Genomic DNA, 144,179 nt, shown 5'->3' with positions numbered 1-144,179 from the left:
GTAAGTAACTATATCTCATGGTGATTCAATATTTTTTTTAATATATAAAAAGGGGAAAAAAAACCTTTATTCAACCCCATTGCTATTTATGTTGTTAGGGTCCAGTGTCAATAATTTCCTCCTCTCTGAATCTGCACATAGAGTTCAGCTAGTAATATAATACACAAGGGGAGTTTATTAAGCCAGCTTGCTGGGGTCAAGCTTCTAGGCACACAGGCCCAAGCAAAACCCTGAAAAAGAGAAAAGCTGCAAGTTTTATAGTTGATGTTTCCATCTGCTTACAGATGGAAATTCATCCGCACGTATGAATTTTAACAAAAACGTAACTGGAAATGCAAGTTTCATGATTCATTCATGATTCAGACGAGAACATAATTTCAAGTAGTACAAACAAGCAGTTACAGATAGGTGATCTAGACATGTTTTCAGAACATTCTGGCGGCTGCTCACCCTGATCGCATCTTTGTAGCTTCTATGGACAGTGAATAGTGGTTATGAAACTATTTGCCAAGGCTAAGTTTTTAATCCAGTTGTCCTTCCCTTCCTTTGCCAGGGGGAGAAGCAGGGTTTAAAGAAAAACAAAAAGGTTTAAGTAAAACAAAACGTGAAGCAGGAACCAGGCATGATGGAGTCGCTCCTGCCCCACTTTGTATCCAACAATATGAAGGAAAATTTCCCCACTGATTTCGGTAACACTAGGACAGAAAGATAGTGAAGTACTTACCAGTACTTACCTGTGTGATTTTTTATTTTATTGAAGCCAGGTGCAGTGAAGTATTTTTTTATACACTAAAATTGTGTGCGATGTTTTATTTGTTAGTTTTTTTCAGTTAATGAATTCTTTTTATTATTTTCTTGTTATAACACTTTTATTGAATTACTATGAGATAGACCCTTACAGAGCTGTTCGTAATTGAATTTCAGTCACATAGTATTCCAACACCCATCCCTCCACCAGTGTACATTTTCCAGCACTGTAGGATAACATAGCCTCAGGTAGTTTAGGTTTATTTGGGTTACTCTTATCACAGTGCTCCCTTTTCTCTGTGTTTATTTGTAACTTCTTTCTTTGTGCTCTGTTTGTTAGGATCGAGCAGACTTCTACCCAGGGAAGACTCAGAGGAACAAGACCGAGACAACTCTTTCTGCAAATACACGGGGTTTATTCAAGCCAACATGTCGGGACCCTACAGCGTGCCTGAGAGCCAGCAAGGCTAAGGGCCCCGAACGCAAAAAGCAAACAGTTTTTGTACCGTTTTTGGAAAAAGAAAAGGGGATCACACCTATTGGATCAAAGGGAATAACACACATTGGATCAAAGGATCACACATAGGTCACTTAATTTGCTAATCTCAACATTTGTTAACTGTTAACTGTTTCCAATGTTTGCTTACAGTTCCTAGAGCAGTTTGTTGGCCCATTTGGTGACTGTTTTCTGCCCAGAGGTAGGTCTAGAAAACATCTTTCAAAGCAACAAAGGCAAATTCACTGGTTTAGCAGAAGGAGTTATTTTTTTTTTTTAATTTAAATTTTATTGAATCACCTTGTGGAGGGTTACGTAGTTCTCAGGATTATGTCAGTTATACAATACTCAAACACCCTTCCCTTCACCAGTGCCCCTATTCCATCACCAACCACCCCATTATACCTCCCGCCCCCTCCCGCCCCCCCAGTCACTTACAAGGGCGGCCTTGTAAGTGATAAGTTTCACTTCGTTTACGCTTTATCTTGGTTACATTCCATGTTTTAACACATAACTCACTATTGTTGCTAGGGTTTCCCCCCAAAAAAGAAAAGACAGTCCTACTGTCAAGGAAGCATTTGATAGCTCTCCATTGCTGAGAATGTAGAAATATTAAGTCCCGCTGTTTGTTACATAGCTTTTCTATTTTTTCCCCCCTCGTCCCGTGCCACCGAGTTCACGCCTGTTTATTAATCACCACGCTGCCTGACGAAAGGAAAAAAACCAAAAAAGATGGTTATTTCCCATCATCAGCCAGCGTGGGGCTCTGGCTTAGTTGATAGTCTGGTAGAATGTCTGCAAGCAGTTTCTGGAACCAAAAGTAATACACTGGTATCGGCCCTGGCTCGAGATTCCACCAGCGTCCCGCTGTTCCAACTACATAATAATTTATTCCCTTGTATCCCAGTCCCACGCCTCCAGGTCCGTGTCAGCTTAATGGACATCATACTATGGTTAACACCACGCCGTGTTTCTTCCCGAGAAAGAAGGATATTTCTTCTCAGCCGGCGTGGGGATATGGCTTAGTTCAGTCTATAGAGATGGCTACCACTTTGATTGCCTTCAATATTTCAGCAAAAGACTTACTATTCTTGTTAGGATTTACCACCAAAGTCCGACCCGTTAAAAGGGAACCATTTCATATTGGTGATGATTAAATGACATTAGGTTGCGAGGCCATGGCAGCGGCCTCGTGGCTTTGAATTTCTGTATAAAGTCCAGGGAAAGTACAGCCAGAAATTACACGTAACTACAAACTTTAACCTTATTATGGTCCCCCCAAAGTCCAACCCATTACAAAGGAACCATTTCTTATTGCTGATGATTAAATGACATTAGGTTGTGCAGCCATGGCAGCGGCCACGCGGCTTTGAATTTCTGTATAAAGTCCAGGGAAAGTACAGCCAGAAATTACACATCACAACAAATTTTAACCCTATTATGGTTCCCCCAAAGTCCAACCCGTTACAAAGGACCCATTTCATATTGCTGATGATTAGATGACATTAGGTCGCGCGGCCGCGGCACTGGCCGCGCGGTTTTGGGTTTCTATATAAAGTCCAGGGAAAATTCTGCCTAAAATTCTATTGCTACAATCTTTTACCCTTCAACAAAAAACTCAGTACTATTGTTTGGTGTTTCCACCCACGGTAGGCCCTAGCAGAAGGAGTTTTTAACCCTTAACCTGCCCTCCTCTTCATGTTGACTTGTAAATATTGTTTTTCTCTTCTCCTTGAGTCCTTTGCATAGTTTATTCAGAGCCATGTCCTTTTTGTATGGACACAGGAAGACTGTAGCAAATGCTATGTTTTTGTATCCTGGGGTTATTTGACTCTACATGATATTTTCTTCCTAGGCATCTGTTCTCTTGACCTAAGCCTCAGCTGCCCTTACTCCCTAGCATCCCCCAAATCCAGGGTCCCCAGGAGGGATGGGATGGACCCAGGGCAAGCGGTGAGTTATGTGCCACACTGGCATCGGGATGGACCTGGCCAAATCACCTAATGCTTAACTACAAGTTAAGAGCTTGGTCATGGACAAATGCCATCATGATCCAAAAAGTAATAACTAGATTTAGACCCTGCTAGGGTTAGGAATAATTAACCTGGCCTGAGTGCTGTAGTCTGAGTCTGTGGCAAGATGTTCCCAGGAGAGCTGCCCTACAAGCCTCAATGTATCTCTTATTTTGTTGATACAAAAATAACCAGTGTTAAGATATTGATGGAGTTTTGGGACTGAGGAAAGGAGAAAACCACCTTAAGAAATATTTTGTTGGTGTTTCCATTGAACTTGGTAGGCCCTCAGGAAGGGCTTTCTTATGTTGATTTTGCTACCAGACTGTGTGTAGCCCAGAGGGTAAGGTGGAGAGAGACAAGTAAAAGTGGAGAGACTAGTAGCAGAAAGGAACAGAATCAAGAGTGGGATGGAGAAATGAGGAGCAAAGGAGGAGGAGTGCTGGGGGAGAGAGAGGAGAGAGGAGAAATGGGGAGCTCAGAGACACTGGAACAGGTATGTGGAGAAAATGGAATAAATGGCATCTGATCAATCAACCGGCTTGGCCCTTGTTTCCTCTTTCATCTGCCCTATGGCCTGGGCTGCCCGAGCTGGGTGAGTGGCCCGGGACCACCAACCTCCTGAACCCAGGCGTGGCCCTGGCAGAAGTTTTTTACACAGCATCAGTGTCCCCAGGTTCCCTCCCATCACCCCCACCCTCCACTTTCTGCCTGCCTCTATTGCAGGCACTTTTCTTCTCTTCTTCTCTCTCTCTCTCTCTCTCTCTCTCTCTCTCTCTCTCTCTCTCTCTCGCCCCTCTCCACCCTTCCACCCCCACCCCCTCCCCTGGGCATTGTGGTTTGCAATACTGATACTGAAAAATTATCAAGAAAATCCTCTTAACCCTCTTATCTTGTCCAGCATGACAATCCACAGCTATTATTATCATACTGGTCTCTTCTTTATTTTACCTACCCTCAGCCCACACATACTTGTGGTTTGTTCCAACCATTGACCAGTCCTCCTAACCCCTGTTTTCCCTGGCCATGGATAGTAGCTTTCTACTGTATACTATTTTACATACCACAAATGAGTGTAGTCATTCTATACCTGTCACTTTCCTTCTGACTCATTTCACTCAGCATGATACTCTCCATGTCCATACATTTATAGGCAAATAAAGCCATGAGATTTGTCCATTAAAATTCTGAGTGTAGGGGTCGAAGAAATAACACAACGAGTAGGGTGTTTGCCTTGCATACGGCTGACCCGGGTTCTATTCCCAGCATCCTATATGGTCCCCCGAGCACTTCCAGGAGTAATTCCTCAGTGAAGAGCCAGGAGTAACCCCTGAGCATTGCTGGGTGTGACCAAAAAACAAAACAAAACAAAACAAAAAACCTGTGAGTGTAGATGTACCAAAGTTTCTTTAACCAGTCGTCTAGTCTATTCTCGGGCACTTGGGTTGTTTCCAGATTTTTGCTATTATGAACAGTGCAGCAATGAATATATAGGTACAGATGTCATTTCTTCTGTGCTTTTTTGCACACTTGGGATATATTCCCAGAAGTGATATTGTGGGGTCATATGGAAGCTCAATTTCTAGTTTTTGAAGACTGTCCATATTGTTTTCCCAAAAGGCTGGACCAGTCGGCATTGCCACCAACAGTAAAAGAGCATCCCTTTCCCCCCCACATCCATGCCAGCACTGGTTGCTTGTGTGCTTTTGAATGTATACTATGCAGCTGTTAGAAGAGATGAAGTCATGAACTTTGCTTATAAGTGGATAAACATGGAGAGTATCATGCTATGTGAAATGAGTCAGAAAGAGAGGGACAGACACAGAAGGACTGCACTCATTTGAGTATAAAATAACATAACACTAGACCGACACCCAAAGACAGTAGATAGAAGGGTCAGGAAGATTGCCCCATAGTTGGAAGCCTGCCTCATGAGCAGGCAGGGAGAGGACAGCTAGAATAGAGAAGGGATCACCAAGAAAATGATGGTTGGAGGAATCAGTCGCAATGGCAGATGTGTGCCAAAAGTAGATAAAGGACCAAACATAATTACCTCTTAATATCTGCATTGCAAACCATAATGCCCAAAAGTAGAGAGAGAGTATTGGGAATATTGTCTGCATGGAGGCAGTGGGAGGGTGGGAAAGGGGGGCATAATGGGGATATTGGTGGTGGGGAATGTGCACTGGTAGAGGGATGGGTGTTTGATCATTGGGTGATTGTAACTCAGATAGGAAAGCTTGTAACTATATCTTATGGTAAATTAATAATTTTTTAAAAAGTTGTGAGTGGGAATATGAATGTTAGTACTTACCAATCTTATCTTCATTTTTGCTTTGAGGACCTATTCTTAAGGACTCATCTGATTCTATCCTGGTAAGTGGAATCAGAACAGCATCATCTGCTTGACTGATGATAAGCTACCTACTCCAATGGTTGGTACTGGAACAGATTTCTAAGGACAAAAAATTAAAGAACACCCCTGTGCCTGGAGGTCAGTATCTTGAAAACCAATATCCATATATTCTGTCAATCTTTAAGCTATTTATATCATAAGGATAAATTCGATCACTGTTATTTCATCTTAGCTAGAAGGAGAAATATAAAATAAATACTTTTGTTTATTTTCTGATTGTTTTGTCTGTGTCACACCCAGAAGTCTTGAATGGTTACTCCTGACTCTAAGTTGTAGATTATTCCTGGAAGTGCTCAGGTGACCACACATTGAGCTTCGGATTCTACTAGGTTGACCACAGCTCAAGGCAAGCTTGTAAGGCAAGCACTTTACTCCTCAACTATTTCTCTGGCCCATGAAATAAATCCACCTTTTAACCTAATGAACATGCATTTTGAAAAAGTAGACTTGAATGGTACCAACTTGGTCACTTTTTCTAATACTGTTGATAAGTAAAAATCACAGAGGAGTGCCAGATAGTTTATACCCATCTGAATAAACTATATCTATATAGTGTTGATAAAGTATTAATTTAAAAAATATTAATGCATAATTAATGTATAAACAATTGCTATTTCTTCAGGAAAATCTGTTTTACTAATAAGGTTTAAGATCTTATTCCACAGAAATGTACCCCAGGGCTAGGGAAATAGTTCAGTTAAGGTGTTTGCCTTGCACAAAAAGTCATTTAAAATCTTGGTATTTCATTTGGTCCCCACAAGCACTGTCAGGAAGGAACATAGAGCCAGGAGTAATCCATGAGCCTCACCAGGTATGGCCTCAAAACAAAATAAAAGGAAGAAAAAGATAGACTCTAGTGGAAACACTAAAATATAAAGTGCACAGACATGCCTCAAATAAAGCACACTGTGAGGTTTACAATGGCCTCATTTCTACGTGGTTCAATTTTACTCATGTAATATAGCAAGATAGGCAGAACTAGAATTGTTCATTTTCATTTCTGTCACCTTCAGTAACTTCTTAAAACTATATAGCTCTAGAGCTACCTACAAATTAACCTCGAGTAAAATAAGTCACCATCAAATGATGAAATTGCTTTACTGGATACATGTAATAGCACCCAGTGATTAATGTACCTGAGCACCTTGGCAAAACTAAAGTAATAGATGTTTGAAAATGGAAGGTTTTGTGAACTTAATAGCAGAAAACAACAGGGTATGCTCTTAAAATAATTCATGACATTTGAAAACCATCATCACTTATATAATTTTGTCATATTTTAATATCCTTTAGGAGAACAAGCACAGGCATTCACATGGTTTATTGACTTTCAAAATTAACAATATTTTCAGGACATTGTATTTTAAAAATACTCAGTGCACTTTATTTAGATATCCAGTTCCTCCTTTTATTTTATTTTCACACGAAATAAAAGATCAAATACTTTTTAATGATTAGCAATAATGAGATATCTTAAACATTTAATAATAGACAGTGCACATTTTTTAAATTTGCATAGAAATTTAGAAAATATTAAACACTAAGAAAACCTTGTGTTTTAGAAGTATTTTTCAGTTTTCAATAAAAGTAACACCCAGACAGCACCATATGTCGGCTAGGTAAAGGCAAGATGAGTAATGAATAATTCAGAATTGCCGCCAGAACTTTAACATAATGGTTTTCATACTGTCTGGTTATTTCTTGCTGGACTCACTTAACTGGCATAGTCCACATTTCCACAGAGCTTTATTCAGTGAAGAAAATCTATACTGAGACCCTAAGCCTTAACAAATTGCCAAGGGATGAGGCTAGAGATGAAGAGCGATCTCTGCATATTTCAATATTCAGGAACAAAACGTGATAAAGATGGAAGGTAAGGCAGAAATTTAAGTGAAAGAAAGGTTCCTATTTGCATCCCAGGTAGTTTGCCAGTTCACTGTGATGTTAAATAAGAGTCTTGGCTTTCTGTATTGACAGATGAATGATCTGACTCTTGAGGAAGAGTTATTATCCAGTAAGGGCTCTGTGTTATACAAGCAATTCTGTTTTAGTTCTGGGGGCACTTGGCATAAGGACCCTCCACTATTATCTGCAGCTTGAGAATGCACAGCTGGAAAGGCAATGGATTTGTTATTTGTAAAACATCCATGAATTTCACCACAGGCCTCTACCAATGCGGAAGCATCTGTGAGTCAAACTGTTCCCCAGCTGTTCATCCACTACCTGCAGGTTCTTGTACCATAAAGTCCCTATTAATACTGCTGGTTACACTGCACCCCTAGTGAGACCATACAAAATTGTTCCTCTTATACTATAGTTTAATGCATAAAATCCCTCAAAATCCCCTATGATTCTTTTTTAAAAAATCAGTCCTTTTAGAATTACTGCCAGAGTTTCTGAGGTAGTTCTGAACGTTTTCATCTGAGTCCTTTTTTGTTTGCCAGTTTTTGCAAAAGGTCCTCACTTTCAGGGAGATACATCCTAGGTACCTTTCTATAGAAAGAATAGAAAAAATTTCATGAAAGTCATATTCAAAAAAAAAAATGCCAGACCAAAGGTTTAGGCCTTATCTTCAAAAGCACAATTGCTTCAAGACCTCTCAGTAAATTGCTTTTCTTGTGATGGCTTTGGAAATTTTAATTTATTTTAAAATGACACACATATTTTGGGTTTTAATTAACAGCTTGATGATAATGATTTGTATCATTGTAGCATGGTCCTTTTATTTAAAAAAAACTGCACAATCATTTGGTAAAGGATATTTAGCATTTTACTTCAGGAAATTGTAAAAGAGGAGAATGTCATATTTAAAGCAAATCAGTAGTAGATAATGCTAGTTTCAAAGTGCATTCATTTTGCTTTCAGTGCTAATGATTTTGGAAAATTAATGATCATGAGATTGAGTAATTCAACAGCTTTGCCAATGTTAGTGGAAAACATACAATGGCATGTTTCAAAGTCCAGATATTTTTATTATTTATATTTTCCTATGACTGCGATATTTCAATAAAATCATGATAATTTCTGGAATATGTGAGTTCTCATAGTGGCAGTTATTCCTTCCAAATCAGAAGATCTTATTTTCTTGTTATCAAATTAATTTTTCTTCCCAATGTTTTCTTTCAACATTTCTGCAATATCCTCTCTGGATTTGTTTCTTTAGAGCTAAAAAACTGTCATGTTAATATATCAGAAATGTCTTCCCTAGTCAAAGCCTAGTTATAATTCTCGATTATTTTCTGAATGAATAAGAAATCATATTTGTTTGCCATGAACAGAAAATTCAAAGAGAAGATTAAACTAATTAGGACTTTATTTTTCACATGCATAAGAAATTGGTAGGCAATTGATACAGTTTATTCAAGACATCGGTCTGTCTTTATCACATGGTCACAGCCTTGATCCTCAAGAATCACCTAAAATTCTTCTATGCTAAAAGAAGTAAATGGTAAGGAAGTGAGCACACCTGTGTAAGTCAGTAAACCTATCCCCGAAATTTCAGAAGTTTTCTTCACATTTTGTTATTTAGAATTGTGTAACATGATTAGCTGCCAAAAAAGCCTAAAAATTGAACAGTTTTACCACTTTTATCAATAATGAAATTCTGTTCATATTAAAAATAAATATAAACTGCTAGGCTCATGGGCTATGAAGTTTTTGTTTTTATTCTTTTCCACATTATTAATTGGTCTACTTGGTTATTTTGTAAAAGATATTATGGCCTGTCTTTCACTTACTAAAACAAAAGATTCAGGAGATCAGAAGTTCTGATCTCTCCACAGTACATCCCTATGAACTAGAAAACCCATTGGCCCATATTTTTAATAAAGGAACACATTGGGTGAATTGAAGCTGACATAGATAAGAACTTGAATTTATATAATCTAAACTTCTCGGTGTTTTTTGTTTTAACTTGTAGAAAGTGTTAGACATGTTTAATTGAGCCAAGTTAATCTAAATATTTGTTTTGAAAAACTAACATGTATAACCAGAGACAACAAGGATTTTCGGTCTTTACTTCAGCTTGGTTAGAAGTCTTCCAGTACTTGAAGTTGAGCTTTTTTTTCTAATAGACTTAATAATTCCTATCCTTTCTCACCCTTCTCTTCTCACCCTTAATATTCCACCAATAACCGAACTACAGGAAAAAGGATAATTTTGAGCAAGTTCTGAATATTGAAAACTCCACTAATATTATATGTGTGCATACTTATAAGATTAAAATTAAAGTCATTTGTTTACTCAAGTTCTGTAATACTACAAATGAATGAGAGATTATCATTAATTTTACATAGTGTCAATTTAATTTGTGCCATGCAGTATTTCATAAATGGCAATCTGTTATATGTGAATTAAGAGAACTAGACTCTCTAGTTAGCTTTAAAATGAAATAAGTCTATAAATAAGTGTTAAATATGTTATGCTTAGAAGTAATTTAGTTGGAGGGTGTTAAAGCACTTTAAAGAAAACTTTATATTAAACAAGTATGATTGTTTAAGAATATAAGCTCTCAGGGTCCAGAGCAATAGTGCTGGGGTTGCACAGGCCTTCCAAAAGTTTGGTTACAAGCTCAAACCCCCAGTATCCTCTGAGCACCAAATGTGATCCTGGGAAATTCTGTTCTTTGAGCAGGGAGGCCATTGCCATCTTTGAACCATTGTGACACAAGCCACATCTGACTACACCACAGCCAAGTGTGTATGAGCACCAAAGAAAGGCAAGACTAAAAAGTACAAATCTAGTAAGAATGTGTGTCAGTTGTACAATGACTCCCCAAGAACCAAGCAGTAACTTGTGTGCCTCATCAAAGAGTAACTCCAGAAAGCAAGCACCACAGCTGAAGAGGAAACCTCCATGATCATCTCAGTGAAAACTGCTGACATAACATCACAACCTGATTTGTGACTCTTATAAAAACCCAGCTACATATCTGGGCACCCCAACCAGAGAAAAAATACCAACAATAAAGAAGGACACACACAAACAAAAATTAGGTAAATAAATTTTTTAAAAAATAAAAGGAGAACTCGTATACAAAATAGGTACGGGATTTTTGTATATAAGTTCTCAACCCCTATTATCAAATTCAATTCTTCTGGTTAATGGACTACCTGCAAAATAGTTACATATTTCTGGTCTTAGACATTATTGGAATCAAAGGAAAAGTCATTATCTGTTTTAACTCTGATCAGTTTGTGACTAGTGTGGTACTCAAAATCAATTACCCAATTATTACTGCTTCAAAATTTTCTAATTATTAAGAGCCAATTTCATTGATTCACCAGAATTTCAACAGTATTGACAGTCTGTTAATTTCAAATTTTGTAAAGTTTCTTTTAAGAAGGTAGAAACTCCGGGTTGGAGTGATAGCACAGTGTGTAAGGCATGTGCCTTGCATGAGGTCCACTGGGTTCACTACCCCATATCCCATAATGGTCCCCAAAACCCTGCAAGTGCAGAGCCTAAATGCAGAGCCAGGAGTAAACCCTGAGCAGCACCAAAAACCAAAAAGAAAAAAAATGAAAACTTACATTTTTATGATCTCATTGATAAGAAATAATGAACAAAAGCTATAAATTTAAACAATTGTACTGATGAGAGGACCTGAGAAAGTGGACCTAGTGCTATCACTTAAAAGTGACTAGCCAAAATCACAAAATGCCTTTAGAAGGAGCATTAAACTATCAAGCAAATTTCCTGACTGCTGAGCCGGTGAGGTTTGGATTGCTCTTTCACTAGGGTGCCTAATATATTGGTAATTGTAAAGGACCATTAATTCTTTCAGAGTACATGGGTGTAGTTTAAATACTCAGGAAGAAAACATCTTGCCAAGTAACTTCCGGAAATAGTTAAAAGAATTAAGCATTTGCAACCACAATTTATTTTATAGACTTTGGCTCATTTTAGAATTGGAACATAACTTTTAGCCTGAGATCATTTAAATTAACTTAAAATTTCACTGAATTTGGAGGAGAAACTGGAGTAGGAAGAAGGGGAGAATGAGAAAGAAGGAAAAGAGTGATGTTAAAGGATAAGCAGGAGGGCGCAGTACCCACTTTTCTCGTTAAAGAAAGGCTATCAACTGGACCAATCCCTGAACATAGGACTGAGCCCTGAACACAGGTGGTCTGCTACCCCATCTCCAAAGGAAGCAAGGAAGGAAGGAAGGAAGAATGAAGGGAGCGGGGGACGGAGGAAAGAAGGCAGGAAGGAAGGATGGAAGAAAGGAAGGAAAAGGAAGGGAGGGAGGGATGGAAGGAAGAAGGGAGGGAAGGAAGGAGGGAAGGATAGAAGGAGGAAAGGAGAAAGGGTAGGAGGAAGGAGGAGGGAAGAAAGGAAGGAGAAAGGCAGGAAGGAAGGATGGAAGGAAGGAAGGAAAAGGAAGGGAGGGAGGGATGGAAGGAAGAAGGGAGGGAAGGAAGGAAGAAGGGAGGGAAGGAAGGAGGGAAGGAGAGAAGGAGGAAAGGAGAAAGGGTAGGAGGAAGGGAGGAGGGAAGAAAGGAAAGAGAAAGGGAGGGAAGAAGTAAGGGAGGAAGGGAGGAAAGAGGAAGCGAGGAGAGAAAGTAGGCGGGATGGAGAGAAGGAAGAGAGGGAGGGAGAGAGGGAGGAAGGACGGAAGGAAGGAAAGGAGAGAGGGAAGTAAGGAGGGAGGGAAGGAGAGAAGGAGGGAGGGAATGAGGGAAGGAAAGCAGGCTACTGTTAAGAAATTTATCTCCAAAGAACTCTAAATATGACAAATATTCTACTGTAAGTCTGTGAGTATCACTTCACTTCCTCTCTCATAATCACCTTTTTTTCCTGACTTGTCCTTTGTGTTCCTTCAGCATTTTATCTTTTCTTTTTCAAACTTAATGTAATCTTTTCACCTAAAGCACAAAATCATGCTTACTTAAGTCTTTCTGTTTTTTTACCAATCAGAAATACAAATTCACTCTATCTTTGAAAACCCAAATCACAGAAGGCATTAGTGATTCAGATTTTGATCCCCAATATAAAGTAGAACCCTTTTTCTTTAAATGGAAATGCTTCTCTACAGTTAGATCAAAACTAGAACTGATAGTAATTAGGAGACTCTACATAAAAGCAGCTGCAATTTATTTTTTTTTCTAAAATTTATAGGTGCTATTGGGAAACAGTCCTGATTAAGAGGTTTATAGAAATCTAAAAAAAACAAAAAATGTTTTTACACATTTCAAATTTGGAATATTAAACAATACTGCTATATTTAACTTTCCAATGCAATTTTTATATTTATTTATATATTTTTGTTGGGTCCCACACCCGTCTGTGCATAGGTAATATTCTGGCTCTGTACTAGGTAATACTGCTGGCATTTTTCAGGGAAACAGCTGTGTTGGCAGAATTACACCTGGGTTGACTTCGTGCAAGAAAAGAACCTTACCAGTTATACCATCTTTTCAGCTCTGAGAATCCAATTTTTGATAATGTTATCAGGTTTAAAAAACTTATATGTCTTTTATTTATGGTATGTGTGCTGATAATTAAGTATGTTTAGATTTTTTTTGAAACAAATTTATAACCTATCTTTGAGGTAACTCAATAGCTGCTTCTATTTACTAAATATTAGACATCATTTTTTAGCAGGATAATTATTCAAGTTGCTACCTTCACCTATAAATGAAATTAGCATTTTTATAGATCCTAAAGTATTTTCAGTTTTTGCTCTTGTTTTTGTTGGGGGACTGCACCTCACAGAAATAAGTCAGACTTATTTCTGACTTTGCATTCAGTAATCACTTATGGTGGGCTTGGGAATAATATAAAGTACCAGGGATCAGACCCAGTCTGCCACATGCAAGGCAAGTGTCCAACATCCTGTACTATCTCTCCAACCCCTCCAATTTCTTTTTTAGATGGCACATTTTCTATGTATATTTCACTTTATGTACAGATCACATTTGAAAATAATTTTGTGATTTTTCCAGAGAGAAGCTAAGTGAAAGTTATAGCTGAGAACTTGTTTGATACCTCCATTTTAATTTTGAGATGGAATTGAAGTTGCTTAAAATTTTATTTCTTAGCATAATGTAGCTAGCTAGCATTCTTCAAGTTATGACTTTTATTTGCAAACATTAATTAAAAAAAGTGCCCATAGATATTAGGAGACCTGAATAGAGTAGGGCCAAATATCCTTGAAGAAAGATGACTCAATAATATCCCTACTGAGAAAATGTTCTCATCAATTTACATAAAAAGTTTATGTCTATAATTTAAACTAATCTGGGAGTACTTGTCAAAAAGTAGCATTATCTTCTGCTCAAAAGTTTCTTCTATTGAAGTGTTACGTTGTTTATAGCTATCAAGCTGCTGAATTTTCTTTTACTCCTTTTAAGGGTTTTGATCCTTATATGGAATCATACTCTGTTTTTGCAGGTATTGTTAGACAAAAAACATGAACATTAAGCCATTATTTCTACATTAGCAAATTTTCCCAAGGTGGGTTTTTATCATTTTAAGATATTTTGTTTTGTGTGTTACTCCCTTTTTGTCTAATCACCTCTAAAATTATGAACACTACAAGAATAATACATGCTGAATAACAAAACAGCTTGAAATATTCATAAGTAAGAAAGCAACTGTTAAATGTTCATAAACAAAGTTGTTTGGAGACTTCTTTATTAATTTTTAATTTATTTTCAGTCAATTCCTTATTACTTCCAAATTCCTGTAGGGGATTCTGTTAATTAGTCATGTGTAAAATATTCATTAAAACCAGCTTCCTATTTTCTTCTTTTATTGCAAATTTACATTTCTAATCTTATAACCAAAATAAATGCCATTGGGTAGAAGAACCACATTAATTTTGATCAGTCACTAAAAATAGAAGCTTATATAACAAAAGTTATGGTAATATAAACTAGACTAATATTGAAGTATTATGTTGGTGGATCTTGACATTGAAACAGCAAATTATTTTCAAGTACAGGTTTTAAAAATTCTCAACTTTACATGAAAATGACTGAGCTTGAGATAATTGTAAAATCTGAATCTGTGATCTTGTGTCTTTGCTCACTACAAACCTTTACAAAAACAACATATGCTGTAGAAATTTATTCAACCTATCGTGACAAATTGATGCTAAATTTAGATAACTGTGTCACATGAATTTCACTGCACTGTCAAACTTTGTGTTTTCACTTTGTACTTAGTTTCTTTTTGTTTTTTCACTTTTGAAATATTTTGAGTATCTGTTTTTACTATAGATTATTTTGATTTGATTTTGCACTGCAAATAAAAAAGAAATATATAGAATGGAGCATTTATGTGAGCTTAGTAACAAATTTTGTTTTAAATTTTAGTTCGACACACAAATTTTGAACAGTATCACACAAAGTGGAAAAATTAATAGTTTTTGCTTTGCTGAATGACAAATGTTGGTAGGTCAGGGTAGGAAATCCACAAAGAATATAAATGTAGGGGCTGGAGCAATAGAACAACGGGTAGGGCATTTGCCTTGCACTTGGCCGACTCGGGTTCTATTCCCAGCATCCCATGTGGTCCCCTGAGCAATGTCATGGGTAATTCCTGCATGCAGAGCCAGGAGTGATCCCTGTGCCCTGTGCATCGCTGGGTGTGACCTAAAAAGCAATATATATGTGAATATATATATATATTCATATATATATATTTAAATATATATGTAAGCTACTCTAATTCTATAATAAATTAGACCATCTGTCCCTTTTTTCTTGCTATGAGCTTTCTGGAAACTGTCAACACACTCTGTCATTACTGTTATCCAAAGTGTTTTAAAATCCAAACATTGTTCTGATTATCTTAATACTATATCAGAAAAAATAATATATGAATATCCACATAACCTTACAATATTTTCCCAACATACCTTCTGATGATTACCAGCATTTAAGTGTGTGTTATGTGTATGTGCATGTCTTCAACAAAAGTCATTGGACAAGTTTTATTTCTTTCAGAATTGGGATAGTAGTTCTCAAAAATAACTAGTAACAAAGTGATCTCAGAGCTAAAGTTTGTACTTCCAAAAATATCCTCAGTTTTGCCTGGAAAGTCTTTTAATGCAAGCTGTGACTCCCTTTTAGAAATATATCCCCCAAAATAAGAGTATTTCCCACTTGAGACACTTGCCATATGCAGTATTTCTTGTTCACTTAGAAATTGTGTTTGATGTCTACAAAAATATATTGTGTTATTTTATTTGAAAATATTGAAATTTTGAGTAAAAGTGGTTCTTATTGAAGAACTAATTAAAGTGCTGAGGGTGTGGCTAAGCAGTGAAGTATGTGTCTTGCATATGTTAGGTACTGCGTTCAATCCCTGACACTATAAAACACACTAAAGAAACACATACACACAAAATCAAATTTGTTTCTGACCTCCCAAGCAGTGTCCAGGACCCCACTAGTGATTCTTAGCCTACTTAGTAAGCAGTTAACTGCAAGAACTGGGAATTTGATGTTACCTGAGCAATTGGGATGCCCAGGGATTATGTGCACCATGGTGATGCTGTAGACCTTTAGCACCACACCAGCATTGCTTGAGAATCCAGTGGTGCCTAAAAGTGAATTTAGGTCAGATGTATACTAGGCAAGTGTCCTCTCTTTAGCTAAGCCCCTTAAATTTGTTTTTACTGTATACACTAGATACATATTGATGAAAATAAATGATTTTATTATAAATATATTTGTTCCTTTGATATTTATGAAAAATTTCTCATAACATTTTATCTAAACAGTTTATAATTCAATATCTCAAATATTTTAGAAAATAATCAAACTCATAAAATTATAGACATTTTTATTAATAAGATAGTTGTTTTAGTTAAATTTTTAATAAAGAGTAATTAGTGACAGTGCCAAAACTTACAGTAGTGTAAAACATTAAATAAAAGACAATGCTATTAGCTTGTACATTTGGAATTTTGTCATAATAATTATTTTTAATTCACTATGTAATAGAAATTAGTTTCCAAAATCATTTCAAATTCTAATAAGTACTAATACACAAAAAACATAGTTCCTAGATAAGAAATTTGAACACACTTTTGTTCATTTTCAAAAATCTCTTTAAGCTAAGATTCCAATTAAAAAGAGAGAGAGACTCAGAAGAGAATCAAAGATTAAGAATTCATCATTGCAGAATGACATTTCTTTTGACAACTTAACTCAGTTGCAACTCAAAAATAAATAATTTATGATTCAAATGTTGTGAATATTTATTTAGTGTCATACCTGTCATTTGTTTGACTTTTCCCTCATGGATAGAGAACAACTGTATATCTCTTATTATACATCTAAAAATTTTCCTGGTAGCAGAAAACCAAAAATGTTGTATACCTTGAAAGGCACACAGAAATTTTCATTGGGGTCCTTAATTAATTACATTTTCCAAAAATAAATTACAAAATAGAATATATAATTCTTATAATAAGCTCCCCCTTAATCTAAAGCCAATACTTTATAAGCCATCATTCAACAACCTGAAGGATATCTATGCATAGCATTTAATAGGGACATATTATCATATTTCATACTTTAGAAAGAGTAAAACTCCTAGTTTTTATCAAAAGCTGTGCTATGAAATGCAAAATTTTTATTCATAGCACTATTATTATCTGTGTCAATATTATCTTTAGGAACCACTCATGGTAATTTATGAGTCCAAGTGGCATGCTGAACTGAAAATAGGGAGGAAAGAATTTAAAACAACTTCTAGGAAATTAATTTGATGAGACACTGCTAGATTATATGTAATAATCATATTTTAATTAGATTATGAAGTACCTATAAGATGATATTTTGCAATATTTTAAAACGTTTAAAATTTTTTTGAATAACTTTCCATTTATCACGTTGTTGGATATAAGTTTTATGACAAAATATTTTACAGGAAGAAGGATTTTTTATTTTTATATTTGGGTTTGGGTGTCACACTCAGCAGTTCTCGGGGCTTGCTCCTAACTCTGTGTTCAGGATTCACTATTGTCAGGGCTCATGGAACCATAATGAGTACCAGGGATGGAACATGGTGAGCTACATGCAAGGCAATCACCCTAATCACTGAAGCCTCTGAGACCTGGACAAAGAATTTCCATTTATTATCTGTTCATTTATTTATTTGTCTTCTTACTAATTTTTGGCTCCTGGAGCTCTGGTCTATTCACAATATGCTGGGGGTCCATGTGGTGCCAGGTGTTGAACACTGCAGGCGTGTCCTTTTCCCTTTTAAATCATCTCTTGATAGCATTTCAAACAAAGCAAAATACAGAAAGTGTACAATGAATTCTGAGATGTAGTCTGTCCACCTGTGAATGTTAACTCTTACAATTATTTTTATCCATAGCTGTGAATTCCTACATAAAATAATATATGGACTTCATTTCAAGTAGTAAATGGGTGCCACTACTTAAGACACTGTGAAAGTTATTTATTTCTTTCAGCAAGTTTAATTAAGATAAAAAATTAATGACAGTTTGCATATTTTCTTTCTTTTTATTTTTTGGCTGAGTGACAGGAAGTAATTGTATATAGCTGTGAAAATATAAGCATATACATTGAGGAGACTATTTTGGGTTTGCTTAAAACATTAATAAATGTTCTAGGGAAAATTTAAAGCTTATTTCTGAATAGATTTTACTGCTTATTTTTAATAAGCTGAAACTGTTGTTTAAGTCAAAACATATTGGACATGTCTATACATTTAAATTCAACTTTTAAATAAAAATTATGAAATAAAATACTTTTTAAAACAGCTTTAAGAGCTGTTTTTAAGAGCACTATAAGTTTTTAAGAGCTGTATTTAAGAGCATTATAAGTTTTTAAATCATGAAGCTCATTGAGAAGAAAGATGGAAAGAGGAAGGAAAACCTGAAGGGAGATGGAAATGAAGAGAAATGGAAGGCAGGAAGGGATACAAAGAAGGAAGAAGAAGCAAGTGGAGGAAAGGGGAGGAAGGAAAATAATTCTATTGGCTTAATAAATAAACTAGCTTCCGTTGCCTTGTATTCTTTCACACTGAGCAGTTATCAGGTGGCAGAATGTAGAAGTAATTCACAGATTCAGCTGATTTCAGTCACACTCAGGGAATGGATTTTGCTCTAAGAATTCACTGAGAAGATGAAACTTGGCAGAACCTATGTGGAAATACATTCAATCTGTTTCCATATTACAGTGTATATCATGTATTTTGATGACTAAGTGTAAAAGAAAAAATAAAATTTTACCACGCGAATATATATTAAATATCATTTTAGCTATCAGTTATCACACCTGTTATTTGATGCATTCCAGTCAATTGACATCATTTTATATATTTGCAACCCATGTCATTCTATGAAACCTTATTTACTTTATAAAAAGTCCAATTTATTGGAAATTTACTTAAACATTTTTGCACAAATATTTATTTCCAATATACTTAAATATGCATTATTATGAATCTACAAAAGATTGGTAACTGTTTTGAAGTGAAACATGAGTTACTAGTTCCATGACAAAATCAAAACATCTATGCAGTCTCTAAAAATACATGCCAGCACATACAATTTAACTTGCACACGGTTTCAGAAACTTTTGAGATTTCCTGATATTGTTTTACAAATCTGTTCCAGTTTCTGAAGTTCTACTAAATTTTTGTAGCATGTTGTTTCCATACTCTATAATTATATTTGCAAGTCCATCCCATTTTTTTAAAAAAAATCTATAATATAGGTAAACTTATATAGCAACATATAGGGTTGATTTTCCTAATATATCACTATGTATATGTGTGTAATTACAGTTTTTTCTTTTCTTTTTGGGTATTTTGAACAAACTTGACTGTGATTGGGGACAGCTTCTAGCTCTGTACTCAGTAATCACTTCTGGTGGTGCTGGGGGTGTCATATTCAGTGTGAGGGATTGAACTGAGGTTGGTTGCATGGAATATAAGCATAAACCTCTGTGAAAGCTCTCTTGTCCTACAATTAGATTATAGCACATTTTTTCAACTAAAATAAATTAAAAAACAATGAGTACTTTATGATTTTATTCTCTCATTATCATAGTTAATAGAAACATGTTCAATAAAATCTTGAACAATGAGTTCTTAGATTTCTTGTGTATTTGTATAGATATCACTATCACTATCACTATCATCCCATTGATCATCGATTTTCTCATGCAGACCTAGTAACCGCTCCATTCATCCTAGTCCTGAGATTTTAGCAGCCTCTCTTTACTCGTCCTTCTCAAGGGTGCTGCATTAGAGGCTCTTTTAGGATCAGGAGAATGAGACCCATCATTGTTACTGTATTTGGCATATAAATATGCCACAGGGAGCTTGCCAGGCTCTCCCATGAGGGCAAGAAGCTCTTAGTAGTTTGCCAGTTTCTCCGAGAGGAGAACTAGGCTGTAAGATAAATAATAAATTCAAAATTTCCTATACAAAGGCATTGGAGAGATACAAGATATAGATATATATATATATATCTCACACATCTCTGATTAGTCTTTCTTTTTATCTACTAAGGCAACTCAATACAAATATCATTTCACTCTTTCCTCTTATTTATTTAAATTTGGGAGAGCACATCTGTCAATTCACAGGGGTTACTCTAGTTTCTGCACTCAGATATTACTCCTGGTAGTACTTGAGGGAACATATATGATTCTTGGATACAACCTAGGTTCTTTGCATGCAAGGCAAGTGCCTTACCCACTGTACTATTTCTCCAGCCCCTCATTTTATTTTTTAGAAACAGTAATCTGTAAGTTCAAATTTTATTTATATACGTATATGAACTATTATACACATGTATGCATATATAGATACATATATACATGCAGACAGACAGATAAAGGCATTGGCTGTTATTTTTAACCTGATTAAAGAGGAACATTGTCAATTAAATTTCTGACTGAGTAGAATATTGTCTAAATGGTAAGTTCTCAGAGGATGCTGCAAGGATATTCTCAGCTGTATACATCAATGTACACATATTTTAATTTATTAAATCATAGTCAATACTTTAAATAATTTAAATGAATTTTAAATAATTTATAGATGTTCCCATCTTTTATTATTTATATATATCCTACATTAAGTTTTTAATATGCACTTTGCTGTAAACCTTGCTGAAAATATTTATTATAATTTACTGAATATATGTTTCTATATTTACATAGCACTTATTTAGAGTTCTTATTTGTCTACATGACTTGATAGAAAGACATAATAAAAGAAAATACCTTTTGTTAAAATATTTTATAGAATTTTCTTGTCAATATACTTTTTTGAATAGTGAGGAATGCTTTCTTTTGTGAAAAAATATGCCATTTATCTCTCGACATTCTCTTGTTAAAAATACATTTGAAAGTGGATTATTTAATGGCACTGTACTAAGTGCTACAGATTCTTTCAGAAATAATTGATATCTGCTTCCTCTATACATAATAATTCAGTCTTGAATTAATTGAATTAACAGGGAACCACCCAAATTTCCTCTGATAATTCATTTTCCTACTTGAAATGCACTTTCCTTAAGTCAGTAGAAAATAGGTAGTGCTTATCAACGACACAAAAAGCTATTTACTATTATGAATGGGCACATAAGAATCAGTCCCCACCCTCACAATCTGACTTTAGAATAAATCCTGGAAATAGTGCTTATTTTGTCAGAGAATATGAAAGCTGACATTTCTATAGTTAGCATACTTATTCTTTAGTAGTGATAGAAAAGAAGGAAAAAGGCTGATCTAATCATTCCAGTATTTAAAATTACATCATCCAAAGTGACTCTAAAATGAAAACATACTTCATAGACTAACTCTGTAAGGTTTATATTCTGTACTGTGACAAAGTATTTTGGGAGTGAAAAAGACAGATGTGAGGTACATGAGCAAAATGAATAGTCAGTTCTTACCACCAGATGAAGTACTTTTATCACAGCAATTTATCATGAACTAGATAGTAATTTAAGAGGAAACATTTGAACTATAAAATATATTGCAAGCAAGTTGGTGAATCTGAAATTATGACTAGAGAACTGGTAAGCATTTTGATACAGATTTCAATATTTTGAAATAAAGTGCATCATTTAAAAATGAAGAAGTGAAAAGTAAGTGAGTAATTATAAAAGTTACGATTAAAGTTAAATTGCAGGAAGTTTAACCATGTTTTAATGAATAATTGTTTGTTATAATTTTGGCTTTGCCTTTATTCAACGACATAATGGGGATTTTGTGAACACTGATTCTTCTTTATAGCTTAATATTTCTACTATTTCTGCTCACATATTTTTTTTTATTTTATTTTATTGAATCACCATGTGGAGGGTTACATAGTTCTCAGGATTATGTCGGTTATACAATTCTCAAACACCCTTCACTTCACCCGTGCCCATCTTCCATCACCAACCCCCCCAGTATACCTGCCGCCCCCTCCCACCTCCCCAGTCCCAACCCTTGCACATGATATGTTTCACTTCGTTTACGCCTTATTTCGATTACATTCCATGTTTCAACACACAACTCACTACCGTTGTTGGGGTTTCCCCCAAAAAAGAAAAGCAGTCCTATTGCCAAGGAGGCATTTGATAGTTCTCCATTGCTAAGAATATAGAGATATTAAGTCCCGCTGTTTGTTACATAGTTTTTCTTTTTCCCCCTTGCCCCGCGCCACCGAGTTCACGCCTGTTTTAGTAATCTCCACGCTGCCTGACAAGGGAAAAAAAAAAACCGAAAAGGATGGTTATTTCCTGTCATCAGCAGGCGTGGGGCTCTGGCTTAGTTGATAGACTTGTAGAGTATCTGCAAGCAGTCTCTGGAACCGAAGGTCTTGCGCTGGTATCGGCTCCGGCTCGAGATTCCACCAGCGTCCCGCTGTTCCTTGTACATAATTTTTCCCCTTATATCCCATTCCCACGCCACCAGGTCTGTTTGCTTAATGGACATCACACTGTAGTTGATGACACACCGCGTTTCTCCCCGAGAAAGAAGAAAATTTCTTCTCAGCCGGCGTGGGGATATAGCTTAGTTCAGTCTAGTGAGATGGCTACCACTTTGATTGCCTTCAATATTTCAGCAACAGACTTACTATTAGGATCTCCCACAAAAGTCCGCCCCATTAGAAAGGAACCATTACATATTGCTCATATTAAGATGACATTAAGTCGCGCGGCCGCAGCAGCGGCCGCGCGGTTTTGGGTTTCTGTATAAAGTCCAGGGAAAGTACAACCAGAAATAACATCACTACAAACTTTTACCCTTTTATGGTGCTCATAAGATGGAGAAACCTAGAGAGAGGTTAAAAGAATTGGGGGATGCCCGGGTCCCACAGCTTCAGCACGCCGTGGGGTCTCTGGTCCCATGCCGGAATTAGTTCAGTGGGCTGCTTGGGGTCCGAGGGCGCTCCCTCGGGCCCCTCCATCATGCTCCTTCCACAGCCGGGTCCAAAAGGAAGCACACGTGGGGGAGGTGGGTTTAAGTATCTAACTGCGGTGGGCGGGGGTCGCCGCCCCCGCCCCCTGGGGACTCCCGCAAGCGCGCTCACGTCCTGTTTTGGCTGGATCGGCGTCTCCGTTTTGCGCTCAGGAAAACCGCGGCCCCTGCGCTGTGCTCAGGAGGGAGGAGTTGAGAGAGAGACAGGTTAAAAGAATTGGGGGATGCCCGGGTCCCACAGCTTCAGCACGCCGTGGGGTCTCTGGTCCCATGCCGGAATTAGTTCAGTGGGCTGCTTGGGGTCCGAGGGCGCTCCCTCGGGCCCCTCCATCATGCTCCTTCCACAGCCGGGTCCAAAAAAGCTCTGCTCACATATTTTAAAATAAATATAAGTCTACATTCAAAATTGAAATACTTAAACATCAAAGAAGTTCTTTTTAATCCTACTTTGCTCTATTTGATTCTGGAAAGGTCATGCTTGTCCAGGAAGAGCTCTAGATATAAATGCAGAAATAAATTTTAATAAATAACAAAAACTTGGAATGCCTGCTTTGATCAGGATAAAATGCTCAATCTTCAATCCTTCATTACTTGATATATGGAAAATTTCCATTAAGCTCTAGGTAGTGGGGTGAGGAGTGGGACAGAAATAAAGATAATCCAGCAATTTAGAAGCTCACTTTTTAGCAATCAAAGAGTTAATTTACAACAGATTGTAAGATATTGTTTGCTCTTCATCCCTGGCCAATGGAGCTTGTGTCTGCTGATTGCCACCCAAACTGTCAATTACCTTTGTCCCTTGATCAGATTCTAATTTGTAAATATTGTTTTTCTTTTCTCCTTACTGTCCTTTGTCTGGTTAGTTATTTCAGAGAAATTGCTTTTAGTTTGGATACAGGAAGACAGTTAAAAAGACAAGCCTGTGGCTTGGGATTGATTAACTCCAGATAATATTACCTCCTGGACATCTGCTCTCTCGACTTAAGCCTCAGTTGCCTTTACTTCCTAGATCCCCAAAAGTGGGTCCCAACGAGAGACTGGATGGACCCAGGGCAAGTGGTGAGCTATGAGCTACCTTGGCATCGAAATGGTCCTGGCCAAAGTGCCCTAATACTTAACTGTAAGTTCAGAGCATGGTCATGGAAAAAATCTGTCGTGTTACAAAATAACTAGATTTGGACCATGCTAGGGTTAGGAATGATTGATTTGGCCTGATCACTGTAGTCTGAGTCTCTGGTGAGATGTCCCCAGGAAAGTCACTCTACAAGCCTAAAAGTGTCTATTACTGTGTCCATACAGAATGGTAAATATTAAGGAGAATTAAAGAATATGCTAATTAAGTTACAGGTCTAAGGAGAGGAGAAACGCACCTTAAAGGCTGTTTTGCCCTTATGGGCTGCAGGTGTTCAGGAAGACTGGAAAAACATTTTTTGATCATGCTTCCCATGGGAGACATGGTTGGGGGGGTGTGGTGAGAGGATAAAAAAGAGCAGCTGCAGGGGTAAGATATGGATTGATTGAAGGTTGCTGTGGGAGGATTGATTGATTGAAGGAGGGCGTATAGAAAGAGATACAGTTATGGAGATAGCAGAGAGACAGCAGAGAGATAAAGAGAGAGAAAGAGAGTTGGAGAAAGCTGAAAGAGATGAGAGATTGAATAAACAGCAACTAATCAGCAACCAGCTTGGCCATCGTTCTTCCTTCGTCCATCCAAGGAAACAGCCATTCTGGTCGAGAAGCGGCTTGAGAGCCCCAAATGAGGGCTTCGAGAGAGACCCGCCTGGAGTGCCCTCAAACATCATTTCACATATAATCCCTGAGCGCAAAGGGTTTACACAGCCCGAGAAAGTGTGGAGATTTACACAATAGATGAGGGCCCAAAGAGAGAGTACAGAGGTTCTTGTTTGATATCTAGTACCACATATGGTTCCCTGCATAACACCAAGAGTGATCCCTGAGAACAAAATCAGGAATAAACTCTGAGTACTACTCAGTATAGCCCAGAAAAAAAATCATTGTTAGAAAAAAAATCAAAGGATAATCTTGGGAAAACTGGTAAGTAACAGTAAAAATAATAGCTTGATTTCTATCTTAAACTGTACAGAAAAGTCAGTTAAACATGGATTAAGAACAAGATACCAAAGCTGAATCTATCTATGTTGAGGAAAATAAAGATAAAACTGTTCATGACGTTGACTCTAGAGGCATCTTCAAGACAAAATGCCATTAGCCAAGAAAAGAGGAGTAAAAATAAACAAATGGATTATATCAAATTCAAAAGCTCTGTACTGCAGAAGAAATGATAACAAAATAAAAAAGATACCCTACATAGGTTGGAGTAATAATACAGTGGGTAGGCACTTGCCTTGCATGTGGCTGACCTGGGTTTGATCCTCGATACCCCAAATCATGTCCTAGGCCTTGCCAGAAGTAATCCTTGAGTACAGAGCCAGAATTGCACCCAAACTGTGACTGTCACTGTCATCCCATTGATCAAAGATTTGCTCGTGCGGGTGCAGTAACATCTCTATTCATCCTAGCCCTGAGATTTTAGCAGCCTTTTTTACTTGTCCTTCCCAACAGTACCACATTAGAGGCTCTTCAAGGTTAGGGAAATGAGACCCATCATTGTTACTGTATTTGGCATATGAATACACCATGGAGAGCTTGCCAGGCTCTTCTGAGCAGGCAGTAAACTCTTGATAGCTTGCCAGGTTCTCCAAGAGAAAAAACTAGGCTTTCAGATCTCACTCAGCTGTAAATGTATTTGCGCACTTCCAAGAGCTTGGTTTTATAGTCTCTGGATGTTGGCTTTTGATGGGATTACATGGTGCAGGGGGCAGTTTCTAGGTGTGACTGCCTCGCTACTGGAAAATGGGGAATATGGGTGGAAGAGGCCCAGTCCAGATCTGAGCAGCCTTGGAGATCTTGGCCCCGGGTCCAGCATATTTGGGTTCTTCTGCCAGTTCTTTCAAGCATGAGGCTCATCTGAACTTGTGGAGAGTGGCCTTGAGCATGGTTGTGGCTGGGTTCCAGAGGTCTTCAACTGCTGGGGCTCTACTCATGGTGGGGAGAGAAACTCAGCCCACCCCCCTCCAAGGGGCCCTGTTGAAGACAGCCAGGGGCAAGAGACTCTGCTTCTGGGAGCTTGGATGTATATATAGTCTCTGGATGTTGGCTGTTGATGGAATTACGAGGTGCCAGGGACAATTTCTGAGTGTGACTGCCTAGCTACTGGAAAATGGGGAATCTGGGTGGAAGAGGCCCAGTCCCGATTTGAGCAGTCTTAGAGATCTTGGCCCCGGGTCCTGCACACCTGGGTTCCTCTGCTGGTTCTTTCATGCGTGAGGCTCGTCTGAACATGTGGACCCAAATGTGTTTGCATCCAAACAAACAAAAAATTAAGGAAAAAACCCTACACTTACAGACTGGGAGAAAATATTTGACAAAAATATTTGAAGATTTCTCTAATAAAAGGTTAATATTTAAGATATATAAAGCAGTACAAAACTTAACAAAAAAAATAACATTAAAAGATGTGGAGAAAAGCTAAGGAGACCTGCTCTCAAAAAAGATATATGGGTGGCCAATACATATATGAATAAAAGGCTCTTCATCACTTATCATCAATAAAATGTGAACAAAAATAAAATCACATCAGACCAGTGAGACTGGAACACATAAAAAAGTGTACAAAGTAAAGTATTAGTGAAGTTGGAATAAATTAAAAATGGATACATAAATATTGAGATTTCCTTTTTGTATGCATGCTATTATGAGAAATTCCTGCTGTTAAGAACCACAATTTTGGCTTCAATTTCATTGCTACCTTAAGAAGAAATGCACTGGGCCTCAATTTCTGTCCCCCAGTGCAATACCACTTCTGGGGATATATCCCAAGGATGCAAAAAAGCACAGTAGAAATGACATCTGTACCTATATGTTCATTGCAGCACTGTTCACAATAGCCAAAATCTGGAAACAACCCAAGTGCCGGAGGTCAGATGACTGGTTAAAGAAACTTTGGTACATCTACACAATGGAATACTATGCAGCTGTTAGGAGAGATGAAGTCATGAAATTTGCTTGTAAATGGATAGACATGGAGAGTATCATGTAGGTGAAATGAGTCAGAAAGACAAGAACTGACATAGAAGGACTGCATTCACTTATGGAGTATAGAAGAACATCACATGAGGTTGACACCCAAGGACAGTAGATACAAGGCCCAGGAGAATTGCCCCATAGCTGGAAGCTGCTTCATGAGCAGAGGGGAGAAGGCAGATGGAATAGAGAAGGGCTCACTATGAAAATGATGGTTAGAGGAATCAGTCGGAATGGGAGATGTGTGCCAAAAGTAGACAATGGACCAAACATGATGATCTCTCAGTATCTGTGATGCAAGCCATAATGCCCCAAAGTAGAGAATATTGGGAATATTGTCTGCCATGGAGGCAGGGGGAGGGTGGGAAAGGGGGGCATACCCGGGATATTGATGGTGGGGAACGTGCACTGGTGGAGGGATGGATGTTTGATCATTGTGTGATGGTAATGCTTGGGTTACCAGAAGAAATGCACTGTAGCACTGTAGCACTATAGTCCTGTTGTTCATCGATTTGCTCAAGTGGGCACCAGTAATGTCTCCATTGTGAGACTTGTTGTTACTCTTTTTGGCATATCAAATATGCCACAGATAGCTTGCCAGGCTCTGCCGTGAGGGTGGAATAATCTAGGTAGCTTGCCAGGCTCTCCGAGAGTGATGGAATAGAACTCGGGTTGTCCACGTGCAAGGCAAACACCCTACCCGCTGTACTATCACTCTAGTCCTTTACCTTAAGAAGAAAGAGAAATAAAAAAATTGAGAAACATCAATCTAACTGCACACAATACAGAAGTTATTCAGTAATTTTAAGAGGAAAAGATAAAATGGTCAAAAACACTAGAATCTGAGAGTTATTCAACAAAACTGAGCTTACCTTTTGGGATGGATGAGAGGAATCCTTAAAAGATTAGTGTGACAAAATGAACATTGGTGGTGAGTGTGGAGTTTGAATGAAGTATGCATGAAACTTCTTCATTACCAGTATTGAATGATCAAAGTGCATAAAAATGATGGGGAAATTCAAATGATGACTGTTCTATTCTGATACTGGAAAAAAAAAACCTAGACCTGTCAAACTTAGATGAGATATGGAAGGACACTTATATATAAGTATCACTGTATCACTGTCATCCCATTGCTCATTGACTTGCTCAAGCGGGCACCAGTAACGTCTCCATTGTGAGACTTGTTACTTTTTTTGGCATATTGAATACGCCACGGGTAGCTTGCCAGGCTCTGCTGTGTGAGCGAGATACTCTCGGCATCTCCAAGAGGGATGGAGGAATCAAACCCAGGTGGGCCGCATGCAAGGCAAATGCTATCGCTCCAGTCTATATATAAGTATACACATATAATTGCAATGATATTGTATAGTTACAATTATAATTATAATTACAATTACAATGAAACAGCATCTTCTAGTGAAAAAATGCCTTTAACTATTCCATTTATTACTAAAATTTGACCCCAAATATTTTAATCACGTGTCAATAGAAAATTTTCAATATCCTTGTATAGGCTCAATGGTTATCAATGTGATAATGTACATTATCTACTAACCTGTAAGATGTAGCATTACTGAGATTTGAGAGAGGTTAGATGGCAAAGAACTGATTGAAGGTACAAATCTAAGGGATGACAAAAATATGAAGTTACAAGATAGAGGCAAAATTTCACTACTTCATAATTATTCCCGGCTCTGCTTTAGAGATACTACTCCCCAAAACTCAAAGAAAAAAATTTTAAACAATGAGGCAATCTTTATATCTAGATGAGAAACAGAAATGCAAGGTACAGGAGAAATAGATGAATATATATATATATTCTAGAATCAAATTTATTATGATGATATATCTCTTGTATATGCAGTATTTCATCTCTATCAAAAATTTTATAATGAAAATAATGAATAAAACATAAACAAAAGAATGAGGTTGTGAATGACTAATGTTTGCTATAAGGAAAATGGATCTATATATTTTAGAATTATTAAATTCATGTCATGTAGTATTTTTTCTATGTTGTCCCATTATGATCTTTTTAAAAATGCTTAATGCATTTATCACAACTTTATCCACTCAGCAGGCAGTCAGTAAATATTAAAAGATGGCAATTAGGACATTTTTACTTATGTTAACTTCTGTTGTTTTCTTTAGGTTGTTTTTACTCGAACAATTTGTTCCCTACTTAACTATCCTAGTGAGGTGAATTACAATGAACCAGTTCTTTGTCAGTTGGTTCAAATATGAATCAATATAAGGCTAGTGATTAGTCACATATAAAAATACCTTTTCTTTCATTCAATAAATTCCACACCTATTTTTTATTAAAATCATAGTCTTTAAATTTAGAATATTTAAACTGGAATTTATAATGCATATTACAACTGTTACCTAATTGTTTTTCATAAATTTTTAATTGAGATTGTTAATATTATAACTCATATAACTTTGAAATACTAATTTTTAAAAAAAGAATAATAGAAAGTAAATTATTTATAGGCTATCAGAGTGCTTTTATATGTTTATAAATAAACTATCAAGTTGTAAATTTTTTTCTCTATGTTTAAAGGAAGTTTTAAAATTTTAGCATTTCTTGACCAGGAAATTTGTCATTATTATACAAGAAAATTATAAACTCTAAATTGACACTTTAACACTAAAAAATAAGGCATTTTAATATTACCATGCTTTAACCAACTGAGTTAACCAGCCACTCTCAAAAACCAGTCGATCTGCTGAAATACTTGGGTATGAGGGTTTGTGAACAAAATCTCAGGCTCTTAAGGAAACAAGAGTAGGAGATATCTCCCCATCTCCCTGTTCTTGTGGGAGCAGTTACACCCACAAAATGCCTCTGGCTCCATATCAGCTCTGTTCTATAGAAAGGTTCTTTCTGTTCTCTAGAAAGGTTTTTAAGTTCTATGTAAAATTTACAAAATATTTCAGAATCTTTTTGGTCTTCAGTTTAATAAAACTGCTATAAAATAAAAATTATTGGTAAATATTACAATTTTACAACATTGCAATTGAATGTGAAATTATCAAAGCTATTGATAATGTTTTTTTTCATTCTACTGGAAAATCCACTTTAACAACAATTTTGAAAGTTAGCATGTAGTGCAGTGCTTACTGAAATTTGCAATTGCTCTGAACATGAGGTCTTTGTAGCAATCTGAGAGCCAAAATATTATCATTTTTCCAATTTTAAATATGAGGAAAATGAAACATTGGATATATTGCTTAGCTAATAAGTGATAAAATCCTTAGTAACATAGAGATAGTTTTGTAAAAGGCGAAAGATTTATACGATCTGAAGAGAAACCAGAGCATGTCGTAGAGATAGTTTTGTTTGCGTCTGTATCTGCTACAAATATCTGCCCACTAGAACACTTGTGCTTCATATTATTTGCCTAACATAAAAGTTCTTTTTTTCTATTTTAACAAGTTCTAAAAGAGGTGTTTATTCAGACCAGATTACCTATGATCAAGTCTATGATCAAGTCAGCATCACTTCCACTGAAACATGGCTGCTCCCATGAAGCGGAGTGTAATTAAGAGAAACCCGAAAGTAAACAGAGTTACATTGTATAAGATAAGTTTCTCAGCAAATAACAGAATTAGGCTAAGAAAAATATTTGAACAGCAGAAATAGTATTATACTTAGAAGGATTTTTTTTTCTTTTACAAATGGAGATTTGTACGTTTTAAAGAATTTTCCCATTTCTAAGGAGATCGGTTCTTCTCCCTTCCAGAGAAATAATCTATCAGAATATCTTTCCTGATAAAAGTTTCCTTTCCACCCAGAGAACCTGGGCTACATCAAGCAGTTTATATTGAAAATACAATTTTTTAGTGGAGACCTTGGATCAGCTTAACCATTAAGAACACTAGTATTGGGGCTGGAGCAATAGCACAGCGGGTAGGGCGTTTGCCTTTGCACGTGGCCCGCCCGGGTTCAATTCCCAACATCTCATATAGTCCCCTCAGGAAAATTCCTGCGTACAGAGCCAGGAATAACTCCTGTGGATCCCTGGGTGTGACCCAAAAATTCAAAAAGCAAAAAAAAAAAATGAAAAAGAAAAGAACACTAGTACTAAACTTGTATATCCATTATGTATATTCATGAACTGCTTTATTTAGGACCCTCTCTTTTGGACTGTTTTGAGTGTGACCTTCAGAATCTTGTTTGTCTATTTTATTCATCCACAGGGACTTTGTACATTTCTCAATAAAATTTTATATATTTATCAATTGCTTCACTTATATAATCATTCAATGAATATTTGTGAATGTCATATTGCAGATACAAAACTGTATTCTGAGGATCAAACAGTGTATAGTTCAAATTAGGCCAAAATGTTTACCTGTACAAGTTTTCCAATCTATCAGAATAGCATTAGATATAATTAGAATACACAACTTCTTTTAAATGATAAGTGCTGTAGACAAAAAGTAAAGTCATGAGAAAATGGAAGGATAAATTTTGGACAACAGTTTTGGACTAGTCAGGAAGAATTCTATTTATTAGGTAATGTTTCAGCAAATGCCTTAAGGACAAAAGCATATGCTAAGAAGAAAATTGAAATAAACAGGGCCATGTGTAAACAAGCGAAAAACAGCTTCAGGTAGGAATTTGTAAGAAAAAACTCTCCCAGTTCAAATGGGGTTGAACAGGGATACTGTAAGAAAAATTTTAGGAGGTGATGTCACAGAAAAAAATTGAATTCAGATTATGTTATATCCTATAGTTCAATGGAGGACCTTTGACTTCAGTTATTTTTATACAGTTGCATTTTCATTGATTTATAACTGATTTAAAGCACAAATTTTAAAATGTCTGCTTAAAAATTAAAATAGTATGACTAATATTTTATTTTATAATTGTAAAATTATTTTATGTGTGATATTTTTGTGTACAATTATATCTAAATTTTTGTTTGAAGACACTATCTGTCTAAATATTTATTCTAATAGTTTTTCATAAGACCAAAGCCTTACCACTTGGTTACCACACTTAATATTAAGGGTTTTTTACCTGTAACTACAAGTCTTTTATCTTTATTTTACTTTATTTTCTTCATGGAGACAATTCCACAGAAAAAAATTTATGAGAAAAAATGTTGGTGGGTATAGGTGTCATTGAGAATTTATTACTAGAAAAGGTAATGAGGAGAAATTCAGCAATATGATTATTTTAGTGAGAGGAAAGCCATTAGTCTAGGATTTAGAAATTAAAGTATTCTTGAAGAAAAAAAATGTATAAGGAAAGTAATTCTAAGGAGAGAAGTCTATGAGGAGACACTTATAAGGAGACAAGTTAATGAAGAAAAAGTCTTCGAGGAAACAAAAAATATAGTGTAAAGAGAAATATCTATGAGGAAATAAATCTGTTAAAAAGAGCTGACTTCAATTCTGGAAAAACATAGATTAATATTAGATAGTTTTGAAGAGAGTATCATGAGGGAATATAAATTTAAAAAGATTAGTTGTATTACTTTATTAAATACTGTAGTCAAAGATGAAAAGGCCAAAGTAACAATAGAAAGTCTTGGGGAAATCCAGGAAAGGGGAAAATGGTGATTTGGACAAGGGTCAAGGTATTGGAGGAAGAGAAAAGTTAAATATCTAAACAGATTCTAAAAGTAAGGTTCATGGACTTTGCTAATGTGGGCTCAGAGAGGGAAGCAAAGAAAGATTCCAGGATACGAAATAATAGCACCAAATTGTCCTTAAATGTGAAAGTGGACATAGCTTCAGAGTTTCCTCTGATGATAAGGAGGAGTACAAGATAAGTTTAATTTTGTGAGTGTTTTATTTTGTTTCTTCTTTTATCAAGCTTTATCGACAAATTATCAGTATCCAAGACTACTGGGAACATCAAAGGTGAACATACAGAACTGTTTATTCGTTTTACATTTTTTTTCAGAACCTATCTTTTTATTTTTTAAAAATGTAGTTTAAGGTGTATAATTATAATAAGAAGACATTTTAGACAGCCAAATGACAAATCCAGTAATTTGAAGTACTAGTCATATAACTTAAACACAGCAGGGATAAGCTCAAAACATACAAGATTCGTCAGACTTTGTCTCGTTATTTATTACATCCTCTTTGCACCTTGAAGATTTACAATCCCATTATTGGTTTCATGCACTTAGGTAATCACTAAATTTACAAGACATAAAGAAATGTCTTATGATCAAAGTCTTAAATCCTGGCTGTTTTTGCCTTTATCAAAGCTGTGTGGTTGTATATTTGAGAACAGTCCAGAATTTTCTCAGACTGAAGTCTCCAAATCTATTCAGTCTGACCTCTAACCATTAAGTAATTTATTTCCTGTAACATGTCTGATTTTGAACTGCGATATCCATGTGAGTTGACTTGGATAATATTCCTCAAACAGACCTTTCAATAAGTAAGCAAGGCAAGTTGGGCACCATTTATAATTTTATCCATTAAGATACCAGGTCATTATGTGTATAACGATAACTGATTTTCTATAGTTAATATTCAGATGTTTCTTCTGACAATGATTGGCCAAGAAATTTGGCTACTGCTTGAGGCCACTACTGGAAAGAGGAAGTTTGTTTTCCTGTTGCTCTGACAGGAAAAGGTGGACCGACTTTATCAAAATGCAGCACAAAATAGGAAAGAAGCTAAAAGTGATGAGTAATAGTCCATGGTACTTTTAAAAGCTCTGTATCTATATATACAAAGTTATGTACCTGTTTGTGTGTGTGTGCCGATGTACTGGGTTTTCAGTGTTAAACAAATCTCTTATTACAGGTTGTAAGCAAACCAATTTGAAAGAGCTGACATGACAGGTGAAACCAAGGGCTATTGGAAGACATCCAAACACTGACACTCATAAATGGATGACATTGGGCATATTTTATTATTGTTAAGTCTCGGGCCTACATTTTTAATATTTAGCTCATGATGTCATCTCAGACTGTGCATGAATTTTTATTCACAAGCCGTTTTGAAGTGACTGGTGCAGAGCAAATATGCACTACTTAGAAGTTACTTTTTATTGAGATAAAATTGACTCAATAAAACATAACTTTATACTAGTTTCATGTATACAGCATAATAATTTGATATTTATAATACTTTGTGAAATGATCGTCTCACTAAGCTTTTATAAGATCTATCATTATATATAATTTTAAAATGGCTTTTATTGTGATGACATCTATGCTGTTAGCTACTCTCAAATATGGTAGGTAGTATAACTACAGTCATCATCTGTACATGGCATTTTCATAACTTATTTATTTTATATCTGAAATTAAATATTTTGACTATGCTAATCTATTTTGTCTCCACAATCTTAATTTTTTAATTAAGTAATACTCAGATAAGCATTTAGAATTATCAAAATAATCCTACCGAAATCTCCGCTTTACCCCTACTGTTATCACTACTTTATGTAACAGTATGTAAAGTTGACAAGTTGTGGCTTAGTTTCTTGATTTTCCTTTTTCAGTAGTTTTAAAATTGCTTTCAATACTTGAATGCCATTAAAAAATAACTTAGAAGTGCCTTGATATATACCACTCACTATAATCTGGGAGTATTTGATTCTTAGGAATATTTGTAAAGGTTAGAATCTACTATGTCAGAAGGTAATATGTTTAAAGTTATCAATAAATATTGAGAAGTTGCTTTCTATATTAGTCTAAGTTTTGTTTAATTAACCATAGCTGCAGAGAATTCACAATAGAAAGCATTCTTAGACATTACTGCTACAGCAATATCCATATAGATATTTATAGGGAGAAGCAATAAATAAGTATAGAGCAAAACTCAAAATTATGTCCTTTTAGCTAAACAACACAAGATTTGTTCTGAAGAAATTTACTATATCATCTAAGTATTCTTAGGTAGATGAGCATTTGATGCAAGTAGCAACATATAGGCAGACTCGTGAATAAAAATAAAGACATAACATCTATGCGGAAATAGAGAATAAAGAAATTAAATTACAAGCTAGGGAGATAGTGCAGATTTAGGCACTTGCCTTATACACTGCCAACCCTGGCTAGATACCTGGCACTGCATATAGTCCCTTAAGCAAAATCATAAATAAGTACATAGCCAGGAGTAAGCTATGAGCATTGCCAAGGGTGAAGCTAAGGCATAAAAATATTAATTAACATAAACAGTCACAAATAGTGTTTCAAATCTCACTCATAATGTGGCAAAACTTTTCAAAATGTTTATATTACATATTAACAACCAAAATATAATTACAATTCATTATGAAAAATAGTGTTTTACCTTTTTTCTCCTAAATATTTTTATAAAATATTATCAGTACCAAGATTTAAAGGGTAAAATAAATTATAGAAAAATTATGGTCTTGGAAAATTAATTCTTATTATAGTAAAAGTTCACATGTTTAAGAAACAAGAGAATCTCCCAATATCTTTCACCTAACACTATTTAATACTTGAAGTTGAGAGAAAAAACATAACTGACAATTTTACTAAAAACGGTTTTTATGTCTAAGATATCAACTACTTAGAAACCAAAATGCTTTATCAATAAACCACATTTGCTTCACTCACAGCCTAGGATAAGTTACAAAACACTGTGAGATATTTATAAATTAATAAAGATTTCCATTATCACTTACAGCATGCTGGTTTCTTCATATTACTCTGAAAATATGATTTTATTTTTTAATGACTGTCTTCATAATCTATAAAAGCCACCATGCCAACTATCTAGAAATGCTTCAGTTATCCCTGGGTTGAGCAAAATATTTATGGATTTCTTTGAAAATGTGAAGGTTTATCATTATTTAATAGGATAAGAAAAACACTTAGATATGAGGTCATGAGCATTTTAATTACTTGTATTTGAAATTGTCACACAGATACTTTCATTTGGCAATTATATTTGAATCAAGGACCATCCCTTTAGTTTAATTTATAATTTTAAGACCTATTATAATAATCACAATATAATCTAAGGACTTGGATTATGGGTGGTCTAACATTAAAGCTATTACACAGTAGAGAGTAAAAAAAATCTTATTTGTCCCAATTGTGTTTTGATCTTTGGAATTAACAAATAAGTAAAGAAAATGAAAATGCCTTATTTTGGGCTTTTTGTTGTATTTATGTCTTAAATTATTGATTAAAATTTATTTGCACCTATTTGTTAAGTATGTTTTCATAAAATTACGAACATATATGTATATTATGTGCATGTACCCACTGTGGGTGGCAAGATTACCAGTTCAGGGAGGCTGCATTGACTCTGTGCTGTTCAGAGAGCACTGTCTTCTTTCCAAGTTAGTGCTAGAATTCTGATTTTTTTACCAGCATATAAGTAGCAGATGGAAAAATTTGGAAGAACAATTATCTTTAAAATTAGTGTCTGCATTGCAATGCCCAAAAGGTGAGAGAGAGAGAGAGAGAGAGAGAGAGAGAGAGAGAGAGAGAGAGAGAGAGAGAGAGAGAGAGAGAGAGAAAGAGGGAGAAAGTGCCTACCACTGATGTAGGCTGAGGGTTCAGATGAAAGGTGATGGGAGGGAAATTGGGTGCATTGACTAGTGCTGTATACACTGGTAGAAGTGTTTCAGTCATACAGTATTCCAATACTGTATGACTGAAACCTAATCATGAATAGTTTTGCAAGGGTCTATCTCACTGTGATTTGATAAAATAAATGAATAAAAAATAAAAATTCAAAAAGTGATCTGCAGAAGGTGATAGTGATAGAATTGTGGGGTAAGGAGCTTGTTTTGCATGAGCTTCACCAGGGTTTGATCTCTGTGAAAGTTTGAGCCCTGGCATCCCTTGTAGTCCCTTGACCTTAACAAGAGTAGTTCCTGAGTGCAGATCCAGGAATATATTCTGAGCTTATACAGATATGATCCCAAAACAAAAACGATAATGGTAATAAAGTGATTTTTAATCATGAAATATCAAATCTGTACTTAAACCTTTATAAGAACAATCAGCCTTTCCTGTTTCAGATTCAAAATAGAGTAGAAAACCAACTGCCATTTTTATTTTTCAGGCCAAGTTATAGCTTCAGGTATGGGAAAGCATTATGAGGAAAATGAAGAAAATATTTTTTAAGATAGCTATTAGCAATCCCTGCCATAGCTTCCTAATAAATAATGTTGTTTATATCATTCTTGACCGCCATTCTTTTAATAAAAAATTTGGTTTTATTTTTGGTTGCCTCTAGCATTACTAAACCCAGGACATGTAATTTTAATATTTATGGTCTAAATAGCCCAATTACCTGTGATTCTAACAAATAAAATGTAATATGAGCTTTCCTGGAAGAGTTTAAAGAGCTATTGCACATCAGAATGAAATATTATTTTGTGCTTTTTTTATAACCTACTACATTACAACATTATATAACTAACTATACTCAATCTAGTTCTAATCACCTAAGTACAACAGTTTCTTTAACCATAAATTTTCAGATTTATAATAATTTATACCAAGTTCTTACTGGTGAATAAAGATATAAACAAGCTCTTTCAATTGTTCTGAAGGTACATGTAAATCCAGAACTACCAGAATTGACATTACCCAGCTTCCTATATTAATCTAAATATAATCTAGGTAGACAAAGCAATGCTTTTCACGTCAGAAAAAAAACATGTCTTCTGTGCACATGGAGTCACTGGAAGACAACGGAGATATCATCATGTTAAGTAGGTGCTGCAGCACATTTGTGACACAGAGCAGATTTTTAGAAATACTTCATATTCGACTGTTCTTTTTTGACTTTGATCTAGTCACAGAATATTACAGGGACTGGAGTGATAGCACAGCAGGTAGGGCGTTTGCCTTGCACACGGCAGACCTGGTTTGATTCCTCTGTGTCTCTCGGAGAACCTGGCAAACTACCAAGTGTATACTGCCTGCAGGGCAGAGCCTGGCAAGCTACCCGTGGCATATTGGTATGCCAAAAACAGTAACAACAAATCTCACAATGGAGATGTTACTGGTGCCCGCTCAAGGAAATAGATAAACAACGTGATGACAGTGCTACAGTGCTACAGACACAGAATATGAACAACTGACTGTATTGAATAATAATGGGAAATAGTTATAGTTATCCAATACTCTGTTTATTAGGTAGAGTTACGTAATCAATATCAAAAGTTGTATGGAATAACTTATTACTAATTACCACATATAAACTTCTTCAGCATACACTGTGAACTGGAAAGTCACCATTGAAGATTCTAATATGAGTACAATAGTAAAAGTGTAAGTAGTCTTGCACGTGGTCCTGAGCACCACACGGTGTGGCACAAACTCTACTCCTCCAAAAAACTAATAATAAAAATTCTCATAAGAAATGATATAAAAGTTGACCATTTTTTTTTCATTTTATTTCTTAATGGGATGGAGCGAGAGCACAAATAGTATTTACCTTGCACATGGCCGACCCGGGTTCTATTCCTCCATCCCTCTCTGAGAGCCCAGCAAGCTGCCTAGAGTATCCCGCCCGCACAGCAGAGCCTGGGAAGCTATCTGTGTCATACTCGGTGTGTCAAAAACAGTAACAAGTCTCACAATGGAGACGTTACTGGTGCCTGCTAGAGCAAATTGATGAACAACGGGATGACAGTGCTACAGCGCAGTGCTATTTCTTAATAAGTATTTTTGCTCTATAAATGCCCAATGAACTTTAAATTCAAGGATAACTCTTTGTTTGGAGCAAGCATTTTATATGATGACAGAAGTATAAAATTAATCTATTTTCTGTTCTGTTGACAGCATCATATCTCCTGGGAAAAGAAAAGAAAAGATTTAGCCATTCTATTGACAAGGATAGTAAATAAATGGAATAAAATTAGTATACTTACAGGACAACCTCTAAGACCATAATCATACGGTTCCTGTAAAATAGTATGGTAATGGACGTCAGGATACTATAAACAAGACACCACTTAAAACTGTTTGCATCAACCTTTACAATCTCAGCACTGAAGGTACAAAAAATACATGCTATTAATTTCAACCTTCAAAACAAGAAGAAAACAGAAGAGAATTCACAATTTAAATTCATGTGCATTATTGTAAAGTTTCAAAATTAATTTCAAAGGGATACAGGCTCTTTGGTGGTGGTGTGATATTGGAGTGATGTATCCATAAAAGTATTATTAATAGTATCATAAATCTGGGCACATCAATAAAATTATTTTTTCAAATAAAATACTTTCTTACAAACCTAAATAAAACCTTTTAATTAACCAAGTGGGGTAACAAGCATTATATTATGAAGATGCATTGATGATTATAAAATAATAAAATAATTTCAAATAAACTGAATAATTTCAAAAAAGAAATATAGACAGTGGTATAACATTAAAAAAAATCAAAGCCAAAGTTCCAAAAATAATTTAATATGTACTCACTGTTTTTTTAGAGAGTAATTACATAGATCAATGAAATTGTTAACTGCTTACCATGTAATCTAACTTTTATCTTCTAATTGAATTAAGCAAAGATAGAAAATATTTGTATCTCAATCTCATACTCAAGATTAAAAAGTATCTTCCAATGAAAATAAGGAAAACTTTTAAATTTTATGTAAGCAATTTCACACTTTAACAGTCATCACAGAATTTAAAATTGTTTTCTTCTTAATAATGTTTTATTATAAAATTTATTCATAAATACCTGAATATCTACTAATAGGAAAAAAATCTCCTTATTTTTCTATATTTTGTACTCAGTAATCACATTTGTCTCTTTCCTCCTTCACTGATGTACAAAAATAAATAAGAGAAATGTTTCATATAACTTTTTAGATCTTAACAATCATTTACATTTTACCAAAAATATTTAACTACAAAATACTTAAAACATTGTCTTTCTTTTCTAGAAATGCATTTATAGAAAGCAATGCTCTTTGAGCTCTCACCAGACAAATCATTTTGATTGCTGTCAATTTCTTGTCTTCATAGGTAAAACCAGATGTGCTTATATGGTTTTTTGTGACAAAGAAACCTAATTTTTATTCATAGGTTTTTAAATGACATTACACTTTTTATAAAAAAATAGAGATTTTGACATTAGTAAAATTGACAAAATCATCAAGAATTGTAGAAGAAAAACCTATGAACTGGTTTATAATTAACTTTTAAGACCTACATGAGTGAGTCAGGTAATCAAGTGGTAAGCCTCTTGCCTAAAATGTATGAAGTGCTGAGTTTGATTCCCAACACTTCCCGTAAAAAATGTGAAACAGTTAAAAATAAGTAAAAGCTTTGCCAAATTGGCTTCTGAAATCACTTGGGGTTCTCTTTTAGCCCATTTTCTCTTGCTTATGTCTTTCTTATTTTCTAAAGGAAGGTATTCATCTCAAAAAAAAAAAAAGGAAATTTAAAGGAACTGACAGTTATACCTCAATCCTGATTAAAAATCTTACCTTCCAAGTTATGTATCGGTGATATTTATATTATAATGTTTTTAGAAGTTTATGATTACCTTTGCTTTACGAGTAAGGAGAGGATGCTAAAATCTCAGGGCTGGGACTAATGGAGATGTTACTGCTACCTGCTCGAGTGAATCAATGTATAATGGGATGACAGTGATACAGTGACAGTGACAGTGATGATTACCTTTAAATTTGTATAACTACTTTATAGACAAAACTATACTGCAATTGGTTGGAGATAATACCATTCATATATATTTGCAGTTATAGATAAAGATATGGGGAAATTCATGGCCTAATAAATCATGCATAGGAAAACTTAATCAGACGAATTAAAAATAATTATAACAACATACATATTATTTAGTGTTCTAAATGGCTTTTTACTTTTAAAGCCAGTCAGTCTTTTTTACAGAGCATGTTCATAAAGTAAATTATAATATGAAAATTAAATCTTGCCTAAGACTAAAGATTTATGACAAACAGAAAAGTAAAGAGTATGAATAAAATGATGTTTCTCAAAGTGGTAGGAATTTAATAATAATGCTACCTGAATATTTGAACCACAGACTTATATCTTCAAAATGCATGTTAATAATAATGGATGATAGTGAATAACAAGGAGCTGAAATATGCTGACAGTATGTAATTACAATATTTAATTTTACTTGAAAAACAGCAATTGTGAGGAATTATAAGTTAATAAACTAGTGATTGAAGAACACAAAGGTGGATCAAATGAAATGCAAACTAAGACAGATTACATACCTAAAGACATAATTTAAATTACTTGTACATCCTGATGGATTTTGTAACCTCTCAGGATATTATTTAGGGCAACTCACTGAAGAAGAGAAATCAAATATGAATAAATCAATGCTACAGGATGCTTTAAAAAATAGTTAAAAGTATAACAATATTAAATGGAAGATGATTTTAATGAGGTTTCTGCTTTAGAAGTACTTCCTTTTGACAAATAAGTTTAACATTTTTATAGCATGGAAAGGTTCAAACAAAAATAGTATATCAATGAAATATTAAGAAGATTAAAGGCAAATAATTAACAAAATTCATATGCTTTAAAAAGTTAATGACTGGCTCAAAAATATTAGTTCCTGAAAATAGATGCTAAGTTATAAATTTTTATAAAAAGGAACCATAGGAGAAAAAAATAGGACAGAGAATAGGAACATTTGTAAATGTTAAAGAGAATAATGGGAAAGATCTAAACTCCTCAGAAGGTCACAAGCAAGGTCCAGGTTTGAAGGACACTGGTAGCCTAACTTCAAGTAAACAGTGAACACTTTGCCAAATGCCCTTGAACTCACCTTTACTGGGGCTGGGGGTAGGAGAAAAATAACACAAAATCCATGGTTTCAGGAACTTGGCTTTAAATAATTTTTTAAATAGAATGTGAGATTTTGCAGCATTTACTTGAGCTGGGAAGACGGTGGAGAGCAACCACCACTTATAGTGTTTTAGAGACCCTGCAGTGACAGAAATGAAGTCCAAGGTATGCATAACACATGCTTCAGGAGTTTGAGCCTCTTGCAATTCCTTAACTTGGGTTCTATAATGCTGATGGAAATGCATATTAAAACTTTATGGCAGCTGATAGCAGAATGATTAGCATTTGATAACAGAATAATAGCAGGCATTAATATATCAATAAAGATAAATTTAGATTAGAGGCACACAACTTTATACTAGAAAGAATAATGCACAGTTCACTACTGTTTGCAAACAATGAATTACTCCAAAGATTGCTAAAGGCTTTCCTGGATTTTTCTTTAATTAAACAAATACAGAGAAGTTTAAGATTTGTCATATTCCAGTAGCATTAATATATATATATACATATATATACACACATATTATCATTATCATCATCCCATTGATTGTCGAATTTCTCGAGCGGTTTCAGTAACATCTCCATTCGTCCTAGCCCTGAGATTTTAGAAGCCTCTCTTCGTCCTTCCCAAGGATACTGCATTGGAGGCTCTTTCAGGGTCAGGGGAATGAGACCCAGCATTGTTATTGATTTTGGCATATGAATACACCATGGGGAGTTTGCAAGGCTGAGGCTCTCAAATGTGGGCAGGAAACTCTTGGTAGCTTGCCAGGTTCTCCCAGAGGGAGAAGTAGGCTGTAAGATGTCACTTCCGGGTGCTTGGTTTTAAGTCTCTGGATGTTGGCCGTTGGTGGAATTACACACACAAGGGCAGTCCCTGAGTATGACCGCCTAGCTACTGGCAAATGGGAAATCTGGATGGAAGAGGCCCAGTCCCGATCTGAACAGGCTCAGAGGTCTCAGCCCCTGTCCCATACACCTTGTTTCCCCCGCCTGTACCTTCATGCGTGAGGCTCATCTGAACGTGTGGAGAGAGGCCTTGAACATGGCTGTGGCTAAGGTTCTGGAGGTTTTTGGCTGCAGGGCCCCAGGGAAGAGAGCCAGGAGTGATATATATATATATATATATACATATATATATATACACACATATATAATTTATTATTTATATATAATTTATTATTATAATTTATTAATTATATATATAATTAGAGAGAAGACAGGGGTTAGGGCACTTACCTTATCTGTGGGCAACTAAGGTTTAGTCCCTGACACTGAGTGATTTCCGGAGTACTGGCAGAGCCTGAATAAGGCCTGAACACCTCCGGTCCTTGATGTGGTCCCCATACATAACCAAATATGGGAATCTATAAGACTTCTGAGGCAATTTCCACTAATATCTCACCCAAGCATTCTCATACACACATAACAATAATTTATATAATTGATTAGTTAATTAATTTTTTAGGGCAGGGATGGCTGGATGATTGCCCTGGAGAGCTCATGAGACCTGGGAGCCTTCCTACACTGCACTTTTGTGTCAAAGTGACAAAAGCTTACTGTTAAGGCTATGGTGCTGTTCAGACCCCACAGTGCCTGGGATTATCCAGATCACCCTTATTGTGCTGTGCTAAGAGGTGCTCCAGCAGGAAGCCATAAATGCATGGGAGACCATGACCTGTTAGGATTGGAATGAAACTGACTGCATGCAAGGATTGTGCCTTAACTCTGGTACTATCTTTTGGGCCTATCATTTTTGATGTTTTATATAGATTTTGCTAGATATGTATGATTTATTAATTTATTCAATTGGTACTTTTAAGGGCTGGAGCGATAGCACAGCGGGAAGGGAATTGACCCAGGTTCGATTCCTCCATCCCTCTCAGAGAGCCTGGCAAGCTATCGAGAGTATCCCTCCCGCATGGCAGAGCCTGGCAAGCTACCCATGGCATATTCAATATACCAAAAACAGTAACAAGTCTCACAATGGAGATGTTATTGGTGCCCGATTGAGCAAATTGATGAACTATGGGACAGCAGTGCTACAGTGCTAGAGTACTTTTAAAATCATACACATATCATCTTGGAGGCAATATATAAGGTGCCAAGGGGAAAAATAATATTTTAAAAAGGAAACTTCAAGTTCTTAGAGAAGGGAACTAGTAACAAGGGGCCAGAGAGATAGTATGGAGGGTAAAGTACTTAATTTGCATGTGCTTGACCCTGCTTTCATCCCTGTCACCACATATGGTTCCCTAAGAACCAGCAGGAGTGATTCCTGAGAGAGAATGAGGAATATGAGGAATAGCCCATACATAGAGAGGGATATCAAAATATCTCCTCCCACCCCCCAATGATATAATAACAAGCAAGTCAATCTATAGACTCTCAACTTTGTGAGTGTTCCTATGTCTGGGGTCTAATGAGATCCCATTTTATTTTATTATTATTTATTTTTATTTTCATTTTTTTTGCTTTTTGGGTCACACCCAGCGATGCACAGGGGTCACTCCTGGCTCATGCACTCAGGAATCACCCCTGGCGGTGCTCAGGGGACCATATGGGATGCTGGGATTTGAACCCAGGTCTGCCGCATGCAAGACAAATGCCCTACCCACTGTGCTATCACTCCAGCCCCGAGATCCCATTTTAATAAAGCATTTCTTGGTTTTAACAGTTCATACATTGGAGTAAGATTTCTCTTCCCATTATTACATATACTCAGTTTTCCTTTTTTAATTTTTTTGTTCTTTGGACCACACTGGATGTGCGAAGAGCTTACTCCTGACTCTGTGCTCAGAGATCATTCTTGGTGGGGCTCAGGAGATCATATGAGACAGGAGTGGTGATAGCAGGGTAGGGAATCAAAGTTGGCTCTGCTGCATGCAAGACAGATGCCCTACCCTCTGTGCTATCTGTGTATCCCTGAGTTTTCTATTCTGATGCTTTTATTCCTTACACCAAATGTGCATCATTAAAGCTAGAAGTGACTAAAATAGATCTGTGGAGGAAAATCTCTCTGGTCAATTATAGTCATACCGAGAATTCTATAGTATCTAGACAATCAAATAAATGAGAAACTACATAAAATACAAATTGATGACACAATTTTCTTAAATTGAAAAAAAAACAAATGATGCATGAGTAATGACAGTCATTGGAGGTATATTCACAGTGTTAGTCAAATGCTACAAAAGCAGGTCAGAGATATGTGATCAAGGCTTTATTTTATTAATAAAATTTTATTCAGCTGATACTGGCTTGATCCTTATAATTACATATGGTTACCCCAACATTGCCAGGAGTGATCCCTTTGCATAAAACCAGTAATAACTACTCAAAATATAAGCTAGAGCTAAGTTCAGATCTTTACAATGAATATTTAAAAAAAAAATTCAACCTGACTAAGGGCCTTTCTAGGAAATATTTCATATTAGCGTATTATAGATAGATCAAGATGGACTAAGTATGGCATGGATTTGTTATGACACCAAGATGTCATACAAGTTTAACTTATATATTATAGCCACAACTATAGGAAGCTTAAAATGGCTAACTTCTTGGGGTCAAAATTGAGCTCTAAGTGTTTGTTATGGCCTCAAAATTGAGACATGTCTCCAGTGATATTCAACCGAAAAATCACTGATAAGAGTTTACACGTATAAATCTCTACTTTTTTAAAAATCTCTTTTAAAAATTTTATTTCGGCCACCATGATTTGCAGTTTCACAATATTCTCTCAATGGTGGGGTGCAATGTATATAACATTCCAACACCAGATCCTCCACAGTCCTGTCTGCTTCCCTCCACCATTGTCTGAGGGTTACCACCATGCCTGCCACACTTCCTGCATCTGACTGCTCTAGTAAGCTCACTTATGCAGACTAGATTTTTGAAAACTAGATTTTGTGTTGCAGTATTTGATGCTCATTATTATGGCTTTTATACATTGACTATATTATTTTATACCACATATGAGGTCTTTCTGTATCAATCTCTATCATAGCTCACTGCATTCAGCATCATATCATATCCATCAAGTAGTGGTAAATTGCATGGTTTCATCTTTTTTATGGCCAAGCAATATTCCACTGTGTATATAAACCAAAGTTCTTTATCCAATTATCTGTTCTTGGAGACATGGGTTGTTTCCACATTTTGACGATTGTGAATAGTGTTACAAAGAACATAAGAGCCAAATACCATTTTGTAATAGTGTTCTCACTGACAACTAAAAATTCTGAATGTTTATTTTCAAGTCATATAAAAATATTGATACATGCTGGTGTTAACTCATATTTTTTTCTTAAAAAATTAATTCCACTAATTAATTAGTGATTTTCACCTTTTTTTGGCTGGTGTGTCAGACCCAGCTATGTTCAGTACCTCATTCCTGGGTGTACTCAGGGGACCATATGGAAAGCCTGGTTTGACTACTTGCAGAGCAAACACCTTACTTGCTGTACTATTATTTAGCGTCCCCCCACTAGTACTTTTAAAACATAATTTTGATTTTTGCAAAATTATATTTAAAAAATATTAGTGGGGGGCCCTAAATGATATTGTTATTGTCATTACTTTTTATTCATTTATATACTAAGTCATTTTTATTGATAAAAACTAATGAATAAACAGTATTAATAGGAAGATTCAAAAGAAATATTTTTAATTTTCAATTCATTTTAACTGACTTTTATAAATGTTAAGCACTATATAAGAAAATGAGAAGATGTGTAGAATAATATAGGGATAGTTTTTAAAATATGTACTACATGTAAAATAGTTTCACTTTATTATTTTAATAGTATGTTTCTATATGTCTTCTGGATGATAAATATATGAAACACCTTCATATGATGAGTGTGCCTAGAAAACAGCCAAACATAGTCTCACATAAATTGAGGTTATAAGTACTACTCAAATTTTACATTATAAAATTGAGCTTACTATTTTTTTCTTTTTTGAAGCCACTTCGCATCCTCTCTTTCCTCCTTTTGTCAGTACTTCCAAACTCCTGCTCATATAATTAAAAAACATACATGTTCTTTGTCTCAGTCATGTCCCTCAGCCTTATTAAAGTCAACCAGACAAAAATTTATTTTTATTTAATCCTTTCTGGAATCTATTCCCTGTTTCCCCATCCAGATAAGCTTATCCTTGTCGAGGCATTTGTAGCCTATTTCCTGAACTCTATTGGTTTCCCTACCTTTGATGTCTCCACAACATCCCTCTTTTAAGTCTGACATCAGATATTTTTTATTGAATCAAGGCCCAGAATCTAAAAATATATAAAAATAAAAGAAATATTTTTAAAAAGCGAACAACCCATAGATAGATTCATATCCAAAACATATTTTAATGGCATTAGGACATTTAAAATCACCTCATATTCTGAATAGCAATAAGTGATTCCTCATTTCTGCCACACCTTCAGAGGGCTGTAGCTCCCACGATAGATTGAAGACCAAGGTAGTGAAGAATAATGGAGAACATTATTTGACTTGTTGTAAATCAAAGTCAGTCACAATTGTTGTATAACTTTGGTCAAGTTACAGGGTATCTCTATTCCTCAGTGGCATGATCTAGTACAAGGACCACAGAGAAACTTCTTGCAGAAATTGAATTAAGCAAGAAAATTCAGTGAGAGGCAAGGGAATATGTCTTTTTACAGACTCTTTTGAAATTGTGAGAAGTTTTAGTTTAACCAGTCCTTCATAGTCTCCTTGAAGTGGGACTCCAGTGATCAAATGATTTGTTTTTGTAAATTGGGATAATCAACTATATGCAAAAGGAAAAAAAACTGTATATAAGATGCATAATTTTTGAAGGGGAATGGTATGGTTGGTAGAAAGCAGAGAACAACATTTTTCTATTTCAATATCAGCTTCATTTTTAAATCTTGGCTTTATTACTTGTTTTATTGTTGCATTGTGCTGAAAATTCAGTGGTTGTTTGTTAAATTCCACAAGCTAAAAATGATAATTGAAAGATTTCAGTTGATTGCTCAAAAATTATCAGTTCTTTAAATCAATGTTATTGAGTATATACATATATACACACATATATATGCACATATCTAAATATATATGTATATATCTAATTTATTTTGTACTTTGTTGGTGCCATCAATTCAATAACAGCTTTCTATGTACAAAGCATGTACTCTATCACTGAGCTACATCTCTCACCTCGATTAATATACTTAATTTACATATAAAAAACACATCTGTTTTAAAAGTTCAGTTCAAGGAGTCCTGACAAATGCATGCCATTCTTTGGAACCACTATCCCTATCAACACATGGAAGATTCCTGTTATTCCTAAATTTCCTTTTGCGACTTTCAGTGGTGTATCCATGCTTCCCACTCCAAACTCAATGAAACACCCAGATGCATCTTATTTTTATAGGTTCGTTTTGCCTGTCAGTTATTCTTCAGTTTTCAATTAACATTTTATATGCTTCAATCAGTACAATCAGTTTCTATATAATCAACTCAGACACCAAACGTAAGACATGTAAATACATAGCAATAAGAAAACGATATAGAATGAACTAGTTTTTCTGGGCTAGGGAGTAGGGGTACACCTCAGTTGAAGAGAGAACATACTCTGATTGCCATTTGATTTTTGTAAAGCATTTTTGTTTGTTTACTTATCTTTTCCTTAATAATTTTAGGTACACCCCCTAGGAAGTAGGTAAAATGAAAAAGTATTTTTTAAATTTCACATTCTTGACCCCATGCCCCAACAAGGTGAGTAAAACAATGGAAATAAAAACGTTATAATTTAGGGGTCAGAGTTCCTGCCAACTTCTTGGCCCATGGATCTGTAGGAAAATTTATTAGTAAATTAAAAAAAAAAAAAAAGGATCTTGCCCTGGAATTTAGCCTAATATCCTGGACATTCAGGAAGCCACTCCTGGAGTGTCTCGAGGGCTCTGACAGTAAAGAATAGTGTTTGGAAGTAACACTGCGTTCTGGTCCGGGGACAAAACGCTTCCGGTGAGGGTCTGCAAAAGTGCAGGGGGAGTTTGGGGAAGAGGGTTAGTAGGAGGCCCCGAATGAGATCATGGTGACTTGGTGGCTGGGAACTGAGCCGGACGTGGTCTGCAGGCTCAGGCTTGACACACACGCTCACACAAAGGGGGCCGGAAAGTGCCCGGAGGAAGCCCGCGCGTCACGGGAGGGGACGGAGCCGGGACCCTGCCGCGCCCGCCCAGCCCGACAGCATCCCGGTACCGGGCCCGCACTCCCAGCAGCGTTCCAGCCACCGCCACTGCCACCGCGGCCGCTGCCAATGAAACTCCTTCCGCTCCTAGGTGAGTGCCCAGCGGCCCGACGGGGTCTTAGCTGGAGGGGAAGAGCCTTTGTAGCGATGGGGACTTTTTCCAGGAGGAACTCAAGTGCCAAGTGCATTTGGCTAAGCCAGCGAGGGAATTGACGCTGTACTTCAGGATGTTTTTCTCCTTGGCCTTTCCACTGTGGAATTGAGATCCAGGATTCAGGGACTAAGTCAATTAGAAAAAAAAAAAGAAAGAAAGAAAAAAATCCTGCCTAGTGTCAGAGTTCACTCAAGTCTCAGATGGTCCTTTCTACTGTTGTTTCCTTAAGAAATTTTGGAAATCCAAACTTTTTCTGCTCTTCGGAGGAAAGACTTTAAAGGGGACAGTCAGCACAGACTTAAGGTTCACTTAAAATACAACTTTATTGATGCCCTGCAAAGATGACAAATAGGCTTTGAGAGTAATTTCATTCTGGTGTAGACCTGTATGCAGCTCAAGTGAGCCTGGGACGCAGAGGCCACTGTTTCATACCCTGTCACAAGACAAGGACAGTTTATCTCAGATGACTGTTTCAAAACAATAACTTTCCATGATTCATAATCGTCCCTCTCCAACAAGGCTTGTCTTGCAGAGGTCTGGGCAAACAACAAAAAAAGGATGTCTTAGGTTTTTTCTTATCATTTGGCAGCAGCCCACAAAATACCACTTCAACTTTGTTTTCACACTGAAGTAGTTGTGCTTTCTCTAATGTTAATGTTAATTTTGTTAATGGTGCTTTTTCTTCCATGTATGAAACTCCAATCTTAGACCAGTATTGACTTATCCTTAGAAGACTGTGTGTATATATATGTGTGTGTATATATATATATACACGTGTGTATATGCGTACATATATATATGTACACGTATATATATGTGTGTGTATGTGTGTAGTAAAAGGAAGACTTAAACCAGTTAGAACACAGGAAAAAAATAATTACATTTGACTTTCTGGATATTAAGACATGCTGCGCTGCATTTTTAAATTACATATATTTGACTTTGAAAAGTACCAATACTTATTCCACTCTGATTTCTCCACAGAGTCATTCCCAGAGGAGAGAAATTGCTTTGCAAACAGGCAGTTTCTTTCAAAAGTAGCAGAGTGAAGAGTGATCCTATGGTCCAGTGATCTGGGAACAGTGTTTTCCCTACAAAGCAGGATTGTTTACTACATTTTAGTTTTGTTAAGATTTATTTGATAAAGAACATTGAGATTGAAGAAAAAATATTAATCGTTTTACTTACTTGCTATGGTGCTGTTATTTAGTTAAATGCCCCGTTGAGGAATTCTTACAATCCATTTATCTAAAGGGAAAAAAAGAAAAGTGTGTGCGTTTATTTATAGTCTAACTCAACAATCAGGGGAGATTTTCCTTTCTCATTTTGAAAAGGTGTATTTATTTTCTTATAGTGTTTTTTTCCACTTTGCTGAATTATACCTACTCTCAAAATTGCACCAAAACACCTTGTCTCCCAAACGCAAAATGTGAAATACGGAATGGAGTTGAAGCCTGTTATTGCAACATGGGGTTTTCAGGAAATGGTGTCACAATTTGTGAAGGTAAACAATCTTTATTATCCTTTTGGATTTTGTCCTGAGACAGTTCTCTGATTTCTCTTCCCTGTATAAAAATTAAGTTGTTTTACTTTAGAATATTAGATCTGATCCTGTTGACAAAAAATCTTAAGTAAATATGTCTATTTGATTATTGATTTTGGCTGATTCTATATATAGATTATTCTTGGTGTGAATATTCTTTATTTTTTTATTTTATATATATATATATATTTTTGCTTTTTGGGTCACACCCAGCGATGCTCAGGGGTTACTCCTGGCTTTGCACTCAGGAATTACTCCTGGCAGTGCTTGGGGGGACCATATGGGATGCCGGGGATCGAACCCGGGTCGGCCGCGTGCAAGGCAAACGCCCTACCCGCTGTGCTATCGCTCCGGCCCCTATTCTTTAATATTAGCTCAACTTTTACTTAACCCAGAAAGCTAAGTTGAAATGAGAAAATTGGGGACCAAGGGGGGGGAGTGTAAAGTGCTGATTATATGGGTATGAGTTGTCCTCAGATAATTTCCTTAGTACTTAGTGTGTGTGTGTGTGTGTGTGTCTGTGTGTGAGTGTGTATGAGAGAGACAGACAGACACAGAGACAAGAAGAGACAGAGAGAGAAGAAGGAAAAGAAAAAGAAAGTAATAAAAGAATTTTGAAAATAAGTTCATGGAGTTAGCCCATGAGTCAAGGGCACGAGATGTCTTGCATAGGCAAGGATGCAGGTTTGATCCTCGGAACTCCATGACCTCTAAAGAACGTCCTGGTGGAAGTTCTCCAGAACCATTGGGCATTAGCATGTTTGGGAGCCCTAATCCTCATAGAAAATACTTTTTTAATAAATTTTTATCTACAAAAGAAGAATTCATTTATAGAACTTAGTCTAGACCAAATCATTATACTAGAACTGCTTCTTTTAGATGCAGCAATAAACAATTTAGCTAATTGACCTGATAATTTGGGTATTTCTGAAAATCAGAATTTAGTTATCCCCTTATGTGTAGTCTTTCCCACATTCCTATTTCCCCACAACTTACTAAATCCTTCTTTATTTCTATTTCATCAGTAGCAGAATCTAGTTTTCGGTAGGGTTAATGGAACAACTTTCTGTGTAAGAGAATGGAGAAAAAGAAGCTCCAAGTCATATAAATTAGCTTTAAAATATAATTAAATGGCGAGTTCAAATTAGAACTGTATGGTATTATATTCCTAAATGTATTTAAGATAGCATGGACTTTTTCTAATTAAACCAGGGTAGTGTACGTTGTTAATATTGCATGTGTTTTCTTATAGCATAAACAATTATATCTCGTGATTCAACTTGATAGGCTCTTAAAAAAAGATTAAATATGCAGCATACAGTAAGACTAAACCTCATCATAATTAGTTTAATGTGTAAAAAATGTAAAGCAAAGCTGCAGTAGCTTTATGGCGCATTCTATCAGGCATTTTTGCTTATATATACAGTCAAATTTTGTAATATACTATTCTACAAGCGCTACAAAATGCTTTCCATAAATAATCTCAGATTGTTATTGCATGCTTAATTGAATAGCATTGTGGCATATTGATAGTTTTGTGACCTTCAACGTATTGCATCATATATATTAATGTGCTTTTCCACTTATCATTATATGTTGTATAATAGTTGTATAAAGCAGCTTGGTCTAATTTTCTATTTAGATACTTTTTGACTGCTGTGATTATCAGCACTAACATAATTGTTCATAATTTGGACCTTAAGCAACCAACTAGTTTATAACTGTGATTTAATGATTCATTTTGAAGTGTAACTTTTATTATCCAGTGCAGTTTTGCCCAACTCTGCCAAATTTAATAGACATCTAATAGAATTTTGGGTTTGTTTGCTTTGGTTTTGGACAACAAATGGTTGTGCTCAGAGCTTAATCCTGGCTCTGTGCTTAAGAACATTCCTGGCAGGCCTGGGGGACAATGTGTGGCATGCTTGGGATTGATCCCCAGATGGACTGCACAAGACAAGCACCTTACCCTCTTTACTGTCTCTCTAGCCCAGAAACAAGCTCTTGATAGTAGTGAATTTGTTTCATGTAATAATCTTATTGAGCAGATAATTCGTGAGCACTTGCATCATCACCATTATACTGTCCTCTGAGTTCAACACAACGCATTAATTAGCACCACACCTTATTATCTTAATATTTCCATTTTATATAAAGAGAAACATATTTACATAAGTTAGATGAATGTCTCAATTATAAAACAATGATGAGCCAACAATTAAACCCATGTGTGTCTGATCCCAGAGCCAATACTCCTACTCACTACTTTAGCCTCTCACAGCCTCTGATTAACAGGCACTGCCAAGTCCTTAGATTTAAATAATAAATTTTTAAAACTATCTTAGTGTTTTTTTCTTTTTGGGTCACACCTGGAGATGCCCAGGGGTTATTCCTGGCTCTGCACTCAGAAATTACTCCTGGCAGTGCTCAGGGGACCATATGAAATGCTGGGAATCGAACCTGGGTTGGCTTCCTGCAAAGTAAATACCCAACCCACTGTGCTGTCACTCCAGACCCTAAAAACGAGCTTAGTTTTTAATATATCTGGGAAGAGTTTCAGAACTGTAGTAAGGACCATACAATATTTAAAATGTATAAGTCGATAAATTTGAGATAGACAGCCAAGTTTTGGCAAGATTTCCAAATGGAGAAGAACTTACATTAACAAGTGAAGTATAATTAGTAATGATCAAGATTGACAGATCTGCAAAGATATGTCATGTAAAAAGAATATACAATAACAAAAGCTGGGAGTTGTAAATGTGCAGTGATTTTTTGAAGTGCTCCAAATAATTTTTGGATATTTACCTCAGAGTATCAATAGGGTTAGTGGCAAGACAGGTCAGGACTAATAAAGTTCTCAGTAACTCCTGCAAAGACTCGGTGCTAAGGTCCTGCCAATTTCCTAGGGCAGCTGTCAATTTGTAGTGGAGACCACTTACTCTCCCTGGTGTGAATGCTAGTACACTGCCTACTTTTTGGGTAGCCATTGTTCTCAGGCTAAGGTGAGGTTGTGCTCTTTGCAGGAAAAGATGAAGTCTGTCCCAATCTCCACTTGGGTCCCAGATTTTTGTCTTTGCTCACAGTATAAATTTTCAGAGGACATCAGTGAGGAGAATATTTTTATTAGGGAAAAAAATGAGACACATATAAGAAAGAGCATTGACTTCTCCACAGAGAGGAAATAGCTCCTAAACAAAGTGTTTACACACCCAAAGAAAAGGTGTAGACAATTCCAACTCAGGAGTGCCCTTAGTTGCAGGAGACTGGTTATATAGGGTATTTTTCAAACTGTGTTTAGCAGGGGTCTCTGTGTAGATAAGAGTTCTTACTTGGGCAAATTGTCAAAGAAAAGAACTTTGAACTTGAGCAATCTTTTTGTTCTCTGAATCTTATCAGGGCCTTTGTCCCTGCCTGTGAATTGTCTTCAGATCCATTAGGTTTGAGCTGGCTAGAGAATATTTCCATTTGAGATCATATCTTGTCTCTCCAAACATTTTTTTTTTTATTTTTTTGGTTTTATGGCTTCCTGAAATTCATTGTCAAGAGGCCCTTTTACCTCACTGCCTTGCTGAAATGTTCTGGTTTAAGTGAGAATGGGAAAAGGATAGATTTCTTTATGTTTCATTGTTACTACAAAACAAACTAAGTTTCAGATAGACTGTGTGTAGTGGAGAGGTGATGCTCCTGGTCAAAATAGAAGTATACTAGCAGAGATTAACTCCAAACAGCCACACATATAACCCCTCAAATTAACTAAATAACTAGTACTTGATAATTGTGCTCTCAATCCACTTAAGGTATTAAGTAAAATAATATTTAAATTGTATAACAATCTTTTGGGCTGGAGCGATAGCACAGCCGGTAGGGCATTTGCCTTGCACTTAGCCGACCCGGGTTCAATTCCTCCATCTCTCTCAGAGAGACCGGCAAGCTACCAAGAGTATCCTGCCCACACGCCAGAGCCTGGCAAGCTACCCGTGGCGTATTCGATATGCCAAAAACAATAACAAGTCTCACAATGGAGACATTACTAGTATCTGCTCGAGCAAATCGATGAAAACACCCAGAAATGCTAGGGGAGGGGACTATTGAATTTTTTCCCTCTTGTAAAAAGTTTTTGAAGAGCTCAGGGCTACATCTTTTGCATAGGAAAGAAGCAAGTTTCAAAGTTTTGAGTTGTTTCACCACTATCTGGAGGTCTAATTGATAACCCTAGGACTCAGTCTCTGGGATCTCTACCTTCGCTAGTTACAAGCAAAGGTCAATGCATTCCAATTCATCTGACGATTAGAGTACAACATGTTTATAAGCTTAACTGATAATGCAGTATCATTTTAATATGAATTTGTCTAAGTTCGTGGAAGTATTAATGAAATTTATTATGAAGCTGATATGTGAGAGTACTTTAAGACAAGAGATGGAGATGTTTATATTGAAATTTGAGCACACATTTAATAAGTTTTGAAGAAGCTAATAATTTTAACGCTAAATTGTGGTTGCTTTAGTTTGTTAATATCTTGGTATTGCTATTCTTAATTGCATTTTCGCAAAGACTTGGCTAGTATTTGGTGCAATAGTATGAGAAGTGTAGGGAGTTAAAGATCTTAACAAAATGTTAAAAAGAGTGTTAAAGTTGGAAGGGTTAAAACAATCTTCATGTACATGGAACATGTGCTATTCCTTGAACCGGAATAGACTGAACTATAAGAAAGAGAAAAACAAAACAAAACAAAAAACAAAGAAAGACTGAAGTATCTTTGGATGTAAGGATGGGAAGGAGAATTTGTCTCCCCACTTAAAGAGGCTGTTTCTAAAAGTTTCTTGGAATCTGAATGGATAGGACCAAAACAATTGCCCCAGTAAGATTAAGAAGGATCATCAGGGGCTGGAGCAGACAGGGCGTTTGCCTTACACTCTGCCGACCAGGGTTCGATTCCCAGCATCCCATATGATCCCCCGAGCACGGCCAGGAGTAATTCCTGAGTGCAGAGCCAGGAGTAACCCCTGCTCATAGCTGGGTGTGACCACCCCCCCCACAAAAAAAGGATCACTTTCTGGGGCCTGGAGGTATAATACAGTGGGTAGAGAGCTTGCCTTGCATGAGCTGACCTGGTTCAATCCCCTGTTATGAAACCCGGAGCACCAGCAGAAGTAATTACTGAGTGCAGAGCCAAGAGTAAACCCTGAGAATCACCATGTGTGGCTTAAAAGCAACAATGAAAAGAAAAGGAAGGATTAGTAATGAAGCAGATAACATCTTGTATAAAAGTATAAAAATATTTTAAGAGTTTAATACAAGAATACTATGGGCAAAATCACAAGCTCTTTACAAACAATAATTGAAATCTTCCATGCCTGCACTCAGGGAGATGTAGTCTGTAATCTAAAAGGCGGTGTTTTCATTATTGTCTACAATATATATGTTTATAAAATTCAACTAGAAGAATAATATAATAAACTATAGAAGAGTGTAACACTGGTAAGGAAAACAACATCAAAAAAGCTGAGCCAAAATAAACAAGTCAATTTTGAGTTCAAGATACAGGAGAATTAATCTACTGGCATAATTCTGCTTAGTCTAAGAAATAAATGCTAAGGATGTGATTATTTCTACAGACTTGTTTAATTGTAAGGTCTCAACAAAATGGGAAAACTAATGGTCTTTAGAAGTTGTAGAAAGTATTAAAAAAGTATAAGTGGTGTCTATATACAAATTAGCACTCTTATGTGTTCTACATGCAATAACGAGTTTCAAATATTTAATGAACTGATCATTTTACTATTTTCATGATAGAATTGTGAAAAGAAAAATGAATTATGATCTTTTTCCATCTGATCTTTATATGTATAGATATATGTCACCTATAACATTTAAATAAGGTGCACTCTACAGTTATTTATTATAATAATGATACCAGTTCTTAATTTTAATTAAAATGCTTTCTTTATTACATAGATAAGTGCTATTATTTTCTTTTTTCTTAATTTTGATATTTTGAAAGTGATTTAATTTTTTTAAATATTTAAGAACTTTTAGCAAAATATAATGAATAAAGCAGAAAATTAATTTCAGGAGTTGCTTTAAGATGAAGGAAAGTGGCTATAAATTAAAATTTATATAAGGAAATATTTTGTGTAAGTAGCACTGTACTGTAGCACTGTCATCCCTTTCTTCATCAATTTGCTCGAGCGGGCATCAGTAAATTTCCATTGTGAGACTTGTTGTTACTGTTTTTGGCATATCAAATATGCCACGGGTAGCTTGCCAGGCTCTGTAAGACGGTAGATTAAAATAATTAAACATTTTTAAGTGATTTTACATTCTCTAATAGTGTGTATGTAATAATAACATCAGTGGGAAAATGCACTGACTTTCAAATCCTCACTTGGATGCATACATTCTATTATTTGTTTAAAGATAGTTGACCTATTTTTATGCATTCATCTTATAAACATCTGTGCTTCATGAATGCACTTACAAAGGATATTGTTAATGTCTCTAGGTCTAAGAGTAACAAAGATAAAACCTAATACATTGTGCTGAAATAGATTCTTATGTCTAACCGGATTTTAAAATAGTTTTATTATATAGTTAATGATGCACTCATTTTCTAAACTAATGATTACAATATAGAAAAATTTATCAATGTATTTCAAAGCAGAGAGAAAATATTTTAGTATGTATTATGTAAAATTATTTATTTTAATGGCGGAATATTTATACTTGAAATCTGAAATTTAGAAAATGGTACCTGAACTATATAGCATTGCAATATATTTTCTTACTAAATAATGTAATAATGTTTGATTATCAGCTAAGTTTTGCCATATACTCATAAATTATAGATCAAAATTAATTTATTGAGATTAAAACCAAAATGAAGAAAATTAAGTCTTTCAATTGTCCCCATATTATAACTTCTATATTGTTACATACCAGAAAAGAGTGGGCTAAACTATATATCAGGTCTCTGTGAGCCTGTTTCAGTAATCTCTTTCAGAGAAAACTTCAACAGAATCTTGTAAATCTTGTCTTTTTCTTTTCTCTTTAGGCTCAAATGGGTCTCTTTTGAAAATATATCTTTTTAATTTCTCATAAGGCACTGTCAGATTTCTGAGTAGTTCATTCATAATCTTCCCTACCCTTTTATATTTATAACATGTGTCTGATATTATAACTTAGAAATTGGAACTTGAGGAAAAAGTTTGAGCCAGAATTTTTTACCTCATCTCATCTTTCATCCCCTTTTACCACCCCTCCACTTCTGTTATTTTCTTCTCCCTACCCTCCTTTTCTTCCTCATCCGAATCTGTGGCTTCTGAGTTTTAAGTACTATTTAAAGAATACTTGGATCAGAAAGGTTTATCTCAATAATATTGTACATACACACATCTTACTTCATCTGTATGCTACCAAACATTCCTGAGGAAACAATTTTTCTTTTGTAAATCAAACAAATTTATTTTTACATATTCCAGGGGAGTTTCTTAGGCAAATTAATACTAATGGAGGGTTGAAAAAAATTAATGCTAATACAAACTTGTTAAACATGAACTCTGATATGGTTATAATTGTGTATATGTATGGTGTATATTCTTAAACTACCTTAGAAACAAGCTCAGGGAAGTTAAAACTATTTATAGGCTTTATATCTTGATGAAATTCATAGAACAGAAACAATTGTTTAACTCCTGTTTGTCCACGTCTCTCAAGCCTACTATACTGATAGTGTAATCAAAGTGAGGGTCATGAGAAGTCAAAAAATAAAAGTGAATTTATCAAAGTAGAACTTCAGGTCATAAACAGTAGCAATCCGATCCCTGCAGACAGAGAAGACTACAGCAGAGATAATGTCTTTCCTTGTGGTCATGGAATCCAAGTTTCTTCCCAGAAAAGAAATGGTTATCTAGCTGATTGAGTTGTTATTTTCTGAAGGCTTGCTCAGATTACATTCTTATTCCTCATTGGTCCCCATTTCTCTTTTGTTCTGAGATAAAGCCAAGAAAATACACTGAAAGGAAACTGTCATCTGTTTGAAGGAATTCTTGAGAGTAATTTTTTTGTTGTTTATTTTCCACCTATGGTAATTTAAATAATGCCTGAAAATTGCTGTATCTCACCAGTATAGACAGGAAACTCTAAGCTCCCTTATACTAAGAAGTTGCAATGAATGAATTCCAGGCAAAACTTGAGTCAGGCTACCTATAGTAATTGAGATTGTTCTTGAAATATAAACATGAGGGTCACTTAAGGATAACCAGGCGTTGGAGAAGAGCCAACAGTGTAAAAACAAAGTTGAATAAATAGAACAATTGGCTTAGAAAATGCTAGTTTTAGGGAGATAAAGTAGACTAAAAGGAAAAACTAGTTGGTAGAATTACAGAGATTCTGTATTTTTTTTTAAAATCTAAACAAAAAATTATTGAAATGGACTTCTGTATACAAAGAAACTATATTATAAAAAAAAACCTTTTTTGACATTAAATTCTAAAACTCTTTTATTACTCAATCTTTTGCACCTCTTTTCTCTTATTCCTCCTATGTGGTAGCATGGGACATCAATATAGAAATTTCAAACCAATGCTTAAAAAAAACAGTAAAATGAGGCTAAAGTCTCCATTCGTATCGTTCTACTCCTCAGAGGAGAATCACACACAGAACAGAGAGTAATAAATATCACATTTATTTACATGAAATGAAATTAAGCACACTGGAACTTCATTGGTTAAGCTATTCACAAGTTAATCAACTCAGTACAATCCCACTTTTGATGATAGTTCAATTTCATCCATAGATATACTTGTAATCTTTTTTGATATCTGTACCCAGACTCTACCAAATCTCTTTTTTGGCTGATTTCAAAAGGAAAACAAAATTTAGTCAATGTGTTTTCTAAATTTGATTTACTGATGGATTTTCTCATTATAATGTCATGAATATAAGAAGGCAATACACAGTGTGCAGTAAGAGAGCATTGTTGTTCAAGAAATTCTGCTTTTTGATTCAACTAAAAGTCTGCTTTTGACTCATTTACAATTTGCAGTTATGGTATTGTAATCATCTGACTTTCCTCCATAAATTGTTTTTAGCAAGTGCTTCCTTCTGATACTACCCAGTACTTTTGACTGTTTCTGCCAGGCAATTTTTAATACATTGTTCTCCATCAATAAAATATATTTATCATATTTTAAATATTATTCTCAAATTGAGGTCATAATATACCTGAGAAATACTGTAAAATAATATCCATGTGGGTGACTATCAGAAGTAGGCAAAAAAATGTAAAAGACCTCTACAAGAAGAGTTTCTATCAATCCCTTGGACCTCTAATTCTATATTCACTTACTTTTACAATCTTTACTTTATTTCATCACATTTTGAGACTAAGTCGAGATTAAAGAAGGAAGGAAAGAAAAGGAAATATGTTAGAAAGTCTGTGATACTATCTCACTGTGAAAATAAGATGACTTTTTCAGATCAAACTCTATCCTATAGATTCCTATTTGCTTACTCAAGTTTATGTTCCAGTAACTAAGAGCTAATACATTAAAACCCTTCTATTATGACATATCCTAGTTAAGAGAGTTTCAGATAAATTATAATATATTTGTTTTGTTTTGTTTCTTTGTTGCACCCAGCAGTGCTCAGGGGTTATTTCTTACTCCGCAGTAGCCTGGCAGTGCTTAGGAGACTGTATGGGATTCCAGGAATCAAACTCAAGTAGCCATTTTCAAGGCAAGCACCCAAAGAACTGTACTATTATTCCAGCCAAAAACAGTAATATATTTGTACCAACTTTCATCAAACTTCTTAATAAATAGTAAAGCCCTTTTCACTTGGTAAGCTCATGGTAAGTTATGCACGCACAAACACACACACACACACACACACACACACACACACACACACACACATGATTACTCTGTTGAAATTCAGTTTCCTCTATAAAAATAGATCAGATCTTGCTAGGAGTATGACTAATGCCTCTCCCAAATTAAAAAGGAAATTATATTATTATAGCACATTTATTTGATCAATGTTCATTTTATAGTTCTGCTATATTTTTGAGGGGTGGGCAGATGAATTACCTTGTTTTGGACCAAATTTTGAAACATGAAAATGAAACAAATATTAGTTGATTCATGTTTTCGCTAGTTGCTTCTGCTCTACCATTTGGAAAAAAAAATATGGCTCAGTCTTAAGTTATCACTCCAATATTGCAGTGGTCAGGTCCAAGGTATTAAATGTTATCATTAAAAGAAATTATTGTATCAGAGTCACTTAAACCACTAAAAATAATGACCATAAAACTATGATTTTTATATTGCTTTCCTATTGGAGTTATGTTTCTGTTGTTTACATGTGATTGCGAGTACCCCTTAAAGTAAGAGGCAATGCATATTCATTTGAGAGAAGTAGAAGATGGAGATACATGAAGTTTAAACCTTGACATCTGAGTACACTTGAGTAAAATGCCATAAATTGGAAGTAGTTCTTGTATTATATTTCAAAAAGAACTTTGAATATTTATAACTTGGAGTGAATGGTGAGTATGGAATTGAACTAGTGAACTTCTCTTAATAAGAAACCTGTGCTCAAATTTTCCCTTTCTGAGGATAATGTATATCCAGACATTAATCTTTGTGTGTGGCTCAATTGGGAAAAACAAGTAACGAGAGGCTGCTAAAATCTCAGGTCTGGGACGAATAGAGACATTAGTGGCGCCCACTCAAGTAAATCGATGAACAATGGGATGACAGTGATACAGTGATACAGTGAAAGTGTAGTTCAATAAATGGGTAATTGATGTGTATGTACTCAGATAATGAGGGAATAATGGGGTGTTTTTGAAGTCAAACGTGTAACAGACTCATCTAAGAACACTATTACATGTTACTTTTTTTCCTAAAGTCTTTCTCATTTCTATTTCTTAAGAACTTTTTCGTGTTTTCTTGTAGTTTCTCTTTGTTTTTTCAAAATATAAAAAGGTAGTATCAGTTGAAATATTGGCCCTAATGTCCTATGATGGCCTTCTGTTTTTAAGATACTCTGCTCCTAAACTTAAGAGTCCTCGAGTCACATTGAACATGATATTTCCTTCTGCATTTTTAATTATTAAGTATGTCTTTTTTACATAAATCTTAGGGAAGTATGAAGTATTTTTATATATTTTTTCTTCTAAGTTCTACAATAATTTTAGTGTATGTGTTAGTGAAAATATCTCCCTTACATTTGTCACTGTTCTGAATGGCTTGACCTTTGGAAACAAAACTTTACATAAAACAAGTTATTATTTACACAATCGATCATCAAAGATGAAGCCTTATTTTTTGCATAGATATGCACAGTTAAGTAATTTTATTAAACAAGTCTTATTTTTATCAAGCTCAAGTTTGATTAAAACAAACTGATCAATGAATTTAAAAGATAAAATATTTAAATCTATAACATTAAAATATTTTATTAGAACTTTGATACTAGTAACACAAGAAAATATATAAAATACTACATCTATCTATCACAGTTTTATTTAATTTTTAAATGTATTCTAATATTCTTCAAGATCTATCTCCATATTTTAGAAAAGGACATTAGTACTACTGAAATAACTAGGCTATGTATTGAGGAGGATGCGGGAAAATGATTTGAAAAATTATCAGTGCATTGTCTTAGATCATTTTGTATATCCTGGGTACTTGAGATAATAACTTTATGTTCCATTTTACCAATCACCAAACACAAGGGTAGTTCTAAAGATCCAGATTTATAATAGAATTGTGTGATTTATTAGCTAGTTGTATAAGAAAATACTACCATGTAGTCTCTATTATATAGTATTCGCTGGGTAAAACTATGTCTCAAATATTTGTTGCTATGAAACAGAAAAATCATATTTGTCTGGTATAAATATAATTGTCAAATATTAAGACAATAAGGCCAGTTTATTGAAAAACAGTAATTACCTTAACTTTTATTTAATTATTTATTTATAAATTTTATTGAATAATCGTGAGATAGTTACAAGCTTTCATGTTTGGGTTAAATTCATACGATAGTGAAACACCTATCCCTCCACCAGTGCACATTCCCCACCACCAATATCCCCGGTATAACCCCCCCCTTTCCCACCCTCCCTCTGCCTCCATGGCAGACAATATTCCCCATACTCTTTCTCTACTTTTGGGCATTATAGCTTGTAACACAGACACTGAGAAGTCATCATGTTTGATCCGTTATCTAATTTCGGCACACATCTCCCATCCTGACGGATTCCTGGATCCAACCATCATTTTCCTAGTGATCCTTTCTCTATTCCATCTGCCTTCTCCCCTCCGCTCATAAAGCAGGCTTCCAGCTATGGGGCAATCCTCCTGTTGTTTGTATCTACTGTCCTTGGGTGTTAGCCTCATGTGATGTTACTCTATACTCCACAAATGAATGCAGTCCTTCTATGTCTGTCCCTCTCTTTCTGACTCATTTCACTTCGAATGATACTCTCCATGTCTATCCATTCATGACCTTATAGATTCAGGTCTGATAATGAGGTCTTTAATCCACTTTGATCTGACTTTTGTGCCTGGCATTACACAGAGGTTAGAGTTCATTGTTTTGCAGGTAGCTGTCCAGTTTTCCCAGCACCACTGTTGAAGAGGCTTTCCATGTTCCACTTCACATTTCTTGCTTCTCTGTCAAGGATTAAGTGGACATATATTTGGGGGGCTGTGACAGGATATTCAGCTCTGTTCCATTGGTCTGTGGGTCTGTTTCTAGAACAATACCATGCTGTTTTAATAACTACTGCTTTGTAGTAGAGTTTGAAGTTGGGGAAGATGATGCCACCAATTTTCTTTTCCCCATGGATTGCTTTAGCTATTCGTGAGGGTTTATTGTTTCATATGAATTTCAGGAGTGTTTTGTCTATTTCTTTGAAAAATGTTATGTGTATCCTGATAGGGACCGCATTAAATTTGTATAGTGCTTTGGGCAGTATTGCTATTTTGATAATGTTAATTCTCCCTATCCATGAGCATAATTGTCTCCATTTCCTAGTGTCCTCTTTTATTTCTTGTAGTAGTGTTTTTTTTTTTTACTTTTTATTTTATTGAATTACCATGAAAAATGTTACATAGCTTTCAGGTTTAAGCCTCAGTCATATAATGATCAAACCCCCATCCCTTCACCAGTGCACATGTTCCACCACCAAGAACCCCTATATACTCCCCTCCCACATCCACCTCCCCCCAATGTGATTGGTTAATGATCTTCACTTTATTTTCTCTGTAATTTGAATACATTCAATATTTCGACAGAGAACTCAGTATTATTATTTGGAATTTTCCCCCAACAATCAAACCTGCTGAAAAGACATTATTTGATAATTTGTTTTTCATTGCTGAGAATGAAGATTATATGAGTGTGCGGCCATGCAGTTTTAGATTTTTGATATTTTAGTTCAGTTCACAGTCTAGATGCATTTCTATAAGAAGCTGCTAGGTGCCAAAATGGGTTAGTAGACCTCCCGGATCATAGTCTTTAAGGAGCAGAGGGGCCGTTTCGTGCACGGCAGCTCCGGATCTCATCTGGGCAGAGAGTGTCCCAGTAACACCCCCATCCCATGATCTCCTGCGCACCATGTCACTGCAAATTCATACCTCTGGGTTGTGAGTTCTAGAAGATGGTGGATGCCACGTGGGCGCCGCTGCTGCCACTGCCATCTCCCCTGCAGAAAGAAGGGGTTGAGAGAGAAAATCCTTTCCCCTCCCTGGGCGGCATGGGGTTGTAGCTCAGTTCACAGTCCAGATGCATTTCTGTAAGAAGCCATTGGGTACCAAAATGGGTTAGTAGACCTCCCAGATCATAGTCTTTAAGGAGCAGAGGGGCCGTTTCGTGTGCGGCTGCTCCGGATGTCATCTGCTGAAATAGTGTTTTGTAATTTTTCCTTGTACAGGTCCTTCACCTCTTTGGTTAAGCTGACTCCAAGGTACTTGATTTTCTGAGGTACTATTGTGAACAGGATTGTTTTTTAATGTCTCTTTCTTCCCTTTCATTATCTGTATATAAGAAAACCATGGACTTTTGGGTATTGATTTTGTAGCTTGCAACTTTACTGTACAAATTGTTTCTAGGAGCTTTTCCATAGAATCTTTAGGGTTCTTTAAGTATAGTATCATATCATCTGCAAATAGTGATAGTTTGACCTTTTCTTTTCCTATCTGGATGCCCTTGATATCTTTTTCTTGTCTAACTGCTGTGGCCAGGACTTACAGCACTATATTGAGTAGAAGTGGCGAAAGCGGCAACCTTGTCTTGTGCTGATCTTAGAGGGAAGGTTTTTAGCTTTTCCCTATCGAGAATGATACTTGCCTTGGACTTGTGGTAGATGGCTTTGACTATAATGAGGAAAGTTCCTTTGATACCCATTTTGCTGAGAGTTTTCATCATAAACAGGTGCTGGGTCTTATCAAATGCTTTCTCTGCATCTACTGATATGATCACAAGGTTTTTATTATTTCTTTTATTGATATGATGAATTATGTTGATTGACTTGCGAATGTTAAACCATCCTTGCATCCCTGGGATGAATCCTACTTAGTCATGGTGTATGATCTTTTTGATGAGTCGTTGGATTTTATTTGCTAATATTTTGTTGAGGATCTTTGTGTCCGTGCTCATTAGGAATATCAGTCTGTAATTCTCTTTCTTTGTGGTATCTCTGTCTGCTTTTGGTATCAGGGTGATATTTGCTTCATTAGAAACTGATTCTCTTAACTTTTAGTTCATTGCCACTAAGCATAGAGAGAAGACAACAATGGTTGAATTGCTATGGTATAATTTCAATTTTTGAATAGGAAAAAAAATTTTAAGAAGAAAAATGTCTTGCTAAAGACAGTTGAAATATGGAGAAAGAATTCCAAGAACTGCATGTAATAAATAAATAAATAATGATGTTTTATATTTAAGTCAGTTTTCATTAAAAATGCATCTTTTTGTTCTTGAGACACAACTTCAGTTCCCACAGAGACTTTACATAGGATTTACTGCAAGATTATATTGTTTTTCTTATTATAACTATTTTCTCCAAATTTTGTGCTCTTATTTGATTCACAAAACAAATAGTATGGATTAGTGTTAGTCCCTATAATTGTTGAAAGTTCCCAAGTAATTTTGCTGGAAAATGTCAGAAATGTTCAAACCTTGTACTTATTTTAAGAAGGAAATGGAGACTGGTCCTTTTATTGGCCATGGAAAGAGATAATGACTTTCTCTAGGAAGATTAAAATCTAACCAAACATTTATAGGTTATATATAGCATAAAAAGCCTTGTGTCATTTTGAAAATGCTATCAGGGAGAAAACCCAGTGACTGGCTTTCTGTACAGTATTTTTTAGGTACAAAGATTTAATTTAGAGATTATGGTTTGAAAATAAAATTTACTGTATGAGTGTTTTGTATGATAAGAAATTGATTTTGTGACCTTGCTGCACATTAATTGAAATATCTGGCAATATGTTTTGACTAGGTTTAAAGGATCATATGTATTTTGAACCAGATTATTCTTTCACCTTCAATTCACAAGTTAAGCTCTTGGTCACTACCATAAGGTTAAAAGCAGACTTTTGCTATAATAGCATCTGAATATTCTTCTTTCTTTGAATTACAAATGGGTTTTGTTAATTGATGAAAGTTGACCTTTTAATTATTGGAATATTTTCATTTTATAAATTAAACACAGATTAAATACTGTACTTTATAATAGCTTTCTAATATTTAAATGTTTTTAATATTAAAATTTATTTGTAAAGCTAAATATAATAATATTCAGTGTATTTTATTGCATATATTGTTAATGTGCATAATATATCATTAAATAGAATGTTAAAGTTAAATTTAATGAAGTTATTAAAAATGTCAATGATTAACAGGGTATGATTATAGATTATGGTTAAAGGGGAAGATATACTAGAGTAAAAACCATTGAAAACCCTATAAAATTTTCAAAAATGAACCTTGAAGATATATATAATTTCCACGAGATTATTTGGACTTGAATAATAATAAGTTTTCAATAAAATAATTATCCATTCAGTATATATCATTTAATTGCATCATTTATTTTACTTTTCAATTATAACTTCATAACTAATATGTACATTGTTTATTCAGTGATTTCATGGTGCTGGTTCTCTGCTGAACAGAAACTTACCATGAGTATACTAAATTAAATATTAAAGTATATTTGAATATATTTTAAGTCATCTTTAACATTAGAACTCAAGTTGGTAAATATATTTTTTATATAATTGACATGTGCATACAACAGTTCATTTTGATGAGGTTGAACAGAAGTTAAGGTGGATATAATACTTGCTCCATAATACTTTGTACTTGCCACATTTAAAAAAATATTTTCAAATAAGTGAGTTGTATATCCTTTTTGTCAGTAATGTTCTTATGCCAGATTTCCTGGTACCGTATGGAAGCTAAGTTCTGAAGATAATTTCTGGACTTTATAAACACAGAAACCTATTGAGGATACTAAAAAAAGTACAACAAATCTCTGCTGTATATGCAATGCAGGAAGGTTAGCAGATGCTTGATTATAGTGTTATGTTTGTTCAACTAATGTTATGTTCATTGCAGCAGTTTCATAATGGAATACCATGTGGAGAAGAATGGGTTTTTAAATGTGATTTGGACTTTGAATTTCAGTTTATTAGTAGAAAATATGTCAGAAGCTTTTTTGTAGATGCATTAATTGATGTTTTATAGTCAATAATTTTTATGCCTATCATTTAAAAAATTAAATGGTCACTTTAAAAATAAAAAGTGAAGTTTATTCAGAATTAAAGAGACTTTATATTATAAACAACATTGCAATTTAATTCTTAGGCTGGAAAAAACCCTTAAATCATAACATCATAAATTATTGGCAATACAATTTTAATCTTCTTGTTTTATTATTTTTATATATATTTTGCTATTGTTTTGTTTTTGCTTTAGTTAATTGCTTTGTGGCCACACTCAGGGGTCTCAGAATTGAGTCTTGACACTGTGCTCAGGAATTACTTCTGGTAATGCTCATTGGACCCTGTGTGGTACAGGGAATTTGAAACATGCAAAGTGAGATGATAACATTTTTATTGTCTTTCCAGTCCCATAACTTCTTTTCTAAAATGTTTTTAGGCATTATAGTTTGATAAAAGATTATGGTCACCTGCAAATTTTGATCCAAGGATTTAGAAATTTTAGTAATGCTACTGTTTTAATAACTGTAGATTTATTCATTTCCTACTGGAAAAGAACTCACAACTATACTTAAAATGGAATGTAAATATAGTTTTCAGAGTATAATTTACAATAAAATCTTGACTCATAAATGTTCAAAAGTAAAATATTGAATATAAAATGTGGATATAAAGATGAAAAATGACTATTTATTTCAAAGTAGGTTTCAGAAGATAAAATATTATGATAAAGACCACTATCAATATTTGTGCTTCAACTTTTAATTTTTTTTTTTTTTTGGCTTTTTGAGTCACACCTGGCGATGCACAGAGGTTATTCCTGGCTCAGCACTCAGGAATTAACTCCTGGCGGTGCTTAAGGGACCATATGGGATGCTGGGGATCGAACCCAGGTCAGCCGCGTGCAAGGCAAATGCCCTATCCTCTGTGCTATTGCTCCAGCCCCATGCTTCAACTTCTTAAATTAAGGATTTGATTTCAACCAAAGTTGGCTAAAAGTAGAAGTAGAATTGCAACTTATTGATGGAGACAAAATATAGGAAAAAAACAGACTATCTGGGAAAAAAATAGAGCTCTGCTTATCTGTATTGGTTGTGTCATTTATTTGATCTCTGATTTGGGCTAGTTATTCCAGGGACTGTGATGATGGGGGCTGGAAGTGGGTGTCATACAGGGTAGCAGCGACTGAACTCAGGTTGGTCACATGCAAGAAAAGCATTTTGCTTCCTTCAGCATCTCTCTGGCCTCTTAAAAGATTTTTTTAAACAAATTTCTAAAATTCAAGAGACAGAACTAGGTTAATGCTAGACATTCCAACCAACCTCTTCTAAATATAAACTTACTTTTTACTATTTTAATTATTATTTATTTATTTATTTATTATTTATTTCTTTGAGACACTGTGATTCACAATGCTGTCCATGATAGGATATCATGCATACAACAGTCCAGCACTACCATGCCATCTACTAGAGTATCTGCTTCATTCCACCAGTATCTCAGTGACACTCTCCTGCTCTCCACTTGGACTCAGCCCTTGGAAAAAAAAACTGGGGGTTCTTGTGATAAATGCTGAGAAGTAGAACTTCTGGGTTGTATGAAAGCTTGAATCTTACTTTTTTGAGTAGTGTTAATATTGTTTTTAAAAGAGGTTGAACTAATCAGTATTCCCACCAACAGTGAATGAGGGCTTCTTTTCCCCCCACCTTCATTCCAGGTCAATTTTGTTCTATTTGATGTGTGTGCCAGTTTCACTAGTGTGAGATGACATTTCTATGATTTCTATGCTTTCATTTTCAATTCCCTGATAAGTGATGAATAGACTTTTCATATACCCAATGGTTGTCTGTATTTCTTCTTTAGGGAACTCTTTGTTCATCTTTCCATTTTTATGAGGTTGTTTGTTTTCTTGTTGTTATGTTTTACAAGTTGTTTATCACTGTATCACTGTCATCCTGTTGCCCATCAATTCGCTCAGTAATGTCTCCATTGTGAGACTTGTTGTTACTGTGTTTGGCATATCGAATATGCCTCGGGTAGCTTGCCAGGCTCTAGATAGCTTGCCGGACATTAACCCTTGTGAAATGAATGGTAGGAAGATATTTCTCCTAGCATGTTATATTATTTTAACCTTTAATATAAAAACTTTTATAAAGCATAAACTTAACTCTTAAAAGTTTCCTGAATTAAAATGTCTTAACCTGAATATAATAATTTTTTTCATTACTTCCTTATTCTAATTGGGAAGAATAAGATTATTACGTCAATTTTGTTACCTTTGAAATTGCTGTTTTCAATTATAATGCATTTGTAAAAACATCCTAATTTTCAATATTCCTTAACTACTCTTCAAAATAAAATTGGAATAAAATAACTTGAATAATGCTAAAACGTATGATACCTTTCCATAAATCTGTTTTTATAACTATTGCAAATTGGTGTTTTAAGATAATTAAAATATAGTTGGATCAAAAGGGAGGATGTTTCATGTAATATTTTACTCATTAATCTATGTCTATGTGCTCAAACAGTGCTTATATGAGATAGTAGATATTGTAAGAGTAAATTTAAAACAATGAGTAACCACACATGTACTTTATAATTTTCAAATGGTAAAAAGAAAATTTTTCAACACAGTTACACAATGATAATTATTTGAACATTCTAAGTGGTTATGAAGAGGAAATGTTACATCTGGTAATTAGTTGCAGGAAGAATTTAGTTGAGGATAGGAATGAAAGGTAAGAATGATCATGATGAACACTTAAAAAAATGTCTAATGAATAAAAAAAGATTCCAAGAAAAAATATGCTATTAAAATATGGTGAGAAGAGGGCTGTAATTATAAACCTATATAAAAGTATACATTTGGTAAGTTGTGGCATTATAATATGATGTCAGATACAAATTTGATATTGCTAAAATATCTTCACATGCAATTTCTAATATATGAATAGACAAAATCAGAAATAAAGGATGTCTGATTAGAAAAATTACAAGAATATTGCAGTACTGAAAAAGAAGTAATATCTCAACAAAGAGATTAATCATATAAAAAAGTATTAATTGTAGTACCTACCGAAGGAAGCAGATGACGATTCCAATTTCACATGTTTCTAACTTTATCAATAGAAACATTTTTTTTTGTTTTTTGTTTACCTCTACTGCGCTAAACTCAACATAGACTAGGCGAATTAAGCAACAAATATTTATGCATCGCAGTTCAAAAAGCTATTAAGAACAAGATGAAAATACCAGCAAACTAGATGTCAGGATATCAGGTGACAGTATTCTTCCAGTTTTCTAGATGGTCTGTTTTTTGTTTTGATTTTTATTTTTACTTTTTGGGTCATACCCAGCTATGCTCAGGGTTTACTCCTAGCTGTGCACTCAGGAATTACTACTGGTGGTGGTCAGGGGACCATATGCGATGCTGAGAATCGAACCCGGGTCGGCCTCGTGCAATGCAAATGCCCTACCCGCTGTGCTATTGCTCCAGCCCCCTCAATGGTCAGTTTTTTGTAATTTCACAGGGAATGTTTTATTCCCTTCATCTCCAAAGGGCATTCTTCTTATACATGAGGACTTTATCTTCCTGTCCTGATTATCTCCCATAAGCCTCATTTGTAAATACTATTTCATTGAAGATTAGTGTTTCAACAAATAAACTTGGTGACATTACAAACATTCAATTCATTAATAGCCTTTTTCACCAGTATTGAGGAACATTATCTTGGAACTTTTCTCAGAACAGTGTACTAAGCAGCAACTATGAGATAATTGAAATCGGCATAGGAATCAATCTCACTCTAATTAATAGTCTTAATTTTTGGTTCCTAAATGCAGGCTGTAAATTTAAATTTTTCTGAGTATATCCAATATCATACATTTCAATTAATTATATGCAATATGCATAATGCATACTTACTAGATTGCAACATGTATCATGATTAAACTTCTCCAAATGTAGAATAGATGTTAACTTATATATTAACTTATAAATGTTAACTTATAATAAATAAATGTTAACTTGTTTCTTTACATATCAACACATTGTTTTGCACATATATTGCAAATTGAAATATGTTCCTCACACTGTTGTTTGAACTGATGAAACCTTTCTTGACATATATAACATTTACCTTGTCATAAATATTGTATGTGCACACACATGCACAGACAGCCATATATATTAACATACATATTAAGATAGCATTATTAACATACTACTTTTAATAATATTTAAATATTTAATATACTTTAAATAATATTTTGGTGATAAAAAATTCATCAGTAATTAAAAGTTTGTAATAGAAACAACACTGGTAGATAGCTATTACAATTCTTATAATTAATCTTCTAAAAATAACACCATTGTGTCATGATTTATATTTTTTTGTTTTATTAAACATGCATGCATGAGTTGCAAAGACTTTAATAAAAACCCTTATTACCTTGGGCTTTATATCACTTTTAAATTCTTTATAAAATTTTATTTCCAAGATATATATTTTTTATTTTGATAATCTTTTGGAGTTTAACATCGGGTTTTTTTTTTCTTTTTGGGTCACACCTGGCGATGAACAGGGGTCACTTCTGGCTCATGCACTCAGGAACTACTCCTGGTGTTGTGTAGAAGTCTAAGAGCCTTATGTGTTCTACTATCTTTCTGGCTCTAGAATCCTTTCAAATTGAACACCACCTACTTTTAAACAACTTGGGAACAACTCTAATTTAGATAGAAATATACCTTGTATTTTTATATTTACTTAACACACTTCGTTAAGTAAATTTAATACAATTAAAACTATTTTGCTTCACAATAGATAGATAGACTGGACTGAACCCCACCACTACCCAAGTGCCCAAGACTCTCTGCCAGTCCTTATGACCCTTTGTCCCATGTCCCTATTATATACTAATAGTGACTATGATATGTTATTATTATATAATTACTATTATATATTATTAATAATATGCCTATTCTACCAATGTTGCTTTTAATTATTTTGCTATTTACCCATTTATTTATCATAATTTCTTTATGTTAATCAGTACTTTGGGTTCAACACTCTTTTCTTCAAGGTTCACCATTTGTGAAAAAAAATTTGCAGTTATTTTGGATATATGGTAATTTCTTCATATGTAGCTTAAGTATTGACCTTCCTTAAGCCTTATTTAATCTATTCTGTAACCAATATGCTAAATTTACCCTTGACTATCTTAAAACTTCTATTTGGGTCCATTAGAATCCCTTGAATTCTTAATAAAACCCCTTTCTTGCTTTGAAACAATTTAAATTTCATTTACTATCCTTTTAAATTTTAAACAGATATTTTATATTATATATCCAATACTTCCATGTGTAAAAGATTCTAGAGTTAACTTTTGCTTCTGCTACATCATCACTAAAGGATTGTGTATGTGGTGTGTGTGTGTATGTATGTGCGTGTTGTTTTAGCAGTAGGATTTATTTTAGTCAGTCTGTACATGTGGGAGTATGTAATACTTATGTCAAATCTTCTTTGTGCAGGAAGAACATTGGTTTGCTTCTCTCAGTCACCATATTCTCATCACTACCCCCTTAGAGTCACTTTCTATTCATTTGTCAGTTTGAGGTTTCCATAGCCAGAGACATGTTCTTAGAAATTCTGAAATGCCTTTTTCTCCCTTGTATTCCCTCAGCTAAGACAGTTTTCTGTGGTATCTATTATTGCTGGCAAAGTCTATAAAGCTCTTCCTATCATCAATACTATGGTCCCGATGGCCTTTTGATGGTTTTGACTTTAAAAAAAACTGCTTTCAGTCCTAGTTCTGTTTTGCACAGTTTTGATCTTAATCTCCGTTCCTGTAAACTGTTGAAAATCAACACCTTTCCAAAGATGTTTGAAGCTTAATTTTATTTTATCCTATTTGTTTAAATCTGTGGCCTTTTTTGGTTTTAGTGATTTGTCTTACTGTCCAGTATGCTCAGTTTTACCTTTTATAGTATATTTATTTCATGTGTCTTATTTTATGTAATATATGCAGGTATCTTGTTGGAGAAAAATGTTCAGATAATGTAGTCCTTATACAATTACAATAAAATTTGAAATGCGTTGTGAGTTATTTTATAACCAGAAAGAAAGGTCACCCTCAGGAAAAGGCAACGGTACTATGAATGACAGAGCAGAAAGAGAAACTAACCTTGATGACTTGATTGTGCTACTAAATTAATCAACCCTGTAGTCATTCTCCGGTTGTACTTTTTCTTTTGTGAGATGATTAAATGGCTCATGTTTTAATTCACTTGGAATTTTGTTGTTGTTAATGGCAGCCCAAAGCAGCTTTTGTGATAAGTTTATTTTCTTTCACTTTTCAACTTTCCTTAACTATGCCTCAACTATAAAGTCATATTGGTGTAGCTGTTGTCTTACTTTCTGAGCAAAAGGGTAAAAAGCAAAGCAAGCTGTTAGCTTTTAATAAAATGACATACACGCAGAGCCAGAATATGATAATATACAGCAGGTAGAACACAGACTTAGCCTGTGCAAGTTTCTGTACTTCATTCTTGTGGTTGTTCTTCGTTTGTTTTTTGGGCCACACCTGGTGGTGCTCAGGGCTCTCTCCCCTATTATAACTCTTTAATAAAGCTACAATAAAAGGAAAATGGGTGTTAAGAAGCATTGAAATAAATTTCTTATATGTTAGGAATTAATGTTATAATAATGCTGCATTAATATAAAACTTAAATACTCTGGGTAGGGTGCTTGCCTTGCATGCAGCCGATCAGGCTCAATCCCTGGCACAGCATATGGCACTCTGAGTCCACATGGAGTGATCCCTGAGCACCACAGGGTGTGACCCAACCCCTCCTAAATAGTGTCATGGCACTAAATATGTGGTCTTTAAATACTTCCTACATTCTACAGCCACCAAAATTTCAAGACCCTCCACATTGTCCCCATGATTCTTCTAGTCTGATCTTCTTTTCTTATTTGGTAATTGGTCTAACATCAAGATTTTGTCAAGAGTTTGGAATTGTTTAGGGAGTATGTTCTTATTTTAGCTCTCTCTAGTTCACAGATGAGTAATATTATATAACATCTCTTCTTCCTCTGACTTATTTCACTTAATATTTTACCCTCCAGTTTCATCCACAGTGCAGCTGACTACATAATATTATCTTTTCCTTACAGCTTTAGAGTATCTGATAATGTTCATATACACTACAACTTTTTGATCCATTCATCTGCAGTATATTAAAAATTGATTTACCAAATCAATTTTAATTTGCTTTTCTGTGACCATATTCTTAGCTGTTTCAGGAATTTTAAAGAATTAAAACTATATAAAAAGATCATATTTTTAGGGAGTAGACTGGAGCGATAGCACAGTGATTGGGCGTTTGCCTTTCACTCAGCTGACCCGAGTTCGATTCCTCAGCCCCTCTCGGAGAGCCCGGCAAGCTACTGAGAGTATCGAGCCCTCGAGGCAGAGCCTGGCAAGCTACCCGTGCATATTGCATATGCCAAAAACAGTAACAATAAGTCTATCAATGAAAGAAGTTACTGGTGCCCGCTTGAACAAATCGATGAGCAACGGGATGACAGTGACAGTGAGAATGTACTGAATTTCAATGTATTCTTTTTTACTTACTCATTTTATCTGTAACAATCTTATGAGTTGGTTTTCTTATTCTATTTTTATGAGTGAAAAGTAATATACAGTATACTCTCTCTACTTGAGTCTATATAAATTAGTCTCAGATAAACCCAAAGATATAATGAAAAGAGTGGGCACCAAATAATTATGTCCTTTTAACAATTAAATGCGATTTTACTTTGGATAGATCTTTTTTGTTGTTGTTTTGTCCTCTTTGAAATTTTTATGGAAGGATTTATTGAGGATTAGGAATAAAGATTGGAAAACTGACATAGGGAGAGACTGATAACATCTGCAAGAATTCCAGGGGGTGTCCCAAAGGGCAATGCAATTTTGGAAAATAACTTTCCAACTTGAGACAAAAGGAGTACTCATAGCTCTTAGAAGAGGGTAAACTGTGCAAGTTGCTCACAATGAGATTAACTTGATATTCAGAGGCTTGAACAGTCATGGTTTAAGAGGAAACAGGCTTAAATTCAAGCAACAAGAATTTTTTCAATTACATTTTGGGGAAATATTTTTAGGGTGAAAGGTGTAAGTGCTGGAATGAATTACAAAGAGAAGTTGTCATATCTACTTTTGTGGAGGGTTTTACAAATAGTATAGTTTTCCTCTCTCCAGAATAATTTAAACATGAGAGACGAACTGCATAACCTTTCTTTTTCATTTCAGACTTATAATCCTGTGAATAAAATATTTCTTCAGTACTGCACATAAATTCCATTAGGCTTTGGTTAGTACTCTCAATGGTGAACTACTTGCTTATGACTTCTTTTAGAGTTTTTGACTTCACAATGTAAAATAAAGTCTTAATTTTCTAGTAGCTGTAAAATTTTGATTTAAGATCATTAAATAAAACTATTAATTTTATAAGTGGGACCCTTTTAGGTGGAATCTATAAATATTGGAGACAATGTTATGTTCTAAGGAACACTTTTCAAGAAAAATATTTGTCTATTCTTAATTCACAAAGTATAAAGCACTTGAAATAAAGATGTCCTTACACTTCTGAAGAAATTCTAAATGAAAATGTCCAGTTTATAAAGGATCAGAACTCAGAATTAATAAGTTCAATGAGAAGAGATAAAATAACGAAAGGAATAAAAGGAAGAAAGGAATGCCTTCTTACTTATAGTATGTAGTATCCATATTGACATGCATAGAAAAGTATATAGAAGTCTGTGAAAAGATAAAATCTGAACTACATTCCAAGCCATAGTGTTCTTTATTAATGTTTAATGATAAAGAGGGATTAGTAGAAAAAACAATATTTTGATGGTTATGAAAATCAGAGATGGGCTATTTGAAAATCAGTATGTCATATCTGATATGTTGACTGTAGAGTTTGGATAAAAGTAATATGACCAAGAGCGGTATGGTGAAGGAATTTATTAGGAATTTATGAAACAATTTGAAGTTAATTTTGGAAACTATGGCTATTTAATTGGTGAAAGAACATGATGATGTTTAACTTTTGGTTTTATAGTTAAGTTTTTAGTTTTGACACATTTGGAAATATGTTTTCATTAAATTTTACTCATCAGAAATTCTAAAATATTGCTATTACTAGTGGTAAATGGTAAATTTTGATGTTCAAAAATATTAAAATGTATATTATTCATTAAATTTATGTAATGGTACATTTACAGCAATGCATATATAATGAGGCATATACAGTTTATATTAATTATGCAGTTTATATTAATTTAATTTGTGTAATTACTATTAAATAATTTGTGCAATTAATATAGATACTAGGCTGGAGAAGAAAAATTAATAAGATCTTTGAATTTGGTTTTATTACTTTAGCTCTGACTCCAAACTTCTGAAAAGTCAGCCACTTTGACTTTAATTTTCTAACTGATCAAAAAGACCTAACAAAATCTAACTCAGGAATTTGTGAGAATCAATTGAAAGAACACATCTAAAAACATTACAGATTTCAACATTTGGAAGGTACTTGAAAAATGTTAGTATGTTTTTTGTAATATTTTTAAAGTGCAGTAAGTTTTCATAGGGTCTGTTTCTCAGAAGGACTTTATATCATCTCTATTGAAGAATAAGGTTATAAGAAAAAGATAATAAAACAAATATCTGGCAACAATGGCCTGAGATATTACACATTTATTATTTGCAGGCAGTTTTTATGTGGAAATTGTAGTTTTTCGTCTTCCATATATTTGTGAGCAAATGCAGTGCCTTTCATCTTTATAGTGTCAGTTACAGAATGTGAAGTGTATTTTAAATACAGAAATAATTGTGTGAGCAAAAGGATCAATTATATCAAAGTTTTACATTTGTAGAGGACAAAAAACCCTAGTTATCCTAAGCTGTGGAATTGGAACTAGACAATTCCTGCAGAATAAGTGCCTTACGCCTTTTATTTTATTTACAGACCTTTTATTTGAAATCCTGCATTATATAAATGCATGTTTTTATGACACATAATGCATTATAAATATTTTTCTCAGATTATGAGTTTATATGAATTCAAAAATAACTTTCAAATAGCAAAAATTTTAGATTTTGATAGTCTTATCAACTTTATACTTTCTCAATTTTATGCTATTTATATAATTTAATACTTGTGTCTAGAATTGATATCATCTCTACGAATAGCGTTTTGTGTTATTTGTATATCTAAAATATGTCTATAACTCAACTAATAAATACCATTCTATTTTTTGTTTTTTCAATTTGCTTTATGCTTCATTTTGAGTTCATTTCTTCTATGTAAGGTATGGATTAAAGTTCAAATTTTGATTCTATTTGTTAAAGAATGTCATTTTCAACGTGAGTAAAACTACAGTTTTAATTTTTTCACCTGTATTTCTTATTGCTATTGTTAATTGTGGGTACAACAACTTGTAGAGAGGGGGCAGGATGACAGTTGGAGATCAAATCCAGGCTTCACACGTGCCAATAATGTGAATGATGTCTTGATGACATCTTTAGTACTGGACGGTTTTTAGGATTTCACTGTGGTATTCAGGGATTACTTCTGAAGTGGCTCTGGGCTCAAAGACCACTCCTGTCAGGGCGCAGGGGGCCATTTGTGGTGCTGGGTTCAATCCTGTGCAAGTTAAGCACCTTACCTGCTATAGTATCATATCAGCCCCAAGTACTATATGCTTGTTGTCTTTGTTTTGCTTTAGTGTACAACCTAAAGCTGGGAATCCAGTTGGGGTTGTCACATCTAAAGAAAGCACCTTAACCCCTGTAATGTCTTTCTGTCCCGAAAATGTAGCCATTTAAAATGGTAAAACCAACCTTTAACTCACAGGTCCCAAACATAAGACTTAAAACTAATGTGCACAGTACTTTTCTTCTCAGACATGGAACATTCAATTTGTAAAAAATTTTAGTAGGAATCTTAGAATTGTATTCAGTTGTTTTCAAATTTTTGAAAAATATGAGAGAAAATTGCTGAAGTCAAACTGTAAAATATTCCACCTAATGCTATTTTTCATCTGTGAACAAAAACAGTAATTCTTGTACCCTTTCAAAGGTTTTTTCTCCACAAACCGCCAGCAAAAGGCCTAATCAGTACTTTACTGGGCCTTCAGGAGTTCTCTAAGATTTTTTTTGCAGCTTATATTTCCCCCTGTCCAAACTCCTTGGCCTACCAGAAAAATGAGTTGCATTACCCAACTTAAAAGTTTTCAGTCTTAATCTGTGACTTAATCAACATACCCACTCAAGTCAGTAAGCACAGGCAGGAAAGAGACTGCACATTTGACATACGCTAGCAAAACGACTACTGTCTTCTCATGCCTATTGCCCAATATTTTCAACATCGTTGTTTCATATATTTTTTACTTAGCACAGTGGGTAGGGCATTTACCTTGCACTCGGCCCACCCGGGTTTGATTCCTCCATCCCTCTCAGAGAGTATCCCGAGAGTATCCCTCCCACATGGCAGAGCCTGGCAAGCTACCCATGGCGTATTCGATATGCCAAAAACAAATCTCATAATGGAGACGTTACTGGTGCCCACTGGAGCAAATCGATGAACAATGGGATGACAGTGCTACAGTGCTTTGTTAATGGTAATTTTTTTCTTCCAGATAACAAATCTGATCCCTACTATTTATGTCCAGCTTTATGTATATTGTTGTTTATTTTTATGGTTTGGAGCCACACCTAACAATGCTCAAGGACTACTCCCAGCTCTTCGCTTGGTAGTAATTCCACACAGTAGTTGGAGAATCATGTGACACTGAGGTTCAAACCCAGATCTCCCACATTATTCAAAGTATGCACTCAGCTATTTTAGCTGTCTCTCTGGCCACTCCATTTTTGTTTATTTGTTTGTTTGTTTTTGTATACTCTGAAGAAATCTTATGCAAGTACCTTCATAAAGCTGTTTTAATTTCACAGCAAATTGAGAGATATAAGATACATCCAATACTCATTTTCTGGCTCCAAACCTGCAATTTCTACATCAACAACATCCCTGTCAAAGTCATGTGTCTGTTCCAAATAATGTGCTCGTGCACACACAGCCTACTTGTATACATCATTACACAGAATTTACATTAGGGGACATTTATAGTGCACATTTTAATGACTTGGAAGTGTGTAAGGAAATGTATCCACTTCTTCCTCTCTTTAATTTGTTTATGAAACAGTGGCTAGATAGTCGATATCATTAGTACATTTAAAATTTTCACAGTTAGATAAAATTCTAATTTTCTTCCAGGTGACTTCTTTTTGGTTGTTTTGTTTCTTTGTCTTTTCTCCACAATGTCAGGATGATTCCCTTCAACCAAGATTCCAAATGATATCTTCATTTCTTGGTTGAAGGGAATCATTCTGAGGTTGGAGAAAGGTTATTTTAATGCAATATCAATTGGGGGATAATATAGATTTTTTAAAAAATATTTTACAGTGTCACCTTAGCTGTCAAATTCAAAGCCTAGCACTGATATTAAAATGCTACCATTCTTCAGTGCTATGTTTAACATCCCTGTGATTTCAAGGACTTTCATCTATAAGATGAGGGCAAAATTAAATGGTTTGTTTTAATATTTAAATAACAGAGGTAATGTAACTATCTAACACAGGGTAAAAGCTCAATTAATGTTATCTAGTTTTTTCTTATTATTCAATACTAACAAATTTGATACTCAAACTTTTTCTCAACAAAATACTAATTGTTAGATAAGAAAATGCTTTTTAATTCCTGAAAAAATTATTTTACTCTTTAGGTAACTCTTGGATTACTGCAGCAATTCAAATATTAATATGTTGTTCTATATTATAATTTTTTTCTATTAGCCTGTGATTTTCATGCTGTAAATGAACAAATGTAAATAATGTTCAAAATATCTTTTTCCATCATTGTTTAAATTGAAAAAGGTAATCTTTCATTTTAAACCTTTTACAGTGAATCATTAGCAGAGTGCTATTGAATAATTTTATTTTAAAATACACAGTTAAAGACAAAGAAAATATTTTTATCCCAAAATTATAAACAGAAGCAAGATTAACTATCTCATTCAAAAATAAGGGAATTTCTAGCGACCAAAGAAATAGTATAGAAGTTGACAGAACATGCCTTGCATGCACTCAACCCCGTTTTAAGCCTTAGTCCCACATGGTTCCCCCAATATATCTAGGTGCAGTCTTGGAGTCTCCTGAGTACCCCCAGGGTGACCCAGGAAATCCCTAATACTACAGAGCTAAGCAGCACTGAATCCTCTAGCCCTTGCATTGAAATTGTCATTCTGGTTGACCAATAATCACTGGTGGTGCCCTCCAGTTTCCTGAACATTTGTTAGAAGTCCCACCCCTGCCAAAAATATGTTTAAGTAAAAAAATGAGTATCAACAACACATATTTGTACATTAGTGAATATATAGGCTAGCTTATGATAAGTATCAATTGCATTTCTATATTATAAGTCGGGCAAATATTTACTTTTAAAAATAAAGATACTAAACTTGACAGTTTTACTTATTTTAGGCAATTTAGAGTAGCTATGTCATATATTGTTGAAAACTGTACAGGTTTTAGAAAGGTGTAATATTAATATCTTCATATTTCAGTGAGTAAACAGAATGAAATGATTTGCTGAAAATGAAAAAGAAAGAAAAGAATGCTTGTAAATAAATCCAGAATGGAGTTTATCTTTCTTATTTCAAGTCTGCATACTTTTTAACATACCAATAAGCAAAATCACATTCTAATTATACATTCTCCCCTTCTAAAATATCTAGTGTGAATCATTTAGCTATAACCAAGAAGTTTCCATTTTCAATAAATCTGCACAGCAAAGTCATTAGGCATAGCTAACTGCTATCACAACCATCTTTAAATAGGCTTTGAAAGAAGCAACTTTGGTACTGTAATAGAAAACATTACAGAAGCAGAAAACAGTATTTTATTTGATGAATTTAACAATATCTCAACTAATAAATTGGCTGTCATCCTTGCCCAGAATAGAGATAAGGGGGATGAGGACATATAGATGCCCTTTTTGGCATGCCAATTTGCAATTACCCCCGTGACAGAGCACAGTTTTACTATGATTGATGAAACATTATAGAAAAAAAAAAGGGATAGAGAGAGGCTTAAATGGAAGAATTTTATTAGTCTTTGAAATGACATTGTTAACAATAGTGCTGGGGGGGAAATAAACATGAAAACATTTTAAGTAGATAGAAGGAATACAAACTAATCCAAACTGCCTGAAATGTCCTTACCATTTTCACTTTTGCATCATACATGTGAATGTAAACAAGTTAATTCTTCAGGTCATTGTTGCAATCTTTTCTGCTTTGTACTTTGATCAGAAATGGTATCTGAAATGAAAATGAGATACGTTGAAGATTTTGGTGTTTTTAGTATGAAAGTGATTTATTGAACATCTTTAAATGCAGTAACTGCATACTCAGGTAGAAAGGCACTATCGTGACAAAGAAATGAACAGTAATATCAAATCATTCTGATCTTGAACATTTGTTTTCAAGTTGGACAAAGATTTTGAATCAGTTGCCTTGCTCTTAAGTATTCGTATCTCAAGTTTTATAATCAGTTTTACCATCCCATATTGGGTCAGATCACTGGTCCAGAAAATAAGGCATCATGTCTTTTTCCCAGGGTCTATACTATTAGCTAAATCATCTTCTCAGCTCACTGTACCTAACCAGAAGTATAAGGCTGCAAAACTGATGAAGGAAAGCAATTTCTAGCTGGCCCTTAAGGCAATTATTTTAGGACTAGAAGCATGATATTTGATTACATCCAATATCATTTTCAATTTAAATAGCTATAAATAACTCACACCTTTTTTCAAATAGCAACAATTTTTGAATCAATGAACGCTTTCAAGAATTGATGTCCATGTGTTTATCATATGCCCCATAAAACACTATATCTTTGCAAACTTTAATTATTTCTTGGGGCTTTGCTTTTTTATTGTGTGTACATTTATTTTAATCTTTTTTACTTAGAAATCCTGTAAAAATAATAAAGTGACTGATGAGTTGAGAGCAGTTAGATGTAAGTCGTAAAAGAATAGTTTTGTGCTTTTGAATAAAGGCCAATTTGTCTTAATATACAAATGAATATCATATTTAATCCTGCTGTTTAAAATCCTAGAAAACTAGATTTAGTAGAATTTAAATATACAGATTCTATTAGAGATTACTGTCTTGCTATTGAGATTTCAAAAATCAGAATAAGATAATCTTGACAACAATATGGGATGGAGAATATAATTAAATATGTTCATTTTTGTTTTAGGGAAAGTTTAGGATCAGGCAGAGAAAATAGACAGGTATGCCAAGGAGAAAAACAGGATTGAAACAAATGTTGTTTAAAGCAGAACAGATTCTATGCTGCTGTTTGAACACTAGAATTTTTATACCTCTTACAGATTGTCATGTTAAGTTTTAAGTAGTCTGTGAAGAAAATGATCAGATTTGTGTTCAAATCCGAAGACTCCATATACAATCTTTGCAATGAGCACTTACTATATTTTTAATATGTACTAGTTATTTCTGGACACTTCTGGAAATGCAAATAACAATAGTTAATGATAATTTTCCAGCTCAAAATACAGGAAATAAGGACTAAGGATACAGCATAGGCTTTAGGGAGCATACTTTACAGGGAGCATACTTTACAAGGGCATACTTTACAAGAGGTCCCCAGAATTGCAAAGTGTGAAACTGGCTTTTCCAGACACTAAAGGGCCTGAGAAAAGTTACATTCTTGGCTGCTTTCATTGAAGAATGTCCCAGTTGACTAAAAATCTCTAGGATTGGCTTTAGACTCTGTGAACACTACTTGGAGCCCACCTCAAGTAAAATATACTGAAGTAGAGAAAATATTTATAGAGAGGTTATGAAACTTAGAATAGTCAATTTGAAAAATCTTAAGATCCCCATCTTGAGAAATATTTAGTAAAGTGTAAGCGCTATGACAGTATCTCAAATTTTCTAACTCCCTGTCTAGAGAACAATTAGCTCTGTAATAGAAATAATCTATAATACAGAACAATAATGTTAGGTGACTCAATAAAAGTTTTAGGGAAAGTTTAGGATCAGGCAGAGAAAACAGACAGATATACCAAGGAGAAAACCAGGATTGAAACAAAGGAAATACGGTTGTTTAAAGCAGAACAGATACTATGCTGCTGTTTGAACACTAGAAGTTTTATACCTCTTATAGATTATCATGTTAAGTTTTAAGTAGTCAAAATATGGAGGCATACTTTAATAATAATATAAGATTAAAAACAATATATAATTTTATATAATTTTGCTCGGTGGAATATTATCAATGTTTTTTTGCATTTCCCATCAACAAATGAAAAGCATTTAAAAACATCATTGAAATAACACGTAATTAAAAATTAGATCACAATTCATGACAGAGGGGTATTGGGGAAAAGGGAGTTTGGGCCACACCTGTCAGTGTTTCAGGGATCTTCCTGGCTCTGTGCTCAGCAGTGACCCCTGGCTATTCTAAGAGAACCGACCAACTGACCATATTTGGTGTCAGGGATCCAGCTGGATCAGCTGCATGGAAAGAACTTTACCTCCTCTACTATTTCTTCAGCCAGACAGAAGGGTCAGGAAAGCTTCTATGGAACAAAAGGTTGTTTAAATTCATTTATAAATAATACATATGTGAGTGTATGAAGCTTTAAAAACTAATTTGCAAAATCTTAAGATCTCCACCTTGAGAAATATTTAGTAAAGTGCAAGAGCTTTGATAGTATCTCAAATTTGCTAACTCCCTGTCTAGAGAACATTTGGCTCTGTAATAGAAATGATCTATAATACAGGACAATTATGTCAGGTGACTCAATAAAAGTGTCAGAACTGTAATTATTGTTTCAAGTGTAAGTAATTATATTTATTGTCAATTATAGTCTATTATAAAGACTTACAATTAACAGAAATGCAATGTTTATTATGGCATGTGTGTGATAATTTCTAAATCTACATGTTATGACACATATAAATTTTAAACTATTATGGGTTTATAGATCAAAAATATCTGAATAACTTTTGTAAAACTTGATTGCTTTATAAAAATTATGTAACAGGCGATTATTTTTATACTGATTTTTAATTTTATTTTTTCAAAGTTAGATTTAATTGATATACAATAGTTTGAACGGTATTAAAAAATCATTATATATATTTGTAATATTACTACACAATGCCCATCACCAGTGTATAGATTCCTCTACATTTACCTAAGGGTTCCTTCTCCTTCCCTGCTTAGTCTCCTTATTTCACATATTATTAATTTCACACTTATTAGTCATATTTCACGGTTTTGTTATACTGCGGCTTATATAATCTTTCTTTAATTCTTAATAGTCAGCATATAAGGGAGTTCACACAGTATTTGTTTTATTTCCTTCTAACCCATGTCACTTAGCATGCTCCCTCCTTATCCATCCAAGTTGCAGTGATATATCACTGCCATTTTAATTTTAATTTGCCTAATAATTGGTGATGAATAACAGCTTATATTTCTGTTGACCATCTTTTATGTCCTTTATGTGACAGTGTCTGTTCATCTCCCCATTTTTTGATGGTTTTTATATTTGTTTCTTAAATTTTTTTGGTTTGGGGTTACTCCCAACTGTTCAAGGCTTACTCCTGGCTCTGTGCTCAGCAAACATTCCAGGCAGTATCAGGGAACAATACAGGGTGCCAGGGATCGAAACCAGGTTAGCCATATCAAAGGCAAGTGCTTTGCCTGCTATACTACCTTTCCAGCCCATTTCTACTATTGTTGAGTTCTGAGAGTACTATATTTATCTTGGATATTAACCCTCCATCTGATATATGATGTGAAGATATTTTATTCCAATAAGTAGATTCTGTTTTATATGATATATCATTTATTTCATAGTGGATAATCTACTTTATTTTAGGTAGTCATATTTGTTTACTTCTGTTTTTGTGTTTTTGGTCAATGGAGTTGTATCATCGATTCATTTGAGGTAACTATTATAGGGAATCTCACTTATGTTTTCTGCAGTGTATCTTATAAATATTTCATACTAAGGTATTTAATACATTTTAAATTAACTCTGTATACACTGTTAGATAGGAGTCTAATTTATTTCCTGCATGAGGTTATCCACTTTGTTCATCACAGTTATTTTTTTTTTCTTTTTGGGTCACACCCAGCGATGCTCAGGGGTTACTCCTGGCTCTGCACTCAGGAATTACTCCTGGCGGTGCTTGGGGGACCATATGGGATGCCGGGGATCGAACCTGGGTCGGCCGCGTGCAAGGCAAACGCCCTACCCGCTGTGCTATCGCTCCGGCCCCCATCACAGTTATTGAATGAGGCTTTCTTTGCTCCACCTCATGTACCTATCCCCACTGTTATAAGTTAACTGTCTATCCTCTAAGGTTACCTTTGGATTCTCAATTCTATTCAGTTAACTTGAGGGTCTGACTTTGTTACAGTGCCATGTGATTTCAATTTCTGTAGCTCTATAGTACATATGTTTGGGAATGAATGCATCTTCTTTTTTCCTCAAGACTCTTTCATTGGCTTTTAATGGGAATTGTATGGTTCCATACACATTATAGAATTATAAAAGCACCTAGTGAAGATAGATGTGCTGATCCTCAACAGAATCTTAGTAAATTGAATAAAATGACATATTGAATTCATCACACACCAATCATGTGGTGAGAATTTCCACCCATGTCCCATTCCTGCTCCTCATGACCAAATTCATGCTTTTTTACTTTATTAAAATAAGGAAACATTTCCTTTTAGAGTGTGCTTTATTACCCACCTTAATCAAAGCAAAATAAATCTTATGGACCTTCTATTTCCAGACTATTACTTCTCTTTCAGTAGCTATTTCAAAAAATTCTTATTGGTTCTTAAAATAAGCATTCTGAATCATACAGTTGCCATCCATTTGAATGGATATATATATATGTACGTATATAAATATATATTTATATGTATATGACTAATAGGGTCAATTGTCCACCATTTATAACTCCTCTTAATTGTCCTCTGTTAAGTTTCTCTCATCTGAACTTATTTTTTAGGTAGCACTGTAGCACTGTTATCCCGTTGTTCATCAATTTGCTCAAGCAGGCACCAGTAACGTCTCCGTTGTAAGACTTGTTACTGTTTTTGGCATATCGAATACACCATGGGTAGCTTGCCAGGCTCTACTGTTCGGGTAGCTTGCAGGGTTCTCTGTGAGGAGGAATGGAACCAGGGTTGGCCGAGTGCAAGGCAGACACCCTACCTGCTACACTTTAATTTGAATGTTTCCCACAGGCAGATAATATGGTTTATCTAGTCTTTGAGTGTTAATTTCTAAAAGTTTTCTTCCTGACAAGAGAAATATTTCTTTAAAGAAGAATCACAGCATTTTATCTCAGTGACTTACACATACTAGCCCACTTACACTAGTAAAAATTTGGATACTTTAAATTGTTCCTTTTATAAATTAATCACCTAAGGTTTTAGAATTACTTGCTTATAAGATTTCTCAATCATTGACTTGCTTTTCACCTTGAGTATGTTATTTAATAATGAAAAACAAAAATAAGGCAATTTTTTCTAAAATTATTTTATAGGCATAAAATATTTACTTATATTTGCTATTTAGTATTTATAAAAGTATTTATACATTATTATTTATATTCAATTTTATAGCTGATATATGCACTGGAGCGATTTATTTTCAGATTTGCCTATTTATACTTTGAAATAAGTACTTTTGAATATCTAGATAAACTGTTTTCTTTGTCATCTGTTTACTTATAGTAGTTTTGCTTGTTCACTCTAAAATGTGTATATTAAGGAAGAGAATGCAATGGGTAAGGCACTTGTGTTTATACAGTAGACCCAGATTTATTCCCTGCTCCCCCTGTGTGATCCCCTGAACCCCACCAGAAGTGATCCCTGAGTACAAAGCCAGAAGTCATGAGCACTACATGATATACCCCCTGCCATGTGTATATCAGTAGTTTTGACAAAGGAAGTACTAAAAATTGAAAGTAGCAGAGGATATGAACATTTTCTTAAGTGTTCCATTCCCAGAAAAAGGACAAATGCAAAAAACAGTTAACAGTGTCTATTCTGTAGGGTTCCCCACACATACCTTATATGTCCTTAGCATCGGCTTATATGAAGTAAATGGCAAACATTCTTTAAAAACAAAGAGTTTTAAATGGTATTTTCTATTCAGTTTAAAATCTCAGTTTTACTAAATAATTGTTTAAAACATTCTGCATAAATATTTTATTCTTATATAATCCTACTTAGCCATAATTTTATCATTTTGTTATTCAGGCTTTTCCTTTAATAAAGTGGATTCACAAACTCATGCTCATGAAAACTTGTGAGTTTGCCCACTATTTTATAACCAAAATAGAAATGTGAGAAGTATATCTTCAATATTAGCTTTGTTCATTTTCTTTCCTTTAATCAAAACATCTGCATAGATGAGTATGTGTGTGTATGTGTGAGTGCGGGCTGTGAATGTATTGCACTCCAATTCTAGTCTGCCTTTAGAGACTTGGTTGCAGCAAATAAAATCACTAGAGAGGGAGAAAGACATAACTCTTCTGTGTATGGTAACTTTTCTTGCCTTTCATAGAGGACAGTAATGACATGAGCTTCAGAGTAGAAACAATAACTATTACTTTTCTTGACTGACTGAACCCATTCTTATTTCATTGTAGTTTCCCTTTTTTTTCTCCTCTGCTGACCTTTCTTTCCTCTGTACCTCCTTATTTTACCTACAAGTATACCTTCTAGTCACAAGAAAAGAAAAGATAGGAAATCCCTAATTAAGAAGGTTACTAGTGGGGATATGCCCGAGTTCACTGGAGAGCTGTGTATGAGAAGAAAATTGCCAATGCTCTGTAAAACACATGAGCCCAGCAGGCTGCCTAGGGGAGAAATAGCAAAGAAAGCTTTGGGCATTGTTTCACCTCTGACATAGAGGGTGTGTTTCACAAGGAATCACATAATGGTTTGGGCCATTTTAGTGTTCAAATGTCCAGAACAATACTGGCAACCATGTCTGGAGGGGGGGAAGTATATGAGTGATGAGGTTAACACTTTGTAACTTTCAAGCTGCTATAATCTGACAATAATATCTGAAGTGCTAGGGAAAAAAAGATGAGAGTATTTTCTCTTTTAAATTATTTATCATCAACCGTAGTCAATAAATTGAAGACTAGAATATAATCGAAAACTGTTGATCTAATTCAGGAATGTCAGTGTCATAAAACCAATAAAATCCTAGTTTGTTTTACAGAAAGTAATATAATTTACAGTTAGTTGCCCAAACACATCATTATTAGGTCTGTGACATCAATCACTCTTGACTTTGAAAATTAGATAGATGACTACTACTTGTGCCTCCTTTAGAAGCATATTTAATGACAGAGTACTTTTCACTCTATAATATACATAATATATGATATTATATAATATATATGTACATGTATATATACTTAGTGATTTCGTGATATGTACATATACATATATATATATATAGTGACCTTTAGAACTAAGCAAACTTAAGTACAAATACCATGACCACCAGGTTATCTCTAAACTAGTGTGATATAATCCACTTGAATTTTAACTTTCTAATTACTAAAATTAAACAGTATCAACCACTGTATGACTAATGATAGCAAAAAATGAGCAATATAGCAGTGTGCCTGAACTATAAATTTCTTCTCTTCTTACAGATTATCCGTATAAAGCAAGTGTATCTAATCATTAAACAAATTTATAATAACTAATCAAGTAGCTAATGCAAATCACAGAAACAAGTTGACTAGAAATATATTGAAAGGTTTGTTTCTGACAGATGCATGTTTGAGTTACAAAGATTTATGAAGTTTTCTAAGAAACTTAAATGAACCACTTGCAACCTTGAATTGTCCTAATCAGCTCTAAGATACTGAGAATAAAAATTAGTTAAGTGATTTCTTGGTCCTCTTTCCTTCTTTTTCAAATTTGCAGACTTTATAAATCGGTTGGTGGGAAAAGGTTAATCTAAGGCAAAGCAGGCAATTACAAAAAGAAAAAAACAGTGTAACAATACTCACAACAAAGTTCATTCAAACTACTTGAAACCATGTAAGAGAGAGTTTGAAGAAGAGATTGCTCAGTGTTTTACTCAATAGAGATGAGCAGCTAGCACTGTAGCCTAAGTGAATTCTTGGTTTTTCATTCTGTGTGCTCTGGACCAGAAGAGAATCTTGAATTCCAACTCATTATTAACAGTGTATGGTTTGGGGCCGGAGCGATAGCACAGCGGGTAGGGCGTTTGCCTTGCACGCGGCCGACCCGGGTTCGATCCCCGGCATCCCATATGGTCCCCCAAGCACTGCCAGGAGTAGTTCCTGAGTGCAAAGCCAGGAGTAACCCCTGAGCATCGCTGGGTGTGGCCCAAAAAGCAAAAACAACTACAACAACAACAAAAACAGTGTATGGCTTACTGTTGTCAATGAAACTGCCGATTTTCTATCTAATTGTACTGCATACAGTCTTGCTACATCCAAAAGTAAAGTCTCTTGGCCCAGATAAAATCTCCTCCTTTGCTCCTCTTTGTTCTGAATCAATTTATTCATCAAAAACCTTCAAATTAGAACATTTTTGATTTCTCTCTCGCTCGCTCTCTCTTACACACACCCACACACACACACACACACACACACTCTCTCTCTCTCTCTTTCTCCAACTGAGTCATTTCTAATCCCCAATAATAAAAAAATTATTATAAAAATTACAAAAAACAAATACACCTATGCATCCATTGATTAGAAAATACAAATTAAATTCATACCTAATCTGAATATACTTTCCCCACTTTTCCTTCTCTACCAGAATCGCTTAAATATCTACACTATATACATGATCACTTTTTTCTTTCACCCTTCTTTTTCTAATTTTTCTTGCCTTATAGTGTCTTACCAAGTCTGCTAGGATCTTATTTATTTTTCCCTTCTTTTAGAGAAAGGATTCTTGAACTCCATTTTGTAATTTAAAAGTTTATTGGTATGCATTTTTGAAATACAATAGAAACTATTCAACAATCTAATACTCTACCAAAGCATACTGTTCCTGCCAGTTTCCAGGTATTTTTCAGGAACCACTTGTTTGTCAAATTCTTCATATTCTTTAATACTTGGCTCAAACATTTTTCCTCTTCTAAGCCTTCCCTGCAAATAACCTTCACTATTTTATATATATATATAAAGAACTTTTGAAGTAAGTTATTCTCTTCATTTGAGTTACATATAATAATTTGTCTTTGTCTTCCTCCCCAGTAGCTATGGATCCTGTTGTAGTATAGACACCCTTCCTGTTTTTTGTTCTTACAGTGGTCCACTCAGTACATTTGGCATGACCCAGTAAGAATTTTTTGCTGAAAGAATGACAAACATTTCTCCTTATTAACAGATTTTAATCATATTTAAATTATCAGATTTTAAGCCATGTTAAAAGCATTTTTTTTCAAGTGATACCCTAATCTCAATGTTTGTTTTCATTCCATAAGAAAAAAGTCATTCTAGAGGATACATAAAGTGATTTGAATAATAGAAATAAGGACAAAAAAGGAGGTTTCTATTTCTCTGTATTATACCCATCTAGCAATACTTACTGGAAATGAATTATTATGAAACTGGACACTTGGAAATTTGAGGTTATTTAAATAATTCATATTTATATATTACTTTATGAAAATAATTTCTTGCCTATTTCTACTGTTTTGATGGAAGGTTAATTTCAGATGAAAACATTTTCTGGAATAAAATTTGAATCCATCCAGTAGGGAATTTGCCACATTGTATATGCAGTTCAGAAAATTGGGAGATAAATAGGAAATATTTTTATGCTTTCAAATTCTTAATAAGGAAATTTAAGTAGAGTATCCAAATGCTCAACAGAAAGAGACACCAAAATTTTTAATCTTTGTCTATTCTACATATAATTATGTTTCCAACTAGTAAAAAAATCTCCTGTAGTCTAATAAAAAGTTAATATGTTATTTTTAGGATAGTAATCAGGTGACATAAAGTAACTTATATACTTGGACTTTGACCAATATCTTAGATCTAGTGAGTCCCTTTTCTCTTATTTTTGCATATCATTTCTGTAGCTGTGGACCACAGGGATACCATATTCATCATTCTTTCTAATACCAATAACCTATCTGAGGGCTCAATTTACTTTAAAGTTAATATAAACTTTTCCCAGTATGCTGTGAAGAGAGTCAAATTTTAAGATAAATATTGAAACTTTTTTTAATATGAACTTGATTATATGCTCCTGTGTTAACTTGCTTTAGAATATGAATTCTGATAGCAAGGCACAGATCCTAACTTTTTGATTAATTTTTACTTATTTCCCAGAATAGACAAATTCACATTTGGGAACGGTGAACTCCATAAATATTTGAGTAACTGAATGATTGAATTAAGTCAGTGTGTGTGAAATGTTTTTCTTTAGCTTTATTTTGAAGTTTATGATCATCTTGTGTGCTGTTTTCTGTAAATTTTAATAAACAATTTTAATTTCTTTTGTACATATTCATGAACATATATATTTACCTTCTGAGTATATATGTAGTTAATTAAATTATGTAATTTATGTTTGTGTGCAAAGTAAATTTATAATTGTTTCTGCTAATAAAGTATTTTCTCTAACATTTTCTATAAGGTCTCTCACAACTTATCATATTCTATCACATTTTTTGGCAATTTTCAACTTCTCAACCTGTATTTAACATAAGGATGACAAATACTTGTCAAATTCTAAGCCTGAACAATGTATTTTAAATAGTACTTTCAGATGTTTGGAACTTTAAATATTTTATGTGAAATGTTTATTTTCCAGTATCACAAGCCTCACTAAATATCTATTGATCAGTACCCAGTGGATTCAAACTAGGTTACCAAAGACCTAACTCAATTTTTGTTCTTCCCAGTCTCCAAATTATCAAAATAAATTACCAAGTTGTTTCATCTCTGAAGATACAGTAGCTCACAGTTTTTCCTCTCCCCCACATCCCTGGTGGAGCAAAGTCCTTTTTGGGCCCTGATCAGTAAGTTCTTAAGATGTACTTACTCCTGGCTCTATGCTCAGAGGTCACTCCTGATGGTACTCAGGGGACCAAATGTGGTTTCAGGGATCAAACCAATATTAGCTACATGAAAGACAAGCAGCCTAGCATCTAGGGTGTTTGCCTTGCACACGGCAAAGCCTGGCAAGCTACCGTGGCATATTCGATATGCCAAAAACAGTAACAAGTCTCACAATGGAGATGTTACTGGTGCCTGTTCGAACAAATCGATGAGCAACGGGTGACAGTGATACAATGATACTATCTCATCAACTCCCGGACCTCTTCTCTTGAGGCTCTGATTTTCTGATTCACTCAAAAAAGACCATTAGTAGGCCAGAGAGACAGTGAAGTGAGTAAGGTGCTTGCCTAACTCAGGTTTTGTCCCAAGTACTTCATATGGTTCCAGAGCCTTTTCAGGGGTAATCCCTGAGTGTGGAAGCGAGAGTAAACCCTGACACCCAAAAACTGTATAAACAAGAGCCAGGAGAATTGATCCATAGTTGGAAGCTGCCTCAGGGGCTGCAGGAGAGGGAGTTGGGATAGAGAAGGGACTATTATGACAATGATGACTAGAAATGACCATTGTGGAGTGGAGATATGAAGATGTGTGCTGAAATGCTGAAAGTGGTAAAGGACCAAATATAATGGCCTCTCAGTATCTGTCTTGCAAATCATAATGCCCAAAACGTGTGTGAGTGTGTGTGTGTGTTTGTGTGTGTGTGTGTGTGTGTGTGTGAGAAACAGAGAGAGAGAGACAGAGACAGAGACAGAGACAGAGAGGTAGAGAGACAGAGAGAGAAGTGCCTGCCACAGAGGCAGGCTGAATTAGAGTTCAGGGAGGGGATGGCAGGAGGGGGGATATTGAGGGTGGGAAATTAGGAAATATACACTGGTGGAGGGATGGGTGTTGGAACATTGTATGACTGAAACCCTTTCAATCATGAAAGCCTTATAAGAGTATCTCACAGTGATTCAATAAAAAATAATAAAATAAAATTTTAGAAAAACCTGAGCAATGCTATATGTGGCCCAAAAACAAAATTTAAAAAAGAATAGCAAAAAAATTGAACAGATAATACTTTTATATGTTTAAGACATTGTCTGTACTCTTTATTTAAGTCTTCTGACAAAGTTTGAGGTAGTCACAGTGTGTTTTCAATTTTATTGTAATCTTCCCATCACAATAACCAGCACATAATAATAAATGATAGCAATTGCTATTGTGACTCTTTTTGTAATGTAATATTTAAGTAAAATAATATTACTTTGTTATTCCACCATGTTAGTCTTGAATCAGTCTTTGTAACTAATTAGTTGTGTGTCTTTAGGCACAGTCATGCCAACAATTTATATTTCAGTTTTATTATTTACAAAGTGGGAATAATATCGGCCTCATAGGGCTTATATGATAACTAAAACTGCAAGTGGGAGATGCATAGGATACGCTTAGTATTGTATCTGGTTCATTTTGGGCGCCTTTAATGAGTGGTAGCAATCATATCAGACAACCATATCAATAATGTCTTAAGGGAAGCTCCATGAAAACTATAAGATAGGAAACTACACTATAGTCAGATGGGAAGTATAAAGCATCAATTACATATTTCCTTCTCAGATGTCAATCTCTATCTTTCCAGATTATATCAAATGATACCCAAAGAATTGCGTTAAAGTGTAATTTAGGAAAATGCAATCTTTCAAACACCAATTTAGTCTTTTTGTACCTCTTCACTCCAATAAACTTTACACACATACGACATTGCTCTTTTTTGTTGTCAGATCCAGCCTCCTAGGGAGATGCTTTATCTGGAAGGAAAGGCAAAATCGTGGTCCTTTAGTCCCTCTACGAAGTACAATAGCAAAGTATTAAACGAATTAAAACATGGAAAGATAAATGGTTAAACATTCAAACTATTAATGAAATGAATGTTTCTAACTTCAATGATATTTATCAATTATGAAAACTATAATTTCAAAACATGCTCTCTTTTGATTTAGAGAAATTAATTTATGTTGGTTTTCTGTAAAATAATCTTCTTATGTTTGGTAACTCTTTTGTAACCACAAATAAAATAAATGACTTTTTTGTTTTACAATATTCATTATATTTATTAATGAGTCAAATCTATAACTATTTAGATCTCTATTTACTTTACTTGGCACACAACTAGCCTATAGCCACAAACCTTCCTTTTAGTTAGGCATGTCCCTATAAGTGAATTCTGGTGAATAGAATGTGATGGGTGCCTTTATAGTCATGGCTCATCACTTGTTCACACTCTATTTGACTCCAATTTCCAGATTGCTTGGAACCCCCATAGGGTGGTGAAGCCATTAGATAAAAGAGGTCTGAGTCCTTGAACTGAGGTTGAAGAAACTGCACATTGACCTGAATATGAACCCTTTTCTCTGAATCAAGCAGTAAATAATATTTTTATTGCATTAACCCATTGTGTGTGCAGATGTATTAGTGGCAGTTGACCTATTTGCAGCTTTGAAACCATCAATATGTAGAGCCTTAATATTTAAATATATATAAACAAAATCAAAATTTAAATTGAAATAGATTCCAAATTTCTTCTGAATTCAGTCGCCCAATATCTTTTACCTTTTTTATTATTTTTAAAAACCCTTTACTCATTGGATACCTTCTTGTATTTTTTTTAAAATGATACTCAAAGAGGTCCCAGGATGAAATAGTTAAGAGAACAGATTTTAGAACCAAATATCTGGTCTTGCAACTAAGTAAACTATGAACTTGGCAAATGAGTCTTCTTTTCTAAGACTTTTAACATTTCTTTTTCATATCAGTTAAAAGACAACAGGGTCAGGGGCCTCAAGTATATAGGTAATATGGGAGTGCAGTATCGCTGTATATGCAAAGCTGTAGACTCAACGACACCCAAAACATGAGATCTGAACGACAACCCCACCGAATCCTAAAATGTGCCTGTCATGGAGTTGAGGGTAACAAAGAAAGGGCAGGAGGGAACACGGAAACAATTGGAGGGAAGTTGACGCTGGTAGTGGGATTGGTGTCAGAATATTAGAAGCCTAAAATGTAATTATCAATAGCACTGTAGCACTGTCGTCGCCTTGTTCATCAATTTGCTCAAGCAGGCACCAGTTATGTCTCTATTGTGAGACTTGTTGTGAGTAGGGTGTTTGCCTTGTACGTGGCTGACCCGGGTTCAATTCCTCCATCCCTCTCGGAGAGCCTGGGAAGCTACTGAATGTATCCCACTCGCATGGCATAGCCTGACAAGCTACCCGTGACGTATTCGATATGCCAAAAATAGTAACAACAAGTCTCACAGTGGAGATGCAATTATCAATAACTGTAAATCACTGTTCTTAAGTATATTTTTAAAAGTTTAAAAATTGATGACAGTGAGGGGCTGGAGTGTTAGCACAGTGAGCAGGGTGTTTCCTTGAATGCAACAAAATAGGATTTCATCCCCAAAACCCCATACATAGTCTCCCAAGTCCAATAAGAGTTATCCTTATCAAGGAATAATCCCCCGAGCACTAGTGAGTGTGACCACTCCAAAAAAATAAAAAGGTAACAATGATACCTACTTCCTGAATATTATATAAGGATTATATGAATTAATATAAAATATTTGAAAAAATATCAGCTCTTAGTTATTACTATATAGAAATAAGTTTGTTATATAATTAAATGTTATATAAATATTAAAATATTGTGTAAATGTCTTTTTATACTAAAGAAAAGTTTATTATTAAACAAAGATGCTTTTTTAAAAAATTAGAAAAAATAGTCAAGGCATGTTTCACTATTGACATATTTTTTACAACTACTCAAAGATTATTTCTCTGTTCTCCAAGTAGTCTGACTCCCCTTTAAGCAAATTTTTTTAATCTTTTATCATGTATGGTTGCCCAGTATTCACTCAGTTTCATTGTTACTTATTCTAGATTCCTCAGTGGTTTACTTGTTCCCCAACTCTGCTGTAATAAACTATCACAAATTTAGGGACTCAAAATAACCTTATTTTGTCGATGTTTTGGAGACTAGGATTCTGGAGTCAAGATCCTCGAATCATCTTCTCCCCCTAAATAGTCCAGTAAAGAGGCTGGAGAGATGGTACAGAGGGCAAGATGTTTGCTTTGCACACAAATGGTCCCCTGAGACATGCTTGCAGTGATCCCTGATTTCAGAGCAGGACTAAGCAAGAAGCACTTTCAGGTGTGGCCCCAAAGTAAAAAAACATAATGATTAGCACTATGATTCAGAAGCATTTATTTTCGATTCTTTTTATGGCAGATAATGTTTTATTTTCTGATTTTTACAAGAGAATTTGTGAACTATCAGAATTTTGTTATAGGAGATATAAAGTGAGAAGCATATGTGTCAATATTTCTTTTATATTTTATGTATATTTTTATAGGATAACATAAATCACATAGTAACAAATAAGTGTCTTAATATATAAATAAAAGCAGATATAGTGTTGCAAAATTTTCCTAAAAAAATAACAAAATAACATGATTAAATAGTCATCTCTGATTTTTTATTTTTATTTTTAATTTATGACAAGCTTTGGTTTATAAGAGTATTAAAATTAAATAGTGAATATATTATTTGATATTATTATAATTAAATCATATATAATTTCTGGAAAATATTCCAATCTAGATTTAAGAATTATATTTCATATTTGTGAAGAAATTCTATTTACTCTTTTACTGAAAAGAAAATAACTGACTTATAAAGATAAAACAAGTGTGGATTGAGCATTCTTTAGTACTAACCATTTCAGAAATGCATATTACCCTGGATTATTTTATATTTTAAACTCCCAAATGCTTAGGAAAGAGCTCAGTATTTTATCTTAATTATATAAATATAATTTTTTTAAATTTGTCTATCCACAGATGATAATGAGTGTGGAAATTTAACCCAGTCATGTGGTGAAAATGCTAACTGTACCAACACAGAGGGAAGTTACTATTGCATGTGTGCACCTGGTTATAAATCCAGCAGTAACCAAGACAGGTTTATCACAAATGATGGGACCATCTGCATAGGTAAGCCAACAATGTAACTTCAAATTTTTATCACTTTCTCATGACATATTACCTACAATTTGAACCAAACCTTGTTTGTTATGACTTTAGTTGCTAAATATTTTTATAACTTTATTAATTCCTTTAATTTTTTTTCTATGTTGCACCAAGGATATAAGAAAAGGAGAAGTTAAATTTTTTGAATAGGGAGCTGGAGCGATAGCACAGTGGGTAGGGCGTTTGCCTTGCACGTGGACGACCCGGGTTCGATTCCCAGCATCCCATATGGTCCCCTGAGCACTTCCAGGAGTAATTCCTGAATGCAGAGCCAGGAGTAACCCCTGTGCATTGCCAGGTGTGACCCAAAAAAGCAAAAAAAAAAATTTTTTTTTTGAATAAAATAAAACAGCTGACAAAAAGTTTTCGTGAAGCAATGAGATCTAGCCTGGTTGTAAAGAATGGAATAAAATACTTTAAAATAGTATATGATTCAAGTAAATTGTCATTTATGTCCCATAGTGTTCATGATTTTTAAAAATGGTCTTTGAAATATATTCTACATTTTTCTTAGAAAAAATGTTTAGATCGACATTACTTTTGAAAGAATTGTCCCAGTGCTTTTATTGCTATTTGCTGAAAGTTGGTCACGCTTTTGTGCCTACATGCTTCTCTAGACACTATTTAGAAAATCACCTCTGATGCACTAACATGTCCTCTTAGGGGACAAATTTTAATTTAATCCCTAAGTGAAGAATTAACCTGTAATTGAAAAGACTACCAAACACTTTTCCCTTCCATTGCAATTTGGTGCTGTATATTGTTAAATGGAGTCTATAGAATTTTACTTATAGTTTGAAGGGAAAAAAATGCATTTTAAAAACTTGGAAAGATGAACTATTTTGGAAAACAATTTCTCTAGAGGCAAAGATTTTTAAGTTTATAAATAATCATCACTGTTTCTAAAAATTGTATAATTTAGTGTACAATTAATTGGGATTGGTAGCTAGTATAATTAATTGGGATTGGTAATTATCTACAAATGTAATAGATTAATTGAAGCCTTCAAATTTCACTCAGATCTGGATATGAGTGAATTAGAGACTAAAATTTGCGAATTTATGGAAATTATAGGAAGATACAATGTCCTGCTTGTTCGTTACACACATAAGTTAAAGAGAAATATAAGGTTCCAGAGAGAGGGCACAGGAGGTGAGGAAATTGCCTTGCATGCAGCCAACCCTCACTTAATCAAAGGCACTCCATTTGTTCCCTTGGGTACTACCAAGGAGTGATCCCTGAGCTTAGAGACAGAAGCCTGAGCACTACCAGATGTAGCTCAAAGTCCCCTTACCTTGTCCCTATCCCCAAAAGAGAGAGATTCAGGCTAATTTGTGTCACAGTAAGTATTTTGATCACATCCCTAGTTAGCTTCTAATCATCAGTAAGCTAAGAAGAAGCCTGGTAACTTTATTTTTAGAACATATGTTAGAGGCATTTTTAGAAGAAAATTTTGCAATAAAAATCAATATAAAAAAAATTCACCTGACTTGTGTATTTAGGTAAATAGTATTTATTGTGTTTTGTAAACGAGTACGATTTTTGTCTCATTTTATGGTCAAGAGAAGTGAAGAGTTATTCTAGATATACATATTTTTGATAAAGGGAGGAGTGAAACCAGTCTGATGTCTAGAAGTCATTACTGTTTTCATGGGACACATAAATGGCTTGGCCATTTGTATCTCACACTCTGATCTTAATCAGAAAAATTTAGTGGATCCAACTTGGCAAAGGCAGAAAAGTTATGAAGAATAGCGATAGCACAGCGGTTGGGCGTTCGCCTTATACGCAGTCAACCTGAGTTCGATTCCTCCGCCCCTCTCAGAGAGCTCAGCAAGCTACCGAGAGTATCAAGCCCGCACGGCAGAGCCTGGCAAGCTACCCATGCGTATTGGATATGCCAAAAACAGTAACAATAAGTCTTTTAATGAGAGACATTACTGGTGCCCGCTTGAACAAATCGATGAGCAACGGGATGACTGTTTCCTAGTGATTGTTACAGGGTTTCTCAGCAAAGAGTGGGCCTGGCCCCCTCCCAGCAATGCACAGTGGGCTTGACTGATGCTCTTATTGGTGAGTTGGTGTCTCCTGCCTGGAGCTACAGTTGCCACCATGGCCATGTCAGGAGATTCTGAATGAAGGAGGGCATACAGTATTGAAAACAGAACTGGCATTGGGGCTTCCTTTGAACTATCACCCAGGTCCTAGATTGGCAATTTTATCATTAGTTTTTGAAGCTTAAGTTTTTATTAGACTGCAGTGTTACCAACATTCTTAAGAACTAGGGATCTATCTGACATTCCTTTCAGAAGACTCAGTTCCTATGTTGGTTCTACTCAAGCTGATCTTAGAAATATTATGTAATATGTGTGTGTTACCTTTAGTTGTAAATGCTAATTATGCAATTGTGTAATTTTCAGCAGAAATGTTCTCTAGTCAGTAAAGAAATCCGACTTCTGACATCTTAATCACTGGAACTTACAACAATTTCAGCCATGCTCTCTATTCCCTCTTGTCTCCAGAGGACATCTCTCTTTTCATCTGATTATGTTTGCTTTTAATACATCTCAATTCACAAAGGGTCATATTTCTCTGTCTGTTCTTATACTTTGAAACTAGAAAATGCCTCTGTTAGAAAAACTGAATCACAGATACAGACAAAACACACACACAAGTATGATTGAATACCAACATTTTTATAGGGATATAACATATTTATAATTTAAGATTCCTTCTCCCTGTACTCATTTATTATTCAGATATTAGAAATTGCCTAATGTTTTTGCTAATCCTTTCTTAATTCTTTTAAGTAATCAGTGAATCAAATTACTATAAAAACACTGTACCCACTACTGAGTTCTTTAGTTTTATCTGTTTTCTATGATGTATTATTCTACAAAAAAAAAACCCCTCATTTTCTGGGAAATTGTTATTTCTCACCAATTTGTTGTCCTTAAGAAGTAAGCTTTCTGAAAAGCAGAGAATCCATTTATTTTTTTTTAGTTACACAACAATTTTATTATGTACTATCTTCATCTTCAAGGACTTTGAACAGAGGATCAAAATTTTATTCCCTTACTACATTAGTGTATCTGTTGATATTAGTCTGTTGTCCCTGATTTGAAATTTTAGCTGATGTTTAAATTTGACATGGCCAGTAATTATAGTCATTAAGAAATTCCACAAATAATTGCAAAAAACCCCTCCAACTCAGGGCAAGAAGTAACATACAGAAAATTATTTACCTCTAGTCTATATTCAAATACTTTTTTCCACAGATAAAGTAATTTGTAATTTTCTACAGAAGACTTTGTGTAATATTAAGCATCAACATATTTTTATTCTGCTTGAAGTCACAGTTAACAAAATTTCAGATGCTTGTTTTCTAGGTAGTCAAGTTATAGACTAGCATTTCAAAAACAAGGAAGTAAAAGCATCCAACAGTAACATGACTTTCTAAGACCTAATTAGTAGAAACCACAAACTCTTTCATGTTTATACTCTGATTAAAGCATACTTCATGTGTTATGAAAAAGAACTATTTTTGTTAAGTTATTTTTAAGCGTTATCCAAAGTCACATAACTGTGAAATACGAGAGTGTCACCTCTATTACCTGTCGTCCCATTGCTCATCGATTTACTCAAGAGGGCACCATTAACGTCTCCATTCATCCCTGTCACATGCTAGTGTAGCCCAATGGTGTCTGCTCACTCCAGGAATGAGAAGAACATAAAACTGTTTGTTCAGAGTCTTGATGAAGAAGAAGTCTAACCATCTTGTAGGTGGATGGCCAGACATTCTTTTGACGTCCTGTGGAATGCAGTCGGTAACAGCTCCAGTCTAGCCATCATCTCCAAATCACATTACGTGTCTGACCCATCTGATTTTTGACGCTTTGGCAAACGAGACAGTGTCCCTGATCATCAATCGTTGACAGAGGTTGGAGGTCCGGATTCCTTCTTTCACTTGAGTGAAAGCGTGATATTCCAAGCATAGCTCTTTTGATTCCTTTTTGGGATACCCGAATAGCGTTCTCATCCTGTTTTCATTGGGCCCAGGTCTATGAGGTGTATATTAGTGTAGGAAGAATGGTGGAACTGAAAAGATGTGCCTGGAGTCAGAGGTTCTTCATCCTCTTAACAACTTCTTTGATGCTCTTGAAGGCATTCCATGCTGCTCTCTTCCTCCTGCACCAAGTTGTCTGTGATGTTGCATTCTCGACCCAGGTATACATAACTGCTGCATTCGGAGATGTGCATTCCATTGAGAGCAAATGGAATGTCAGGAACTAGTTCGTTTCTCATGAACATTGTCTTCATGAGATTCAGCTGCAATACGACCTTTCCACATTTGCAGTCAAAGTCTGCCAGCATTTGTGCCGCTTGACTAATGTTTGGTGTTATTAAAATGATGTCATCAGTGAAGTGGAGGCGGTGTAGTTGCCTACTGTCTATCTTCACTCCCATTCCTTCTCATTTCATTCATTGCATGATGTTCTCGAGGGTGTCACTGAAGAGTTTTGGTGAAATGGTATTGTCTTGCCGAACTTCTCTCCTTTACATCAATGATCACTTCCTTGTAGAATGGTGAGATCCTGGTGGTAAATCTGTAATAGAGATCACAGAGGAGCTTCGATGACCCCTTCAGTCCCAACAAAATCAAAGGCCTTCTTTAAATCGATGAACGTTAGACAGTGGCATCTTGAACTCTTGCGAAACCTCAATGAGCTTTGTTACCATGTGGATATGGTCGATTGTGCTGAATCCTTTTTGGAACCCAGGTTGCTCACATGGTTGTCCTTCATGTAGTGGTCTGCCAATCCTATTCAGGATGACTCGAGTGAATATTTTTGTAGACAATGAACAACAGGTAGATCAGGTGATAGTTGCTGATGTCATGGATGTCTCCTTTCTTGTACAACAAAACAACAAAACAGCCGTGCTGATTTTCCATTGGGATAGAACCTTGCATTCAGACAGGTAGCATGTGAAGAGCCAAGCTGGTGTATTGATGAGTACTGGCGGCAGATTCTTCAGGTGTTCGGTCTGACCTTGTCTGGACTGGGTGCTGTACACATCTTTACAGACGAAATGGAGGGTCAGATTTTGGAAGGAGAATGCTGGGAATGATATAGCCATCCTGCGGAATTTGGTATGTGGGCAGGTAGACATGGTTATTAAAAGAGATCCGAGTAGAAATCATGGATAACCTTCTCCATTGCCTTCTGGAAAATGTGATAGATCCATCAGAGTAAATATGAGAGTAAGAAATGAAATAAAGGCTGGGAGTTTTAGATACAAGAAATCTTCTGTGAGCAGATTTAGAGTCATGAAAATTATTTTCACTGGATTATAAAGAATTCAGTCAGAAAAAGATTTTGAAGGATAAAACCAGAAGATCAGAGTTTATTTAATGTGGTACAGAAAACTAGCCCAGACTTATAAGGGTACAAATGGAATTATGTTATTTTTCCTGCTATTGTTGTTGTTTTTATTAAGATATTCAGAGAAAAGTCTGGACACTAGTTAGCTGATTGAGAGGTGAGGAATTCCCTCCATGGACTAATGTGAGAAGAATAGTAGAACTAAGAATTTACCCTGAGCAAAGACACACTAATGCAGGTCAAGAGGTGCTGCTTTGGGACCAGAGAGACAGTACAGCAGGCAAGATACTTGTTTTGCACTCTGCCAACCTGAGTTCTATCTCAGGCACCTATCTATCTCAAAAGATCCTCCAAGCACTGCCAGGAACCAGGAGTAAGATCTGAGCACCAACAGTCGTGTCCTTAAAACCAAACCAACCCCAAAAGGAAGTGCTCCCCTGCCACATGTACACTAAAATTGGGAAGATGTAGAGAAAATTAACATGGTTTCTGTCTAATATGCAGATAAGTGAAGCATTCCATATTTTTCAGTCTGATACATTTCTAGAGCTATGAATCTTCTGAAATTTTGAAGTATTGCATGACAACTGTAAATTAATAAGACCTGATTTTGAAAAGAAAACAAGGCCAGAGCGACAGTACCATGATCGTACAGCAAGTAGAGCACTTGCCTTGAGTGTGGCTGGACCAGTGTTTGATCCTTGTCACTACATATGGTCTCCCAGGCCCAGATATGACCCCAGAAGTGACCCTTGAGCTAAGATCCAGGAGTAAGTTCGAAACATCACTGGGTTTGACCCAAAAAACAAAAGAAAAATTTTGACATCTATAGAGTCTAATATATACCTAGTAGGATACATATTGGCTTTATTGGAAAACAAGCAAATTAGACCTTGTAAGAAAGTTAGTATGAATCTTTCTACAAAATGACAGTGACATTCATTTTTGTGCAGAGAATTTTATCCCATTTGGGGGTACTGTTTCAAATGACTGATTTAGCTCATAACCAATTATGAGAGCCACACTTCCTAGGTAAAACTCTATAACTTATTCCATTATAGCACTGTCAGTTCTAGTATTGTTTTTTTATTTCCCAGGTTTTTATTGAATGTTTTAAGTGAAGAATGTAAGATCAGTTTCATTGAAAAATAAATAGTTCATACTGGTATTACAAGTTGAAATTTAATTACTGCCCCTTTATAATGAGAAACAGCATTGTGCCAGTCTATTAGGATGGTAAAAAAAAAAAAAATCACATTATCACATTGTATACGTAAGATTTCTGATTTAAATATAAGAACTATGCATAGTAAACCCACAAAACAGTCATATTATTTTAAAATAACCATCACAACTCTTGAATTTCTTGAAATTATTTCCGATTCTAACTTAATATGAATATTGTATTTATAACTGCAAGGCATATTTTTCATAGTATGTATATTTTTAAATTAGGAATATAAATTATGTGTTAAAATCTAATGTTTCTGTTGTGGTTTTGATATATGGCTACTTAATAATGTGAGACTTAATTTGCACATTTGTTATTTTCTTATGGCTAAATACATATCAAGAATCATAGAAAAAATTATCTGAAAAAATTTATAAACTTTAGCAAAATTTAAGTGAGTTGGCTAACACATTCTGCTACATCTTGTAGCAGATTGTAAAGTAATATACTGGAAAAATATTTTGGGGGGGAAAAATTGGGCCCTCTTTTTTATACTCCAAATTACCTGTCTGAGCTATAATAGATAATTGCTAATCTAAGTATAGTTTAGGACTAGGAAACAACAAAAAAATTTAAATGTATTTTAAAAATTGGGTCTTTACTAAGTTAGTACTAATAGTACATGGTCAATGATCAAAATCTTTAATGACTCCATTATGAATCATGCTACTTAGAAAACAATTCAAAAGATCAGACCATAAATGACATTTACATTACATTGCAAAATGAATTGACCAAATCGGTTAAAAAATACGTATTCAACTAAGTTTCTCTGTAATTCTTCAAATAATAATCTTTTTTGTAGTCTTTAACTGTACAGAATAATTTTACCGAAAGTTAGTAACTATATGGGCACTAAATAAAACTAAATATTTTTTCAAATATTTCTAGATATTGATGAGTGCAGTGAACCATATGCCTGTGGTGATCATGCAGTGTGTGAAAATGAGGTTGGTGGGTATCACTGCTCCTGTGAAGAAGGTTATCACTCATCCACTGGAAAATCACAGTTCACTCCTAGTGATGGCACTTACTGTCAAGGTGAATTATTTTCTTGACTTTTTAAGTAGGTTTTGGTCCAGCTTTACTCTGCTCAGGCCTTACTAGTGACTCTTCACCAAGTGATCATTTCTGGCAGGACTCTGGGGACCATATGTGGTGCTGGGAATCCAAGCAAGGTCAGTCATGTGCAAAGCAAGAACCCTATACTGTCTGACCCCTATTTTATTTTTAATTTTATGTATTAATACAGAGCTACCCATATAAAATGTAGCACTGTAGCACTGTCATCCCATTGTTCATCGATTTGCTAGAGCAGGCACCAATAACGTCTCCAAGTGAGACTTGTTGTTACTGTTTTTGGCATATCGAATATGGCACAGGGAGCTTGCCAGGCTGTGCCATGTGGGCGGGATACTCTGAGTAGCTTGCCGGGCTCTCCGAGAGGGATGGAGGAACTGAACCCAGGTCAGTCTCGTGCAAGGCAAATGCCCAACCTACTGTGCTATAAAATGTGCAAATATAAAAAAATCCACTTTCCAAAAGATGTGACAATATTTATTTATTGTTTGTGAAATAAAATAAAAATGTGTACATTTTAATATAATGAAAAATGTATGCCACATATTATGTAGTCAACATATTCTTTTCCTTAGGGTAGTGACAAGTGGTGTTTCTTTTGTAATTTTTTGTACTTTAGAAAAAGCATTTATTTTGCCTAAGAATGATACATACAAAATTATAAAAAGTTAATTTTCATAAAATGTATTAAGAATGTTTTTAGTATTCAAATAAGAGAGAAAAGTATCTGCTATTTGCATAATAATCTGTGGTAACAATGTTTTAAGCTCACTATGTAATCTGTATTTAAGATTTAGTACATAATCTCTTTTCATTTTCTACAGAAAATGTGAAAGTAAACTGCTTTCTAGATAATTCCTGCATCGCTGCAACTATTCATAGAACTTTAACAAGAGTAAGTAAAGTACTTGAATCAAATATGTTGAATGTTGACATTTCAGTTTGAGTTAAAATCCTTCCAGTTAGATATTTTAAAAAGACTAACGAGATTTATATATAGAATTTAAACTGTGTACAGATACCTAAGTATTTTCTGATAAGTATGTTTGAGTTGACAAGGGGAATAATTTGAAAATCCAAAAACTATTGAAGAAGACATAATCTTCTCTTGAGATCTCACTCATTGGTAGCATTGTAGCACTGTCATCATTTTGTTCATGGATTTGCTAGATCAGGCACCAGTAGTGTCTCCATTGTGAGACTTGTTGTTACTATTTTTGGCATATCTAATACGCCTTGGCTAGCTTGCCAGACTCTGCCGTGCAGGTGGAATACTCTCGGTACACTCATTGGTATACTGTTAAATCATTTAATATTAATAAAAAGTCTGTGTATTTGTGTATCAACATCCTTTGATCCCAAGCCAATTCTCACATTCAAAAAAAAAAAGTTAAGTGCATCTGATTTTGCATTTCAGAGTGAATATTCTAAATAGTAAATGAAATAGGACATACCAAAAATTACTGTCATGTGATTGAAACTGTTCATTTCATGTACCAATCATCTAAAGCAAATTTCCCATTAATAACATTGCAAAAGAATTTATCTGGATGATTAAAACCTAATTGAAAATATTAAGTATAATTTATTATTTTAAGAAGTAAGTTTAAATAACAGTTCAAATAAACTTTTAAGAACTGGCATCTATGCTTTTAAAGTTATTTGTTAACCTTTTATAAATACCTGATTTCAGTGCTGAATATTGTGGTTTGGTCTGACAACTAATTACATATGGAACAAATATGCCAAAACAAAAAAGCAGGATTACCTTAACATACAAACTTTAATCTTAAAAAATCCACTGGAACGCTAAATTGTTTTCTCCCCCTGTCTGGACTCTCTTTGTTCAGATCAGAAATGTAAAAGAACCTTTGTCTTTACTACATGAAGTCTACAGAAATTCTATGAAAGATCTTTCACCAATGGATATGATTACATATATAGAAATATTAGCTGAATCATCCCAACTATTGGAATATATGAACATCACTAACTCAGCTGCGGGTACCCTTTCTAACTTAACACTTACTGTAAGTATGAGGTACTTTAAGTCACTATAACTAAGATTTAATTTTTTCTCTACATTTATGATTACTGTAAGAGTCCTACATGTTTCAGTGTTCTTTTTTTTGTTTTAACTACAGGAGTTTGTAAAAACTGTGAATAATTTTGTTCAGAAAGATACATTTGCAGTTTGGGATAAGTTACCTAAGGATCATAGAAGAACCCATCTTACAAAACTGATGCATGCTGTGGAACAAGTCACTTTAAGGATATCTCAGAACTTAAAAAAAACCACTCAATTTGATACGAATTCAAGTGATATTGGTAAGAAAAAAAGATAAATTTCAATAGTGAAACAAACAAGACATCACATTTTGGATAGAGGAGGAAAGTATTTTAAATGGGCTATTGATGAATGGTAATGTGTAACAGGAGTGATAGGTGAATTTTAAAAGATGAATATATCAGCACCGTTTCCATAACATCTCCTCTTACATATTTCCAAATGTTCATTTATGTGCTGAACATAAACTGTTCATTACATTACTACCTTGTCATTTTTAGCTAGTCTTCTCATAATTTGCCAGAATCTACCTTGTCTGGGGATAGTTACAAACATTTTTACTCTATATAGCATATTTAAATTACCTTAGACATCATTTTGCCTTTTGTAATTCAATGAATAAATGTAGTAAATTTGCATTCTTATATTGAAAACTATCCAGTTCTGGTATCAAATTAATCGTGAGTACAAAGTTGTTCTCAGAATTTTTTTTTAATTTAAAATAAAATAATTAAAAGCAGAAAGGTGATTATCTGTGTGGTACTTGCAATATACAAAAATTCGAATTTCATCCTGATTTACTATTTTTCACAATAAGTTAGCAAGCATTGTGACTCACACTGGAGCCCTGTATTTCTGTATTGTTTCTTTATGGAAAAGATGAAAATGGGGCTGGAGATATAATACAGTGTATAGGGCACTTACCCTTGTATGTGGCAACCCAGGCTTGATCCCCAGCACCACATAGGGTTTCCCCAGCATGGCCGGGAGTAACGCCTGAGTGCAGAGCCTGGATTAGTTTCTGAGCAGTCAGGTTTGCCCCTACCAAAAGAAGATAAAGATACAGAACAGAGAGATGACTAAATGGGATTGAGCACATATTTTGCAAGTAGGAGCCCTGGGTTTTAGCTCCATACCTCATGGGCTCTACAGAACTGCCAGGAGCAGTTAATGGGGTGATGGGAGTTCTAAGCACTAACAGGTGTAACCCTTAGAACCATGAAAACATGATACTAAACCAGATGCGGAAATTATAACTCAAGAACTTAATTCAATAGAGACTATAATTGTAATTGCTTGCATTTGCTTTAATAATTATAGTTTACAACTACCATGCATACAAAAATACTTAGTTGCTTGAATTAATTTAATAAAGATTAAATTGAACCATGTGTACCAATAGTGATTTTTCAAAAATTTGAAAAGTTAAATTATATTTTAAAGTATAAACTGCAATGTGAAAGCAGATTCAGAATATATTCATTCTACCTGTTATGAATTGAAATAAGGTTGGGTGGAATTTTCTTCAGCTAGATACATTCATTATATTTATTTCTTAATTTAATGATTTTAATGATATTGTTACAGCTCTCAAAGCTTTCTTTTTTGATTCATATCACATGAAGCGTGTTCATCCCTATATGAATGTGGATGGAGATTATATAAAGATATTTCCAAGGAGAAAAGTTGCTGATAATCAAGACGGTAAGACTTTGAAAACTCATATTGTAGTCAGTAATTTGTAATAAGTATTTATTATGAATTTATTGTATGAGTGTACATGTATATTATAGTTTTCTCTATAAAAATGTGTATATATGAAGCCAAAATTTTTAGAAAGAAAACTACAATACACATGTACACACACACACACACACACACACACACACACACACACATATATATATACAGGACTGGAGGGATAACACAGCAGGTAGGTCATTTGCCTTGCACCCGGCCAACCCGGGTTTGATTCCTCCGTCCCTCTCAGAGAGCCCAGCAAGCTACTGAGACTATCTCACCCGCACAGCAGAGCCTGGCAAACTACCCGTGACATATTCAATATGCCAAATACAGTAACAAGAAGTCTCACAATGGAGACATTACTAGTGCCCACTCGAGCAAATTGATGAGCAATGGGATGACAGTGATACAGTGATATAGTGAATATCTATGTATTTCTAATCTTAATATCAACTTCCATAAATGGCAATGCTGAGAGTCTAATGGAAATAATACTGAATAATACTGTTTGCAATAGAATTCTTTAAATACTTTTTTTAGTAATTTATAATATTCTTCACCATAAAACTAAATTTAGATACTGAGTTTTTTACAAGCTTAATATGAATTAAGTCAACCTAATAAGAATTATGTAACCTATAGCATAATTTGAGACTTACTAATAGCGACAACGCACAACATTTAGAGAAAGAAAAAACAGTCATATGATAGTCTAAACTGGCTACATTTCTATTACAGAATTCTGTTCTTATATACTACATTTGGGGAGTGTCAAGATGAATAGATAAATGGCTGCATCTCTAGGCAGTGCACCAGCATAGCTCTACATCTTCAATATAAAATAGAAAACAAACCTGGAGTTGAAATCAATGACATCTCACAACTCTTTTATATATGAAGTTTCTTGATGATTATGTTTTAATCTCTATATATCTACATAGTGAATAATACAAAACCGTATTTTTTAGTGATGACTTCATATATTTGTTTTTAAATAGTATTTGCATTAAGTCTATTTAGAGTTCAAAATAAATTTTTATTTCTAATATAGTTTGTGCGAAGATTCCTCAGACCATGGCCAGTCTCAGGGTTAGGAAATATGTCTTAATATAGTTTGATGTAGCCTAAATCTATAAAACAAATCGACATTTCAGCATCTAGTTTTTTTACTCTCTTCAGGCAAAAAATATATCATTCAATTGTTATATTCATTTTAAGAAGCTAGTTGCATTTAGTAATAATCTATCAAAATGTATTTTTGATAGGCAATGTTGCAGTTACATTTTTACATTATAAGAATATTGGTCCCTTGTTTTCATCATGTGACAACTTCTTACTGGAACCTCAAAATTATGATAATTCTGAAGAGGAAGAAAGAGTCATCTCTTCAATAATTTCGGTTTCAATTAGCTCAAACCCACCCACCTTGTATGAACTTGAAGAAATAATATTTACATTAAGTCACACAAAGGTAATTTTTGGAAGAGATTTTGTTGTTATGGTAAAACATTCTAAGATGTGGCTATTTTTGTTGTTATTAACTGACAAATATGCGAACTAAATAACATGCAAGTTCTTTGGTTTAAAATTACAGGTTCAATAGGTTCAAGAAGATGAAGTAGTAGTACATTAATAGTAAAGAGGTTAGGATACTTGCCTTGCACAAAGCCGACCAGAATTCTATTTACAGAATCTCTTATGGTCCTCTGAGCACTACCAGGAGTGATCTCTCAGCACAGAGCCAGGAATAAACCCTGAGCACCATCAGGTGTGGTCTGATCTTTCCCCCAAAATGTTTCCAAATTAAAATAAAAGCATAAATTGTTTCAATTGATTTTATAATTTCAATTAATTTAATTTTATTTCAGCTTAACAAAATTTTTCAACTTTTTATACATGTTGTCATTATTTCACATATTTTTTTAGCATAAAGTTCACTTTCTATTAATTTCCTTCTCATCGCGTGGAGTATTTTTTTCTTATTTAATAATTTCTCATCTTCTCACTAAAATGTAAGGTCAATATGCAAAAATTTTTTTGTTCAGTGTTAGATTTTTAGTAATACGATCAATTTTTAATACTTACAATGTACTCAATAAGCATTTGTGGAACAATGATAAGATGTTAATTATATGTCATGCACTGTTGTAAATGAAATACATGAACTGATTTGATAACCACTAATACAATTTTCTGACTCAGAATTAATAAGTAGCATAGCTTTGCTATAACAGACTTTTTAAAAAATTTTATTTTATTGAATCACTGTGAGATACAGTTACAAGCTTTCATGTTGGAGTTACAAACATACAATGCTATGACATAGACATTAATTCTTCCATAATACATAATATTCATTTAATGGAATTGATTTTTGTGCTTTAATTTTTAGTTACAACTTTAATGCTACTGATATGCAAAATAGTATTTTATGTGTAACAAAATGAATACCACATGCATACCTTTTTTTCTGTTCCATCAGTAAAATATCTCTTTTATAGACCACAGATGAGAATAGGAGTCAGTGTGCATTTTGGAACTACTCACTTGACACCATGAATGGCAGCTGGTCTTCAGAGGGCTGTGAGCTGACTTACTCCAATGACACCCACACCTCATGCCGCTGTAATCACCTGACACATTTTGCAATTTTGATGTCTCCTGGTCCTTCCATTGTAAGGCAATTTTTGAATATGCATTTATTATTTGGCCTATATTGTTTATATGTTATGTCATTCAACAGAATAATGAAACTTTTATACATTTTCCTTAGAAGATGTCAATAGCTTATTTCATTCATTGATAAAATACCAGTATATCTTTTTCTGTCTTTGTTTTTGTACTTCTTGCTTTATATTATATAGCTATTTTAGATTTTTGATTATTTTAGGTTACTAATCCTAGGACTTATTTAGTTTGTAGTATCTAGTAGGTTGTATACCTATGCCTTGCATACATAAGCTTTTGTTGCTACTTGTTTTGTTTTATTGTACATAAATGATTGTTTGTTCTGGGGTATCACCTAGATACAGTTCAGGAGTTATTACTCCTGGAGTGATCAGGGGACTATGAAATGTCAGGATAACCAGGCTCCAGCGTATGCTCCATTCCTTTGAGCTATCTCTATGAACCCAGACTCTAAGTTTTTAATATTGCTTTAAGTATTTTAATGTATCATAGACCTTAAGGACCTTACTTTGTATTAATTTCATTATGACCAAATAAACTATTGATATTTTATACCTACTCAATAATATTAATATCCTTTTGAATAATGTACAAACAACCTCAAGATTTTCAGGCTTGGATCCTGAAAGCTAATGCAGTGGGTAAAGCCATCAGTTTTACCCATGACCAGTCTAGGTTTAATCCTAGGCATCACATATGGCCCCCCCCGCAAGCACCGCCAGGAGTGACTCCTCAATATAGAGCTAAGAACACTGATGGGTGTGGCCCAAAGAGGGGGAAAAAGATTTTTAGACATAATATATCTCTCTACAATAAATAATTTCATGTGTATCTCATACTATAATATCTTGCTCTTACATTATACAATTTATTTTATGATCATATCATAATCTTCTTTAGATTATAGGTTTATTTACTCATATTATTAGAACACGTGAGTGAACAAATTAATCTGACCATAGTGTCAGTCACAATGCTGATATTGTTTTAAATGTGTCATCATAGCTCTGTGTTATATATTTAAATTTTTTCACCTGGTTAGATTAACACCAACCATTCCCATTTTAATGATGCTATTTCTATATTCCACATATTCAGTATTCCTAATACCTTGTTTAATGTGTTTTAGATAAATTACTGCATAGAAATAAGACTTTTTCTTACTACTGATAAATCTCTTTTAATTAACCATTTTCACATTACAATAATGAATTGCCTTTCAGATATCATGAAACTGATGATAATATGGTTAAACCATATACTAGTAATATAAACTACACCCAGAAAAGTCCCTAATTACCTATTATAGCACTACATGATTTATATCAGATTTCTTTGAGTATTGAGCATTTTTAAAAGTACAAAATATTCTAATCTAAATTCATACTTGTATTTTCACATTTTATGAACAGTTTGATTAATGATTCTCCAGAAAAGAAGTTCATTATATATTTTAGCTTCTCTGAAAAGTTACCAAGTTATTTTCTTAACAACTTTATTATTATTTCCCCTTAGGGTATTAAAGATTATAATATTCTTACAAGGATCACTCAACTAGGAATAATTATTTCACTAATTTGCCTTGCCATATGCATTTTTACCTTCTGGTTCTTCAGTGAAATTCAGAGCACCAGGACAACAATTCACAAGAATTTGTGTTGTAGCCTCTTCCTTGCTGAACTTGTTTTTCTTGTGGGGATCAATACAAATACAAACAAGGTATGTAAATTTCTCTTTTCATTATTTTATTGAATAAATTTGTACTCTGACAAACATACTTGTGAGTATTGCAGAGATATAAATTACAATTAAGGACTAATTGGGCAAAATACTAGGCATTTTGTTCTTAGGCTAACCTTTTAAACAGGATAATACTAGTCCACTTATCAATTCCACTAATTAATGAATGTGCCTCAGTAGGACAAATAAAAATTGCAGTGAAAGAAGAAATTAACTTTTCTGTTATATTTTGTCGGGCTGGAGCGATAGCACAGTGGTTGGGCATTCGCCTTTCACAAGGCCAACCTGAGTTCGATTCCTTCGCCCCTCTCGGAGAGTCCGGCAAGCTACCGAGAGTATCCAGCCCGAGAGGCAGAGCCTGGCAAGCTACCCGTGCGTATTGGATATGCCAAAAACAGTAACAATAAGTCTCTCAATGAGAGACGTTACTGGTGCCCACTCGAACAAATCGATGAGCAACAGGATGACAGTGACAGTTATATTTTGTCATTTGATGAAGATAATTGAAAACAAAGAAAGAGAATGGGAAATAAAAGTTTATCTTATTGCAGGGACTGCATGTAAAAGCAGCTAAGATACATAGACTGAAATATGATAAATTGTCTTCACTTACTACTTCCCTAACCACCAGTCTCCTACCATTTATTGATCAAGGGTCTTATAAAATGATTTACATATTGAATTAGTCTGGGTCCTCTTAGAAACAGAAATTAAAGTCAGATTAAATGCGCAATAAATTTATTAAGTGAAATGCTTGCAAGAGATAAATAGGAAGAGAGAGACAGAGAGTTATCAGACAATGAAAGCAAACACACCCTCAGAGTTTATAGTCTAATGTGTGCTAGTTAAAATATGACCTCCAGTGAAGGAAGAATAAAGGGTTTTACATAGTATGGTTATGAGGAAAATTCAGCATGATTGTGAAGAAGTGCCCGAGACTTTAAGAATTACCTGAGCCCAAGTCACATGGCAGAAAAATCTCATCAGTTAAGGACAGAGAAATGTGTTTGTGAGCCCACCATGTTCAGTGTTTGGCTGGTAGAAGCCTGTGTGAAACAGAATCCAACAATGGTTTCTTATTGAGTCAGCTAAAACCCTGGGTCTCTGCCCTCTGTGCAGTTGGAGATTGAAGTACATTTCAAGGCCACAAAACATTTAATTGTTTTCGTATTTTCTTTCTTATTATAAGTATTTCAAGGACTGAAATTTATTATAGGATATTAAGGTTTTTATCTAAAATAGATGCTGCGAAGGATATATTTTAACTAGCACACATTAGACTATAAACTCTGAGGGTGTGTTTGCTTTGTAATGATTTTCATCACACCTTTAATTTTATAAACCTGCCAGAAGCTGTAAAGCTTATTTCCTCTTCAATTATGTACCATTTTCAACCTCACCTTTTAAACCTCTTTTAATCTTATAGTGTTTGTTTATTTATTTTTTGGCATCTATGTTCTGTGCTCAGGGATCACTACTGCTGGTGCTCAAGAGACCATAGGTGGAGTCAGGGACCAAATAAGGGTTCACTTTTATGCAACACAAACACCTTAAACACTTTAGCCTCTGAGTATTTAGTCCCTATATTGATTTAAAAAAAAACTTCTCTGTTATCTATTTTTTTTCATTTTCAAGTTGATTTCAAATATCTTTCTCAATTACATGGTTACCAAAATTTAATTACTAATGCTTCTCAATTTCTCAACCTTATATAGTACTCTTCAACATATTGTAGTTGGTGATCTCTTTGTTTTTGGATTATGCTCCATTTTAATAAGTGTAATATGTTTTTGTGTATTATATCATTATGCTATCTCTTCACCTATAGTATTAGTTTCATTAGTACAGAACATAAGATCATTTATTATCTTTTTTAAATAAACCTTACTTCAGTTCTGAATATAAAGGACATAACCATAATAGCCTTTAACTTAAATACTTCTAGATTTACCTGGTAGTGTTTTTATAAAATCATTCTATTTCAGATTTTTTTTTATTTTTTTATTAGTTTATTTTTAATTAGAGAGTCATCATGAGGGTACAGTTATAGATCCATTCATCTTTGTGCTCATGTTTCCCCCATACAAAGTTCGATAACCCATCCCTTCACCAGTGCCCATTCTCCACCACTAGTAAACCCAACATCCCTTCCCCCCTCCCCAGTCCCGTCTCCCCCCACCCCACCCTGCCACTATGGCAGGGTATTCCCTTTTGTTCTCTCTCTGATTAGGTGTTGTGGTTTGCAATAAAGGTGTTGAGTGGCCATTGTGTTCAGTCTCTAGTCTGTATTCGGCCCGCATCACCCTTCTCCCACATGACCTCCGACCACATTTTACTTGGTGGTCCCTTCCCTGAGTTACCCAGAATGAGAGACCAGCCTCCAAGCCATGGAGTCAACCTCCTGGTACTTATTTCTACTATTCTTGGGCGTTAGTCTTATAGTCTATTATTCTATATTCCACAGATGAGTGCAATCTTTCTATGTCTGTCTCTCTCTTTCTGACTCATTTCACTTAGCATGATACTTTCCATGTTGATCCATTTATATGCAAACGTCATGACTCATCTTTTCTAACAGCTGCATAGTATTCCATTGTATAGATGTACCAAAGTTTCCTCAACCAGTCATCCATTCTAGGGCATTCGGGTTTTTTCCAGATTCTGGCTATTGTAAACAGTGCTGCGGTGAACATATAAGTGCATATGTCACTTCGACTATACTTTTTGGCTTTTCTAGGATATATTCCCAGCAGTGGTATTGCTGGGTCAAATAGGAGCTCAACCTCTAGTTTTTTGAGAATCGTCCATATTGTTTTCCAAAAGGGCTGAACTAGCCGGCATTCCCACCAGCAGTGTAGAAGGGTCCCTTTCTCCCCACATCCTCTCCAACAGCGGTTGCTTTTGTTCTTTTGGCTGTGTGCTAGTCTCTGTGGTGTGAGGTGGTATCTCGTGGTTGTTTTGATCTGCATCTCTCTGACGATTAGTGATGTAGAGCACTTTTTCATGTGCCTTTTGGCCATTCATATCTCTTCCTTGGTAAAGTTTCTGTTCATTTCTTTGCCCCATTTTTTGATGGGGTTGGATGTTTTCTTCTTGTAGAGTTCAACCAGTGCTTTATATACCATTGATATTAACCCCTTATCTGATGGGTATTGTGTAAATATCCTTTCCCCTTCTGTAGGTAGTCTTTGTATTCTGGTCACTGTATCTTTTGCGGTGCAGAAGCTTTTTAGTTTAATGTAGTCCCATTTGTTGATCTTATTTCAGATTTTTTTTAAATACAGCATCACATATCTATTTTTTAAATTCAATATTTGTCACTTGGAATGTTTATTATCCTTTTCTTACACAATATTTGCATTAATTTTTGTTCTTTAAGCATGAACAAAATAAAGACAACTCTGAAATAGCAGTTTGTATCATAATATATTCACTAAAATATCAGGTTTACTTGTAACTAGTGTGCAATATATATATTATATAAGTGTCTGAAATATATAAATCTCTAGACAAAAACATCAACTTTAGTCCTGTCACAGTCAGGGTATATGTTTCAAAATAACTAAACATAATTCTTTTTAGTCTGATATAGGCAGTACATCTTTAAAGTCTGATAGCAATATTTTTGTGTAATCCATCATTACATAAAGTGAAATATTTCATATAGAAAGTTGGCATTTGATATTGTATTAATGTTAAAGTCAGTAATTCACTACTTTCTCTTTTCCTTCTAGCTCTTCTGTTCAATCATTGCTGGGCTGTTGCATTACTTCTTTTTGGCTGCCTTTGCATGGATGTGCATTGAAGGCATCCACCTCTACCTCATTGTCGTGGGAGTCATCTACAACAAGGGATTTTTGCACAAAAATTTTTATATCTTTGGCTATCTCAGCCCAGCTGTGGTGGTTGGATTTTCAGCAGCCTTGGGTTATAGATATTATGGCACCACTAAAGTGTAAGTGATCTGATCTCCAAAGTATTTAAGATGAAATTCTGAATATACTTTATGATTGAACGTGTGGCCTCTTTTTAAAGTGCACACAAGCATATTGATAGATTTTATCTGTTATTTTCATTTCAGGTGTTGGCTTAGCACAGAAAACAACTTTATTTGGAGTTTTATAGGACCAGCATGCTTAATCATTCTTGTACGTATATTTAAAAAGGTTATTAGAATCTAAAAAATGATGATTTAGGAGAACTTAATTTTTTTAGTACTGAGGCATTACTCTGGGGAAAAAAAAATTTTAGCACTTTACAGTAAATTTATCAACACTTTGCATACATTTTGTCACTCTTAAGAAAGATATTGATCTTCACAGCATATTTGATTCTCTTGGGGGCATGTATTCCTGCATGACATCTAAAAGCACCATACACTTATCAGTAGTAAGTAAGCATGCTTCAATACTGATAATGTGCCAAAAGCTGATAATATAGCATTTCAATGTTTACATTATCTAATCTTTTATCAATGATTATTGAAAATTAGACTATCATCTTTATAGTTTTGTCATTTTATGTACAGTCAATAGTAGTAATCTTAAAACTAAATTGTAATGAAAGAGAAAATAATACACTATTTCCTAAGAACAGACAAGTTATATACTGATAGTCCTATTTTAGCAAGAAAGAGAATCTTTTAGTTTGTATTGAAAGTTTTTCCAAGCCTACAACTTTGGCAGGTGTTACATAAATAAAGACATTTTTATGTGTCTCGAGAGCATTTCTAAGTGCTATAAGTTTTGAAAGCCATTTTGGATATAATAGTCTGTCAATGAATCTGGGTGGTCTGACAAGACACTAGAATGGAATGAATTGTCAGAGAAGTTGTGACAATATTTTGTTAAAAATTGCACCATGTGTTTTGAGCATAAGAAAACTATCATTTTGGACTTTTTTTAATTCTGCTGTTTTACCATGTATTTTTATGTTCTCAAGGAAGCTGTAGTATTGAAAAAGACATGAAGTAAAAGCAAAAATTATTCATTAAGGTTTATTATCTTATTTATTTGTGGTGGGAATGTCAGGAATTGAACGTAGGGGCTCACACATGCATGATAAGTGCTCTGATATCATGCTATATCCCAGGCATATAGTTTATTTTTCACTAATGTGGATAAAATGAAATGCCTTAACAGAGTATATTTCTGACCATCTCAGAAAACTCTAAATTCTCAAGCTAAAATTCAGCATTATAAAAAGAAATTATTGAATATGTGCAAACTAAATCATTCCTAATTTAATTCCTTCTATTCCCAATATATATAACCTACATGTGAATACAGATTAAATATTGTCCCTTTCTAGTATTTTCATGTGTTGACCTGATAAGGATACAGGTTTTTTTTAAATTTTTATTTTATTGAATCGCCATGAAAAAAATACAAAGCTTTCAGGTTTAAGTCTCAGTCATATAATGATTAAACCCACATCCCTTCACCAGTGCACATGTTTCACCTCCAAGAACCCCAATATACCCCACCTCCACCCACCCCCCACCAAAGTAGCTAATAATCTTCACTTTATTCTCTCTATACTTTGAATACATTCAACATTTCAATAGAGAACTCACTATTATTGTTTGGGATTTTCCCCCAACAATCAGGCCTGATGAAAAGGCATCATTTAATAATTTAATTTCATTGCTGAGAATGAAGACTCTATGAGCTCACGCGGTTTTGGATTTCTGATATTTTAGCTCAGTTCACAGTCTAGATGCATTTCTGTAAGAAGCCGCTCTGGGTGCCAAAATGGTTTAGAAGACCTCTCAGATCCTTGTCTTTAGGAGCAGAGGGTCCGTTTTGTGCGCGGCAGCTCTGAATCTTATCTGGGCAGAGGGCAAGGATACAGTTTTTTTTAATAAAGATACTTTCAGACCTTCTAATTTTACTAATTCCTTCTGTACCTAGTGCCATGCTCTGAGAAGTTTGTTTGTTTTTCGTTTTGCTTATTGGAGGATATGGGGGCAAAATAAGCTGTAAGTCTAGCCTGACTTAAAACTAAGTCAAAACTGTCTTTGGAAATCACTCCTGGTAGTGCTTGGATCCAACATCGGGGATTTGAACTACGGTCAGCACATGCAAGGCCTTATCCACTGTACTATCTGTCCAGCTACTGATAGTGTTGTATATAAGTGAAAGGTTTTTTGTATCTTGTACTTTAGATGAAAATATGTGCACTAGAAATTATACTGAGAAGAGAAAAAAATAGAGTATATTTGTCTAAAGCAAAAAATGTAGTGTTTTCCCTGAGTTGTTTCTTACATTTGCTTATGTAAGGGAAAAGATAACTTCAGATTATTTCATCTTAAGGTCCACGGATTTTAGATGATCTTATCTAAAAACATATCCTCAGACTTTCCCAAAAGACTAAATGAACACCACCACATGTCCAGTGAGGAATTAATGAACCAGTATATCTTCTATACAGTTTCACAATGATAATCATTCCATTTAGCCAAAGAATCAGGCCACCTAAAATATAGAGAAGGCCTCTCCTCTAAAACTTTGTTTTACTCTAAAATAGAAAATTAAAATTTCTACTATCTTTTAAAAAAACAACACTAATTTTTTAAATAATTGTGGACATAAAGTAAATTCATTACTGTTCTTAGTCCCGATTTCCTTTCCTAATAATGGCAAGTTATTGCTATATCGTTGTACATCGAACCATCAGTAAAACTTTGCAGTCCCAGAATAGATCTCTTTAAAGTGAAATAAATGGAAAATAGTCACTAACGGTTCCAGCCTGACATTTCTCATGGATCTTACAGATAATGGGCCAGCAATAGGTCAGTAAAAGACTGGAGAGAGGATCCAAGGAAAAGTGACACATTTCAGAGACCTTGACCTTTGGAGGAACACAGCCTTCACTAGGAAGAGCCTTACTTTTCCCTTCCTGTGCCACTGTGATGCATACCTTTGGGCCCATGTAAATGGCAATGTGATTTTCCATAATCACATTATCATTGCATCTATGAATGAAGAAACTTTGTGTAAAGATGTGCTCCTTTTCTTTTTAGTCAGTCCAAAACATAGATCTGTGTACTAAGTTTTTGGTAGTTGCCAGTGTATTTTAATAAAGACTGCAATCATAAATGAGGCAAGACAAAACAATATGTGACCTCTCCTAAGCTGCATGACTGATTTGTGCCCTGGATTCCTAATTTGTAACATAACAATAACCATGCCTACCCTACACAAAAAGAATTATAGAAAACAAAAATATGTTTTAGGAAAAGCAACCCCCATTAAAAGTTAAAAATGTTAGGGCTGGAGAGATAACACAGAAGATAAGATCATGGCTGTAATCAACCCTTATTTGATTCCTGGCACTACATATTATTCCCCCAAGCACTGCTAAGAGTGATGACTGAGCACAGAGCCATTACTAACTCATGATCACAGGTGGCCAGGGTCCAAACTGCCCCTCACCCACCCAAAAATAAGTTAGAAAGGAAACTTCATAATAATAGTTGTGTAATCTTAGGACTCCCTTATCTTTTGCTTCTGTGCTAAAAATTAAATTGAAAGATCAATTTTAAAACCATGATTTATGCAGCAGAATCTTGTATGCAAGGGACAGTCTGTTTGGCCAATATAGAGTGTATATTAAAATGGAAAATGGTATTTGCTTTGTTGTTATGAATGACACTGTGGGTCATGGCTCATTAAGACCATAATATAAAAATAAGAACTACATGCACATTAAGAAAGGGCTTAGTTTAGCTTTGGTTGATTTTCTAACCCTAGCTGGGTTTTTTTTCAAAGGAAGATTCATGGTTTTCAATCTACTCTGATAATTATTAACTACTTAGATGTTTGAGTAGCAGCATTTACTGCTTGATCAAATGAAAGTGCTTCCTCAGGTGTAAATTCATTAACATTAAGAATGCCTTAGAATCCTAAAGTATGAGCTGGTGACCTGACAGAAATCATATTTAGAATGTTAATATTAGAACTATACATGAAAAAATTATTTATGTTTTGAAATATTAAGCTATACAAGAGGGTTCTAAGTCTGTAAAGAGCAATCTGCTAAAAGATGATTTGTCTTATACTTTTAATGTTCAATAATCAATACTACTTGTTCAAAGAATTGAATTTAAGAACAAAAGCCTAGTGCATTGAAAACAATATCACTTTTAAGTAGAAATTTATTTTTAACCCACATACTCAATAATAAAGAATAAATTTTCCCAAGACAAATAATAATTAGGGTATATCCAAATGAGACACTTTCCTTAAAAATAAGAGCTTTAATTTGAATACAAATCACAACTAAAAAGTTAGTGTTTTTGTTTTCGTTACTTCTGTTCTCTTCTTATATTTGCTTATAATTTCACCCAGTTTTTATAGTAGACTCCTATGTTCTAGGTACGTAATCTCTTAATTCCCTTTGAGTAAGAAAACATATTAAAATCTGCTCAATATAAAATAAAATAAAATCTACTCACAAATGAATTTATTATATAATCCTTATCATTTGTATTAGGTCTATGTATACTGATCTTATAAATTCATACTGTATTTTTAATTTCACAAATTTCCCATTCTTGAAAGAAATGAAAATGTTAATAAAGCTATATAAAAACTGACATGTTTATTTAACTATATTCTGTAATAAGTATTAATAATCATTTCAGTGCCTGAAATATTTAGCTACTATTTAATATTATTCTGACCTTCTTGAAACAAAAGATAACTAGAGTTTTTAAAAGTGGAGTTTGAAAAGCACATTTAATGCATTCAGATTTTTCAATGTATTATCATACATGAGTATAAAAGTCTTACATAAACTGACCTCACAGATAATTTCTTTAGGACTTAAAAAATTTAATTTTTTAAGTACACAAGTTTATAAATATTATATATAAAAATATGTTGATATCATTCATGCTGAGAAACAACTAGACAAGATGAAGTTAATCTTTTTTAATATAGTTTTCCAGGGAGAAATGTTAAATATAAATATATATTTCAATATACATATATATTGAAAAGGAATATTATGGGGAGGTAGTGGAGAGATAGCATAGGGTTGTAAGGTAATTACCTTGCCTGCAACCAATCCCAGGCAAGGGAGCCTGACATTGTAAATGGGTCCTAAAGCACCATCAGAGCACAGAGCCAGGAGTAAGACCTGAACTCACTGGGTGTGGCAGGGGAAGGAAGGAAGGAAGGAAGGAAGGAACGAAGGAAGGAAGGAAGGAAGGAAGGAAGGAAGGAAGGAAGGAAGGAAGGAAGGAAGGAAGGAAGGAAGGGAGGGAGGGAGGGAGGGAGGGAGGAAGGGGGGAGGGAGGGAGGGAGGGAGGAAGGAAGGAAGGAAGGAAGGAAGGAAGGAAGGAAGGAAGGAAGGAAGGAAGGAAGGAAGGAAGGAAGGAAGGAAGGAAGGAAGGGAGGGAGGGAGGGGGGAGGGAGGGAAGAGGGAAGTAGGGCGGGAAGAGGGAAGGAGGGAGGGAGGAAGAGAGGAAGGGGAGATGGAGGAGGGAGGGAGTGAGGAGGGAGTGAGTAAAGAAGGAAGAAAGGTAGAGAGGGAGGGAGCTAGTAAGGAAGGGGAGAGGGAGGGGGAAGAATGAGAGAGGGAAGGGGGGAAAGAACAGAGAGAGAAAAGAAGGGAGAAAGGATTTTTTAATAAAAGAAAAAAATGTAGCTATTAAGAGACAGAGCCCTGAAAACTTTTCACACTAGTAATTATAAATTTGAATTAACTATTTTTAAATATCTATAGACTGGAGCCATAGCACAGCGGGTAGGGTGTTTGCCTTGCATGCAGCTGACCCGGGTTCAATTCCTCCATCCCTCTCAGAGAGCCCTGCAAGCTACCTAGAGTATCCAGCCCACATGGGAGAGCCTGGCAAGCTACCCGTGGTGTATTCAATATGCCAAAAACAGTAACAACAATTTTCACAATGGAGACGTTACTGATGTCCACTCGAGCAAAGTCAATGAACAACGGATGACAGTGACAGTGACAGTGCTAAATATCTATACATTTTCTTTTCTTTATAACTTTTTAAAGAAATACCTTCAAAAGGTCACTCTACAGAAAATTGCATCAATTCTTTTATAGTGAACAGATAAAGACTTAAACTTCTACTTACTAAATTCCTAAAGATCTTTAAACTTGACCAAGAGGACTGCAACTCTTATAATCATTCTGACACATATCACTATCCTCTGATCTTAATAAAAGGCCTTTACCTAGTCTGTAACAAGCCTGAACTCTCCTTTCTATCAGCCTCTACTACCATTTGAATAACACTTGTTTCAGGCATTGGAAATGTGTAAGTTTTCCTTTCAATTTTTTGTTTGTTTGTTTGTTTGTTTTGTTTTTTGCTTTTTGGGTCACACTTGGCGATATACAGGGGATACTCCTGGCTCTGCACTCAAGAATCACTCCTGGCGGTGCTCAGGGGACCATATGGGATTCTGGGAATCGAACCCGGGTCAGCCGCATGTAAGGCAAACACCCTACCCGCTATGCTATCGCTTCAGCCCCTTCCTCTCAGTTTTTATCACATTCCTTTCTTCCCTTCAATATTCTTAGGAGTATATAACTCATTCATCCTGAGAGAATGTCCTGAGTGGCTCATTTTGAATTTTGTTTCATATCTACTTTCAGAGTCATATCTAGTAACAAAAAGAAAAATGTCAAAATTCCTTGCAATTAAGAGAAATCTGCATGTGGGAAAATTCAGTGTAAGTTTTTCAGTTTCAGAGCACGGCCTTTACTCAGTAGTTTATAATTCACCTGTAAATTAATAAAAGTCACCACTATCACTGTCTATCCTGTTGCTCATCGATTTGCTCAGGTGGGCACCAGTAACGTCTCCAAGTGATACTTGTTGTTACTGTTTTTGGCATATCAAATACGTTACTAGTAGCTTGCCAGGCTCTGTCGTGCGGGCAAGGATCCTCTCCATAGCTTACTGGGTTGACCTCGTGCAAGGCAAATGCCCTACCCACTGTGCTATTGCTCTAGCCCACCACTATGTCTATAATTTAAATAAATTGAAACTAAGTTAGGAAGTTTATGCATTTTACCTAGGATTATCCTGAGTTTAGATATAAGCTCATGCTTTCAGAACTCTTATTCTAAGCTATTTCACTACATTTCCATTGGAGGGAAATTTCCATTTCCATTTGTTAGATCATCAAAAGCTTTTTCCTGTATTCTAGATCCACAGTGGTTCTTTTTGGACTGGAAGAAACCTGGCAACTTACAGAACTTCTAAAAATGTTTCCCTATGCTACCATACATAATACAATTGCACACTTAATTTAAATCATACTTATATCAATAAATTATGTTTAAGTATGTGCCAAATATTATTTGAGACGTACTCACACTAAAACTTTACTTTTTATATATCTAGAAATAAAAGTTTATAGCTGGATATATACCTGGAGTTATATACACTAAACCAGGCAAATCTGTCAGAAGAGTCTATGAAAGTAGGCTTTGTACAAACTAAAATGTCAAGTACTTGAAAGGACAACATGCATTTGTCACTTAAAAAGAGGTTTATATTTGTTGTCATTTGTATTAATCTTTTTATTTTAAAAACATTCAGGTGAAACCTATAAACACTAAACAAGTTTTTATGTGATAAACTTCTCACTAAGAATGTAAAACATGTATACTAAAACGTAGATTCCAAGCTATTTCATTAGTCAAATTTAGTTCTATGCAATAGTTTCCATTAATAGCTGATAGATTGGGGTCGATTTCAATTTGCAGACATCTACATTTCCTGACTGGAGTCCTTCTGTGTTGAATTCTCTCTTCCGCATCAGTTTCATCTCTATTCTCTTCTGCCACATATTGCTGCCAAATCTCTACTGTTCCCTTTTTCATTTTTAAGGATACCAGTATTACTACCTTTTTTGGAAGTTCACTATCTTAATTCTGACTACAAAATCACAGTTGCCATATTCACAAGTCATAGGAATGGAGGTATGAATGCTTTTTATGGAAGGAAAAACTATTCTACTTACCACATACCCAAATTTTTCTGATATGTCATGTGGTTAAAAGGCAGTTAGAGGAATAATTCAAGCTGAGAAACATTTCTTGGAAATCAGACAGAAAATGAAACTGAATACTTGATTCTGAGCTAGTTAGTGAAAATATTGTTCAATCTAGTAGGCTATAGCTTTTCTTTTAAAATTTGAATTGAAAATTACCTCATCATCTCTGCAATGTTTAGAATTAAGGACAAATAAGTCACTGTATTAACCTATGGGTAAGCCAGTTGGAACCCACCTATTGTTCATGGCCAAACCAGATTTGTCACAGGATAATTAATTTAAAGGTAATAAATTAAACTATTTAAAAGGGCATAGCAGTTGTGATCATGACACAATTTTTAATGACTAGATTCTCTTTGATATATATTAAAAATTAAAGCATAGATCTAAAAGTTCTGTAAGAGAAAATTTCTCATTCTTTTCAGTGAGATCTGAAATCAGCATATAGATGACTTCATCAATTATTGAATAAAAGAGTAAGAAAGGAAAAATGACTGGCTCGGATGCTTCTACTTGAAGTCTGAATTTTAAGCCTTTGGGTTGAATACACCTCTAGGTCTAAATCTTTCAGAATTTGTTCTATTTCACTAACTCATATATAAAATTTTTCTTTTTTGAAACTAAAAAGCCCTTAAAAATGTTAACATATCCCATCATAAAACAGAATGTGTGTGCTAAAATTTGAAGCAACATCATGCATTAATAAAGTTAGGAAATGATAATATAAAGAAAAAGACATCTAAGATAAAGCTAAAAGAAAATATTAAATCTAAAGTACTACCCTTTTTAAGATTTAAATTTGTAAAAATTTAAATTTTAAAAAAATGTAAAAATTTGTAAAAATTTACATTTTTTTCTACTTGGCTATTTTATTCTATTCGTATTGTAAAGCATAGCTATGAACTACAGAGTTCTGATACTTCTCACTAATGATTTTTTTCTTGTCAAATCTTTAAGTATCAGCAAGTTATATTTTGCTAGTTGACAACCTAAAAGTGTATAAAACAAAAAATCATAATGAATGACTTTGCTCATCTGCCAGCCACTAATTAGCCCCTGTGTGTTTGTTACACTAATATTCAGAGATGAATAAAAATGGACCCACAGGTGATAGAATCAGCACACACAAACACTAATTAGCAAAAGTGTAAATTAGTTAAGAAACACCATTTTCTTAATTAAGGTTGATATTAATTTTTAAAAGAATTAGAAATTCAAGTCTGTTATCACTAAAGCAACTATTGCTTATTAAGCACATAATAACGTTTTTTCTACTATTTAATCTAAAATATAGATTTTTTAATCTATTTCCAACTTTGTTACCTCTGTAATAATTGCAAACTATTATTACCAGAATAATGTCTTGAATTTCTATTTAATCTGACCTCAGATGGTTCATATAACAGTATAGAAAACTTTTTCTCATCAAAGATACTTTTCTGTACATGTAAGAGGCATCATTTTGGCTTAACTTCCACCTTTAAGTACTAACACCCAAGAATTGTAGAAATAAGTACCAGGAGGTTGACTCCATGGCTTGGAGACTGACCTCGCATTCTGGGGAAAGGGCAACTCAGAGAAGGGATCACCAACTATAATGTAGTCGAAGGCCATGTGGGGGAAGGGAGTTGTGGGCTGAATGAGGGCTAGAGACTGAGCACAGTGGCCACTCAACACCTTTATTGCAAACCTCAACAGCTAATTAGAGAGAGAGAACAGAAGGGGATGCCCTGCCACAGTGGCAGGGTAGGGTGGGGGGAGATGGGATTGGGGAGGGTGGGAGGGATGCTGGGTTTACTGGTGGTGGAGAATGGGCACTGGTGAAGGGATGGGTTCCCGAACTTTGTATGAGGGAAGCATAAGCACAAAAGTGTATAAATCTGTAACTGTACCCTCATGGTGGTTCACTAATTAAAAATAAATAAATTAAAAAAAAATTCATTCAACAAAAAAAAAGTACTGTCACTGTCACTGTAATCCCGTTGCTCATCGATTTGCTTGATCGGGCACCATTGTGAGACCTTTAAGCAAAAAAAAAAAAAAAAAAGTGCTTTTAAATTATTTTAGGTGATGCTGATTTATTTCTTTGTATTTTAAATAATTTTTTATAAAGGAATTTAAAGTTGTTTTTAACAAAATATAGAATACAAGTTGTGTTTAAAAAGTAAACAGGTGTTTTTTTTTTCATTATTTCAAATGACTAATTTGGCTTTGAGTTTACTTAAAAACAGAATCACTCTAATACTTATTAACATGACTAACAAGATTTCACTCACTGTTATAGTGATAGGTTTAGAGACCATCAGAGAAGCTGAGAAGTATCTCACTCAACTTTAGATATAGTAAAGATGACTGAGAATATGGAGCCATGGAACAGATTATAGGTAAAAAGGGCAGCAGTGGTCAGGAAATGATTGAGATTTCAGGAGTGGAATCACTTGCCAATATTTTCTCAAGGATTCTTGATGAAAGGCTCAGTGTGATCAGATATCAAGGTGTGGCATGAAGAATTTGATTAGATATTAAGAATGATCAGGTACCCAGTGGTAAGAGAATTTTTTTCTAAGCAGAATTTTCACTCAATCAGAACTCCTCCTTGCAAAGATTGACACAGAAACTGAAGACTTTGAAATCTTGCTAAAAAGGTAGCTTATAGAAATTTAACTAAAGTTTGCTCCAGGAGAGTTTTCATCAATTTTCTTTTAAATAAGGAAAGAATAGAACACGTTGGCACATCCGAAATGTTAAAGAAGACAATCATTCTCAACATTTCTATAGAACTGAACTCAGGTCTAAGTTTAGCATTTGGCATTTAGCATTTAATGTGATTTTACAGGAGGGGCAGTGTAGAGAAGCAATACTTAAACAAAGGTAATGGGAAAAGGAGCTTTGGGGATACCTAAGAGCACGACAACCCAAAGGCATACTTGGTGTGCTGGAAGAATGCTAGGAGATCCAATGTCAGTACTCTGAAGTGATCAAGGATGGAGGATTAGGATTTGAGGAACTAGCTTTGCCTATCATTAGGTCCTAGAGTGTTCAAGTTTAACGCTGTTATGAAAGCCAACTGGATGGTTCTGGATACAGAAAAGTTCTGATTTACATGATTTCATGGATCCAATTAACTGTTTGGGAATATTGCATCATGAAGTCTCTAAAGAAGCTAGAATACCAACTAGGAAGCTTCTTTAATAGCCTAAGAAAGTCATAACATTGCCCCATTTTAGGGAAGAAGTTGTGAAGACTGAAAGCATTGCTCATCTACTGAATATATCTTGTAGAGGTGAAACATTTGCTAATGATTATTTAAATTGGTCTACTAAACTGATGAATGAGTACTTAATAAAAAAAATTTTGAGGTGGGAAGAACTCAGCAAAAATAGACTGTGAAAATTAGCATTTTGACTTACGATGTTTTTTATGCAAGACATCCATTTGATTTCCAAGTATAGAAATCAGATAGACCCTATGAGCAGTATTTTAAATCACTTAGTCTTATCATCCAGGAAATTAGTGTATGTAGATAGTACAGTGAGAAATCTAACCTTTTATCCTGTGTTTCCCTCCTTTGACTTTACTGACTATTGAAGACAGGCTTAGAAATCTTTACTGAGTTATCATCTGTCTTCTTTTATTCCTCTCTCAGCTGCATGGGCAATTCTGAATACAGTTATATTTACTTGTTGACTGGTAATCACAAACCTATAAATTCCTTGAGAAAAAGGGTGATGGTGCATATGATTTCTTGGTGAGAGAGGGTAAATTAAAGTCTTTTGCATTTGTGATAAAATCTTAAGTAATATCCACTTCCGCCTACTCCATTCACCTCATTGGAGGTTATTTCTCTCATTGTTCTCTATGATTCAGCCTTTCTGAATTACTTATTCATTAAAGTGTATTTAAAATACATTAAAATACAGGTACATTTAAAATAAAATTATTTAGTCATTTGCCACTGAAAAGATGATTTAAAGTTTCCTGAAGATCCAAATAAAGTTAAGAAAAACTTTTTATAATTTGTTACCATAAAAGAGGTAAAAAGTTTGTGTATTCTGCTTTGCCCAATACTAATTACTAATATGGATTAGTAAATAGAAATAATAGGATGATAAATCCTTCTTAACATTGAAGATACTGATAATTTGTAAGTTTCTGAAGTTAAGTCTAAATGAGGACCATCTCAACATTCATTCATAGAAACAGCCAAGTGTACCAGATGAAAGAAAAACATACTTTCTATCTGTAGACAATGAATGGTTTGGCTGAGTTGTTGAATTTCTTTTCCATTTCTTTTTTCCAGTTTAAATATTATAATGATTATAAAAATTATAACTAATGCTTGTCAAAAAAGCAATATACATCAAATAAGCAAAAAATCATCTTTTAAATATTTCTAAAACCATCATACTAAATTTCTTTTTACATACACACACACATATATATAATATATATTATTGGAACTAGATGATAATAATCAAACCTATACGTATGTTTGTGACATCTAAAATTTTTGAATAGTTTAAATGATCAGATGTCACAAAATGTACTAACTACAATTCTGCACTAAAATTTTTCACTGATATTGTAAAAATGAACCATGGACTTATTTGCCTACATGATTTTTACTTTGTAGTATACATAACAATGTCATGACTTCCTGCTTTCTATCCTACTTAAAATATTTAGTCATTGTATATCCTTTGTATATATCTAATTTACATAAAAATTGTTTCTTTTTGGTGTTATTTCCTCAGGTTAATCTCTTGGCATTTGGATTTATCATATACAAAGTTTTTCGTCACACAGCAGGGTTGAAACCAGAAGTTAGTTGCTACGAGAACATAAGGTAAATGTTTTTTTCAATCCATTTTCCTAAGTGAAAGATTTAATAACAGTGCAAATCAATTTTGGAAGGGTTATTTATAAAACTTTCACATTCTTTCCATGATGCTTAAAACATCTTCTAAGATAATATTTCATACCTTTAATAAACTAATAACTAAGGTTAAATGATTAGTAAAGAAAGCATTCCAACACTCTTTTTTGAAGGAAAAGGTGATAATAGTATTTTAAGATGGAAGTGGGTTTTAGTGATTATCTTTTGAAAAACATATCTCAGAGCTTATTAAAACTTTCTTATTCATAGTCCACATGCTGCCATGAGTTTTGTACAAAAATCCTCTCTTTAAAACTGATTTATGGAGACCAGGAAAATGATTTCTTCAGGAAAAACTGAACTGGACTACAGGGAACATTAGAAATAACTGACCCAGGGGTTGTTTAGGCATACACTATAACTTCAAGACCCTGCATAAGATTTATATTTAGGATTTAGCAAATGTTTGATTACTTTCTTCTATCACCATCCATAGTTTCATGCAGTGTGCTGGTTTTAAGAAAATTGAAAATTACTCATATTCCGAGGTATACTGCTGAAACATCTTCTGTAGTCCAGAATAATTCACTGAAGAATGAATAAGAAAATAGTCATTAGTTACCTAATTTTAAAGGCACCATTATCAGTTAACATGAGCAGGATTGAATATTATTTCACCTAAAGCAACTGATAGCCGAAAACCTCCAGAACCCAGCCACAGCTATGCTCAAGGCCACTCTCCACATGCTCGGATGAGCCTCACCTATGAAGGAATCGACAGAAGAACCCAGGTATGCGGGACCGGTGACTGAGATCTTCAAGCCTGCTCAATCAGAACTGGGCCTCCTCCAACCAGGTCCTCCATTTTCCAGTAGCTTCGCAGTCACACCCAAAAACTCCCCCGGCGCTATGTAATCTCATCAAAGGCCAAGATCCAGAGACTGTAAAACAAAGCTCCCTAAAGAGAGCTGTGCAGTTTTTCATAGAGCGCATGGCAAATGCGGCTGCACAACCTCTTTATTTTTATTTTCATTTTTTATTTATCTTTTTATCTGCACGGCAGAGCCTGGCAAGCTACCCATGATGTATTTGATATGCCAAAAACAGTAACAACAATGTGCTCTTCATGTTCCTGGAGCGAGCAGACGCCATTGGGCTATACTAGCATGGGACAGGGACAAATGAAGACATTACTGGAGCCCACTCGAGCAAATCAATGAACAACGGGATGACAGTGATATAGTGATGCAGCGAAATCAACTGACAATAAATTGAAAATGGATGCACGTTTATATGCAGATAGCTTTAGTTATTCAAAAGTCAATATTCTAACATGAGTTTGTATTGAGGTAACTGTACCACAGAAGAAAAAATTTATTTTTATCACGTTTTCTCTCCCACTAAATTTGAAAGAAAAGTAGAAGCCTACTTTGATGCCTCACTTGTTCTTACCCAAATTCTTGTGGTTTAATCTTTCTTGAGAGCAGGTAACATATCTGCTAACAAATCTGTCTTACCTTAGGGAAATTTGCCATATAAGATTTGAAATCAAATATACTTCACTATGCCAGATAAAAAAAAATTAAGGGAATTTCGTGAAAAAATATCACATTTAAATTATGCTTCCTTGATTTGGGGACTATATTCTTACCATACTACAGGATCATACACTAAAGACTATTCCATACAACTATAGAAGAATTTGTCATTTTTAGAAGATTTCTTAGTCATACAAAAAAAGTCATTTGTCAGTTGAGAAATTTGGTGTTTGTGAAGTAGGCATAGTTTTCTTAATTAAACCCTTTCATATATGTTCTAGATCTTGTGCCAGAGGGGCCCTTGCTCTCCTGTTCCTTCTTGGGACTACCTGGATCTTTGGAATACTTCATGTTGTGCATGCATCAGTGGTGACAGCTTACCTCTTCACAGTCAGCAATGCCTTCCAGGGGATGTTCATTTTCTTATTCTTGTGTGTTTTATCTAGGAAGGTAAATAAATTTTCCTTTGGTCAAATCTATGATGTATTCATTAAGCATCAATTACTGTAGCTCTGTCATCCTGTTGTTTATCGATTTGCTCACACAAGCAGCAGTAACGTCTCCATTGTGAGACTTGTTACTGTTTTTGGCATGTTGAATATGCCATGGGTAGTACTAGACTAATAAAAATTTTTGTTTTCATAGACTTTTGACTCGTGACTTTATTGCTTAAATACCATGCATTTTAAGTAATAGAAACCAGCATATAGAGGTCTAAGAGATAGTGAAATGGGTAGGGTCCTTGCCTTGCACACAGCCAACCCTTGTTCACTCCCTGGCACCACATGTGTTTCCCTGACCCTAGCTAGGAGTAACTCTTGAGCATAGACCCAGAATAAAGCCCTCAATAATGATGGGAGTGGCCAAAAACAAAATGAAATAAAACAAAAAATACAACAGAATATCGAGCTGTTGATAAGAAAATAGACAGAGACAAATTTAGCCTTTATTCACTAGAGCCTGACAAAAATAAGAGCAAAATAATAATTTTAAAAAAGATATACAATAATGTAATGTGACTTTAAAATAATGTGGTGTTATCTATGTTATTATGTTTAATAATTTTTTTCCTTTTCTTCTTTATTTAGATCCAAGAAGAATATTATAGATTGTTTAAAAATGTCCCTTGTTGTTTTGGATGTCTAAGGTAAACTCAAGAACTGTGGATAAACATTGCAACACAAAAATAAAATGCCAGGCTATGGATAGCCAATGCAAAAAATGACTTGAAAAAAAATCCTGTTATTAATTACTAATTAGTCAAACTTAAAAGTCAGTGTTCTGTTTACGGTAGAGAAACTTTATGAGTTAAAATTATGTACCACATAGCAGTAGTATCCTTTCCTACGTGACATAAGTTAGTTATGTCAAAAATAGTATTGCAGATATTTGGAAAGTAATTGGTTTCTCAGGAGTGATATCACTGTGCCCAAGGAAAAATTTTCTTTCTAACACAAAAAATATATGAATGTCCTGGAGGAAACCACTGGCTTGATATTTTTGTGACTCATGTTGCCTTTGAAACTAGTCCCCTATCACCTTGGTAATGAGCTCTGTTACAGAAAGTGGAACATAAGAGAATGAAAGAGCAGAATATAAAACAGTAAAAAGTGAATGGCTGTTATAATGATGAAATATATTTTGAGTAAACTTGTTTTTTGTAAAGTAGATGAGAAATTATATTGATAGAATAATGAATTGAGCAGCATATCTTACCATTTTGTGAATTGTTCTGAGCTATAAATTTCTGCTGAAACAACTTAGACCTGTATTTGTTATAGCCCTTTTTCCCTAATAATCTTTTAAAAAAATCACAAAAACTTCAGAAAAGAAAAACAAACATTTCTGTTATGTTCTTTTATTTTTAACATTAGAAGGAAGTGTGCACTGTTTCTACTTATTTCACAGATCGTGACTTCAAATGCTTAATCAGTACTATATAAATGTGTCAAAATATAATATTGCTATGCCTCTAAATGTATAAATAGTGTACATAAAGCAAAAATATTCTATTCTATTCTATGACCTTTCAATGTAGTGAAAGTGTCATTTCTCATTAGACTAGTATACTTGAGTTGTTTATTTTTTAATCTTAGATATATAGTTCAAATTGCAGCATTCTCTTCTAACACTATTTTTAAAAGGCAATGTAAATATAAAAGTATTAATAAGATGACTAAAATATTTTCTGTATAGAAAAGTACACATTTAAAAATGTTATTTGTAACAAAGAAGTAAGGGAATACAGAAATTTTTACAAGGAAATGATTTTCTGGTGGTTTCTCAATATCTATTAAGGTATATCTTAAATGTGTTTAATATATATCTTCTAAATATCCTCAAATCTTTCCTTATAATGAGAAAAAGTTTTATTTTGAAAAATACATCGAATTGATCTTTACCTATTTGTAAAATTATGCCAATATACATTCTCATTATTTTTAATTAATTTCTGTAACTATTAAAATAAAGTCAGTCAAATAACAAATAAAATGTTGCCTAAAAGAGTCCTGTTACTGAGTTGTTGTTTTTTTTTCTCAAGAAATATGAACTGTATGCTAATATGCCCTATCCATTTTCAGAAGTTTTAATGACAATAACTTTTATTATAGATTCTGATCTATTATATGAGCAGTACTGTGAGTATCATTGTCACTGTAATACAGTGTTATGGGATGTAATATTGAGATAGTGATAAAATACTCATAATCAGCAAATGGACATTTATTTATTTATGGTAAGCAGAATAATGGATCTCTCAAATCGCCATGCCCTAATTTTCAGAACTGGTGAATAGATTATCAAGAGGAGTATTAGGTTACCAAAAGTTAAGCTAAACAGGGAATCATTACCCAAGTATGATCACAGGGTTCCTTTCTATGGGGGTAAGTTGACGTTGAAGTCACACTCAGCAACATTAGGGGTATACTCCTGACTGTGCTCAGGGATCACTCCAAAAAGAGATCAGGGCATCACATATGATTCTAAAGATTGAATTGCAGTCAAAGGAACACAACACAAGTGCTTGGAACACTGAACTATCTTTCTAGATCCATTAAATTCCTTATAAGTAAACTGGAAAATAAATGGCAGCTTATCATATACAGCATAAGTCCTTTCTCAACCAGTTATTTTATAATTCATAAATTGAAGCAGGTTCTTCCTCTTCACTGTGGTAAGTCCATAGAGAATGAAGACAATGCTCTTATTTACAAATTGTGTTCTGATGGGAACAAAAATACATATCATAAATTCTTAAGATAAAATTTTAATGTTAACATGCATATGTGATTTGAAATACTATTTATCTAATAATTTTAGGTAAAGTATGTTCTTTTCTCAGTTATCCTATCCTTGCACTTTCAATTTATTGCTAACCTTACTCACAACCTTAATGTCTGATGTATATTCTATCGGATCATCACATTCAAACCATTAATACCATACTGAATTATACAGTCTCTATTACCTGCACCTCTCATGGAAGGCTCAAATATATAGCTTATTATTCTCTCACATTGAATGACTGAATAATATTCCTTAGTGAGGTTAGGCTACAAATAGAGTTGGTATGCATTCTGTATTAATAAAATGATATATTAGAAGATTTTAAGTATCTTTCAGAAATAACATTTTTTGTTACATTGACTGTGAAAAATACAAAATGCCAACAGTTTTATTTTTTACTATTATGGATGTGGACCTGGGTTGATATTCTAAAGCACATTATCCCTTTCTTTGATCTTGAGATGCTAGCTATTTCTTAGAACTATTCAGTGAAATCCAGACCATGATTTTGAGTTCTATAACTAACATAAGCTACCTGAATATTTTCACACAAGTGAAAAGGATTTAAATTATTTACCTTAAATTGAAAGCTTGAGCAAGCATTAAGATCAGTAGGCAATCTGAAAGTACAGAACATTTTCTCATAGCCTTTCATTTAGACGTTCCACCTCGGATTTGTTTGGCAGTAATGATTAATGTACAGTGAGAGGGTTAGTTTAGCTGCAAGGGATCTCTCCTGGTGCTAACAGACCATGGGTCCCAATACCCACATTACAGCATTGTAAATGATAAAAATCTATAAAGTCTATTCTAATTTTATGTACTCAAAAATAAGGGAAAAAATAATAGGTTCCTTTCAAAACTTATTCTTAAGAAATGCAGTTTTATTTCCTATTGGACTATAATTTGTAATATCAGTATCCAAGGGCCAGGCTGCTCAACCTGAAAGCCATTATTTTCTTTCTTTTCTTTAATGTATCAGCAGTGGATATAAAAGAACCTTCAGGATATAGGGGGGTTAATTATCCTAGCAGTTAAGCTTTGGACATTTTAGGTGATAGAACAGAGCCCCTAAAAAGACTCCCTCCTATCGCTGCCTGCTGAGAAGAAAGAACCACATGCTGACACCATTGCAAATATGGTTCAAATTACTTTCAAATTTTCCTGGTCTTCTGTGCATCCTGGCTCCTGGAGAGCTGCACTGCTCTGGTGAGGTCATTTATTCTGTCACTTCAACCCACTCAGTAATCATGACAACTGCATCTTTCACTCAATCTAATGCAGCAGGCTTTTCTTCAAGACCTTATGTGACCTGAGTAAGGAGAGTAATTATTCAAAACAACATTGCTTCTTGTTCAAGTGACACCAACTCCTCCGCAGAACCACCTAAATAGTTCCCAATTTGATCTTCCCACTCAAATCAATTTTTCAGATTCTTGTGTAAATAAACAGCAACACTTCACATCTTAGACCTTTGCTTTCAAAGTGGCATTGTCTGTTGGAAAGACAAACACAGATTCCGCAGTCAGGTTGCCAGGAAAAGAGTCCCTTTTCTTCGTCTAGTGAGACTTCTTGGACAAGTTAGTGTACTGTGCCTTAGTTTCTTATCTAGGAAAAGGAGAACAACTGCTTAATTCATACCTCATAACGTTATGATATTTAAATCATTTAATGCATGGAAGAAAATCAATAGATTAACATCAAAATGATTATTTTTATAACCCGAGTAATCAACTATAGATCATGTATGATGATCAATCATAGTGCACCTACTATGTGATAATGGTTTGCTTGAGATGTGGAGAATGCATTAATATAAATAAAATTAATTTATAAAGGGCATATATTTGGATATAGAATGGGTACTTTAATATTAGTGATTTATAAGCAAGTTATTTCAAACATACAAGGCAACAAGAAAAAATGAGAAAACAATAAAACTAGAGTCAACCTGTTTATAGCCTATCTATTCTACCATGACCTCCCAATTTACCTTGTCAGCCCTCACTCTGTGACATTCAAATTTCCTACCCTCACAATTTTATTGCTATCCTTTTTGTAGCTGAGAGTATGTCAGAGAGAATTTCAAATATTCAACATTTCTGACATGTTTGGAGTAGGATTAGTAGGGTTGGAGTCCGGACTCCACACTGCTTTGTACATGTTCCCTGTAGAAGTAATACTCTACAATTCAATTAAAATGTTTTTTTCCTGTACAAAAGGGCATAAATGTATTTTATTCAAATACAAAGAATATTTACATCAACATGAAAACTATAATCTCTTCTTTAAAAAGTTCTTATAAGCAGAGATAACTTGGAATTTTTCAGCTTTTCTTGTATTTCATTAAATGAGAGAGAAATTTATAATGGCATTATTAGGTACTATATATTCTTTTTTTTTTAAAGAAATATTTTATTGAACCACCGTGAAAACAAAAAAAATACAAAGCTTTCAGGTTTAAGTCACAGTCAAATACTGATTAAACCACCATCCCTTCACTAGTGCACCCGTTCCACCACCAAGAACCCCAATAAACCCCCCTCCCACCCCACCCCCCATCTAAGTAGCTGATGATATTCCCATTATTCTCTCTATATATTGAGTACATTTCATATTTCCATACAGAACTCACTATTGTTGATTGGAAATTTTCCCCAACATCAGGCCTGCTGAATAAGCATCATCTAATAAATTCTCTTCCTTGGTAAAGGTGAAGACTTTGAGTCCGCGCGGCCGCGATCGGTTTTGGGTTTCTAATATTTTAGCTCAGTTCACAGTCAAAATGGATGGCTGCAAGAATCTGCTCTGGTGCCAAAATGGGTTAGGAGACCTCAGGATCACAGTCAGTAGGCAGGAGGCTCTGCTTCTCGTGCCGCGGCTCTTGGTTCATCTCTGGGCGGAAGGCGCGCCGGGAACGCCCCCCCTCCCAGGACCACCTACAGGCTACGTCACTAAAGAAAGTCCTACCTCCTGGTGGAGGGGTCTTAGAGGGTGGCTCTCACTGCGTGGCTGCTGCCGCTGCCGCCATTTTCGCTCAGAAAAATGGGGTGGAGAGGGAAAAAAAATCCCTCCCCGGGCTGCACGAGGTTGTAGTTCAGTTCGCAGTCAAAATGCATGGCTGCAAGAATCTGCTCTGGTGCCAAAATGGGTTAGGAGACCTCAGGATCACAGTCAGTAGGCGGGAGGCTCTGCTTCTCGTGCTGCGGCTCTTGGTTCATCTCTCGGTACTATATATTCTTTGAGACACATCACAGTCATTTCATTTACTCTTCCTTAACACAAAACCGTAGAATTCATTTTCCTTTAAAACAAAATCTTGGCTATTTTAAAAGCTAAAACAAATGAACTATTTTAACACTGAGAAAAAAATAATACAAAAATCCATAGTTGAAAAGAAAAAATACTTTTGAATAAATGTCTGTTACTCATTTATAAAATGCATCTAGCTTTACCTATTATTTGTACTATTTTAATATTCAGTATTTTTTCTTAACATATCTTTATTATTATATTAATGCTGCAGATTTAAATTCCCTTAATATTTTTCATATTAAGGTTAATAGATATTGAAAAAAATTTAGATAAATGAACTGAAAATTTTATTAGCTCTTTACATAGGCAGAGGTCCCACTGAGATTTGAACTCAGATCACTGGATTCAAACTCCAGAGTGCTAACCATTACACCATGGGGTCAACCATACTGGGCTGGAACAATAGCACAGTGGGTAGCACACAGCAGACCCAGATTTGATTCCTCCACCCCTCTCGGAGAGCCAGGCAAGCTACAAAGAGTATCTTGTCCGAACAGCAGAGCCTGACAAGCTCCCCGTTTCATATTCAATATGCCAAAAACAGTAACAATAAGTCTCTCAATGAGAGACATTACTGGTGCCCGCTTGAGCAAATCGATGAGCAACGGGATGACAGTGATACAGTGAAACAGTGACTTACATAGAAGTCCAGACATTTCATTATATCTGTCACCTTGACCTGAATATTATCGCTTTGGTAAAGTATGTTTCAGAGGCCAGAAACTTGACTCTTTATTTTCCTATGTTCTTAAGTATAGGGTATGTTTAACATCAGTGTGTGTGTTTTTATCAAGTAGATTTGCATGCATAAATTTGATAAGCTGAAAATGCTACGAAGCCAAACATTTTTTATAAACTTGACAGTATAAAGATGATGCACATATTGAGTCAGAAAGTTGAGTTGAGTCAAAGGGAAAAATTAGGATTCAGACATAAAATTGAGTGAAATGTGAGTGCTAAGTCTTGTTATTTTTTTTGGTAACATAACAGCATCACTCCAAAATCCAGGGCCTTGAACAGTGATTTATTATTGTTTATCACATTTCCATTGGTTGAATGAGCTCAGTAGGGTAGCTCTCACCCTAGTTTCCTTTGAGGCTGGAGTTAGATATTCACTGTGGCTTTAACCATCTGACTTGGTTGTTCACTACAGTCTCAAAAGAGTTGTCAGCCGAACAAACATTCATTCATGGTCCTGCCATGGCATATGTGTTTTGTGCAGAGTAGATTTTGGGTTCTTTAAGAGGCTATGCCCAAAGCAAACATTCCAAGAGGCCCTGAGGAGGCTGAAAACCTTCCCACCAAGTCTCTGAAGTCATATAGTTTACCTTTGTTAAAGTTGTCAGTCTCAATGCCTATGCAAATTTAAGTATTTCGAGAAAAAAAATCACCTCTTCATGTAGGAGAGACAAGGTCATTTTGCCTTAGAGCACAGAGAAATTGAAATATTTTTAAATCATTTTGAGAAACTACAATTATTCATGAGTGTTACATTCTTGCTAATTTCTGTCACAGTACTATCTTTGCATTAGGTAAAGCAATGAATTTCATAGGACCGATTCCTGAAGTATCCTTGCGTATAAGCCAGTCAAATCACACCAAACAGCAACTGTCTTCGATAGATTTTTAAATTCCTTTCTTAGAGGTTGGAGAGTTAGCTTGAAGAAATACACTGCATGCCTTGCAAGTACAAGTCCTCAAGTTGGACTCCTGTATCACTTGTTAATAACCACCCCCCATGAGTCAGTCTATCAATTTTCTTAAATATTTTGAGAATTGCTGAAGATTTAAAAATAACATATACCAAACGACATTGATATTAGTTGAATACATATTTTTCTTTAAACTCATCGTAGTTAAATGGCCTGAGTTAACCTCTGAAAACTCAGATATTTCTTTTCTCTTCCTCGAGTATACCAATTCAGTTCTGAAATACCTCACAGAAATAGACAGGGCAGTGATGCTATGGTACAGTAGAGAATTTCTTATTCTTCCAGTCACTATTTTCAATTAATATCAATTGAATTAAAAATCTTGAGTAATAGGGGCTGGAGTGATAGCACAACAAGTAGGGCATATGCCTTGTACGTAGCCAACGCGTGTTCAATTCCCAGCATCCCATGTGGTCCCCCAAGCACCGCTAGGAGTAATTTCTGAGTACAGAGCCAGGATTAAACCCTGAGTCTCTCTGGGTGTGACCCAAAAAGGGAAAAAAAAATCTTGAGTAATATCCTTTAGCATTTGTTTCCCTTTTAAGTTTACTTCACTTAATGAGAGTCCCTCGACTACCATCTCTGTTGTTGCAAAAGGAAATCTTTTGTTATAGTTGAATAATACTGCATTACATATGTTTACTGCACTTTCTTTAGCCACTCAACTGTTGTTTGGTACTTGAGTAGTTTCCTTATCTTCATATTGCTGAAATGATCATTATGTGTGAAGATATCTTTTTGAATTTGTGGTTCACTGTTTCACTTGCAAATATTTATTTTAAAATAACATAATTTTAAAATTTAGATAAATACCCAAGAATAGTAGAAATAAGTACTAGGAGGTTGACTCCATGGCTTGGAGGCTGATCTCTCATTCTGGGCAACTCAGAGAAGGGAGCACCAAGTAAAATGTGGTCGGAGGTCATGCAGGGGAGGAGTGATGCGAGCCAAATGTAGACTAGAGACTGAATACAATGGCCGCTCAACACCTTTATTACAAACCACAACACCTAATCAGAGAGAGAGAACTAAAGGGAATACCCTGCCATAGTGGCAGTTTGGGGTGGGGGGAGACGGGACTGGGGAGGGTGGGAGGGACCCTGGGTTTACTGGTGGTGGGGAATGGGCACTGGTGAAGGGATGGTTTATCGAACTCTGTAGGGGGGAAACATGAGCACAAAAATGTATAAATCTGTAACTGTACCCCCACGTTGATTTACAAATTAAAAATAAACTATTAAAAAATTTAGATAAATATGTTTTTCCCTATAAAATAGCATACAGAATCCTAACATGTAGTTCAGTGGCAGAGACATTGTCTTGTGTGTGTGAGGCTTTGAGTTCAATCCTCAGCATTTCGGAAAACAAACCAGAAAACAGCACATAAATGATTTTGCATAATTAGTTAAATCTGTTGCAAATAGCATGAATCATTGTCAAAAGAGTTAATATTTCCTAAACTATATGGATTAAAAGTTCCATAATATGAATTAATGAATATTGAGTGATATATGTGCAGATAATAATTTCGCTCAATTAAAACAATTGTATTCACATTGTATCCAATTCTGACATTGCCATAGGCAATTGATAAAATTTATAGAGTAATAAGACTGCCTAGTACTCTGACTATAAACAAGACAATGAGCAGGGTGTAATGCCTTTAAATTAGGGGAAGTTTATAATTATTAGGCTGGAGTGACAGCACAGCAGATAGGGCATTTGCCTTCCACATGGCTGACTCAAGTTCAAGTTCGATACTCCGTCCCTCTCGGGAACCCGGCAAGCTACTGAGAGTATCCTGCCTGCACGGCAGAGTCTGGCAAGCTACCCATGACATATTCGATGTATTCGATATGCCAAAAACAGTAACAACAAGTCTTACGATGGAGATGTTTCTGGTGCCTGCTCGAGCAAATCAATGAGCAAAGGGATCACTGTGATACAGTGATGTTTCAAAATCTTGCTACACTTAATGAAAATAAAGTTAACAACTCTCAATTTCTTTTTCTGTGACAACATGAATCAAAAGGCTATGACCTAAAACCAGATTCCTTCTTTCTCAGATCAAGTTATGAAATTTGGCCAAAGCAACAGAACTTATCCCAAACTAAAATGGGTGCTACCCATAACGTTGAAAAACTTTGGAATGCCTATAAAAGGGAAAGGGAAATGATACAGTTGTGTTAAAGGGAAAATGAATTTATGAATTAGTGAGGAAATAAAAGAAGCTTTAAATGAAAGCAGTTTGCAGGGATGCCTCCCCTGAAGCTACACAAAATTGAAAAAGCATCTACCGAATCTTAAAATAGCATTCAATGATATCTCCTAGTCTACCCTTTTAATGGATGATTTGTATGCAACACTTCCAAGTGAGATGAGAGTATTACAGACTACTGAATCAGACATAATCACCCTATAGACCCAGCAGGGGCATCTTGAGATAATAGGAGAAGGCTAAAAAATCTTATGTTCAAAGTGTTTTTCTCTGAAACCACCCAAGCAATACAGCCCGTAAATGTTGCACACATCCTCATGTGGTCTTAGTCCTCACTTGTGGCACTTATTTTCAGAGCAAAATAATATTGCCAAAAAATAAACTTGCTTCCTTCAGCACTCTGTCTCTACTAAAATAAATCTCAAAGTAATCAATACTTGACTTTGGTGCCACTACAGGTGAGTATGTGAAAATAAAACAGATAACGCTCTGTGGACTGACTTGAAGTATATAATCTATATATTATAATATATCTGAATTTGAATCTCAATCACAAAGACAGAGAAAAAGAGAGAGAAATTTTCAGAAGATCAATGTTCACGGTATTTGGTAGCTCCAAAATTTAATAGCTAAATTGGAAACTCATTAGTTTTAATTGAAATGTGCAATATGGGAGATTTTATTTTATTGTATAATAAATCCATTTTAATGTAAGAGTAGAATAAGTTGATTAAAATAAACTTATCCATTTCCTCTCCTTAAAGTAAATTGATATTGTTACTGTTAATCAGTTCTACAAAATGCTCTTCTAGCAACATCTGCACAGATTTTTAAAAATTTATTGCGGCAACATGATTTACAAAGTCTTTCATGATGGAGTTTCAAGCATCCAATATTACAATACCAGTATATGATCACCAGTGTCAACTTCCTCCACCAATGTCCTCATTTCCTTCCGACCCAACATACTGCTCCCTAGACATCTAAGTAAGTTTTCAAATAAATATTTCAGTTCTATATCCTGATTAAACATTACTTTGTGCATTATATAAAAATTAAATGGAAATGAAAGATAAATATAAAACTTTAATCTTTCACACTTTTGGAAGAAAATATACAAAATATCACACTTGTAGTGTGATTTTAAATATAACAGGAAAAGTGCAATCAATGAAAGAAAACATTGTGAAGTTGCATTTTTGAAATGAAAATCTTCTACTCTTCAAGAGAGTCAGAGCCTAAAAAGACAAGTGATAAACTGGATGAAATATATGCA

The 144,179-nt window shown here is 34.6% G+C and overlaps 1 protein-coding gene and 1 non-coding gene across 2 annotated transcripts; one reads left to right on the top strand and one right to left on the bottom strand.

The window, feature by feature from the left end:
• Nucleotides 1–49,052: 49,052 nt before the first annotated feature.
• Nucleotides 49,053–134,799, top strand: ADGRL4 (adhesion G protein-coupled receptor L4). The gene is made up of 16 exons (XM_055139503.1): nt 49,053–49,289; nt 50,707–50,856; nt 97,799–97,951; nt 105,494–105,643; nt 106,507–106,577; nt 107,533–107,712; nt 107,827–108,010; nt 109,338–109,454; nt 110,759–110,964; nt 111,995–112,168; nt 113,697–113,900; nt 117,656–117,876; nt 118,003–118,069; nt 130,711–130,802; nt 132,652–132,820; nt 133,459–134,799. Exons 1-16 carry the CDS (start codon nt 49,268–49,270, stop codon nt 133,519–133,521), a joined length of 2,223 nt encoding a protein of 740 aa, XP_054995478.1. The 5' UTR covers nt 49,053–49,267; the 3' UTR covers nt 133,522–134,799.
• Nucleotides 134,800–139,283: 4,484 nt separating this feature from the next.
• Nucleotides 139,284–139,359, bottom strand: TRNAQ-UUG (transfer RNA glutamine (anticodon UUG)). Its single transcript has one exon. It is a non-coding gene; the product is annotated as a tRNA-Gln (tRNA).
• Between the last annotated feature and the right edge of the window lie 4,820 nt (nt 139,360–144,179).

This window comes from Sorex araneus, chromosome 5, assembly GCF_027595985.1.
Source record: "Sorex araneus isolate mSorAra2 chromosome 5, mSorAra2.pri, whole genome shotgun sequence".
In the NCBI taxonomy this organism is placed as follows: domain Eukaryota; kingdom Metazoa; phylum Chordata; class Mammalia; order Eulipotyphla; family Soricidae; genus Sorex; species Sorex araneus.
This window is presented reverse-complemented; position numbering and strand designations above follow the sequence as displayed.

Excerpts from the sequence above, each read along its gene's own strand:
- ADGRL4 (XM_055139503.1), top strand. The coding sequence starts at position 49,268 with ATGAAACTCCTTCCGCTCCTAG. Across the intron at positions 107,713-107,826 it reads TTTCTAACTTAACACTTACT|GAGTTTGTAAAAACTGTGAA; the intron begins GTAAGTATGAGG and ends TTTTAACTACAG. Across the intron at positions 108,011-109,337 it reads TACGAATTCAAGTGATATTG|CTCTCAAAGCTTTCTTTTTT; the intron begins GTAAGAAAAAAA and ends ATATTGTTACAG.